Below are 121,896 nucleotides of genomic sequence, written 5' to 3' on the forward strand. Positions count from 1 at the left end.
TGTATTCTACTTTTAAAACATCTTTCTAACCATATGCATTTAATAAGAAACGGTTACAAACGCTTTTGAAAGACCAACTCGACCGATCCAAGGCAACGTGTTCCTGTAAAGGTCGATTATAGCATGAGGCTAGGTTACATTCACTTTTCTTACAGACTGTTTTTAAGTATATAAAGACAAATAATTCAAGCAAAAAGCGAAAGAGATTTGAAAGTTGAATTTCTTTCATGATCCACTACCATGATATGAATGACTGCCGGTACATGCATTCAAGATTAAACATTAAATATGAGTAGCATCAATTCTGTATCAATACACAGTGGTTTCTAATTCTTTCCATACGTTATTCTTAACAATTTCCAAAATTAACAAAACGGGGGAAACTGTCCCCATAAACGGCGCAAACAAGATTGACCATACGTTATGACCAAACCAGATCAATTGGGTTCACTGATCGCCCTTCCCTAAACAGAGGTTGCCAAAGTTCAAGCTCAAAGTGCTCACCACTGCCCTGCAACATCGCACACCGCAAACTAAAGCTCCTCAAACCCCTGCAATTCATCAAACAAAACGTATGTCACTCAGACTCAATTGCTGCAACATCTTCAACACTATGTAGACAAGGTTTGCACATGTCCACCGAAACGCTACGATATTAACTACCACAATTTCCTTAGTTCTGCTCAACAATTCTAATAATTAAAAGGAAAATTCAAATATAAAAAAAAACAATGAAGTTTTGTTCTCTCGACTAACTCCCTTCCCCTCCCCCCCCCCTCCCCAACAACAATTAACTCAAACTCCAATCTGTATATAGCTGTTTTACAGCAACAGATGGCGGTTTTAATTACACTTTTATTTAAACCCCTACACTTCTGGATGCAAGCACACACATGTCTAAAACTAAAACAGTGTTCTTTCCTGCCTTAAAAAAAGAAAATAATTTTAACAAATTCAGCACCAGCTTTATCCCCCTGCTAATTTTTTTTCAAATTTCAAAATAGCAAAACTCAAATCAAATGTATACAGTTCTTGCTGACCCCTCCCTGCTCACGGCAGTCCTTTCTAAACATCCTACCAATAAAGACACATTTTGCTTCTTTACCAGAAACCTCTTCTGTGTAACTGTCATCTTAAACTTTGATAACCAACAAACGCTGTACCCAACCCTTCAAATTTTCCGATAGCTGTAACTTTATAGACTTCGGACCAACCAAAGTATAAATTTCCCTTGAATGATACCGCTTCTGTTCCATTTTAGAGACGACTTCTCGAACCTTCATCTCCTCCTACACATCTTCCTTGGGCTTCTCCTCTTCATCTTCCTTGGGCTTTTCAGTTTCCTCTTCCTTGGGCGTCTCACTTTCATCTCCTCGGCCGTCCTCCGCACTCCTGAGTGGCTCTTTCTCCCCGGCATCTCCTGAAGGAGGTGGGGACGACTTCTCTTCATCTTCTTCCTCCTTCAGGATGACGTGGGCGGGTGTGGCTGCATCTGTTTCATCTCCACCAGAGACGGGTTTCTTCTTCTTTAAGTTGGCGAGGGCCTCACTGCTATTTGTCACAAATTCCTGGTCAAGACAGACGGGGGAAAATAAGTGTTCATGTCCTTTATATAGCACTGTTGCCAACATTTTCATCTTGCAATAAGGGATGGTTTTGTACAACAGTCAGGTAGATGGTTAGAATTCATTCAACTTACTTGGGAACAATCCCCCCCTCAATATCCATCAATTTACATCCAAAAGTTTTTGACTTGGCGTGTTCCAGTCATGCCAGTTGTTAATTTTTCGACCCATCACATTAACATGAGCTTTCAGGTTGTTTTTGTCACACATATTTATTTATGTAATTAATCAATTATGTGTTTTTGGCCCCCATATATAAGAGGTATAAATAAGAGGTATAAATAAACATGAGCTTTCAGGTTGTTTTTGTCTTATCTATGTAATTAATAAATTCTGTGTTTTAAGCCCCCATATAACGAGTTCAGCCTGTGTGAGGAGGGGGGGGGGTGAATAAGAAGTGTGTCATGGCTTACCATTAAGTCTACATCCATGAAGTATGGTTTCTCAGGTGACCCATCATTGATTCTAACATCCTCACAGAAACACAACAACAGAGTGTCTACAGCCATCTACGGACACAAATTCAACATTATCTTAAATCTCAAATCACAGAGCAAAGCAATTTCAGTAAATTGTACAAAATCTCCCACTTTGTGATCTAAAGGGCCAGTCACACTGCAGCGATGACGAAAATGATAACGATCGCGACGCAAAGAGAACACGCTCTATTGGTTGCTCCGCGCAGAATACATGCAGGCTTATTCAACCAATCGAGGGCGTGCATTGTTAATTTGATCGTTATCATTTTTGTAAATCGCTGCAGTGTGACTCGCCCTTTATACTTGATATTTTGTCCTTGAAAAGAAAAAGTAGGAACATTCATTGATTGAGTACAAGGGTGAACCTACATACACATGGTGTAAGCTTTAATACAATTTGCTGGCTATTTAACCACAAATAGTCTGTTTTTCCCAAGGGCAACAACATTGCAAATCAGACTTATGTAGGAAAATATCATGCCTGTTACGTAAGTTGACAAAATAACTACATCAGAGAGATAAATATTGTTTTATGATTTACACCACTTCAATGTGTGATAAGCAATGCAGACTCAGTACTAAGGAATCTGCTCTAGAATGTGAGGGTTGTGGGTTCGAATCCCATCTGAGCAGTATGCCTGAGGACTCTTTTGCCCACAGAACTCAGGAAAGTTCCGAGTATACAGTTATTATCACACATCAGTTTAGAATAGAACCAAGAATGAATAAACCCCTTGCATTGGCCACCATAGCTGGGGTCAAATAATGACAAATGTGCACGCGCCGCGCACAACTCTTAGCCAATGATAGGTCTTCATTGAACTCAGTGAGGGCGCTGTTTGGGTTTTGTGACGTCACTTGCAAGGGGTCTATAGATCTTAACGTCATCACAGTACGGTCCCCCTTTGTTTAGAGGTCTAAAGAACGTTTCTCAATATGGACTCAATTTCACTGAGAGCTAAGATTGATCTTAACTGCAAATCACTCTTTGATAGCTAATGTGATATCACAATACAAATCTCTATAGCAAAACTGACATCTCATCTTAGCATGAATCTTGGTGATTTGTGAAAGTAGCCCCTGTGGAGTGTGCGCCATGCAGACCAATAGCTGTGCATTTCCAATGTTGTTATATTACAATAGGGCGGAGAGATGATGTCAGAGCATCAGGTTTACAAGTTTCTGCTTTTGTGTTTTGCAGAGCTGGGTGGTAACTGGTTTGAGAAGAACAAATCTCGGTGTGAAGTGATGTTTTTTTTCATCCACTTCCAATGCATTATGGGAAACAGATGTATTAGGGGGGTAATCAAACTCTGGTTTAATTTAGGAAAATTATTCACAAAATGGTTTTAAAAAAACCTTTCAAAATTTGATAATGGATAGTTCTAAGCCTCAAGGTAAACCATTCTCTATACAATCTAATCTAGCAAAGTTTGCGGTACACCATAATATGAAAAAAATCTCTTTATCAGTTTGTGTGTGGGTCTGAAAAGAAAACGTGATAACGACTCATTTGATCAGTATGGTCTAATCGTCTTCAGGAGAAAAATAAAGACTTTCTCTTTAGACTCTTGAAGATGATTACTGCATACTGATCGAAACTTTGAGTGATTAACTCAATAGTTCTTTTCAGATCTGCCATCGGCTCCATCAAGAGCAACAAATTATCTCATTGAGAGATTTCATATAGATGGGGTTACTGCAAAACCTTACTGTATCTCCGAAATGCAAAATGTCCACTCCTACTTGTTTATACACCTGTCAATCATGAATCAAGGACCCGCCCACCTTACCTCATACACACTCAGGAAACAGCTGGCGGTAAAGTATGCAAATATGGCCCCAATAAATAGGGACACTGCATAGAAGATTATACTCTCATTGGTCTAGACAGGGTGGGGGTTGAACGAGTATACAGGGTGGGGAAGAGGTTGGGGATTCAAGCACATAGGGATACAGTGACACAGAGAGTGGGGAACAAAAGCACACATAGTGGGGAATACATAGACACACAGGGTGGGGGTAGAAAAGCACACATAGTGAGGAATACATAGACAAGTACAGGGTGGGATACGAGCAAACATAGAATGAGGGGTAACACAAACACACAGGGTGGGGGGGGCACATACATGCACACAGGGTGGGGGTATAAAAGCACACATAGTGGGGAATACATAGACAAGTACAGGGTGGGATACGAGCAAACATAGAATGAGGGGTAACACAAACACACAGGGTGGGGGGGGGCACATACAAGCACACAAGATGGGGATACACCATCACACAGATATACAGGCAGATAGGGTGGGGAACACATTGATACACAGGGTAGGAAATGTATTGACACACACACATGGGGTGGGATAAACACAAGCATACAGAGTAGGGGAGAGATAAAAATAGGGAGAGAACAACTTTAAGAAAATTTTACAAACTTTACCGAGTGAAAATCCCACAGCAACTGGTCGAGTTGATCTGGAATTCCCACAATCCCAAACCAAACATAGCATCAAGTCACAAGTAATCATCAAAGAGTTGAGTCTTAACATCTCATACTCAAATTGAGTTGTTGATCTTTGAAAGAGCTCATTTGATAATGTGTCAATTTATGCTTTGGATGGTTGGGTAGAGAAGACACAAGGGGTGGAGTAGTACAGTGAATTGGTGTGCATGCAGTCTGACCTTATCAATACCATGCAGTTGTAGTTGTATCACTAAATTGCTTGTTCATACCGGTTTAAACCAGCTCTAACCGGTTCATACAGGTTCAGCCAGATCAATAGGATGTAACATTCAGTATCAACGTACAGGTACATCACATCCAATGGGGGACTTTTGGGGTGCTAGGTGTAAATAGACTTACCACGAAAAATCCATTGCTCTAAGTAATGTGCGCATGCTAAAAACTACATCAACAATGGACATTAACCTGGTAAGTCTGCTGTCACCAAAGTCCCAAAGTCTCCCATAAGAGCAACATTTTCTTTCCACTATTTTCAAATTCAGATCTTTTGAAAAGATTTGTGATTTTTTTTTAAGAAATGAAAGATACACTACAACAAAAGATAAAACAGTCAGAACTTTCAACCTGCAAACTGCATTCAATGTACCACTCCTCCCCGCTGCGTCTTTAAATAGCGCCCTCGCGGGCCATACCTCATAGATCGACATGAAAGCGCCGGCAACCAGGTAGGCGAAAATGCAGGCAACGAATATGGGTACAGCATAGAAATGGAGCTGAGGCAATGTCTGTCGATGAGAACACAAGCGTAGCAAGACGAAAACGACAGCCCAGTAGCAAAAAAAATTTGGGTGGATTTTTTTGTTTTACATATTTAACAAACGGAGGGGTGTTTCACAGGCGGGGTAACGACGATTCCAAATCAGAATGGAAAACAAAAGAAAAATTAGAATGAAATGAAATTATAGTTAGAAAAAAGATCAACAAGCATTAGGGTGCGTTCAATTAGTTTCCCTGTGTCGACCCCCCGGTGCTCATTCGGGAGTGCCCCTGACAAGAGCTAATCGAACGATCACACTCGCCTCTCAACAATCCACAAGCAGGGCACTGGGGGCTGACCCGAGTGAGCCCCTGGAATGACGTCAAAGCTGTTTGAACGTACCATGGGCAGACCAGGGTAGACCTGAGGAAGATACTCGAACGCACACATAGACTCAATTAAATCCCGGTCAAGGGTTACTTGAAGTGTCATGTTACAGTGCATTTTACAAAATTATGTGTATGCCATGAAACATCTTACATGATGCTTAAAATCTGGACCAAATAAATTGTTATTTTTATTTAACCCTCCTACTATTGATATTGGATGGTCAAACAGTAGGAGGGTTGAACTTGAACAAAAACCGTCTACTTTGCATAAATGCATCATATTTTTTATGTAATTCTTGTCATTAAAGGAAGAAAACACTTTTGGTTGTCTGAAAACAATTCATTTCACAACTGCCACATTAATAAAGTAACCATTGACCAGACTAAATAGGCCTAAAGAAAGAAATACAAAGGGAGGTTGCAACTTTAAGATGCAAAAAAAAAAAGGAAATCAGACCTGATACTTCTTTGTTCAAATGGTAAGGCAGATTTTTCTTTGTAAAGGGCACCTTAATGAGGCCAATTTGTACTTGAAGAATCCAAGGGGCACCAAGGCGATAAGCCATTACGTGTTAGATTTGAATATTGTCTTGTACATTGACATGCTTGATCACAAGTTACCACTGAAATTTGAATTCCTCAGACTATCGAGACAGTCTTGCGTAGTTCGGTAAGAGCTGGCAAACACCCAAACAGATTGTTGAAAATGTTCATGGCACAATGGTACAAGGGTTTGCTCATCTGGAGGTTGCTATAATTATAGCAACTGTCTCTATAGTCCGATTAGTTCAAAGCGGTAACTGTTGTCTAACCAAGTCATTGTACAAGATTATATTCAAATCTAACTCGCAAATGGCTTATTGCCTTTTGCCTTTGTGAAGTATCAGGGCTGGTTATAGTTTTAAAAGAAGAGATGCATTCAGTTCAGAGTGTTCACGATACAAATCAACATTCTGACAAATTTCAATAACTGTTAAAAAAGGTATTGCTTGTCAATTAAAAAATAACATTTAGGACTAATCTTCACACTAATTTATCAAGGAGTATTTGTTGATAAAAGTTGATTTTGTCTTTGACTTTGAAGGCATGTTAAAATACCTTTTTTTTTTTTTAACCCCGTTTTGGAAAGTGTATTTGAAAGGGAATTGATTATAATTTCTTTCTTTCTTAAGAAAAATGTTGTCATCTCAAATTTAAATTCATGCAAAATAAACTTCATGCCTCATGATAGCCAAATGCCATGGGGCCGATACTCCACTCACCACAAGATCAAATGGCCCCATCTAAATAAATTTGAATAGATTTGAATAAATTTGGAACAGATTTGAATAGTTTGGACATGCTTCAGAACAAAATAACTCCTCTGGCACAAGGGACACGTCAAATAAAAGAGAAAGAATTAGGTGAGTGTGAGAAAAAAATAGAACAACAATTTGACGGCTCAAAGCTGGAAGGTCCTTATAAAATGCATTTTCATATCAACAAGGGTGATAAATGTAACTGAAATTGATTAATAATTTGGGTTGAACAAAGACAATTTTTATGAAATCCACACAAATTGTAATGAGGACCTTCCAGTCTTGAGTCAACGATAAGCAGTGTAGCAAGTGAACTTTAAACTAAATTACAACAAAACAATCATTACAAAACTTTTTTGTTTTTTAAAACCAAATTCACAGTATTTTTGACCACATGAGGGTGGATTAACCTTATTAATTTGTGTAATAAAACAAGTAAAGCCACCTTGTTTTTCATTGATTTTTTTTATCATTTATCAGTCAACATAAGATAAAACTGTGATGCAGGGGGGCTAGGGAAATAGCGGCCCTCATGTGGTCAAAAATAGTCAATTGGAATTCAGTTTAAAGTAGTTTCAATGTTTACAATGGCAACGATTTTTTTTTTTTCAAAGTTATGCAAAATTTCAGCTTTCCTTTTGACTTTTGATGACTAAATCAAGTAGAATTATTTTGGAATATGAAGTCCAATGAAAAACTTCAGATCAGGTAAAAGATTTCATGATTTGAGTCCATAATGTCGGAAAATTTAAAAACATGTCAACCCAGTGGACACTATTGGTAATTACTCAAAACAATTGTTGGCATAAAAACTTACTGGGTAACGAGTAATGGAGAGCTGTTGATAGTATAAAACATTGTGAGAAATGCCCCCTCTGAAGTAACGTAGTTTTCAGGAAAGAAGCAGTTTTCCGCGATTTTGATTTTGAGACCTCACATTTAGATTTTGAGGTCTCAAAATCAAGCATCTGAAAGCACACAACTTCGTGTGACAAGGGTGTTTTTTCTTTCATTATTATCTCACATCTTCGACGACCAATTGAGCTCAAATTATTGCAGGTTTGTTTTTATTTTATGGCATATGTTGAGATACAGCAAGTGAGAAGACTGGTCTTTGACAATTACCAATAGCGTCCGGTGTCTTTAATAACAAATGCCTTTTTGAATGAAAATGAAATGTGCGTTCTTAATGTAGTTTTTGCATTAAACAACTCATTGAATGATCTTTTTAATGTTTTGATTTCTTTGTCAGATGACCTTTCTTTTGCTCGGTCAAATCCAGAAATGTTTGCCCTAATTACCATAATGCTTTACCCGTAAAACTGATAAAACAACTGTACAACCCAAAACAAAAAGTAAAAAAAAAAAAAAAAATTAAAGGCAGGTTTGTGCTAACCCAGCTTTATTTTGTGGTATTCAAAGCTGCCACACAATACTTTTGTTGATGTGTTTTGGTTTCGTGTTTTTTTGGACTTTTTTTATAACCGTTTCCTTGTGTAGTTTTATGAATTTTGAAACTTTTGTAATATTTTTATTTTTATTTGTAATTTTGTAATATTTTTATTCTCTCTATAAATGCTGGTCGTCATGTTTGCATTTTCAAAAAACCAATAATACAAATTGATTTACGTGTTTGTAAACAAAAGAAAGGTCTATTGTTTGGAGCTTGTGAATGAGAATCCTGTGAGACAAACTTACCCCCATGATGGCAAGGCCACAGACAGCAGTCAGGGCAACCACAGCGAGCTTCCCCAAGAACAGGACAAAGTCTCCGACGCAGTTGATGGCGGCTACACGTAGAGCATTGGAGAGCAGTATGATGAAAGCCTGGCGGTTTAACACAAAGAATTCTCATACTGTTCTTTCGTCCCATTTAATTTTATTTCATTTCTTCAGGGCCCAATGTCATAGATTTGCTGAAGCACAAAAGGTTACTGGCCAAACTAAAATGCCATGTCTACAATTTATGACTGGTATCCTGCTTATCTTAAGCAATTATATGAAATTGGGCCTTGGTTGAAAAGCCAAGGACTCTCAAAAAAGTGAACTTCATCACATGTGTCCTTAGCAACATCACATGTGTCCTTAGCAACACACTTAGCAACAATCATAGCCGTAGCTGTAGCCACCAATTCAGATACTGCTTAACTCTCTAAGTAACCAAATCTTTGTCAAGAACCCATTGGAGAGAAGGCAAAGAAATTTTCAGTTTTAGTTGGGGAGGAAAATCCTAGAGATTTATACCAGGGAAAACCCACATCATCAGGTAAGGACTAAAAATTTAACACACGTAGTTCCCAGCGTGATTCGAACCGGGGTCTAGAGTTGGAAGGTGAGAAAAGATATCACTACGCCAATATGTCCATCCTTGCAAAGGGGAACTACATATACATGTACAGCTACACTATGTCTGATTTGCAAGTGGCAATGATATTCCAAGTATCAATTCACAATAAGGCGGCAGACTATTTTCTCATCTGCTTAAGTTTTGTTACTAATACCAGAAAAACTGCACCATTCACAACTCTTATTTCATCATAGAACCCCTTTTTCTTATAAAAGATTCCACTTTGATTAATCCAGTCAATCAGATATATTTAGGCTATTCCTCAAATTTAAGCCGTGTCCGAATTAGCGGCTACAGCTACGGCTACGGCTAGATTTCTGCGTCATCGTACGTGGAAGAATAGGACATCCTTAGCAACACACTTAGCAACAGTCGTAGCCGCAGCTGTAGCCACCAATTCAGATACTGCTTAAAGGCAGTGGACACTATTGGTAATTACTCAAAATAACTATCATCATAAAACCTTTCTTGATTACGAGTAATGGGGAGAGGTTGATAGTATAAAACATTGTGAGAAACAGCTCCCTCTGAAGTGGCGTAGTTTTCGAGAAAGAAGTAATTTTCCACGAATTTGATTTCAAGACCTCAAGTTTAGAATTTGAGGTCTCGAAATCAAGCATCAGAAAGCACACAACTTCGTATGACAAGGGTGTTTTTTTATCTTTCATTATTATCTCGCAACTTCGACGACCGATTGAGCTCAAATTTTCACAGGTTTGTTATTTTATGCATATGTTGAGATACACCAACTGTGAAGACTAGTTTTTGACAATTACCACTAGTGTCCACTGTCTTTAACTCTCTAAGTAATCAATCTTTGTCATCTCAAAAGTGACTTTCACAAACCTTTTGGGCAGAACTGCAGAATCCACCGCCCTCAATTGCTGGAAAAGAAAATGGGTAAACAAATGTTTAAATTTCTCCACTACACCAACCTGACAGCCCTGATATTGAAAATCAATGGCAATAAAAACCTTTGATTAGAAGCCTACAGCAGCGTTTGAACGTAAAAAGCATTTTAAGAAAGATTTCTTTAAGAAGTTATGATAGCTTTTAGATACAACAAAATTAATGCCCAAAAATTTGAATCCGAGACAATGCTTCTCAGATTGTTGGTGCGTGTGATTAGCTTCCCCGAGTCGACCCTGGTGTGTGGCGTTTTCTTTTACGAGGACGAACGTGCAGATAATTACTCACGTTCGTCCAGGGGAAAAAAAGCCACACACCAGGGTCGACCCAGGGAAGCTAAACGAACGCACCCAGTGTATTCCTATTTGGATTATTTTCCCTGCAAAGACATTATCGCTTTGGCGATATCTTAAAAATGGAACTACCTTTTGAAATTAAATATTCACCTGTTGGTTTTATGGTACACATCTACATTTATATAGGATTATAACAATCCAACGGGTTCCAAACACCAAAGGTGTACTTTTGCCTTTGAGCATTGCTATGAACATGAGTCCTGTTTTGATCAAGTCTACTGCGTCTGCCTATAAATGCCTTTATTTTTTGGACATTCTCTCTCGAGGAGAAAAACAAATCTTAAATCTTGAAGACACTTTACCGATAACGATGTACGCATTCTCATTCAGAAACTTGAGGAACTTCTCCAGACACCAGAGGCAGCAAGACATGCAGCGCAGAATAAACTTGGCCACACTGTTCTCCGAACCCTTGAATCTGAGTTGTTTTTTTTTTTTCAAGGAAGGAAAACACAGATTATTCATTCATGGTAAAAGAATTGTGTAGCAATAGAAAACAATACAACAAGATAATAAAATTGGCCGAGTACATTTTCAAGTATGAACAAGTTATTAGAATCTCCTTTGTTCTGAAAAGAACAAGTTGCTTAAACCTGAAAAACTAAAACCGGATCCGACCTACTTCATCTTAATCCATATCTAATCAGACTAAGTGAACAGATGTTTATATTTGCTATGTTTGGTTTATTCTGAATTAAACCAGACTAAACCAGATCCAACCTACTTCATCTGGATCCACAGCAGGATTGCTCGAGGGATCTTAACCAGCAGGATGATGAAGGCACCAAACACCATGGAGCCAAGATGGTTCTTGATGAGCAGCCCGATGGACCTCAGAATGGGAGAGCTGTAGTTCTCCTTATCTCTACAATAGAAATAAATAAAAATTAATAACAATAGTAGATGTCATAATTGCAACATGGATATAAAGTGTGCCTGGACGACAATAGGGCTGGTTGACGATTTAGGTCCAGAATGCCAAACAGCTTTGAAAAAACTGGAGAAGAACACTGGGCTTGTATGACAAAATGGTCAGGGGCCAGTTTCATAAAGCTGTTTAGCAGAAAAAATGCTTGACAAATTTATTTGCTTATCAAAAATTTAGTGGGGCACCAGTCACAGCATGAAGTGATTTCAGCTGGTAACTTGTTCCTGTTAAGCAAGTTTGTGTGCTTAATTACATGCTTTATGAAATTGGATCCTGGTCCCTTGTGAATACATTTAATTTTATAACTTAAATAATCATTGTGAACATTGGAAACTTGACTAACCCATACCTTGTAAAGTACCAGTCCACGACGCAGGCTGCAATGACAAACTGATGACATGCCAGGATGAACTCTGCAGTCCATATGAACCCGATGGCGTGGTACCACCACATGTAGGTCACCGGCTCAGGGGGGTCATAGATCACATGACCCGTCTCGGGGTTAATTTTAGGCGTTCCTGTGAAGGAGAAAGCAGGAACATTAAAACCCTCCCACACATATATGTAGGTACCACAGACTGCCACAAAGGACCATACCTTCCAGGCTAGCATTGGGTACATGGATTCCCGTTTGTACAGTTGGCTCTTGTGGCATTTGACTTGTGTCGCAAGCCCTAATCAGAGAAGTGTAGCCCTCTCCTTGAAGTGACCATCTCACCGTGTGATGTTAGGCGATCTCTTATTTAAAAAAGATGTGGTGGAGCAAGATGTGGCAAACCAGAACTTTAGCTAGGTTTTAAAGCCAATGGACCCTTTCAGTAAACAGTATTGTCCAAGGCCCACACTTCGTGTATCACAACTTCTATATAAAATAACAAACCTGTGAAAATTTAGGCTCAATCGGTCATCGGAGTCGGGAGAAAATAACGGGAAAACCCACCCTTGTATCCGCACGTTTTTTCATATCATGACATGTTTAAAATAAATCGGTATTCCTTGTGTCGAGAATTGATATTGCTTTAATGTTTTCTCAAAAAGTAATACATTTCATGGAATAATATCTCAAAAGAAGTCTTGTCTTTCACCACTACCTTCTGTAAACCCTGTAAGTTGTTTGTAAATCTGTGAACTTTCACTTTTTTTACTGTACCGAAAGGGTCCAATGGCTTTAAGGCATTGCATGGTGAGGTACCAATTATATTCAATTTGTGGTAACACCATTTGCTTTACGAGCTAACTCTTTGGCAGTAATAATAATGAGAAGTCGATCCACTTAGCAAAAGTAGTAGTCCTGACCGATTTCTACCTTCCGCCCAGGTAGTAGTTAATAAGCAGGGCATGTGTATATCTACTTGCTGGGTATATTATGTTCTTTTGAGAACTTGTCTTGCTATATACTCAACGTAGATTTTACTCAAAGTAGATTTTTGGGAATTCAGGAGACTTCTCAGTTCTGAAAAAAACTGTCCTGCTTTTTAACTACTATCTGGACCGAAGGTAGGACATCGTCCGGAAATTTGTCATAATCATAACTTTTCTACCATCGACGAGACTTGAAAGGTGTATTTTTCTAACCTGTGGCCGAGATGCAGACAAACACAACGAGGACGTAGACGAAGAACAAGATGAGAATGAGGAACGTCCAGATCGGTTGGATGAGAAGGAACGGCATGGCTGAGATGGCCTTGCCTGCCTGGCCAAGAAGCTCCACGGTGAAGGCAACTCGTTTCCTCATCACTAGGATCACCAAGAGGAGGATCACCTGAAGGAGAGCGTCAAGACATTCATGGTTTACAGAGATGGCTATGATCATGTGACTATTTAAATGGGAACGTATACCTTTGGTCTTTGGAACCGTTTGATTGTTTCAATCAGATGTATACCATAAAACTCACCTGTTAAACTTCATTTCAAAAGGTGGTAGCGTTTTTCGAGAAAGCGCTAAAAATCAATAGCGTTATACAAGCACTCCTTTCAAGAAGATGGCCAAGTACAGAGTTTGAGGGAACTCGCTGGGGCAAACTGATGAGGCCCAGAGGAGCTCTGTTCCAAAGTGGCCCACCCAATTGTGTCCCAAGAGCCCAAGAAGGGTGAAGCAGACACGCCGGCTGAGGGGCATTGGGGGTTGTGAGCCCCATCAGGACCCTTGTCTGGGAGGAGCGACAGCCCTCCCAGTAGATAGCCAAGAACGACCGATTACAACTACTTTAAGTAGCACTAATAATATTAATAGTGGCTTCTTAACAATAAGTGCACTGGGTTCTTTTATGAGCGTTACACAACACATGGAACCAATTGCTTTACGTCCCATCCGAAGGACAAAGCAACATAGTTAAGTGTACTTCAGACATAGGTGTCACGACTGGGACTCGAACCCCCACTCTGCTGACCAGAAACAACAGAGCTTGAGTCGGGTGCTCTTAGTTAACCGCTAGGCCATGACACGCCACATACTTGGAATGTGACCTACAACATGGTTGCAGCACCAGAATCTACTCACCGTGAAGACCGTAGCCAAGATGGAGTAGACAAGGAAAGACATGACGTTACGTTGAGCTGCCTCTAACTCTACCTCCATAGCATCTAGCTCCTTCTTCTGAAGGACATAGGTTACCCAGAGGGCCACAGTACCACCTTCAAACAAAGCAACACATCAATCAATACCAGGTCTGTATGCTTCGTTTTTGAAAGGGCAATGGCACTAAAGCATTTTCTCCTCGGTAGAGGGCACCCTATGAGGAAATGTTTAATTCCTACTGGAGCATTTCGAGGGGCACCAAGGCAATGACCAGGGGGCATGGAGGCAATCGCCTTTGTACACAAAGGCCTGCAATACACACTAGTTACTAATAAACACCACTAGAACAGAAAAATTTGCATAATACTCTGCTCTTATGCTAAAAATAGAAGCTCAGTGACCGGATCTCAGACAAAGTGTCAAATTTCATTGCTCATGCGCACACTATGTCAAAACTTTTTTCTTTTCAGGGATCTTTTCGCAGAATCGGGGATTGCTGTCAGCTTTGGGGTGTGTGTGTTTTGTGTCTCCACTTACCAACAGCACCAACAATGGCAACGATGTAGATGACCCAAACAATGAACTGAGCAACAAGACGAATCAGGAATACCATGATGAATGCCAGCACTATCAAAGAAAATAAGTTAAACAAATAATGTTACAAGTTAAAGGAACAGGTTGCCTCGGATCGGTCGAGTTGGTCTTTGAAAAGCGTTTGTAATTGTTTGTTAAAAAAATGCATATGGTTAGAAAGATAATTTAAAAGTAGAATACAATAATCCACACAAGTTTGCCTCAAACATGCATGGTTTTCCTTTTACTTTGCAAACTAACACGATCAGCCATTTATAGGAGTCAAAAATTTAACTCCCATAAATGGCCAACCATGTTAGTCGACAAGAAAAAAGGAAAACCACGCAATTTCGAGTGATAAGTACTTGTGTGGATCATTTACATTATATTCTACTTTTAAAATACCTTTCTAATCATATGCATTTTATAACAAACGGTTACAAATGCTTTGAAAAGACCAACTCGACCGATCCAAGGCAATGTGTTCTTTTAAGATCAAACAAGTTAAATCTAAGAACTCACTTCGTAGCAGTGAAGTTAACTGGTTAATAACATGAATTTTCCAGCAGATTTTCTACCTCCTAAGGTACATGTAGTACTTAATAAACAGAGCAGTTCTTTTCAGAACAACAATTAGTCTCTCCAATTCCGAAATCTACTCCGCAACAGTAGAATAAATAGCAAGACAAGTTCTTAATAACAAATCTACAAAATTGTGTTACCGCAACTGAACAAAAAAATATATTCACAGGGCTCATACATATTCAAAATGTTGAGTTTGAGTTCGATAGAAAACCTTTCATTTTAAACTAGTATTGAAGTAATTATATCAATCCAGACAAAGTAGATAAATCTTTTTTTTTTTTGATGTCTAAGTACATGTTTAAAGGGAAGGTACACGTTTGGTAATTGTCAAAGACCAGTCTTCTCACTTGGTGTATCCCAACATAAGCATAAAATAACAAGCCTGAGAAAATTTGAGCTAAATTGGTCTTCAAAGTTGCGAGAAAACAATGAGAGAAAAAACACCCTTGTTGGACGAATTATTTTTTTGTGTGTTTTCAGATAGGAATAAAAAACTTACTGGTACAGTAAACATTTTGAGTAACAATCCCTGTGGTCTTGTAAATCTTCCCAATAAGTTTGACCTCTGATTTTATAGGCTAAAACTATCGGAAAGTTAACGGAACAGTGTACTCACGTAACGCAATGCCGCACATGCCCAGTATGGCCCAGCGAGCCATGTAGAGATCAGCCATGACCTTAGAGATGAGACGAGATGAATTCAAGAAGCTAATCAACTTCTCAATGGTGTCTTTACTCAACTCTGTAATGTCCTTAGGTACACAGCGGTTCAAGAGAACATCACTAGAAACAGAAAATTTAAATACATTTGAAAAAAATCTTAGTCTCCGCCCTCTGGACAAGCCAGCACTGGACCCCAATGAGCTGCTTAAAGCACAAAAAGTAGCTAAGCACTATAGCAATTGTGCTTACCAGAATAAGGTTACCAGCCAAACTACCATCTAACATGTACAATTTGTGACTGGTATCCTGCTCATTTCTGCTAAGCAGGAAATTAAGTGTCACAGAATTTTAAATACATTTTTAATAATCTCATTAGTCTCCCCCTCCCCCCCCCCCCTCTGGAAAAGCCACTACTGGACCCAATTTCATAGAGCTGCTTAAGCACAAATAGTAGCTACATGAAAGATGAAAGCACTATACCAACTATGCTTACCAGAGTAAGGTTACCAGCCATACCACCATGTCACATGTGCAATTTGTGATGGTATCCTGCTTGTTTATGCTAAGCAGGAAATTGTTAAGCAATATTTTCAGCTTAAGCAGCTCTATGAAATTGCACTCTAGGTTTAATTTCATAAAGCATGCTTTAAAAGCTACCGTTCAGGATACCAGTCACAAATTATACAAGTGGCACTGTAGTTTGGCATGTAACCTTATTCTGATCAGCATAATTTGGTTGTACTGAGCTAGTTATTGTGGTTTAAGCAGCGCTAAGACACTGGCTGCTAAATGCGCCGCAGCACCTTCTAAACCCTTATACGATGTTACATAATTCTTTTTCTGTTGTGGTATCCCCTCCTAGTGATCCCTTTGAGTTGCTTGTTAATTGTTTTCATTCGCTCACACCGTATTCATTTGCGTTGCTATAAATAGAAATGTTCTTGTTGGTGATTGTTTATGCCTCTGACGTCAATCCCTTTTTGGATCGAAAGCTAAGGCAATCTCCCCTAACTATATTAATTTTGGTTTTTACCCATATACACCGATGTGTGTTAGCACTGTATCCTCAGTACTTTCCCGAATCCTGTGAAAAAAATATCACAGGCATGTTACTCAGGTGGGATTCCAACCCACGACCCTTGCAATTCTAGAGCAGTATCTTACCAACTAGTTTCTTTACAATATTATTATATACCTTGCAAGGGCTACAGAGGGGCACGGTCCGTCCACCCCTTGGGTTGTACCGATGTAGTCCTCCACCTTCACGTTATAATCGCAAAGCATAGATCCTGTCTCCTCGGCGAACATCTTTAAGTCTGAAGTGGTATTCAGCATCTCCTCGGGACACTCCTTGACGCAGATTTCAAGAGAGGGAAACGGCTGCCGAACATCCATGAAGAACACCCGCCTAAAATATTTGAAATAATTCATGACTCTTGAATTATGGCTCACAATTCATGATTTATGATAATTCATTTACAATGAACAAGTGACATTTCAGGGTTTACAATTCTTGCTTCAAGATTTATTTGAGTTAATCTGACTAAATTAATTTGGAAAAATACAAAGAAACACATCTAAACTTTACATAGTTGAGATAAAAAGAATAAATTTAGGTTTCAAGGTTCAGGATATATGATTTACGATTCCCGACTCACAATTCTGAACTGATTCATGATTCAAGATTCAAGAATGACAAATTCCGTTCCCAATTCCTGATTCCTGATTCTCTACTAAATATTCCAATTTCATGTTTCATGATTTATGATTCAAGATTGATGATTCTCCATTCCTTATTCCCTATTCATGATTGCAAGTTCATGATTCACAATAAAAGAGTCAAAACTTTATTGAGTCATGATTCGTGGTTAAAAAGTCTTAATTCTTTACCACACTAATACTAAAAGATAGTCACAAGAAAACTTTGTCTTTGTTCATCCTAAACTGTTGTCACCTACACAGCACTCCATTCAAAAAAACTGTAGCCTTTTGCTTTAACCACTTCTTTGTAATCTATCTATACACCGCTTGAGCCAAGATTCATAAAAACAACTTGAAACAAGCCTAACTATGAGGAACTTACGGTCTCTCTGTCATATCCATGCCAGAGTTTGAAATGTTAGCAATCTCAGGGTTGTCCATTCCACAGATGTTACCATAGCTGTCGTAGCCATAGATCAGTCGCAGCACGTTGCCAGTGGCGATGGAGTAACCAGCAATGAAAAACTGTAAATGAAAATGTTAAGAAAGTATTTGAATACTCGCATTTTAAAAGGAATTTAGGTATTTAAGTCAAAGTAAGTTTCAGCAACATGTAAGGAAAGATAAACAGTGTGGTACATGTAAGTAACCATTTCGATTTTTCAACTGCTTGTGTATTCAAAAAGTAAGTTGAGATAGAAAAACAAAACTGGACTAGAGCAGGGTTTGAACCAACATTAATGTGCCGGCTTTCTACATAATTTGCTATCTAGCCCGATGTAGGTTCCAGGCCTGCAACCTTTTAATTAGGCATCTGAATTGGTATGTGCAACAAGGATGATCTTTCTTTCTTAACTCTCATGCATCTGCGATGACCAATAAAGTCCAAATTTTCACTGACTTGTTATTTTGTGCATATGTTGGGATACACAAAGTGATAATACTGGTCATTGGCAATTACCAGACGTGTCCAGTGCCTTTAAAATAAACAATAGATATGAATGATACATAAACAAACCATGCAGCAGGCCTTTATGTTTTGCATTAGTGCAATGAAGAGAATATTTTCATTCTTTGTGCCACTAATCTCTGCTTGGCCTCATCAACATTCCAATGTCATCTCATGACTAATAATTCCCAATCCCTGCACTCGAGTGCACTCATAAATATTCATAGTAAATCTTAGTAGACCAACTCACCATTCCGATCCAAAAGAAGACGAAGAGGATGCAACATAAGCAATCTGTGCATGATCTCTTCTCAATTGGCGTCAACTTCCCCGAGTCTGGGGCCTGAAACAGAATAAATAACATTCATGTTCACATTTCAAAACAACAACCATGGCTCAATTTCAACATATCTCCTGCAGACCCACATTGCTAAAAGCTCTCTGTGTGGAAGACGTTGCTCATGTTTATTCACTATCACTCAAAAAACGTGTCAAAATGATTTTGTTTTCTTGCTTTTTTTCGCAGATTCAGAAAGCACTAATGATGAGCGAATGGCTCAAGGTTGCTCAAATGAAAGAATATTTGAATAAATTGCAAAGGTCATAACAAATGTTTAAAGTTGTACCTGATGAGCGGAGGGATGGCTCAAGGTTGCTGGAATGCGGTGTAGGCCAAACCAAATCAAGACTAATCAAGTATAAAAAATATTTTGTCTGTCATTTGTTCATGTTTGTGCTGTTTTATTTTTTTGTATCTTGTTTCATTTTAAGCTCCTTAACTTTCAGTGTCATGGTCCTACGTGTACAATATACTTCATGTACTCACAAAGTGTCATCAATTGTTTACATTACCCTACATTTAGTAATCACAAGAGGGCATTACCACTCAATAAATACTATTGACTTTGGGATCTACAGAACCAAAGCAATCATATTTTGTTTTATGGTGAGAAATACTTTTTTTAATTTTTTTTCTAAAGCTTGGCATTTAAGGTTCAAAGCAACCCCCAAAAAGCGGGCAGTGAAGCACACATAATGCTCATAATGACTTTTAACTCCAGCTTGTGTATGCTACATGTATGTACGTAAGTTCAGCTGATAGGTGAAAACTTGGAGCACATCAATACAAAAAACAAATTAGTGTCATCTCTAAAGTTGGTCATGCTGGTGAGTAAGAAATCCAGAACAACTTGAATCATGGATGGTGGCGTCCTGAATAAAAGGATCACCAACCAAAGACTCTGTGACTAATCAGGAAATTAGTTATTAATATTAATATTAATATAACAGGGGTGTCAACTCATGTCATTAATCCTTTACTCAAAGTGCATACAAGTACTGTACTTAATTGCTAAGAAAGCTCATTTTGTGATTAGTCATTTTAGTTTGTCCTTAGCCTGAAATTATAGATCCCTGAGAGGGCAAGGCCATTTTCATTTTGCAAAGGGCACTTCCATTGCAAAATCTTTGCAAAAAGTCCTATTGTGAATATGCAAAAGTAAAATGGGAAACTTGGTATGTCCTAATAAGTGTCGTTGGCAGCAGCCAGCAAAGTTGGACACAGCCTAAGGTTTTGGATGACTAAATGTATATTTGGTTTGCAGTAACACCGTGTGTACTTTCTCGGTAGATTATGTTCTTCTTTGAACTTGTCTTGCTTTATATTCTATATTACCGCGGAGCAGATTTTTGGAATTCGGGAGACTTCTCAGTTGAAAAGAACGGTCCTGCTTTTGAACTATGTACTACCTGGGCGGAAGGTAAAAAATCGGCCGGGACTACTACTTTTGCTTTAGTGGACCGAGGGGACTTCTCAAAATTAGTATACATGTTATACTACATGTAGACTACATGTAGTAAATATTTCCAACATGTTAATACAAGTACACTGCGTAGGCGTACAGTATTGACACATTCAAAGGAAACTGGCCTTGTAGTTAGACTTGCCCCCTCAAACATGAACTTCCTTTGCAGCCTTTGTTTAGTCCAGCAATTGTTCCAAAGCCATTCAAAACTAGGTATGATATAACATGTATAAAGTATGTTAGAGCAAAACCAAAGTTTATACTGCAAAAAGGACTCCATTGAATGTAGTGTTACTGCTAACGGGTTTAACACCTACAAATGTATTCCTCAGTCAAGATACAAAAGTTTTGAAATCGAACAACCTCTTGGCACATGTTTCGTTGTACCCAATTCCAGACTGTATGGAAAGACCCCAGTGAATTAATCAACTGTAATGAACTTGGTTGTGTCAGATTGTTTGTCCTTTTGTGTCAAATTCATGTGAGTAACAAACTTACCAAAGCGGTAAATTGAAAACATTTGTACAAGATGTTCAAATGTTCAATGCATGAATACCAGTCGGTTCAAAAGGGGTTATTCATCTAGTCAGGTGGCCATGATGACAGGTGTTCAATTAAAGTAACAGTCAGTACACCGCCCGGAATGCTTCACAGTCGGGCCCAATTTCGTGGCTCTGCTTACCGCCGAAGAATGCCTAGTAACGCTGAGAACGCATGCAATCCGTTGCCAGAAGCGTGGAATTCCCTGCTTCCTCAAGCACTGATGTTTTGCTTACGATGTGCACACTAAGATGTATAAAATACTATGTGAAGTTTGGGCCCATTATATACACAGGTGTTAAAAAAGCTGTGAAAATTCAGAGTTGCGCTCATTACCAAGCAATTTTTTTATGCGAACAACTACCGAAGTAATTACCAATAGTGTCCAGTGCCTTTAATGGTCTTACTACAGCTAACTTACTACTACTCGGCCTTGAGGTGATTTGTATCACAGCAACGAAAGCAATCTATGAAAGTAACCTGTAAAAGCTGATTCCTCGTAGCAGTTTCAGACATGTCTATAAATCCTTGCAGGAAATTGCTTCATATTGTTTTTCTTTCTGGTTTGTGTTTGTTAATTTTTCCCCCAGACATTTGTTATTGTAATAATACAGGGTGTTGTCATTGTTGATGTTCCAGTTGACATTAGCTAATGGTGTGGTCATTGGCCTTGTTCTTGTTATCTCCTTTGTCAGTAGTGTAACAGTATCTCTCTGTTGCAGTTCAGAATGCCTACAGACTAGTGTTTAGCTTTTTAGGTCTGCAGCTTAATTTTATTTTTTTTTTTACTGAGAGTGTGTTTTCTTAATGCACTTAGATGTAATGCCTTTTAATTTGTTCTAGCCTTTTATAAATTTATTATCCAGAATTGGTAGAGCTTTCATATTTTGCCTGTAACATTTAAAGGAACACGATGCCTTGGATCGGTCGAGTTGGTCTTTGAAAAGCGTTTGTAACCGTTTGTTATAACATTCATATGATTAGAAAGATATTTTAAAAGTAGAATACAATGATCCACATAAGTATCACTCAGAATTGCGTGGTTTTCTTTTTACCTCATCAACAGGTAGGCCATTTATGGGAGTCAATTTTTTGACTCTCATAAATGGCCGACCGTGTTAGTTCGCAAAGAAAAGGGAAAACCACGCAATTTCGAGGCAAATTTGTGTGGATCATTGTGTTCTACTTTTACAACATCTTTCTAACAATGCATTTATAACAAACAATTTCAAACGCTTTTCAAAGACCAACTCGAACGATCCAAGGCAATGTGTTCCTTTAAATTCAATAAATAAATACTCTAAATACATGACCTAATATTCAAACATCAGGGCCCAAATTCATAAAGCCTGTAAGCATAAAAACTTGCTCAGCACAGACAAATCTTAACCAAAGCCAAACTTTTATAAAGTTTACATGTATACGTACATTGTTGCAACTGGTGCGCCACTCATATTTTGCTTAGTAAAGAAATTTGCTTAAAAGTATTTTCTGCTTAACAGTTTTATGAAATTGGGCACCAGGCTTGAATTCCTCATTTGACATGCTGGATACCTAGCCACCAAACTGATTTGAATATCGTAGTCATGTGGAAAAATGCACTCCTGGATTTCCCAGTGAAGTCCAGTATATTTCTGCACTGGTACTGAGGATATTTCAGGTTGCTGATTAACACTCATCTTTTATTTAATCAGGGGCGGATTTCACAAAGGAAATCCTAAGTTAGGACTATTCCTAGGCAATGCTTAGAGATAGGACTGGTCCTAAGTTAGGACCAGTAACTCATCCTAACTTAGGACTGGTCCTATCTCTTAGCATTGCCTAGGACTAGTCCTAGGTTAGGACTACCTTTGTGAAATCCACCCCAGCAACAGTACAAGAACGAAAAAGTTAAAGCCATAAACGTATGTAAAAACATAGAAGTCTCCTACGTGCCTCATTTCACACAGGATACCGCTTCATATTTTGAAAAAAAGAATTGTCTTACATCTTCCGCAGCTCCTAGACAGTTTCCACACGCCATGGTGATCAACAGCTCTCAGCTAACGCCACCTCAAATCTGTAAATCAATAACAGCAAAGAAATAAAAAGTGTCAAACAAAATGGTGCAGTTAGCATGTGACAGACCCGAGGGTCTCAAGCGCACTGGACTCGACCTCTGGTGTTTCTGACTAGCAAAGTGAGGGGTCGAGTCCCCGAGCTAATTTCATAGAGCTGATTTTAAACACAAAGGTACATTTTGCTAAGCACAGCAATTTTATGTTTTTATAACCAGAATAAGGTTACCAGCTAAACTTCCACGTCCAATGGTATGATTTGTGACTGGTATTCCAGCTCATTTCTGCTATGGATAAGCAGACAAATTTTGAACCATCATTTTCTGCTTTAAAAGCAGCTCTATGAAATTGGCCCAAGACAAATAAAGCACTATTCATAAATACCACTGACAGTTTCGCTACTCCTATTGGTGGAGAGCGCATCACGTGGGGGTGTTTAAACGGTTGATAATGACCAGCTGGAGCTGTTTATACCCGGCTGGCTTCCGCACATCAGGCGCGCGCATACGCCAATATTATCACGCGGAACGCGCAATTCATAGCTATTAGTAACAGCGCGTAATCTATTTCTAAGCACGCGCACGTAATCTATTTCTAAGTGCGCGCGCGTACATACAACCTACGGGCATCAAACAGATTCTTCACAAGTTTTTGAAAACAAAATACTTCAAACCTCAAATTTTTCGATTGTCAAAGTGTCTATAATTGTATTTTTTTTCCTTCATGTTTTTTTAACAAATGGGCATTATGAATGGGAATAAAAGAGTAGCGACTTGTATAAATGCACTTGCCTTTAGCTTGAGCCTTTTTTACACGGCAACGACCCTGCCAGTTTTAAACGCTCGTTAAAGAACTCGTCGCAACCCTTTTATTCCCTTATTTCCACATTACGTTAGAATTTTTAAGGTTTGCAATATGGTTAATGTCCAGCTGCTCAAATAATTAGTCATATATAAATAACTTATTCTGTATACATGTGTATCCAGGGACCTCCTGTGGACACTACAACAGTATTATGACAATAGTTGAGTCAATTTCCTGAATCATGAATGAAAATAATTGAGCTACCCAACCGTTAGGCTCAAGGTTGTCTGGTTTTGGTTTTTATAAAATAAAATAAATGCGGCGTACATAAAGTGAATTTTACTTTTTTTCATACCGACTTTACTGTTTGGAATTGAGCAGACATCTTTTTTTGTCTGACTTTCAGCATGGTATTAATAAATGGTTTCCAGACTTGGATTTTGATAACACTAAACAAGTAACAATGACTGAAAATATTATGTAAATTATTTTATCGAGAGGTTTAAAAGTATTGACCTGCTTAAGAGTTTTCCCCAATGGTAACAAATGCAAGGTCAGTCACATACTGCCAAAATAAATTTTGGTTTCATTAAATACTCTTTATAATTTGTGCTTTCACTGAATACGTGTAGGGCCTGCTTCTTGTAATGCTGTTTTTTATTTTTTATTTAATCCTTCTTCTGTCTGACCATATTCAATATCAATGCTACAATACTTTATTTCTACTCTATCAAACAATAGGCCTAAATGGTTAAATACAAAATTGAAAGTGATTGATAGTGGTTGGGGGGGGGGGGGGGGGGGGGGGGTCCAAAAAGCACAGCTTGTCCAGTAGAGCCCTACTTAACATGAGGTGTGTAGCTTAGACTGCTAGAGATATTAAATGCATACGGAATTTTAGTTTGTATACATAACCATGCGCTCCGCCTCAGGTCTTGAATGATGGACGAAATAACCCAGCCTGCATAACATTGTTGCAGCAGGCAACAGCAAGTTGTTTGCACATTTTGTGCCCCCATATGAAGTGAATAAAAAGTCACATGTTAAAATGGTGTCAAATCGTCAGCGTTTTCACGAAGTAGCACTCTACGTGCTTATGGATTTTTTTGTTTACATTTCTGTTGATAATGCATGAAGACCTACAATTCCATGAAGTTTCAAAGCTCAGACAGCTTTACTTTTTTAATTAGGCTCATTAGAATAGTGCTTTTATTTTTTGTTCAAACGTGGCAATTTTGGTTTCACGAAGTAGCACTCGAACCCTCTTTACCGTTGTAATGCGTGTACGCAATCGAATCAAAGTGTGGTACAAGTTGTGTGAGCGCGCGCGCTGACCTCGTTTCAAAAAGTAATACAAAATGCTGTGTTGTAGCATAGGCGAGTGCTACTTCGTGAAAACGCAAAAAGACATATTTTGCACTTTTTTGGTTTCACGAAGTAGCACGGGTCTTCTCTCGTGTCTAGTTTCATAATTAATTATGCAAATGAGTTAAAATAAGATTAATTGTTAAGTTCAAGTCATCAAGTATCTACATTGAAAATTTTAAATGGAGTTGCTTTGAAGTTTTGAAGGGAGGCGGGTTTCTAAAAAGTGTTCAGCTTCAGAGGCCGTTTTCTCCGATTGTTATTTTTTTGCTGGTATAGCAGTGAGTGCTACTTCATGAAAACGTTGACGAAATATCTCTTTTATTTAATGACACAGTGGAACTTGAAATGTTTTGTAGCCTCAACAGAGAGCAAACACAAAATAAATGGGTCTGTACAGTACAAAGAGGAATTTCTCCGCTAGTCATCAGCTCAAATTCAATGTGGTTTTGACTGAAATATCATTAGAATTAAATAAAGGAGCTGTCAATTCTCAGGACAACAATTTACAACCCATGTTTTTTTTCATTTAAATATCAAAGTCATTCATAAATCATGATTTAACCCCATGGACTTTGACAAGTATTGCTTTTGAGGGGTACCAAACAGAGTGGCTTTTTACTCAATTTTAACATGAGGTTACATGCCATGTTACCCTACATGTATGATGTTAACAAATGAATGGTTATTACCAATTAAAGAATATAGGGCGAAGAGCTCAGTTTAAAGTCCCTGACATTATTCCGCTCATTTATTGGATGGGATCAAATTCAAAGTTCTCTAAGCGTATATTTATTAGCTTAAAAATTATAAATCACCACAGGATAAATGAAACACTGAGCATTTCAACACAACACTTACTACACTTCATAAACTAGTGTGAACAAATCGACAACAAATTGATTTTTGATCACAATCAATAATATTGATATCCAGAATATTTTTCAAGGTTTCGTTCTTAGGTTTGTTTTTTCTCTACTCCTGTTGTTCATCAAGAAAATTAGGCCAATAGATCAATAAATAAAGATGAATCCGTGCTGATAACACTAGAGGGCAAAAACATACGAAAGAGGGGGGAAAATTCAAACAAATTAATTTCTTGACAATGTCAATAAAAAACAGTTTGAAAGCACAAAACAAGATGCTTCATGTCATTTTTATATCTTCCAAGAAAATCAGCCCTAAGTAACTTCTGGTTTTACTGCAAGGCACATACATGTACATGTACATTCTGCATACCCTGCGTGTCTCAAATACAACAAGCACACCCAAAAGAAACTTTTTGGGTGTGGGCTCAACTTGAACGCCACCCAGTCCGGGCAAATAGAGCCAATGGCATTACCAATTCCAAAGAGTAACTAAACTATGGCCAAGGAAATCATCTCAAAGATCATCGATGGCAGCAAATGGCCAATATAATAGCAGAAGGAAAACTGTTCTTATTTTTCAAACGGAGGCGGAAAATTCCACTGAGGCCAGCAGACCTGTAGATTTTGTTGAAGTGACGGCATCTGAAACCTGCCCCTGACAATTCACTTATCACCAGTCGCAGTTATAAACACTTTGACAGTCGGTATTGCAAAGAGAAAACAATACACACAATAGACAATTAGTTTACTTCAACGTGTCAAGGCCATCACGCAGTTAACTAGACAGGTTTCCAAGGAAACCATTAAAAAAAGTGGACCTCTCCAAGTCGCAATTAATGAAAGACCCCGACTTGCCAGGATTTCTATACTGCTTAATTGACGCACTGATACACAAAGCTCTCTCTGACTCTTTATATGTAATAATAATAATAATAATAATAAGACTTGTAATGCGCACATATCCACCCTGCTGGGTGTTCAAGGCGCAGTAAAACCAAAACAAAAACAAAAACAAAACACAAAGAAAAACAGACACAACAAAATTAGTCATTGAAAACCTGTGACATAAGATAAGTTTTGAGAAGAGACTTGAATTTTGCGGTACAAACACAAGATCGAAGATTAAGTGGTAGAGAGTTCCAGATGCGTGGCGCGGCTGAAGAAAAAGACCTGTCACCCCATGAGTGTCGAGACTTGGGTTCAATGAGGAGAAGCATGGAACTTGATCGAAGATTCCTTGATGGAGTGTAAACTTGAAGCAGTTCAGAAATATAGTGGGGAGCCTTGCCATTTAGAGCTTTGTGGACAATGAGCATCAGCTTGAAGATGATTCGTTGAGAGATAGGGAGCCAGTGTAGTTGTTTCAGAATGGGGGTGATAGAACAGGATTTTCTAGACAGTGTCACAATGCGGGCAGCAGTATTTTGGAGCCGTTGAAGTCGTGAAATCTGGTTGTTAGGTAGACTGTATAGAAGAGCATTGCCGTTGTCAAGACGAGAAGTAACAAATGCGTGAATGACCTTTTCAGTGGCACTTTTATCCAAGTACTTGCGAATCTTACCTATATTCCTGATGTGATATGATGATAAACGAACAATATTGTTGATGTGTGGCTGAAGTGTCATCGATGAATCAAAAATAACCCCCAAGTTCCGAGCTTTTAGCGAGGGAGCTATCCGAGCATCACCGATGGAGATGTATGGCACTGAAACCTTAGTTAACTGTTGACGTGACCCAAATAAAAGGAACTCTGTCTTATCATCATTTAACTTCAGGAAGTTTTGTTGTGTCCAACGTCGAATCTCTTGGATGCATTTCTCAAGTCTTGCAATAGATGCATTGGCGTTTTCTTGAGAAGATTTAAACGTGATGTATAGCTGAGTGTCGTCTGCGTACACATGGTAATTCAGATTAAATTTGAGGATGATGTCACGAATCGGTAAAGTGTACAGCGTAAACCACTGCGGGCCGAGTACCGACCCCTGTGGCACAGAGTAGTTCAAAACAACAGGGTCGGATATCGCAGTGCCAATACATACATGCTGAGTTCTATTGTGGAGATACGATTTGCACCATGCTAGGGCTGTGTCCTCTATGCCAAGGTGATTCTGGAGCCGAGAGAGAAGGATGTTATGATCAACAGTGTCAAAAGCAGCACTCAGGTCTAGCAGGACTAGTGCTGTAAGGTTACCATTGTCCATAGAAGAGAGAATATCGTTGCTCACACGGACTAGTGCAGCCTCGGTCCCATGGAAAGGCTTGTATGCTGACTGGAACACGTTGGACAGGTTGAAAGTATGAATGTGATCAGAAATACGTGATGACACTACTCGTTCGATGACTTTTCCAAGATATTTTAAGTTTGCAACCGGTCTGTAGTTTTTAAATATCTCCTTGTCCAGGTTTGGTTTCTTGATGAGCGGCCTGATGTAGGAAACTTTGAGGCTATCGGGGAAACAACCGGAACTGAGAGATTCGTTTACAAGCTTAGTGATGTAGGGTACAAATATATCAATGTTTTTCTTTATCATGGATGTTGATACTGGATCCAGCTCACAGGATTTTGAAGGAGATTTCATAATAACCCTTTGAATCTCAGCAACAGTGGCAGGCTCAAACACAGATAGTCTACACTCTGGTTGAAGATGTGGCAATGTCTGCGGCACGTTGTAAGGGACTGATGAAAATGATGAGCGGATGTCTGAAATCTTGGTGACAAAGAATTTCTGGAACTCGTTTGCTAAGTCCTGGTTATTGTAGGTGGATGGAAGGACAGGGGTTTTGGGTTTGAGCAACAACTTACCAATTATCTTGAAGAGCTTCTTTTGATCTCCTGAGGATTCTTGTACTTGAGATGAATAATGGATGATCTTTGCCTGGTTGATCAAATTCCTAACTACTTTACATTGGTTGCGATATTCTTGTCGTTGTGTTGCCAATTTGCCATTTTTCCGCCACTTCCGCTCCAGTTGACGACAGATCTTTCTCGCTGTACGAATATCATCATTGAACCAGGAGACTTCAGTTCGGACCTTGACTGATCTCGTTTTCCAAGGTGCGTATTTATCCAAGATGTCACTGACTGTACTCTCATATTGGCTGACATAGGAATCCAAGCAGTCATGATCAACTTCTAGATTTGCTAAATGTAGGTCATTTTCAGCAAAATTAAAAGACCCATTTTACTTTTATGCAATTGTAATCCAAGAGACCTGCCTCTTTAATTAAAACCATTATTTCAACTCACTTTGACACATGTGTGTGACGTCACAGTGTATTGATAAAAGTCTGGATTACTTTTAGGATACTTAACATGTAGGCTCAACTTTAGATTCACCACGATTCTAAACTCAACTGGTTCGTGGTTCGTTAAAATAAATTGTTCAACTGGAAACATGATGTACATGATGTAAACTTCAAACCAAGCTGCAAATCATTTTATCTTTCAAGTTGCAGGAACATTTTCCAGTTAAAAATCACTTTAATAGTAGGATAAACCCTAAGTATTGTAAAACTGTTTAAAGGATTTGGGTACTTGTTGTAACAGTATTACAATAAACTAACACTGTTTGAAGATAATGATAGTAGAAAGCTTCCCTGTACTGTAACCGATATACCGCTTGAAATGTAGGTGGTGTGGTCGTTGAAGCCCAACTGGGAGATACAATTATAATAATACAATTATAATAACCATGACAATAGGGATACAGACTTTCCTGTTTGCCAAGCTAACGTATGATGTTAACGATTAAATTGTGATGCTCTCAACCATTGTGATTGTTGAAAGAGGTGCCAAGGTACATGTACAGTATGTATAAACTCAAAATTAACCTCTTTGGGTTTATTTTTGCTAGCTTTATTCATGAATTATCAATGAAGAACAAAGTAAAACATTACAACACAACTCATGAACTAAAAGCTCAGGAGTCCTATAAAAGTTCTGAAAAGTAGTGTAAAGACTAAACAGGACATGGTAAAAGGATTCATGAAAGATATTATTTATAATAGTCTACGTAAATGAAGCTAATTTTTTTTTATTACATTTTTTATTAATGGTTTATTTTATTCAACAATATTTAAAAAAAGACACTGGCAGTAAAAAACTGAATCATACTGGAACCATTTCCAGGCATGCTGAGCCACATCCGACCACGCCCTTGATCGGTAACTCCTTGATGACATGACCGATCAGACAGTGGGATATGAAGCGGCCGTTGGTGTCTGCTTGCAGGTAAACTGTGGCGGGGAATTGGTGGTGGTTGCCTTCTGCTTTCTTTTCTGGGGACTCTTGGGGGTTGCCAACAGCTTCAATAGCGGACTCGCAGACTGAAAATTTATAATCATCGCAACTCCAAACTTTCCAATAAGTCAACGCAACTATCTTAATTATGACAGCGCAAGAACCGCGATCATCCGGTTCACCCAAGCCCCAGGCATTATATTCACATGGAGTGCTATCACTATACACCCATTCCCCATCTTTGAGTGAACAATCAATCCAAATGCTACTGAAGTAGTCATTTTTGTGTGTGCTCTCTAAACATATCCCAATAAATAAACCGCTCCTCTTCCTTAAAGTTAGGCACTGCCAGACCACCGCCGAAATCCTGACAAGTCTTTGTGGCGTTGCTCCATGACTGTTGGTTATTGTTGAAGCAATAACTTCAACCATTAAACGCCACCCAGTCCGGGCAAATAGAGCCAATGGCATTACCAATTCCAAAGAGTAACTAAACTATGGCCAAGGAAATCATCTCAAAGATCATCAATGGCCGTAAAAAGGCAAAAAGAGAAATAATACACAGGTTTTGTTTTACCAAAGACACAAAAAAGTTCACTGAGGCTACATACACGTATGTAGAGCTCTGTAGATTTTGTTGTAGTGACATCTGTTCTGAAATCTCCCTCAAGATTCACTAGTCAACAGTCGCCGATTAACCAATGAAACGTTGACAACAAGTTTTGTATCAAATGCAAGAGGAAAAAACCTTCACAATAGACAATTAGCGTATAGATGTGAAGGCCATCATGCAGTTGTAATAAAGAGATTTCAAAGGAAACCGTTTATAAAATTAAACCCTTTGCGCATTTTTAATTCTACGTTTTAAACATGGACTATAACGGATTATTGATATAGCCAATATTACTATTTTTGTACAAGAAATGTAAAATAAGGACTGATATTTTAGTAGTATTCAATAAAACCTTTTCCGTTTTCTACTTTGTTGGCAAAATTCATACATTATCAATTTAAACTGATATTGTAGATAACCTATGTTGTTGTTTTTCTCCACCAAGTAACTGGGTGGTGGTTGACATAGTGCATCTACACAAATATCTCATGTACATGTACAGTGGTGATCTCGAGGAAGTACCCATACGAGGAACGTGTGCTCGCAAATCACTCGAAGCAACTCGTTTACCACACTCGAGTTTTGCGTGCAGCAATCGAGCGAGTGCGAGCGAGGTTCGAGCAACTTTCGAGCGGTGTCGAGAGCTATCATTTTGTCCCCAAAATTCCACGCGATCAATGCCTTGCGAGGAGCGTTCATGCGTAAAATCTGACCTCGGGGATACAGTGTCAAAACCCAATTGTAGTTGCCTGACGTGACCGCAAACACTTTTGCGTCGTAACAGAATAATGTAAGTAGGCTCAGTAGCAAGTTTGAAAATTAACTTCCATTAAGAAAAATACAGGGGCGGGAACTTTACAGCCCATCAACGTGTTAGCTAGCGAGCCGTGCACGCCGTGTTAGCACGGCCAGTTGGGCTGAAAACACGGCAAAAACATGATGCACGGCTTGGGTGAAGCATGGTGAATCCGTGCTGTCTAATAATTTCAGTGAAAATTACTGAACTTCTTTTATTATTTTGTTGTTGTTGAACAGTTTAAAAACAGCAGTGAGTAAATATAGATTTGGTTTTACCAGATTTCCTTCTTCTTTTTGAATCAAAATTTCAACGACGCAACCATAAAACAATCACTCGAAGTTGCCTTGAAAACGTTGACCACATTGCGACCACACAAAACACAACGCACAAACCACACATTACATCCACAACGCACGTGCAAATTCACAACGCAAGCGAGACACGCAGACTTCGTTTTAACAGTCAGTCGTCGTCATCGACCGTCATCGGCAGGCAGCATGAACTCCATGCACGCGTGTGGTATGATAGAGGCGAATTCACACGCGTTTTCGTTCAGATTATTTTAGGTACCAATCTCATCTCCACGATCCTACAAACTATCGCGCTCCGGATTTTTCTACTATGACGTCAGTATCGGTAACTGAGAGATACGCGGCGCAGTACACCTTTTACCCCCATACATTCTGCAGTTGCTTGGTGGATTGGTTCCGCAGTTTTTCCCAACTCGACGGCAGCAAACATGACGATCTTTTTTCCTTCTAGAAATTCAAGGGCACATCGTTTGTTCGTTGTAGAGTTTGTTTGAAACATCGAGACTTTTTTGGATTTCAATGTTTGCATCTCTTGGGTGTTAATGCAGTTGACAAAACGATGTTTATTTTCCGCCCGAAAGGATCAAAAACTGGTTTATGTTTCTTTTCAAATCTTAAGTCGGTTTTGCTGTATAGACCTCCCAAATTTATTTTTCAATGCATGGTACGTTTTTTTGCCCAGTGGAACTACATGTACTTAAATGGCACTGTCTTTCGTAACTGTTTGTTCTTTATTCTCCGCAGACTGTTTACAAATTGCCTTTGACCCAGTTTCAACAATTAAACAACCTATAAGACTTAAACGTTATGAAACCTTAAAAAGTACTAAGGAAAATATTAATTACCATGATCAGTCAGTTTAAATTAAGCAAACAATTATGGTACATGTTAATCACTCTTGGCATTTTGGTTGGTTGCAAATATTTGTGTGAATCATTATTTTACATTAATTAATTGATGTGTTTAAAATAAATACAACAATAAATAAATACAACAACTATTATCAGCTTCTTTGGCCTATAGTTCTGAAATCAAATGGACAAGAATGGATAGAAAATTTGTTGTGTGCTACGCACACGTTTCTATTTTTTGTAGTGATTTTAGGTTGCACTCCCACTTTTTCAGTTTGCACTCCCACTTTCCAAATTCCTGGCTAAGACACTGCAGCCCATTTCCATTAAACACATTACAGAGTGGGAAATGTATGATTACTTATTTTGAAATAGGCTGTTTACCGGACGGGAATTGTACAATGAACTCCCGTTTACAATTTACGGGGCTGGAATTGTACAATCCACTTCTATTTCAAAAAAGGAACACAACAAAACTTGGCTGATTTTATTTACTTCATTAATAACAATTACGTGACGGGAATTCTACACCGGTACTTAATGCGCTTCCATTAAAAATGTACAGGGCGGGAATTCTAATAATCCTCCGTTGAAAAAAATTCAGGTATATAGGCTACGGGCGGCAATTAAATATTTGTTACTCCATTAAACAAATCACGGTAAGGGACCGGTACTTAAAAAGTTACGGGCGGGAATTCTACAATCCACTTCCAAGCCCAGTTCCCGGATGGTCATCGGTTCCAGCAGGACAACGATCCGAAACACACCTCAAATGAAAACAAGGATTTCATGAAGGCTAGAAAGGATCAACTGGATGCCAACGCCTGCTGAAAGTCCAGATCTTAACCCAATAGAAAACCTGTGGCACGAGTTCAAACACTTCCTGCCTCGTCGAGTCAAGCCCACTAACAAGGAGCAACTCGTCGGTGGTATCAAGCTGTTTTGGGAAACAAGAGTGACTCCCGAATCTTGCAAAAGATAGATCAACCACATCCAAAAAGTCATCCCGGCAGTGATAGAGAACCAAGGCAGAGCAACTGGGTACTAAGTCCCACAAACAAACCGGTCCAGATTGAATCTGTTGTTATGAATATAAGTCCAATAAATAAAAGAACCCGCCCACACTAGTTAGTGTTTTCCTTTTCATGAACGGCTTGTTTCCCCATAAAAACATGCACATAAACACAATAGAAGTAAATAATTAAACTTGATTTACAAAGAAAATTTATAAATTAAAAAACCTTTCCGATTTAAATTACTTATAATATATTTCTTCTTTTTAGCAAAATTGTTCATTTAATGTAAAAAAAAAAAAAAAAAAAAAGCAAAACCTGTTGACAAAAAGCCTTCTGATAAGGTCTTAAGGGATAAAGTTTTTAAATTCTTTCTTTCGTTACAAATTGTTTTGTTCTAATGTTATCAATTTTAGAAAACAGAACTTTTCAAAAGGAACCGACAAAACATTGTAGGAAACCACGACTTTGTTCACGGATGAAGTCTATATTACATCTGTTTTTAAAGGAAAGAAAAATAATTGGTACCCCTAAAAAAAATGTAAAAAATGCTTACAGAATTACACGTGCTGCTATTGTTGAAAAGGTGACCTATAACAAAAGAGGACTTTAAGGCCCCCGGTTCAGGAAGGGTCCCCGGTTCTGGAAAGGTCCAAGTTGGAAATCGTGTTCAAAACCAATGGAATTGTTGCTAAAAAGTACAAACAAAAGAGGGATATAGTAGGTCACCCTATAGGTCTCCAATTGGGGGCTGGTCATTTCACACCCTAGCTCCAACAAAGTCGCCTCCAAACCAGCTCGTCCTGTTGGACAGGCAGAAAAATGAAACATCCATTTAAAATTTACTTGATCGTTAAATTTGAGACAACGATAATTGGTGAAAATAAATACATTCATATCTAAAGGAAACGTTATTAAATTTTGCACAAAAATCGATTTTAAATTAGCTTTAATGAAGTTAAAAGCGATGACAAGCATATAACAAATTCAACAAACAACAAAATACTGATAGGCAGGAAATCCCCCCCCCCCATATAAATTATATTATAAATTAATTGTTTTTACCCCAAAACGTTTGGTAATGTTCCCAAAAAGATATGCTTTCTTTAAGTCAGTTGCCACGCAGCATTTGGAGATTTAAAAATTATCTGTACAAAAAATGTACATCTTAACACATGTATAATGTGATACTTTATTTTAAAAAATAAATAACAGAAACATGAAGTCTTTTCTAGATGGAGATTTCACATTAGGCCTACATGTACCTCATTAGGGCAATACAAAGTTCACCATTTATATGAGCTCTGTTTTAAGACCTCTCTGACCATGAAAACGTCCCACTTCAAATGATAAAACTTATAACAATTAAGAAATTCATATTATCTCCTTTGAATTCATACAATATCTCGATTTATGATTTGGGCCTTAGGAAGAATTCCATACCCCACTCCTGTCACCTCTGCATAGAAAATAAAAATCAGCCTCGCAGAATCATTTGTAGTAATTTTACTTGCAGTCTCCTTCGATAACATGAAATGCTGTAACAGTCTGAGAGCCGGTGGGGGACCAAACAAGCGGGAGAAAATAAAAAAAAGCCAGCTGTGCAGAATGATTGGCAGTCCGAACGCAGAATGTAATACATTTCACTTTGTACGCCGCCATTGAAACTACACGAGGCCCAAGTTATCGCTACACGAGGCCCAAGTTATCACTGCCGCAGCGCAGCATGGCTCAGAAAGCGCAGTGCAAGCACTAAACAGGGGCACAGTGAGTGCAAAATACACGTAGCAAGTAGCGCGATTCCGATAATGTTCACGCATTCTGTACATTGCCGTAATTTGAGACCAAATCCTGCGGCCAAGCCGTGAATCTGTACACTGAAGACGCTTAAGTATGGAACGATCGAAATCATGTAGATGGCAATTTTTGTGGACCAGAGATCGTGTTAAAACAACGAATTCTGACAGGTAAATCTCCGCGTTTTGTCAGTGCTCAGAACATGCCTGCATCCCCCAATGGAAATCTAATATATTCTTTTTTTGTAACAAAGACGCTTTTGAAATCATGTAAACCTCACTACAAAGTAGTGGTACACTTTTCAAAACCTTTTCTACGTAGCCGCTAGAGCCTGTATGGTACCGTCTTCAATTGGGTTGATCTTCAGTTAGAAATCAACTTTGTCTTCACGGGTCAGTGATCCTCGAAGAGCCCTCGTAATTCCTCGCTTCCCTGTGATTTTTACAGCTGTGTGGATCGTGCGATTACGAGCAGGTTTCGAGCGAGGGGTTTGGCTTTTCGAGGGGTTGAATTTGCCCTCGATAAAACTCGAAAAAATCTCGTTCTCGCTCGCGGCACTCGCGTGTTTTGGGGGTACTTCCTCGAGATCATCACTGTATGTAACTGTTACTTTGGATTATGATTGCCTTCTGGCAAGGGTATAGTTTTAAAGCAATTCAGGTACACACATGCAATATTAACACTTCACCATGCAAACCACAAATCTGCTGTTAATAATTTTGTATGAATTCTTTTGTTAATAATTTTGTATGAATTCTTTTGTTTTGTTTTACAGAAAACACTGCAATGTTGAATATCAGCAAGTGGTGAGCTTAGGACTATCTTGGCCGTTCAACTGCTGCCACTGACATCATGTTTGGTGGCAGCAACACGAAGGACATTTCCAAACCCTCGTGTACAGTACAGTGGAAGGATTTTCGTATCCACCAACGTATTAGGCAGCTTTGCTTTGCTTTGGTTTATTTGTCTTCAGTCATAACAATTTTCCAAGTTATAATGATCCGGAGGGAGTGAGAAATAATTTTATAAGCCATAATAATTTACGTATAAATGTACATGTATATTATTTCATTTTGTTTCTTTCAGAGAGGTGGGTGGTTCAAATTGATTAATTTAATTTGGACCACCCACTCCTCTGAAAGAAACAAAATGTAAATTACTCTGGCTTATAAAATTAGGTGTGTGGTTCAAATTGATTAATTTAGCACTTATGTGCAATAAACTTGTCCCCTGTTGTCAACAATACACTATGATTAACATGGTAACAACATTCAACTTGGTTAGCAGAAATATAAAAACAAAACAAAAAAAGAGAAGCCTACATGTATACCTCCATAACAACGACAACACTAAAACTGTATGTATTTGCAAACGACAATAGTTTATTTTTCAGTTTTAAATATCAAAATTGAAAAAAGGTTGCCTAGTGATAGCGAAATCATCTGAACATTCCGTCATCAAAAAAAGTTAACTATACAACCCTGTCAACGCCCCTCCCCCTAAAAAAGAAAACCTAAGCCATGTTATGTACCTAGTTAGCTGTGGTTCTCTTTGTAAATTGTAAATTAAGTTGTACATTAAAAGAATATAATAAAATCATTGTGTACAGACCATGTTATTCCGTTTTTAAACAAAGTTGATTGTACTACCCTGGTTACCCCCCCCCCCAAAAAAAATATATATATAAAAAATAAAATAAAAAACCACATCAATGTGTACAAGCTAGGGCCCAATTTCATGGATCTGCTTACTGTAAACAAAGAATCGACACTTGCGGAAGCAGGAAATTCTGTGCTTACGTCAAGCGTGTTTCACAGGTTACCAGCAAATTTTGGCTTTTGCGGGTCATGGGTGCATACTTGGTTTATACCAGGCATTCTACGCTTACAAATGTAAGCGCAGAAATATAGCCTTTGGACGTAAGCAGAGAACGGTGATCATAGCGCACAATTTGGTGGTGAACAGATCCATGAAATTGGGCACAGGTCATTCTTTCTTCAAACAAAGTTGATTCTACTACCATGGAACCCCCCCCCCCTACCAAAAGAAACACCAAAAAAATCAATGTGTACAGGCTAGGGCCCAATTTCATGGATCTGCTTACTGTAAACAAAGAATCGACACTTGCGGAAGCAGGAAATTCTGTGCTTACGTCAAGCGTGTTTCACAGGTTACCAGCAAATTTTGGCTTTTGCGGGTCATGGGTGCATACTTGGTTTATACCAGGCATTCTACGCTTACAAATGTAAGCGCAGAAATTTAGCCTTTGGACGTAAGCAGAGAACGGTGATCATAAGCGCAGAATTTGGTGGTGAACAGATCCATGAAACTGGGCACAGGTCATTCTTTCTACAAACAAAGTTGAACCCACTACCTTTGAACCCCCATCCCCCCCCCCAAAAAAAAGCTGCTGCATCCTTTTCCGGCTGGTGAAGGTTGATGTCAATGACACGGGGGTTACACATCAGCTGCGGATGGAGTTGTTTTCATGTCTTGTCACCCTGCTGACAATGAACAAGTGCATTGTGCATGCATTCTTTGCGTATCTGTTTAATGAGAAATAAAAAACAAAACCAAATAATCGTTATGTGGGATTTCTTGAAAATTTACAAGGCAGAAACACAATCTCGGAAGGTTTGACGTAACACCACAGACTGACAATCTCTCTTTGAGTTGGCGTAGTTTTGATAAGAACCTTACAGGAAAACGCAAAACCAGAACAAAAGGAGTCCACATGCAACAAAACCAAGGGGGCAGGTTTTCTTTATGTCTGATAGAAAACATGACCTCCAACCACCCCCCTCCCCCCAGATCTACACCTAGTACAAAACTGTTCAGGTACAGATCGGGGTGGGGGGGGGGTTCTTGCGATTCAACACCCCATCCCCTCCCCCCCCCCCCCCTCCACCGTGAACAGTTTTCAAAGGGGCAGCTGAAAAACTAAAAATGAAGAAATCATCTGCTCCTCTGAAAATTTGCATGCATAGGCCTACTACTTACCTAAAGTGCTATTGAGAATCTTAGGTCTCCATTTCTAGTTCTGGCTAGCATGTCTCCGCCCTGCATTGTCTTCGTCCTGCATTCTCATTGTAGTGTAGAGCTGCGAGTTATTTCTGTACAAAAAAATATAAAAACAAAAAATAAATAAATAAATTAAAAAACTAGTGCTGAAAAAGAACTGGCCTTATTTTACAAATGCAAATAGTAAACACTCCATGTAATTAACCGTGCCAAGCCAATAAACACAGCTATAGGAAAACTTCACACTAAACTTCTCTGGAATTGGTAATTCCTGAATTAGGAGAGAAAAAAATCTGAATGACCATGGATGGGCAATTATATGGATGGGAGTTTGAACATATTTTTGAGCTGTGCCTTAAAAAAAAAAGCGAACAATTCTTAGGCAGCTTTGGCAAAAACAATGTCCAGCAATCCAGTATAGACCAATATAAATACATGTCAGCGAGGCCTGTTAACTGTAACAATCAACTTTTTAAATGGATTAATATAGTGTTCACACATGGTTGAGCATGAACATGCCAGAAAGTGTAAACCAGGGCATAAACATGCCAAAAGCACTTGGGTGGCTACATGGATTCATCACTCAACAGAGTCAATACACTATGTAGATATTTTATGGTAGTCGGGTCAGATTCAGAGCATGCACATTGTGTCATTTGACAACAAGATGTTGTTCCTTGCATGAAAAGGGTAGAGATTGTTTACTATTTTTTTTATTACAAATACATGTACATGTATTGGGCCTGAATTAATAATGGAGATAGTTTCTCAGTAGTAGATTTTTAAAAATTATTAACAAGTACTTACCAGGCTTTTCTCCCTCTCTTTTCTGTAATGCCACTTCATTCTTTTGCTGTTCCACTGCCACTTGCGACCAGGGCCACGGCAGAGGGACCCCGTCGACGTCGTACTCGTAGCATGCACAAGCAGCACTGGCTGGAGCCTGGTGGTAGAAGATGCCCCTGAATTCTCTCGATGTTTAGAGGTTTAAATTTCGGAATCGATCCAGGCTTCTTACACAAACTTTGAAACGTCTAGTGCATCCACAAACAACCAAATAGTCGGCAGTATTTATAGCTGATACACTAGAAACAAAAAGCTTCGTAGCACACACGCACGCCTGTAGTGTGGATGAAAACGCATACACAACACACGGAGTAACATGGCGTAATCTTTGTTTACTCTCGTTGCTTCATGGGTATGACATCACCATTTTTTGACCGCGTTCATGACGTCCGCTGGTTTACAAATCCGCTTGGATTTCAGTGTTGGTTTAATAGCCGGGAACCAGTACAGGGCGGGAAATTTCAAAATCGAAGAATCGAGGTCAAATTTTTTCGGTCAAATTGTAGAAAATTATTTGGAGAAAAACATGACCACAACAATGAATTGATAGCTGAACACAACATAAACAAGTTCTGATAGTGATTTTAATGTAGGAGTACCGTTATAGTCCATCTTTAAGTCAGGATTACAGCTTACTTTGTATAGCAAAATCAACATTAAGGACCTACACACGTATTGGTACACTGATCTATAAATAAAATGCAGAGCCACAGACCATGGACAACAGCATGGACTTCCTGCACGCATGATTTGAACAAAGCTCAAATATCACAAGTAAAATCCTGGCAGTGGTAGCCAGCATTGGCTTTCTGAACATGCGCAGGTTGGTTTTTTATTAACTTCACAATTCTTGAAATCTGTTAAGTGTGGTTCAACTATCATTGTTATACCTTGGTAACAAACTGTGAAGTTTGATTGGTCGAGAACCAACCATGTGACGCGCAACAAAAACGCATGTTACATGGCTCGACAGGTCGGGTACCATAAAATGATGTAAACCGGTGTACATCACCTTGATCGTTCCCGGAGTTGGTCGGTTTCCAGCGCTGTGTACGAAACAACCGCGGGTTCGAGGGAATTGTTTCTTGTTCGTCTGCTTATTAAACAATGGATCGTCGTAATAATGTTTGAAGATGACAGAACTTCGAGAAGAGGAATAACAATTATAGGTATAACAACACAATTGTTGCATGCTGTGACTGGGGTCCATGGGTTTTGTACACTCTCGAGGGAAAATGGCACCCTCGAGTGTACAAAACGCCATGGACCCCGTCACAGCGTGCAACAATTGTATAATGTCATTGTGGCTTTGTATAAGGTTGGAGTCAGACCATTCAAAATACAAAGTCTGGGTTTCATTTCATCTAGGAAAAAAAACCTCTGGAGCCAAAACAGGAAAAGATAGGCAACTCACCCAGCTCATACTTTCCATGTAGGAGTCAAAGTATAAGATTCATATTTATATTTTAGGAGATGAACTTTCTTATTTACATTATAAAAGCCATTTTGAGAATGGAGAGTGTCGTTTGTAAAACAATACGGTTTCCTCCTCAGCCTGGCTAGAAGTGGGACATGGACGAGCAATCTAGTAAATTTTGATTGATTAAGGTGAATAAAACATGTACTTTCTGTTCATCCCCTATTGTATACTACATCAATGGTTGATGTTTTTATTAAACTGGCTGTTTCCCCAGTACAGTATATGTTATTTTCAGATTGTGACGCAATCTATTTTTAAAAAGGTCATAACTTTTCAACCAAACATCACACAAGTGTGCAAGATATGTCAAAATGAAGCTTGTTGTAAGTTCTTTTCAGCTACATGTATGTATGTGTAATTAACCCAATAAGTTAATCGTCCCCCTTGTGAGCCCATTCAAAATGTTAAATTCGTCGTTATTACCAGAGGCATGTGGCAGCAGTCATTTTGGGAATGGCATTTGAAGACTCTGTCTGAGTCTGACTGTGTGTTACTTTACTGTCTCATCCTGACGAATCTCCTGCCTGCTTGGCCATGAATTGTATTGTACAAACATAACATCACTGTGGTCTACTACGCTATGACTACCAGTAGTATTAATTGAAAGGCATGCATGTTCGTGCAAGGTTGTTGGACATTCTGTTTGAATCCGGTGTGACTGCCAGGAGATTGTTGTGCACTCCCCCCCCCCCCCAACCCAACAACTATACGGCAGACTGTTGTCAAACATGACAAACTTATTCTGATAAAAACAGCACCCTCTTTTGAATGAAATTCTTTCATTCAGTTCAGCAGTATAAGTTACAATACAACATAATTTTTCAATTCCATCGCTGGGGACAAAATCTTTGTGGAGGCCAAGACAGACTTTTCCCTATGATGGCATGAGGTTTAATAATAATATGTCAACCCTTCTAGTCTTGTCTTGTCTTGTCCTTAAAACGCACAAACCGCCGCCACTGTGGGCTATTATATTAAAGTACACACCCACCCATGGTGCCTACAGAAATTAAGGATAGTTCCAAAGGCATTAGCCTTGCTCAAGGCAGTCGAATTATTCACTCCGAAAAAAGACCGCCGCTGTATAAACACCCACCCAAATTCACTGTGCATAACATCGCACGACACGATGCCCCAATAAACACTATCTGCATGCGCCGGCCGTCAGACCAACAGCCTTGTAGGGTCTGTGTTGAAGCCACTGACCTCATTACTATAATAAGCGAAGAGTTCCCACGGTCAGCTCACTACCATAATGCCCGCGAAAGACGATGTTTACATCACACACCACCACCACGGATGCTCATCAGCGAGCATGATAGGGTCCAAAGGTCGTGATAAGGGAAGTGCGTGATTGGACGTCAAAATGAATAATTCATTTGCCTCACATCCTGTGTTGTCTGATAGGTCTGACGAAAGATATACATATTCATGGACTGCATACTAGCATATCCGAGAGCCCTCCCATTTTTTTCATGAAACACATTAAACCCGGAAGTTACAGACCCGACAAGGCTGTCGGCCTGACGGCCTCCGCATGCGGTTAGTGGTACGAGTGCGGATGACTTGTGTGCACAGTAGTCGTACGATGTGACAGTGTGTAAACGGGTGGGTCATGCGGTGTGATCGCACGCACCACGCACAGGGTATACGGGTGGGTTTACAGTGGCGTCTTTTTCGGAGCGAATAATGCGACTGCCTTGAGCAAGGCTACGTAGGCATATGGTTGGGTCTGCACTTTAATATAGCCAAGTGGGTTGTGCATGGACAAGACAGTGACAAGACAGGACAAGACAAAAAGAAGGAATGTGCAATAATTTGTTGCCATTTTAAAATTGTAGTTTTGCCATAGCTGTGTGATTTCTTTTTACTTTTTATGGTAGGCTATTTCTTTGTTTTCTTCGGTTGTTGCCTGTAGGGAGTGCAGTTGTGCTTGTCACTTGTCTTTCAGTTTTGATGTGTGAACAAGGGTCCCCATTTAGTGGGCCTGTGTGCCTGTTCAGGGTTTCCCTTTTGCACCGATGTCATTTTATGTGTACGTGCAATGAAGATTATAAAATATAAAATAAAATAAAGACCAGAGGGGATAACTTTCCGTATGGTGCCACCACTTGTTCACTCATTTTACAACAAAAGGGATATCTCATTGAGGTAAATTAGATACTATATTATTTCATATCGAATGAAAAAGTGGTGGCGCCATACGGAAACTTTCCCAATTGGATATCTTTCTGTATGGCGCCACCACTTTTTCACTCATTTTTAGAAAAAGGGATATCTCATTGAGGTAAATTAGATTACTAATTACTATATTATTTCATATCGAATGAAAAAGTGCTGGCGCCATACGGAAACTTTTCCGCTATGGCAAAACTTCAATTTAAAAATGGCAACAAATTATTGCACATTCCTTCTTTTTGTCTTGTCCTGTTATTTCATATCAATGAAAAAGTGGTGGCCAGACGGAAACTTTCACAATTGGATATCTTTCCGTATGGCGCCACCAATTTTTCACTCATTTTTAGAAAAAGGGATATCTAGTATCTCATTGAGGTAAATTAGATACTATATTATTTCATATCGGATGAAAATGTGCTGGCGCCATACGGAAACTTTTCCTCTCAATTTACAAAAACAAAAAACATTAAACAATAATAACAAAAAAACTTTATAAATTAAACTACTTATTATTACAAACCATTTTTGTTGTTCGTCAGTTCGTTGAACAAAAATAAACAATCACAACTTTTGGGGGAAACCTAGGAAATAACCTACAGTCTATGGGTTTATATGGGTTACTTTATGTGCTCGGACTTAGGTAATAGGTAAGTTCAAAACAATTAATTGAGCTCAATAATTATGTAATTGTAAACACTCACCCGTCCAAAAAGTGAAAAACTGAATTCTGTGCACCGCACCCTCTCTCGACTCTCGCCCCGCCGAGAAAATTCAGACGATACGACTAGTTGTCAATAGGGGCCGCTCTAACTAAATAATGGTGGGCGCCACCTTGCGACCGGGCGGGGCAAGTAAGGGAAAGGGAATAATAATGTATGGGGGGGGGGATTTGACTGTACATCAAAATCTATTGCCACCCTCCAAATTTGTCCTGATGTTTTTTTTTAAAGGATTCTCTTTTTTTAATCGATTTAGATAAACAAAAAATTGAAAAACACTACAATAGTGGCAACTATGTTGATGTACAGCTAAAAAACTTGCGGTAGGAGGGGGGGGGGTTATTGCAGCTCAATCGGAAGAAATCGAAATAATTAATGCACACGTTATTTTGCCACGCTAGCCGACGATGTTAGTGAATAAGAAATAGTTTCATCGCTTAATGAATATCATTCTTAAAGTCCACCATCCTTTAGTATTTTGCTCTCAATAATTATTGAAAGAGATGAGAAAAAGTTCGCTATTAATTATGGAGGCCTACTTTTTTGCCAGCTTTAATTCGAAACAAAAGTTAAACATTTAAATACAAATCTTATTAACACGTAAACTTTAAATCTGATTTAAAGGTATTATACAAGATTGTTGAGGATAAATCACCGTTGTTTAATAGTTTGAAAGCTAAACGAGTCCAAAAAATTATGAGTCATTTCTTTGTGAACCCTCTTCAAATAATGAAACCTTTTCTGAAAAAACAGTCTCTGTTTCTTTAAATGCAAAAGGACGAATTATATGAATATGCTGAAAATAGTGTGTGACTTTCAGTATTCTGCTTACTCACACAATGGAAGCTAAAGCCACATTTAATGTTGTCATATTTTATGGCTGAATTGATCGTCCAAATGAACGAAATGGATGCAAGGTACTTGTGTCAGTTTTCAGATCGATCATTATTATTATAGTCAATAATATTTAACATTGGCATTAATTTTGTTTTAAGTTTCTTCTGCTCCCGTTGTTCATCAAAAATCAAAATTCTAGATCACAACACAAACAATTGTTAATCGATGATGAAGCTAAATCCAAGTGTACCGGTTTAAGACACGACACATTGGTCGCAATGTAATTGTATAACGAGCAATATTGAGAGGTGTTGATATTATTAAAACACTGTGGAAAAACGGCTTCCTCTGAAGAAAAAACACGAGTTTGGGGAAAGAGGAATTTTCTCACTCACTTAATAATTATTAATAATTAACTTCAGTTGAAGCCTTTTATTGTGCATCTGAAAGCACGCAAAATTGTGCAACAAGGGTGTTTTTTCGTTTGTTATTCTTTTGCAACTTTGATGACCAATTGAGCCCATGTTAACAGTTTTTCCCTTTTTTCATACAACATCCACTAGCGCAAGCGCCAAAAATCCGTTTTTAGAATACTGGTCTTTGACAAAACGTGTCCAGTGCCAATTAAGGACACTATTGGTAATTGTCAAAGACCAGCTCTTTTCACTTGGAGTATCTCAACGTATGCATACAATAACAAACCTGTGAAAATTTGAACTCAATCGGTCGTCGAAGTTCCGAGATAATAATGAAAGAAACAACACCCTTGTCACACGAAGTTGTGTGCTTTCATCCCAGATGCTTGATTTTGAGACCTCAAATTCTAAACTTGAGGTCTCAAAATGGAAAAATTACTTCTTTCTCGAAAACTACGTCACTTCAGAGGGAACCGTTTCTCCGTTGTTTTATACTATCAACCCCTCCCCATTACTTTTTACCAAGTAACTTAAGTTTTATGCTAATAATTATTTTGAGTAATTACCATTAGTGTCCACTGCCTTTAAAGAGGCTCATTAAACAAGGAATTCCAAGAATGTAGTCCTGTATACCAAATGTGAAGCAGTTCAGAAGAGCACAACGCGAGATGATGGCTTATAAGGCAAAACAAATTATTGCAATCATTTTAGAACTTTTAAAGAAAAGAAAATCTAATTTGCTAATCTGACATGGTAAGTGTGTCCAGATACGTTACATCACTTGATCCCACATCGATTAGTACTTTGTTCTTCTCAAATATCAAAATAATAACAAGAGTTGTTCATCTCAATATCCTCTTTATCAGCTTCCTCACGAGTGACGTTATTGAATTGGCAGATCTTCTCTTTGCTGCGTTCAAGTCGTACATTGAAGGAGCGGCATCGAGGCTCATCCCGGCACGCTGAGCCACACGCGACCACGCCCTTGATCGATAACTCCTTGATGACATGACCGGTCAGGCAGTGGGATGCGAAGCGGCCGTTTGTGTCTGCTTGCAGGCAAACCGTAGCGAGAGGCTGGTGACGGTTTGGGGTAGCATTCTTCAATGCAGATTCGCAGATTGAAAATTGGACATTATTGCATGTGTCATACTTCCATTGGCCAAGTAACACCGTGAGAGAGCGAAAGATGACAGCGCAAGAACCACTCCCCATGTCTCTCTCGGCCCAGAAAGTGTACTCACACAGAGTGCCATCTTCATGCACCCAATTCCCATCTAAAAACGAACAATCGATCCACAGGCCATGGATTTTCTTCAAAGCATTGTGCCAGTCATACTCTATCTGCTCTTTATACATTTTATGTATAAATTCTTGCTCTTCTTTAAAGTTTGGTACTGCCAGACCACCGCCGAAATCCTGACAAGTCTTTGTGGCATTGCTCCAAGACTGTTCGTTGTCGTTGAAGCAATAGCTTGAGCCATTGAACGACACCCAGTCCGGACAAGTAGAGCCAATGGCATTACCAATTGCAACTCCAAAGAGTATACAAACAATGCTCGAAGAAAACATCTCAGAGACAGGCTGCTCAGAGATTGTCAATGTCAGTAAATGTAGAAAGAACAAGTATATCTTATTTTCAAACGAACATGAAAAAGTCCACTGGTTGAAGTGACAAAATCTGAAATCTCACTAAAGATTCACTTATCACCAGTTGATGGTAGAGATCAAAACGATATCTTCGGGTTTTTTTTTTTTATCACGCGGACGCGAAAAAAAAAGTCCAGTGAATCCTGCCGTAGATTTTGGTGAAGTGAAGGCATCCGTAAGTGATCTCTCTCACGACTCACCACTCCGTATCGGGCGCAGTCACCGCAAACTTGTACACAACCCGTCTTTATCGAACGAAAAAAAGGTAAAAGTCAACGCAACAACACCTCATTGTTTACAACACAATAGACATGAGGGCCATCACGCAGCTAGTTATAGATATGTTTCCAAGGCAACCGTTTCATTAACAGACAGACGATCGTACCACGTTTTGGATTTGTGTCGAGATAAAGCTTTAATATAAATCTACAGAAAACCCGCTCAAAGAAAAATCAATAATTTCTGGCGCACTGAGCTATTTATGAACACGGCTCTTGGGGGTCCTCAGGAACATAATTATACCATTATGGATTTTTTTCTTAAATATAACTCTTTCATATCAAAGAGCAAGTAACTTGCTCTATGTTCATATCAAACGAACCCTGTCAAGAAACGCGGCCATCACAGACCTTTTGTAGTGGAAGTATTACAGGAAGTGGACACCATTGGTAATTATTCACAATCATTATTAGCACAGAACCTTCTTGGTCACGAGTAATGGGGAGAGGTTGATAGTATAAAACATTGTAAGAAACGGCTCCCTCTGAAGTGACGTAGTTTTCGAGAACGAAGCATTTTTTCATCGAATTTGATTTCGAGACATCAGATTTAGAATTTGAGGTCTCGAAATCAAGCATCCGAAAGCACACAACTCCGTGTAACAAGGGTGTTTTTTTTTTTCATTATTATCTCCCAACTTTGATGACCGATTGAGCTCAAATGTTCACAGGTTTGTCATTTTATGCGTATGTTGAGATAAAGCAAATGAGAAGACTGGTTACCAAAAGTGTCCAGTGTCTTAATTAGGCACGCTGGAAGAGAAGAAACTGTCATTCTATTTCCTCATCTGAATTAAAGGCAGTGGACACTATTGGAAATTACTCAAAATATTTATTAGCATAAAACCTTTCTTGGTGACGAGTAATGGGGAGAGGTTGATGGTATAAAAGATTGTGAGAAACGGCTCCCTCTTAAAGGCAGTGGACACTAATGGTAATTGTCAAACAGTGGACACTAATGGTAATTGTCAAAGACCAGTCTTCTCACTTGGTGTACCTAAACATTATGCATAATATAACAACCCTGTGAAAATTTGAGCTCAATTGGTCGTCGAAGTTGGGAGATATGAATGAAATAAAAAACACCCTTGTCACACGAGGTTGTGTGCTTTCAGATGCTTGATTTCGAGACCTCAAATTCTTAACTTGGGGTCTCGAAATCAAATTTGTGGAAAATTACTTCTTTCTCAAAAACTACGTCACTTCAGAGGGAGCCATTTATCACAATGTTTTATCTATCAACCTCTCCCCATTACTCGTTACCAAGTGAGGTTTTATGCTGATAATTATTTTGAGTAATTACCAATAGTATCCACTGCCTTTAAGTGCCATAGTTTTCGAGAAAGACGTAATTTTCCACGAATTTGATTTTGAGACCTCAAATTCTTAACTTGAGGTCTCGAAATCAACCATCTAAACGCACACAACTTCGTGTGACAAGGTTCGATGACCGATTGAGCTCAAATTTTCACAGGTTTGTTATTTTGTGCATACGTTCTGTTGAGATACACCAAGTGAGAGGACTGGTCTTTGACAATTACCAATAGTGTCCACTGCCCTTAAAAGAAGTCATGACTTTTAGATCTCATGATTATGAACTAACATCAGTCGTAATTTTAACTTCGTGTGCCTTCACACTCAGACCTAAAGTCTCACTCAGATTCAAAACATTACTTTAGTGAGAACTTATCTCTTTCTCAAAATCTATGTTACTTCAGAGGGAGCCTTTTCTCAAAATGTTTTATTCGAACAACAGCTCTTCATTGCTCTTTACCAAGTAAGTCGTTATGATAATTATTAATTACCAAAACGAGTAAACAAACGTGTAACAATTATTTCAGTAGGCTGACATATTAGTATCTGTGAGCAGCGGGAAGTTCTTTCCGTTTTTCTTCGCTCTTGACGGACAAAATAAGCGAAAATTTTACAAAGATATGTTTTAATGTCCACAAAAGGCAACCAAAGGACTGTCGACCTCTGCTCTGTGGAATAAGGCAGACGAGTAATATTTTGCACCGTTGAGTAACTCGAGTTCTGATGGAAGGCGAGGCTAGTTCTATCACCGTGACGTGTTGCCAATGCTTAAAGCACTGGTCATAAAAATTATTGGTAATAATTTGTACTCAAAATAGTTGTTGGCATAAAAACATGGGTCACATGCAAGCAACGAAGAGCTGTTATAATAGTATAACACATTGTGAGAAGCGATTCTCTCTGAAGTAACGTAGTTTTTTTTAGAAAGAGTTAATAATAAAATACTTCAGGCCTGAAGCCTTTTATAATAATTCATCTGACTGAAAGCACACACATAATATTGCGCTACAACGGCGCTTTCCTGTCATTACTCTCATGCAACTTCTATTGAGTCAAAATGTTCGTAGATGTGTTGTTTTATGCATGTTGGATACACCGAAGTGAGAATACTGGCCTTTGACAATTAAAAAATGTTTACAGTGCCTTTAAAGGCAGTGGACACTATTGGTAATTACTCAAAACAATTATTAACATTAAACCTCACTTGGTAAAGAGTAATGGGGAGAGGTTGGCAGTATAAAACATTGTGAGAAACAATTTCGAGATAGAAGTTATTTTCTACGAATTTGATTTCGACACCTCAAGTTTAGAACTTGAGGTCTCGAAATCAACCATCTAAACGCACACAACTTCGTGTGACAAGGGTGTTTTTTCTTTCCTTATTATCTCGCAACTTCGATGACCGATTGAGCTCAAGTTTTCACAGGTTAGTTATTTCTTGCATAAATTTGAGATACACCAACTGTTAAGGCTAGTCTTTGACAATTATCAATAGTGTCCACTGCCTTTAATCAAATAATGTGAAGTTACTGAAACGTATAATGCCATTGCTCCTCTCATGTCGATCGATAAATGGTGGCTATCCATTCCCTCTACAAGCATAATAAAAACACAATGTTTGAAAATGTGACATGAAACGAACGCGCACAATATTGATAACTTGTACAAATTATTAGTCTTAATTATAATTATACAAATTATAACGATAAAGAGGGAGTCGTTTCTCACAATGTTTTATACTGCACGCTGTAAACTCTTGGTAAAGGTCAGCTGTTATACTAACAAATTTGTTATGAGTAATTACCATTAGCGTCTAGTGCGCTATTGTATAAATTATAATAAAAAAATCATTGACTTTTGTAATTGGCGGTATTTTAATTAGTGGGGAGAGCACTATCTTTTTTAGAAACGAAACTGTGTGAACACATCTGTTGCCTTTAAAATAAACAACCCCATCCTAACTGCAATACAAACATGCTACCATGGCAACCAGTTGGCGTAAAAAATAAACAATGCAAAATTGGCAATTAAGCATGATATTTTTTAACCTTAAACAAAAGTAGGGCTGGTTTAACAAGGGCAAGGGCTGACCAACATGTACACATGGTGAAGGCTTCGAAATACATTTCAGGTTCAATTTATTCACAAAGTTTGGATTATTTGTTCCAAAGGGCACCACTCGGAAAGTGGGAATAATATATCTCCTGCAGCATGGAGCATGAGTGAAAATAATTCCCTGGTAGTTTCCTTTCCTCAATCAACTACATTATCTCCTGCAGTATAGGCCTATTAAGTTATAGATTTTTTTACATTTTTAATTATGGCTTTTTATTATTGCCATTTTAAATTCAATGTCTGTGTTTTTTAAGTTACATTATTATGTGTGTATTTTGGGGTTTTTCTTTCCAATGAAAAAGGATTTGGAACTGCTAACTTGAGTTACATTGTATGTGAATGTTTAGGCCCGCAAGCATTTTAAATTGAATCACAGATGGCAAATAAATTATGGACAAAAAAGTGAATCTCACTCGCAAAGTCGTCGTAGAGATGCCGAAATTCCACTTTGTGAGGAAGAGTAACTATAGCTACAAGTCTACATGTGTTAAAGTGCGGAATATCCTACGAATGCAAATAATATTTCTGCCCCTCAAAAAAAAAAAAAAAAAAACATCTCTGAGACCAGCCATGACCAGCCGTCGATTTCACCAAACTCTTCCTAACTTAGGATTAATCTTAGGACGAGTTAGGTTCCGTATCCACAGACGTTAGGACGCATTGAACCCATCCATAGTTAGGACGAGTTACTCGCCCTAAATCGGCTGCAGGTCTCAGAGGTGTTTTTTAGTTTTTGAGGGGAAGTGAACAACTTGCGTTCATAGGGTGGGAGTTGGCGGTCAGGTCCTGACCCAAACCCCCTTTTTTGAACCCCCTTTTTTGTTTTGGTGGACTGGCTCAGTTTAGAACATCAATTATTGACTCCCCCCCCCCGGCCATTACACTTTGTAGATTTTACTTAAAGGCAGTGCACACTAATGGTAGTTACTCAACATTATTATTAGCATAAAACCTCACTTGGTAACGAGTAATGGGGAGAGGCTGACAGTCAAAAACATTGTGAGAAACGGCTCCCTCTGAAGTGACATGGTTTTCGAGAAAGAAGTAATTTTCCACGAATTTGATTTCGAGACCTCACATTTAGAATTTGAGGTCTCGAAATCAACCATCTATAACGCACACAACTTCGTGTGACAAGGGTATTTTTTCTTTCATTATTATCTCTCAACTTCGACGACCAAATTGAGCTAATATGTTGAGATACAACAAGTGGGAACACTGGTCTTTGACAATAACCAATAGTGTACAGGGTCTTTAACTAGTCGTTGGATGATTCAATAATTGGTACCCATCTCCCTAGAGGGTTTTAAAGCCATTGGACACTTTCGGTAAACAGTATTGTCCAAGGCCCACACTTCGTGTATCACAACTTGTATATAAACAAACAAACCTGTGAAAATTTAGGCTCAGTCTGGAGAAAATTACGGGAAATCCCACCCTTGTTTCCGCACGTTTCGCCGTGTCATGACATGAGTTTAAAATAAATCCGTAATTCTCGATATCGAACAAAAGTAAAGCATTTCATGGAATAATTTTTCAAGAGAAGTCTTTCACCATTACCTTCTGTTAACCCTGTAAATTATTTGTAAATCTGTGAACTTTTTTTGTCTGTACCGAAAGTGTCCAATGGCTTTAAGCAGCTCTATGAAAGTTAATCTTTGGAACTACGAGGCTAAACCAATCTCAATTAACATGGGGTTACAAATAAAAATAAAAAAATCAAAGAGTTTGCGGAAGCGACAGAATAATCAGGGCCCATGTTCATAGAGCTGCTTAGCACAAAAATTTGCTTAGCATGAAATTTCTTCCTTGATAAAACAGGATAACCAACTTAATTTCCATTCGTTGCATATTGATTGTTACTGAAAATCATGTGAAATTATTATGGTTGGTAATCCTGTTTTTATCGAGGCAGAAATTTCATGCTAAGCAAATATGTGTGCTTAGCAGCTCTATGAAATTAAGCCCTTGTAGAATTAAAAGGAAATGAGTCAAGAAACTTCACTACTCTCTGTTTTAATAAAATGAATCATATTTTAAGCTCACTTGAGGAACCTGCAATAAACTATTTCTACATACTAAGTCTTCTCATCCCAATCTCCAACAATTTCACCATATACATCATAAATAAAAATCATTTAAAATTCATCTATTGTCAAATAAGATTAATAAAATACATGTACATTGTATACAAATTTCTTGCTTAAAATAAAGAAAAAAATTAAAGATGTTTCTTTCAAATTGCAATACTCTGAGTCCACCTGTACATAGAAAAATATATCAGCTAAAATAAATGAACTGTTTTTATCATTCTTATTGAAACAAACAAAATCCAAAATAGACCTCACTCCTCTGTCCCTATGAAAAAAATTTAAAAAATGTAGACAAAATTGGCACCATACAATATACTACACAACATCCTTGCAAACTGATAGGAAGACTGTAGGTCAAAACGGTATAGATAGTTTGTTTAGATGATCTTCCCTTGAAAGGGAACTTGGCAAACTCCCATAAAATGGGATATAAACACCAAGCTGGCAACAACCAATCTCTCTCATAATACATCCATTGGTTTAGCATCTATAATTATGAATGGACCCTTCCCATGAAATATGCTAAATACATTCACGCATGCGTACAGACCCTGTTGGTTGGCAAACACCATAGAGTTGTGCACTTAGCAGACGCGCAATCGCGTCTGCGTCACGCACCCATTAGCCGTGTACAAAACAGCGCGATGTTCCCTCATTTTGCCAACCAAAACGTTAGTGCGCACGCGCTATGTGCAATTTACATATTTCATGGGAAGGGTCTATTGCACAAATCGAGAAATTCGGATTCAGTTACTAGATGACAATACTTATTCTTATCATTGTGAAATCAGCGGGTAGCTGGGTAAGATTCGAACCCACAACTTGTGATTGCAAGTCCTGCAATTTAAGAACTGGACCAAGTTGACCACAATCGGGATTTATACACAGCAGGGCACAATTTCATAAAGTTGTTGGGCATAAAATACTCCTAGACAAATTTCTTTGCTTAGCAACAATTGAGTAGGGCACCATCAGCCACAACAATCAATGCAAACTTAATGTAATTTGGGCTTGTAACCTGATTCTGCTAAGCAATACTTTCCTGTGTTTTGCAAGTTTTTGTACTTACATGCTTAAAGGCAGTGGACACTATTGGTAGTTACTCAAAATAACTATTAGCATAAAACCTTTCTTGGTGACGAGTAATGGAGAGATGTTGATGGTATAAAACATTGTGAGAAACGGCTCCCTCTGAAGTGCCATAGTTTTGGAGAAAGAAGTAATTTTCCACGAACTTGATTTCGAGACCTCAGATTTAGAACTTGAGGTCTCGAAATCAAGGCAATTTCGAGGCATATTTGAGTAGATCATTGTATTCTACTTTTACAATATCTTTCTAACCATATGCATTTTATAACAAACGGTTACAAGACGCTTTTCAAAGACCAACTCGACCGATCCAAGGCAACGTGTTCCTTTAAAAACTCAATATTGAGTATATTCCACTTCCATTCTACTTCGCCTCATTTAAGGAAATGAAAATATTCTCACTATTGGGCAAAAACATCCCTTTGTGTGACAGTCCCAGACCCAATTTTGATTCTCAATAATAAAAACTCAATATTGAGTATATTCCACTTCCATTCTACTTCTCCTCATCTAATGAAATGAAAATATTCTCACAATTCAGCGAAAACATCCCTTTGTCTGACAGAGGCCCAATTTAAATTTTAAATTTTCTTTATTATTATTGATGTAAAATTTGCAATTAAAACCCCTACAGCACTGCACCATTGATTCTAACCTTTTAAGGGTTAGTTAAACTGGGCCAAGGTCCCAAAGAGTAGCTACTCTAGCACAAGACACATCTCAGTAGCCCAGTGGTTTCTTTCCCTGCCCTTTCACTTCTGTGGACCACCGGTTCGATTCCCACCTCAGTCCTAAGCTTAAACACATTGTACACTATTGGTTATTGTCAAAGACCAGTCTTTCCACTTGGTATATCTCAACATATGCATAAAATAACAAACCTGTGAAAATTTGAACTCAACCGGTCGTCAAAGTTTAGAGATAATAATGAAAGAAAAAACACCCTTGTCATACGAAGTTGTGCTTTCAAATGCTTGATTTCGAGACCTTTAAATTCTAAATCTGAGGTCTTAAAATCAAATTCATGAAAAATTACTTCTTTCTCAAAAACTTTGTACTTCAGAGGAAGCCATTTCTCACAGTGTTTTATACTATCAACAGCTCCCCATTACTCTTTACCAAGTAAGGTTTTGTGATAATAATTGTTTTGAGTAATTACCAATAGTGTCCACTGCCTTTAACATGTGGCTTACATTTTCAGTTCATACCAGGGCCCAATTTCATGGCTCTGCTTACTGTAAGCAAGGAGTCGGCGCTTACAGAAGCAGGGAATTCTGTTTACGGCAAGCCTATTTCACGGGTTAGTGGCGAATTTTGGCTTCTGCGCGTGCGTACTCCACTATACTAGGCATTCTACGCTTACAAGGCTAGCGCAGAAATTCGGCGCTTGCACGTAAGCGGGGAATCGTGATCTTAAGCGCAGAATGATTGCATGGGTTTTTCCCCCTACGTCTAAAACTAAGAATTTATCTTGTTTCCTATTCATCAGGATATTGTCGCTAATCGTTTTGTTGGATGTTTAATAAAATATATAAACAAATTAAAAATCAAAACAATTAAAAGCCTTTTCATACAATATTCAAGCGGGCACCATTCATACACATTTAACATCACATTACTATGTGGCTGGTAATCTGATTGTCTTAAAGCGAAACAAGGGTCAATTCAAGCCAATAGCACTATGCACTAAACGATGTCACTTTTGCTTAAAATACCCGGCTGACAGAAAAACATGCCACGCCACCTATGAGACCACTGCGTCATTGAGCAAGTTTGAGTGTGCACAATGGTTAACTAAAGGTTGACCATTTTGACTCGAACCCATGCTGGTCGATCATTGGTTGACTACTGTGGTCGACCATTTGGAACCAGCCTCGAGCCCATGGTTTCTTCACTGGTCCCAACAGCACGTTCCATTCTACCATGTGTAAAGCGCATAGTGGAACAAGTGACATTATAGCGAAAAGGCATAAGATTGACTAGACTTCCAAATGAGTGGTTCGAGTGAGTGCATCACTGCGCATGTACGTTGCTGGTCAGTAGTCAACCACGGGTCGACTAAATGTGCCCACTCTAACTTGCTCATTGACACGCCAAACTGCACTAGTTTAGTTAGTCGGGTGTTAACATACATCGTAAGCGCAGAATGAGTGAGTGCATCACTGCGCATGTACGTTGCTGGTCAGTAGTCAACCACGGGTCGACTAAATGTGCCCACTCTAGCTTGCTCATTGACACGCCAAACTGCACTAGTTTAGTTAGTCGGGTGTTAACATACAATTTGGAAATACTCACGCGTTAGCGAAATTTGGCAGTTTTGTGTGAGATTTACGTACTATGCTTCCCATGTTAGCATAAGTGCAGACTGCTACATTGTGTATTTGGCTACGGCTACGGCTACAGATACAGCAGATGGCAGCAATAATATAGAAGAACACACCTTTTTAGCGATTCAGCTTTAGCAACTCTATAAGCCATCAATGCAGACACAAGGCCTCAGTCATTTCAATGGAATCAAATTCTCTGCCAAGTTGTTGTATTGTACTATAGGAAAAAGACCTGCTTAAAGCCATTGGACCCTTTTGGTAAACAGTATTGTCCAAGGCCCACACTTCATGTATCACCACTTCTATATCAAATTACAAACCTGTGAAATTTTAAGCTCAATCGGTCATCGGAGTCGGGAGAAAATAACGGGAAAACCCACCCTTTTATCTGCGCGTTTCGCCGTGTCATGACATGTGTTCAAAATAAATCCGTAATTCTCGCTATCGAGAATTGATATTGTTTTACTGTTTTCTCAAAAAGTAAAGCATTTCATGGAATAATATTTCAAGTAAAGTCTTTCACCATTACCTTCTGTAAACCCTGTAAGTTATTTGTAAATCTGTGAACTTTTATTTTTTTTTCTGTACCGAAAGGGTCCAATGGCTTTAAGCATAAAAAGTTGCTAAGCACAACAAAATTATGCTTACCTCAGTCAATTCAATGGAATCAAATTCTTGTGCCAAGTTGTTGTATTGTAACGTAAAGACCAGGGCCCAATTTCATAGAGCTGCTTAAGCATAAAAGGTTGCTAAGCACAACAAAATTCTGCTTACCAGAATAAGGTTACAAGCCAAACTGCCATGTCAAAATTACAAATTGTGACTGGTATCCTGCTCTTTTCTACTAAGCAAAAAAAGAAAACGTTAAGAAATATTTTCTGCTTAAGCAGCTCTATGGAATTGGGCCCATGCACAATTCCACAGCATTGCTTTACAGGCATCAGTAGGTTTCAATGCTTGGGTGTGTGCACAATAGTGATGCGATCAAGCAAAACATATAGGAACCCCATTTTTTTTTTATCCAATCTATGCTTTAAAGGCAGTGGACACTATTGGTAATTGTCAAAGACTAGTCTTCACAGTTGGTGTATCTCAACATTTGCATAAGATAACAAACCTGTGGAAATTTGAGCTCAATGGGTCATCGCGCTTGCGAGAAAATAATGAAAGAAAAAAACACCCTTGCCACACGAAGTTGTGTGCATTTAGATGGTTGATTTCGAGACCTCAAGTTCTAAATCTGAGGTCTTGAAATCAAATACGTGGAAAATTACTTCTTTCTAAAAAACTATGGCACTTCAGAGGGAGCCGTTTCTCACAATGTTTTATACCATCAACCTCTCCCAATTACTCGTCACCAAGAAAGGTTTTATGCTAATTATTATTTTGAGTAATTACCAATAGTGTCCACTGCCTTTAATGCTGTGAAGGCCCATGTTGACACCAGTTTTTGGTTTAAAACTTGTGAAAGTAGAAACACCAAGAGCTGTGGGAGAATGAAACTGAGATAAAGAGTTGCTTATTGAGAATACATTGACATATTTTTTTCAATGCTGTCGACAATGACAGCCTAGAAACCATCATGTCTCAAAAAACTGTAAAACGTAAATTATGTGTAAGTTTAAAACAGAGTAAAGTAAAACTTTTTAGGTTGGTGGGAAAAAATAAAAAATATATATAAAATAATTCAAGGAAATAATCTGAACCATCATGTGGCTATGCATACTTGGGTGTTCAAGCATTCTCATTTCAGGATCCAAAAGCCCTTCAGGCGAAACCACACGTAGCTTTTGGTGGGGCTTGGATCGGTGTATTGTCCTCTGTGAGGAAGGAGTAGTACTAGAACTTTTCTAAGGGTACCACAGCAAATAGCACAGGGGACTACAGCCATTTTTGTGGGTGCCGTGGGTTATTTCGATGCCTTATACTCTTATATAGAGTCTGATCACAAAGCAATAATGAACCTTGGAGTCAGAAAGTGCTGTTTCAAATTCAAAATATTAAAAACCTTTAGAAATAAAAATAAATGGTACTAAACTTGTGACTCACCAGCTGCTTAATACACACAAAATATCTTCTCTTTTACAAAGTTCCTTTTATGTTATAAAGGAACATTACAGAAATTTGGTAAGAAAAACTTGTCTAAGATCACAGATTTACATGGAACTAACACGGCCTAATGATGATGGTAGTAAAAAAAACATCCCTTAAATTATTTCTGTCTGAAATGTTATATTTGATGAAAAATAAATAAAACTTAATTCCCGTCTGAGGTTTACCGCTCAGTAAGCGTTTTATTTTTTGTAATCGATGTCATGCAAAAATGTGTAATCGGTGATTTTCTCATGACCCACGGCCCATATGACTGATCAATCTCAAATCTCAGGTTTTTCAAATTATGTATATAGTGGATTACATAAAGTGCTTACACTGCCAGCAACTGTTTTGTTAGCAAAAACCAATTCTGTAATGTTCCTTAAAATAAACCACTTACTCCAGTTTCCAATTTCTTGAAGTAGTCATACAGAAACTCAAACGTTGTACTGCGGTGGATGGCCGTTGCGCGTGCTCTCAGGATTGCTGATCAAACGTCCGTCCAGTAAATCTGACGCAACCATCGGCAGGTAGGGCTTGTGCTTCTGCATATTGGAACGATACTTAGCCTGGGGAAGGGGGACATAAAATGAAAAAAAAATTAATGTGTGAAAATAGTACAGTCCGTTAGAACTTCTTATGACCAAACTGGTTTCACATGACCAAACACTGGTGAATGAATTTGTTAAAGGCAGTGGAGACTATTGGTAATTGTCAAAGACCAGTTTTCTCACTTGGTGTATCATATGCATGAAACAACAAACCTGTGAAAATTTCCGTTCAATCGGTCATCAAACTTGCGAGATAATAATGAAAGAAAAAAACCACCCTTGTCAAACGAAGTTGTGTGCTTTCACATACTTGACTTCGGGACCTCAGTTTCTAAATCTGAGGTCTCAAAATCAAATTCGTGAAAAACTTCTTCTTTCTCGAAAACTACGTCACTTCAGAGGGAGCTGTTTCTCACAATGTTTTATATTATTAACCTCTACCCGTTACTTGTAATCAAGAAAGGTTTTATGCTAATAATTATTTTGAGTAATTACCAATAGTGTCCACTGCCTTTAATCACTCGAGCGTGAAACACTTTTTTAGCAATTCAAAGGTCGTGGGTTCGAATCCCATTCATGTGATTTGCCCAAGGATTTTTTTTTGTTCACAGAACTAGGGAAAGTACTGAGTATACAGTTCCTAATACAGGTGTAATCTGTTTAAGGGTAAAAACAAATTATATTCTTTATCGCAGATGCAAACATAACATCTATAAAATCATGCGGTACCCACTGCCAACACATAGGACTCAAACTGCCTCTAGCCACCGGGCCACCTTGATTTTCAAGTGGTAAGACATTCTGCTCTAGCAATGCAAAGGTCATGGGTTCAAATCCTTCAAAGTTATTTGCCTGTCGATTTTTTTATTCACAGAACTACGGAAAGAACTGAGAATACAGTGCTTAGAACACATTAGTGTACGAGTAAAAACCTTTCAAATTCTTTATCCCGGATGCAAATATAAATATTGAATCATTACGGTATCCGCTGCTAACAAATTGGAATCACACTGCCTCTAGCCACTGGACTAGCTCAGTGGTTTAGTGGTAAGACATCTGCTCTAGCAATGCAAAGGTCATGGGTTCAAATTTTTCTTGTTCCTAAATGAACTTCCCAATTTTGTTTGGTTGATTAGGATTTTGCAGATAAAATCTGGTTTCACGCACCACATCAATTCTACCCCCACCCCCCCCCTTTATCCTTTGCCTAAACAACAAAATTTTACATCGAATGTCAGAACTTTAGCTTAGTAAACTTTTATTTGTGTATAAAATATAGCCTTTTTATAACTAGTCATAAAGGCACTGGACACTGTTGGTAATTACTCAAAATAATTGTCAGCATAAAAACTTACTTGGTAACAAGCAATGGAAAGCTGTTGATAGTACATGTATAAAACATTGTGAGAAACGGCTCCCTCTGAAGTAACAGAGTTTTCGAGAAAGAAGTAATTTTCCACTAAAATATTTGAATTAGATTTTGAGGTCCCGAAATAAAGCATCTGAAAGCACACAACTTCGTGTGACAAGGGTGTTTTTTTCTTCCTCCATTATTATCTCGCAATTTAGACGACCAATTGAGTTCAAAATTCTTACAGGTTTGTTATTTTGTGCATATGTTGAGATATACCAAGTGACAAGAGTGGTCTTTGACAATTACCAAAGGTGTCCAGTGCCTTTAAACTAATTCTATGCGTACTATGGTTAGTGAACTCCTTTATTCCATGGTGAATATTTCCTGTACTATACTGTGAGGTACCAGTAATTATTTCTTTTATTAAAAAACAGATGTTCTTTCATAACGCTTTAAGTTTTATTGCCCCCATCTTTTTTTGTTTATTGCTTATGATTAATCATTAACTAATTTAATTGCAGATGTTATTCGGACTTTAGGGTCTCTGGGGATGTCTATCCGTTGTTTCTATTGTTGGCCATTAATATTTGTTCTCAAGTCTGTAAATTAAACACAGTTTTCTATATTGTCTGGGCTCTATGTTCAGACCTAACAAAGAGCAGAAATAATACACCCTTCCACCAAAGTGTGCGCGATGTTGGATCTTTCCTGATCGCCGTGGTGCGTAGTAATAATAATAATACTTGTAATGCGCACATGTTCGAGGCGCCTTAAAAACCAAAGACAAAACAAAAAACAAAACAAAGAAAAAAAGACACAATCAAATTAGTCTTTGAAAACATGTGACATAAGATAAGTTTTGAGAAGAGATTTTAATTTTGTGGTACAAAGACAAGACCTAAGATCACCTGGAAGAGAGTTCCAGATATGTGGCGCAGCTGAAGAAAAAGACCAGTCACCCCATTACTGTCGAGAACTGGGTTCAATGAGGAGAAGCATGGAGTGTACGTATTTCAAAAGAACACTTGTTTCTTTTTCATAACTTCACCCAAATGTTCTTGCTATGGGACAAGTGCAATCATCAAGTTGTAGAGTTCCAAACGGGGCGTAAGTTTGGGGGTGTCAGCGAGGAGTAAATTCGACAAGGCGAATGTTGCAGGATTTGCACCCAACAAGCTTTGTTTTTTGTTTAACGCCCTCTCCACATCTTTGCTAACCGTTGGAAGCATCTGTTGGTCTTGCACTTGTTACTTTAAAGCATATTTTGATTGATGTACGTTTTTTTTTTGTAGACATAAATGTACAATTAAAATTGATGGATTGCTACAATTGTAAGAATAAAACAGATGTTCTTTTTTCTGCTTCATGTGTCATTGCCCCCTTTGTAAACCGGAATTGTGTTTATTGCTCATTTTATGCATCAGGTTATTTATTTGTGAAGCGATTGAGCAAAATGAGTTGTTTGTCGGAACTATCACATGGACTCAAAACAAGACAGAACAGGCCAAACAAAATCTTGTTTGACATTGGGTGCGTTTGATTAGCTTCCCTGTGTCGACCCTGCGGTGCTCATACGGGTGAGCCCATGACAAGAGCTAATCAAACGACGGCATGCACCTCGGGCCAGCCTCTCATGACCTGCTCCACAAGCAGGGCACGTTGGGCTGACCCAAGTGAGCCTCTGGATTGACTTCAAAGCTATTCCAACATACCGGAGGCAGATCGGTCTCGACCCAGGGAAGCTAAGCTAACGCACACTATAGTAGTTCGGCAGGCAACCTTCTTTCGTTACGTTAAGCATAATTTTGTTGTGCTGAGTTTTTGTGCTTTAAACGCAGCTCTATGAAATTGGGCCCAGAGATTAGCACCAACAAAAATTGAAGTTCACCTACCATATTGTACAACAGAACACCTAATATTGCTGTCAGCATCCCGAGGATGTTGACCAGGGTCACGGGGTTACGGAGCATGAGCAGTGACAGCATGATGACAAAGATCCTCTTGGACGCATTGGCGATAGAGTAGCTGAGAGGCGTGATGAGATTGAGGACGCTGAAGGCAAAGATGTTCTGGAGGAAGTTGAAGAAACCGCTGGTGACAAGAAGAGACAGCACCCAGACCCAGTTCAATCTTTGAAGCTGTAAACAACAACAACACAACAATAACAAAACAAATTGATGTTAGTGTTGAATCGGGGATAAAGAATATAATTTGTATTTACTCTTACACTGATGTGTATTAAGCACTGTAAGCTGCGAGTTCTGTGAAACAAAAAATCCACAGGCAAAAAACTTAGGTGAGATTCAAACCCAAGACCTTTGCCTTGCTACAGCAGATGTCTCATCACTATACCACTGAACTAGCCCAATGGCTAGAGGCAGTTTGAATCCTACTTCATATGTATGTGTTAGTAGCGGCTACAGCAACGATTTAAGTTTTGCATTGACGATGTAGAATATAATCTGTTTTTACCCTTATGCAAATGGGTATGAAGCACTTAATACTCAGTACTTTCCCCTTAGGTGGGATTCAAACCCATGACCTTTGCATTGCTAGAGCAGATGTCTAACCACTAAACCACCATGCTAGCCCGATGGCTACAAGCAGTTTGAAACCTATCCTACATGTATGTGTTAGTATCGGTTACAAGCAGTGATTTGATAGATGTTAGTTTTGCTTTGCCGATGTAGAATATAATCTGTTTTTACCCTAAAGCAAATGGGTATTAACACCTAACACGCAGTACTTTCCCCGAGCTCAATGAAACAAAAAATCGAATGGTAAATAACCTTGGTAGGATCTGAACGCACGACCTTTGCTTTGCTAGAGCAGATGTCTTACTACTAGACTCCCGGGCTAGCCCGGTGGCTACAGGCAGTTCGAATCCTACATGTATGTGTGTGAGCAGCAGGTACAGCATCGATTTTGATAGATGTCAGATTTGCATCAGGCATAAAGAATACCATTTGTTTTTACCTTTACATAAAAACCTTTACGTTATCTGTGGATTATTTTCACAGAATTCAGAAAAGTTCTAAGTACACAGAGCTTAAAGGCAGTGGACACTATTGGTAATTAGTCAAAATAATTATTAGCATAAAACCGTACATCGTAACGAGTAATGGGGAGAGGTTGATGGTAAAAAACATTGTGAGAAACGGCTCCCTCTGAAGTGACGTAGTTTTCGAGAACGAAGTAATTTTCCACGAATTTGATTTCGAGACCTCAAGTTTAGAATTTGAGGTCTCGAAATCAAGCATCTGAAAGCACACAACTTCGTGTGACAAGGGTAATTTTTCTTTCATTATTATCTCGCAACTTCGACGACCGATTGAGCTCAAATTTTACCAGGTTAGTTATTTTATGTATATGTCGAGATACACCAAGACTGGTCATTGACAATTACCAATAGTGTCCACTGTCTTTAGTATTTGTGGAAGTCTTGTCAATCATTGGTATGGTATTCAACACTTTTAGTTTAGTATGAAACAGGCTATCCGAGCCACAGCTGAAATCATGGTCCCGAGACTGGTTCCAAATGTTGGAGTCAAAATAGTTGAACTTTAGTTATACCCCGATAACACAGCTCTGCACCCTTGTGAAGACCATGACGATCACCTTGATCTCAAAAAGTTATTAAGTTCGGGCACTACGCCGTCAAACTCCAGCAATTTAAAGGCGACATCACAACTGTAATGCTTCTCTGTCAAAATCACTGCTGACGGTGCCACAACCACAGAGATCTCACCATGATGCTACCACACTGCTTTAACGATAATGACATTTCGACTAAGTTCTCAATAAGACTTTGCCTAGCATATTGTCGACTACGACCCAGCTTCGCTTAATTTGAACACGTTAAAAATTAGTGTGGAGAGAGAATGCAGCTTTTTGAGCTAGGAGATCCCAAACAAGGCCCGACCAAACCAAGCGCATGCAGATCCTTCCACATTTTGCCCATGAATGACCTGCGACGTGATTGACCAGGCTCTCTGTGACTTTTCTATCGAAATAGAAGTGGCGTCTTTGTGTGAACAGGGTTTAAAAAATGGTGCACACTCGAACCTGCTCTCAGTAAGTGTGGATGGGCCAAAGAGCATTTTCAATTAGACCTCTACATGAGGGAACCCCACTGCAGTGTCACCGTGGTCAAGTGGTTAGACTACCGGACTTGCAATCACAAGGTTGTGGGTTCGAATCCCCCAGCTAATCACTGATTTCACAATGACTAGAATTGTCGTCTAGTTACTAATTTATCACAATTTCTTGATTTGTGTTATTCATAATCATAGACGTTTTAAAAACCAATGCTTGTATGAGAAAGATTGGCTGTTGCCAGCTTGGTGTTTATATCCCCTTGTGGGAGTTTGCCGAGTTCCCTTGATGGGAAGATCATTCAAACAAATAAGCATGTAAAGTTTTTACAGGTTTTATTTACCATTTCAGTATCGGTGAGTATTCTTCTTAAGTCTACGACTACCCATATTGGAAGGAGCATCACAGTGGCTAGCTGGCCGATGATTAGCAGGAGTCGTAGATGATGAATTCCTATATCTCTAAGTGCCTTCAAAACAAAACAAATCAATTTGTTGGCAATATAGTTAGAAAACAATGTGCTGTTAAATTATTTTAAAAAAATTGTTTTTAAAGTTCTTATGTAGCACATTTCAGCATAACAACCTTAATGTGCTTTACATTAGTGCACTGGTCATTGGGCCAATAAAAATTTTTTAGTATGAGAGAGATTGGATGTTGCCAGCTTGGTGTTTATATCCTCTTATGGCAGTTCGCTGAGTTCCCTGGAGAAGAAGATCATTAAGACAGACAGACAGACAGACAGAATCAAATCAAACAAGCAGACTTTCTTGGGTTTTGGGAGGTTAGGGCTAAGCAGTCTACTATCTCATTTTAGAGTGTTCAGGGCTTCCTTCTATTACAGAACTCACCTTTTTTGAATAAACATTTTGAAGAGCGAACGTGATTGTAGCTACAAGTGCCATGGCAAGACCCATGTTATCAAATGAAGCTTCTGTTAACGTTGCAACCATCACTCCGAATATAATAGGGATTAGAGACAGATATATCTGGGGGAAAAGAAACAGTAATGAAGACAGGTATTAACATTTGACGTTGTGTTGTATTAAATATTGGTTTGTTCAAAACCCATCGCTTAGTTGTGATGGATGTTAGCTTTAGTGATCGGTTTTGGCGATTGTTGATGATACAAAAGCGTTAGTGAAATGGCCCATGTTCTGTTATTTTCTAACAAGTATCAATACCATTTGATCTTTCTCAATCATTATTCCAATAAATCAGCATTACGGTATATTGCCAAAACCAAACGACGAATCTACCTAAAGTCTGTCAGGAAAAAAATTAAGAATTTCTCAAAACAAATTTTTTTTAGCTCCTAATTCTTAAAGGTTTTTTTATGAAAGTTGAATATTCAACTGAATCCCAAGTCCTGCTTGTCAGCTTAAAGCCCTTCTAACAAGGTATCTCTTATACACATATTGACTGGCAATGAGGTACGTCTATTCCCCCAAGGGACTTTGAGTGACCAGAAGAGGGACCTATTTCCCAAGACCGAAGGAAATAGGTCGCTCTTCTGGTCACTCACAGGCCCCAGGGGGGAATAGACATACACTAGTTACCGAATTACGCCAGTCAATATGTGTTTTATAACAAGCTCGGTCTTATGTCAAATAAGAACAGATATCTGGAAAAGAAAGGAAGTTTTGTAGTTGCTGTTCACGGTTCAAGTCAAGAGAGGGCGCTGTAACCGGGCTCTATTTTCAAAGACTAGTGCCCGCTTGGGTACTAGTTCCTGCAAAACACGCGCGCGCGATCACTAGACTATATTAGTTCATCCCACGTGACCGTGTTTCAGCCAACCAGAAAACAGAACCAGCAAGAGCTGTGTTATAATATTATTATCTATTATCCCCACGGAATACCCTGGGAAAGGCCCAGGACTTTTTTAACCCTACGGTTACCCCGGCGCGTTTCACACTGTGTCCCTATTCCACTAAGGTTCCGGTTGCAGGTTTCAAGAATACCGTGGGTTTTTACTGCTTACCCGTACACAGGGCAGGGATGAATCCCCGGGGTACATGTTTGCCTATTTGTTATTCCCTGGGGGCAACCCGGGGCCAGGGGCAACCCTGGGGATTAGTGTGAAACGAGCTTAAGTCATTCTGAATGCAAAGTGTTACTTACCATAGTTGTTTGCTTTTCTTTTAATACAAGTCTTGATAGCATTACTGTAAATATTGGCATCGTTGCTTTCACTGCAAAATGAAAGTTATAAAATTATATTATAATATAAGTTGCAACAAATTGCAAACCCTTAATCTTTGCTAAATTGGGCAGTGTTGGATTTTTCCCGTCAAAATTTAATAAACAGATAATGAGCGATTGGTTGTTGCCAGATCCCCTTGTTGTTGGAGCTTGCTGGGGTACATTTTCACGGTCGTAACCCAACTCACTGTTTTGGTTAACTTTCCATTCAATTTGTTTATCACTTGCCATTGACTGAAACAGTTTTGGTTACATGACCACCACAAAAAACACCCCTGAATTCCCTTACTGTGTTCCAAGGGAGATACTAAGTTCTACAGTTACAAGGCTCCTGGGAACTATATTGGGTGCGTTCGATTAGCTTCCCTGGGTCTACCCCGCGGTGCTCACTCGGGTGAGCCCCATGACAAGAGCTAAACAAACGATCACTCACCGCTCTCGTAGTGACGTCGTTTACCTGGGGCCAGCCCAAAAGTGACCCACTCCATAAGCAGGGCACTGGGGGCTGACCCGGGTGAGCCCCTGGAATGACGTCAAAGCTATTCGATCGCACCAGGGGCAGACCGGGGTCGACCCAGGGAAGCTAAACGAACACACCCACTATAGTTTCTAGATAGAAGTACACTACAGGAGGATCATCTATTCTAAACAAACAAGTTATTTTTAAGTGCACAGAATCATGAATGGTAATAAAATTCTAAGCTATTTAAGATAACCATGGATATAGTCACATAAATAGAGTTCAGTTTATACTCTACAGACAGCAGTAAAGAAAACAGTGTCCAGTATTCAGTAAGTACAGTCCAGTGGCGGTGCCCAAACACAATTGGTTGTGTGACTGTCAAAAATAAATTGGTAAAAATCAATTGAAATAATTACCTGTGTGTGCAAATGATACGGAGACTTTCAAAATACTAAACTCAGCTGACACGGATGCGAAGAATTTGCCAAATGCGAGTGGGATGATCAGTTTGTAAAAAGCTCTTTTATCGATGACCACCTCCGGTTGCGGGACATTCCACAACCTGAGTACGGGCGCTAGGAAGACGGCCACGGCGAGCATGTGGCACATCGACACGGTCGCCGGGTACGGGAACTCGCCAAATAAATGTTTGTTAATGACGTTCTGTAACAGACTGCTTGTGTACCACATTCCACACAGGCAGAGGATTCGGAGCCCTAAGTGATACATGTCACCAGAGTTCGTCATTTTGTTGGATTCGTCGTTAGGCGAATTTTCGCCATCAGCCATTTCTTTTCGAACAAACTATAAATAAACCTTTCGCCAAACCTTTCGTACGCGTTGCGCCGGGTGAACGTGTACTGCTCTACTCTGTGTACACAATAAATTAACCCGTTGATGGTTGTGATGTGTGGGTGACACACACATTACACGTATTGGATCCACGTCCTATGTCGTCAACAGAGGTCGCTATTTATTTACTGTAAAACAACGGAAACTCTTTATGTCTGATGGAATAAACAAACTCCCATAGAAACACATGCTAGTTTTAGCCTTTTGAAAACTAATCAAATATATTATTTTCAGACCACTTAACTTCAGATTTTTTTTTCCATTTTTGGCAGGTCAGTTGTTTGTTAGGCTACCTCAGAAAAACACCCCTGAAAAAAAGGAGTTTTTCCCAGACCCTCTTTTGCGAGGTTGCTGCAAGTTTATGAGGCAGTCCTGAAGTTCCCCAAGGGAAAGGATCAAGTTAAATTTCTCATTTCAGTAGCACAATCTGACCCAATAACGTTATGATTCAAAAGTAACGGTGGGTTTACAAAGAATGGGGGGGGGGGGGGGGGCTAGGCCCAGTTGAGTTTAGCGAATGGATTGCCCTTGGTGTGATGTGGCGCACACGCACCCTGTCTGTGTTACGATGAGTTAAAAGTTTCCTTTTAATTTGTCGCAACCTACGGGTCAATATTAATATTGTTCTCTACTTGAAAAGATACTAACTCCTTCCATCCGGGTCTTATGTACCTCTTCTGACATCATGGTATTATTCCCATGACGATATATCTTTCTAGCAAAGTGACTCACGTGCTTTTGTCACAATAATGCAGGAAAAAAAAAAGGGAAAAAATTTATTGAAAAGGTGGAACATTCGAAAGTGAACGACATCTTAGAAACAGTTTTAAAAGAAGAGAGATTCATTTTTTTCTTTCATCAAGATGAGAGACGATCGCTGCACCAATACTGCGGGACACTCAAGTCCAACAATAGAAAGCACAAACTAGAGACATTTGGGAGGCATCATGCTGACGCCTTCATCCTGCAATGGATCGAGTGGTTGGGGAAAAAAAAGAAGTTAAAATCGGCCAAAATATCCTTTCTTTCATAAGCGCGTTTACTTTGAAATCGACGCGCGCACAGGCGCGTCTCTGATGATGAGGCTGCACAGCCGAACGTCCTCTCAACCATTATTACGTCACAATTATGGCGGTACATTTTTGATTGTCGCCCAGCGGCATGTTCTCATACACACAACACAACTTTCCGAAAGTTTGTCAACAAACACACCCCTCACAGGTTTACGTGAGAACGGATGCATTTGTTGCTTTCTGCGATTTGAGAATTTGAAAGTTTTGACTTGCGATTTGAGAATTTTTTCGAGTACGATTCCGAGCGAATTGACGATTTTGTGGTTCTGACGAGAACGTTTAAACAGCGGATAGAGATATCACGATATCAAGATGAATCAAGTGAGTAATACATGTTATATGTATGATAAAAAAAAAAATCAAAACTAGCCCTAGATAGGACTTTTCATTTGTGTTGTAGTATCAAACGAAAGTGTAAGGCCACCAGGGCTACATCAAGACCTACTTTTGTAGGCAATAGGTCTAGGCCTACCTGATTTTAGCACCTAACCAAACACAGGTTGTCGTTTCAGTGGTAACTTTATGTTTTACTTTATCGGTTCAACTTTCATAAAATTTTACAGCTAAACATTTGAAAAAAATATATGTATCTTTCCTAAAACGTTTGTTGTAATTTTCATACTTTGCTTCCCTTCAGTTTTCTTTACGACGTTTGATGGAAAAGTCACTCTCGATACTTTTATCTTACCAACTTGGATGACCTGCCATCAGAAACGTGTAGGCCTACTTTAATTTGTTAAATCGCTTGATTTTGTTGGGTAAAATACGTCTCCAAATAAGTTAAGTATTACTGTGTGGCAGTGTGGGAATACAAAATGGTATCCCTCCCTTTAAATTTGAATTCCAACCAATGATATCACCAACGATAAATATTATCCGTGATTATTACAGAGGCGTTTGATTGAGAAGTTTGAGACCCTGTTACGAGAACATGGTCCTGAAGAGACATGCGTTGATTGCGGGTTACCAGTGAGTTTGCCAGAATTAAAATATTATAAAAATACAATTAATTTGATACTATTAAAAGACGGCCAACTTTAGTATAAAAAAAACATACATGTATTTACAAAAAGGGACATTTTTGAAAGGTACCTACCGGATTGGTAAAAATAAAAAAACATCATATCGTTTAATTTTAGCTGAATGTTTTATGATTATAAAGTATTTCGTTTATGAAAATGTTCCACGTTTGTCCACTTTTTTATCCTGACACACGCAACGGGTTGTGCTCAAATTTGTCAAGGTTTTTATTTCAAGTATGGTTGAGCACAACAATAAACACTGTCCGAGACATCTATTGTCAGCAATATGATGTTTAAAAAAAAAGAGGAATTAATGAATGATTTTAAAAGATATAGCTTTTTCTTTCCTGTGTATTCTGAGATTGTAACTTGAAATCTTAATGTTACCAGGTTGGAATACTGGTCGGCAAGACAGCAGGAGCAAGGTGCTATGGAACTTGCGTCGACTGTGGTATACCCGCATCTAAATGTCAAGTAAGTTTTGATAAACATACCATCTTGAGTTCAGATTCGGCTAATGACTTTAGCATTTTAACCCAGATTATGTATCTTGTATATTTTTGTCTGTTGTGGTAGTTTTTAATCTTAACCTAATCCAGCTTTCCAATAGAACTTGTATGTAAAATATATGATCTTTTTTTTCTTCTACTTTTTTTTTTTGAGGGGGGGGGGGGTTATTTCTTATAATTTGGATAGCCTGGGTTTTTTGTTTTTGATTGTCTTTGAAATGATGAATGTTTGATTTCGTGATTTCGTTTTTAGTATGACTTTGTGATCTATCAACCATGTTTTGTGTAACTGAAATAAACAAATAACTTAGAATGTTGGTACGAATAATGGTGAAACTAAATCTCTGATCACCAATTTGATTGTTTTATATCGTTTGCAGCACTGGCTTTGTTTAGCCACAAAATGCCCCAAGGCGAACCAGCAGAGGCCTCTGACCAAGCCCACTGGGTATGCACATTTTAAATCACAACCGAAGTCACAGAGAGGCAGGTTGTACTTTGGGTACTACTTACTCTCCACAAGTAATTTACAAACTTAGTTTGAAAAGAGAACTGGAGAGCTGTTGATATTGTAAAAACATTGTTAGAAACGACCCCTTTGAAGGAATTTAGTTTTTTTAAGAAGTGATAAATTTTCACACCAATATTTGAATCTGAGAACAAATTCAGGCATGAAGGATTGTGGAGCCATTTTTCAATCATCTGAAAGCACACAATTCTGTGCAATTAGGGTGTTTTTTCTTTTTTTTTCTTGTATGATTTGTTTTCCAACTTCGATGACCTATTGAGCCCAATACACCAAGGGCTGGTATTAACAACTACCAAAAAGTATATCCTTTAAACAACTTGCCAGTAAAAGAATTATGCATTGTTACTTGTCACTCAATTTTACTGCAACATTTTTTTCATACACGCGGATATGACAAGGATTTGTCCTTTACCATTTCAGGTTGCCGAAAAATGGCAGCACGGAAGACTCCGCCAAAAAGTGCGTGAAAACACCGACAACTGTACACCATTTCAGTTTGCCGAAAAATGGCAGCACCGACGGCCCCGCCAAAAAGTGCGGGAATACACCGACAACTGCACACCGTCATCTCCGGGTTGTACCGGACCATCTTGCCAATCTTGCCAATGCAGCGCGACTTCTCCGTATTCAACCTCTACCATCACCTCCCTCTCAACAAACAACACCTCGTACTTCTACCCCATTGTATCAAACAGCGCCCAAAACAGCTACCCCAATGTTGCAACAGGCACCCCAAACAGTTAGACCAATTCATAACACACCTCGTGCTGCCACCCCACTGTTGCAACAAGCGCCCAAAACAGCTAGCCCAATTCAGAACTCATCTCATGCTGCTACTCAAATCTTGCAACAAGCGCCCAAAACAGCTTCACCAATTACGACAACACCTCACACTGTAATCCAAAATCAAAATTCAGCAACCCCAGTTGCCCAACAAGCTCCTCCACCAGCAACACCAACTCCCAAAAACAAGAAACACAGCGCGACATCTCGAGCCCTACATCGAACTCTCCCCGCGGTGGGTACCATTCCAGCTCTTACAAATGCTCAACTGGAAACACCACCGCGAGGAGAGGTCATCCTAGGTAGAGGAGCTTACGGAGAAGTAAAGCTTAAGTACATTAACCAGACACCAGCTGCTGTAAAGTACGTTGGGTTTGAGGATAGAGAGGCAGTCTTGCTAGAGGCAAGAGCAATGGCTGCCCTCTCTACCCACGACTCATTCCCAACACTTTACGGCACGCTGGTGAATGGTAAAGAGCATGCTCTCGTCATGCAATTCCTGGGCGACCCAGGGACGGGAGAGTGTCTCACCCTGGCGGGTGCCGTCACCGGACCACGGTGCCTGACTCTCCTCTCCGCCGACTGGGTCACCCTCGCAATCAATATTGTCGATGGGTTGAAGTTCATGCACGACAAGAACCTCCTTCATAATGACATCAAGGGAGATAACATATTGGTGAATCATGAAGGAGGCTTTTGGCGTGCCTACATCATTGATGTTGGACTTTGTAGTCTTGTGGGGCACCCAAGGCGTCATGTTTTGGACGTAGCCGGGAAGGCCAAATTCCGGCAATTTCATGGGCACATTGCCCCTGAACTTGTCGAATTTGGTCTTCCTGAATCCACCTTCAGCGACATTTTTCAGGTCGGTAAAGTCTTCTCCCGAATGAGTAAATACTTAGGGATGGCCGAACTGAAGAAGGTCGCTGATTGGTGTGAGCAAGAAGATCCAAAGCTGCGTCCATCGACAGCGGTGCTCCATTTCTACATGCACATCAATAGAACCAAACTGACACGATGAGAGCATGCTTATTCTTACTTTGTCTAGTTCTTGTTGAAATCACAGCTTGCATCAAGGACTTTCAATGTTCATAGATACCTTGCATAGCCATAGGCTCAAAAACGCCCTCACTGGGGTTAATGGAAGAGCTCTCAACATTGGATGAGAGATGTGTGTGACAAGTTCAACACCACCTTTATGTGTGTACCATAAACCAAGTCCTGCAGTTGGGGCAACTCCAGCTCCTATACTGTACCTCTTTTGTTTGTAGGCCCCCCTACCAACTCTTTGGCAATAGGTCCCGTTGGTTTTCTACACACTCTCCAACCAGGAACCTTCAACCAACTGGTGACCTTCACCAAACAGGGGACCCTCACCCAACTGAGGACCCTATTGTCCTCTTTTATCATAGGTCCATGGTTTAAATGTCATGTACAAAACACACACCCATTCCATTGTCTGACCTTGGAGATGGGAGGCATGCAAGGGTCTATAAGCAAGATCCTAAACAAGCTGTAGTCTCAAAAGTCTTTATGTGGCTTGTCATGATCGAAAGGTTAAGATCACGGGACTCAAGCTCTGGTGTTCATGATCAGCAGAGTGTGGGTTCGGGAGCGTGACACTTGTGTCCTTAAGCAAGACACTTAACCATTATTGCTTCGCCCTTCGGAGGGGACGCAAAGCCGTTGGTCCCGTGTGTTGTGTAACGCACGTAAAAGAACCCAGTGCACTTATCGGTAAAGAGAAAAGGGGTTCACCCCGGTATTCCTGGTTTGATAGTGACTGATATGAGCGCTACATAAGAAGACACTATTACTAGTATCACCCTGTAGCCATCTGACCATCTCCAATTTAATGATACTCTCATGGATCAATACCATTTTGATAGTGAGTTAACCAACCACTCGAAACCATTCAACCACATGGATTTGAATGGTAGGAACACTCCACAGAACCATCTGTGTTGTCCATACATCATGATGCTTATCAATCAATCAACCATTTTGATGGTTGTGAATGGGCAAACAGTTGGAGGGTTAAGACATACAATCACTTAGAACCATTCAACCACATGGGTTGTGAAAAGTAGAAACCATCTGTGTTGTCCATACATTATGATGCACATCATTCAATCAACCATTTTGATGATAGTGAATGGGAAAACAGTGGTAGGGTTAAGACATACATTCAACCTTCATTTAAAATTGAAACAAATGGAAGATATGGAAGAAAAACAAGATGGCTACCGCTTCATATCAAACTAAAAACCTGAATGCAAAAGCATCTTCCTGCATAATGTTATGTAAAAACTTAGGAAACATACTTGGATGCTACAGAACAAATAGTTAATAGTATAACTTTTCCGTTTACTTTAGTTATTTGTAACAAGCTCAGTATTATTTAATCAAACAAACAAAGAAATACTGAGCATTGTTTTGTAACTTGTGTCTGATACAACAAAGTTGGGACAAAGTTTTGGGGAAAATGTTTTACTCTTGTTTTCTCGCAGCCACTTCATTGTTTCCTAATTGGACCTAAGTACCCAATTGTACCACTGACTTTGACCATCAAAAAGTATTCACAGAATGACTCAACCTGGTTGCATTCTTAAACCCTACCTACCCTAAGTAATTTCATCAACACTCGAGGCCCTTTCTCAATCTATCAAAATCAAATGGTGGAAACTGAACATCCACAAAAGTTGGACTGTGGTTAAACTCATGCCCCGATCCAAAGAAAAGCATAATCGGTATACCAGTGCTGTCCTCAGCTCGTATGGGTTTTGAAGAGTTGAGGATGGTCAGGGTCCAATGCAAACCTTAAATTGCCTCAGTGTTATCTAGAGGGGTGTCTGGGTGTCTGTCAGACACCCCATTTTTCAACCTTAAGTAATTTCATCAACACTCGAGGCCCTTTCTCAATCTATCAAAAAAGAAAATCAAAAGTTGGACTGTGGTTAAACTCATGCCCCGATCCAAAGAAAAGCATAATCTGGATAATACCAGTGCTGTCCTCAGTTCGTATGGGTTTTGAAGAGTTGATGATGGTCAGGGTCCAATGCAAACCTTAAATTTCCTAAGTGTTATCTAGAGGGGTGTGTGGGTGTCTGTCAGACACCCCATTTTTCAACCTTAGACAACCTACTTTAGAAAAAAATGTCAATGATAAAAGTAGCATTCTATCTTAAACAATTAGGTCATCACTCCCTTAAAGGCAATGGACACTTTTACTCAAAACCATTGTTAGCATAAAAACGAGCTTGGTATTAATGAGCTATGGGGAGCTTTTGATAGTATAAGCATTGTGAGAAACAGCTTCCTCTGAAGTAATGTAGTTTTTGAGAAAGAGGCACTTTCTCACTCAAAAATTAAAAGCTTCTTGAAAAGCCTTTTGAAAGCACACTGTCAATATTCTCTTGAGTCAAAATTTGCATGATTTGTTATTTTATGCATGTTGGGATACACCAAGTGAGAATTCTGGTTTTTGACAATCACCAAAGGTGGCCAATGCCTTTAAACAATAACTTCATAATTCTGATGAATTGCTGATCATCTTCAGTAAAAATGATGAGGAATTCATATTTGTTGAGAGAAAATGCGATACATGTACACCATGGGGGCCGATTTCACAAAGAACTAAGATAATGATAATAATAAAATATCGAAGTCTAAAAGTGTACACATCACTATGGTGATACTGACAATTTGTCTTATGATGGATTTCATTTCTTTGAGAAATTGAGCCCACTGACCTGACATTATGGCATAAACAGAGCTGTGGGGACTTTTGCATAATGGAGCTAAGGATTCCAACAACCTTTTCCTGCATTAAACTGTGTTCTCGTGAGTGGATTCTTACAGAAAAGGGAAAAACATTGAACAGCAGTAGCAAGTCCCCACAATCCTTTGAGCAAAAGTATGGTTGTTTTAACGGTTAACCTTTTATAGGAAGAAAATAATATAAAAAAAAATAACAATAATTTAACTTAATATAACAAAAATCTGGATTATAAATTTTGTACATTTAATATTTTGAATTACCATTGAAGACTCTGATGCGTCATAACTTAAGCAATAGTTTTTTGTACAAAATTTACAGCTTCCAAGCCTAAAACAAAGAGCAGAGTAGATAACTTACAATCTACAAGTTTTCTATCTACAAACTTTACCTTAAATATAATCTGTACAAAATCTAGTTGCTCAAGCACTTCAAACTCTGCTTGTTTTCTTTTTTTTCCCCAGTGATAAATAACTTAAAACTATGGATGGAAGAATAAAATTTGTTTCTCTTCAGAAAAATTTGAATCTGTAATATACTTGGCTTGAATATCAAGATTCATTTTCACAAAAAATCTCGTCAAAAAAACGATCATTGCCACCTTCAATTAAATATTTAAAGATTGAAACTTAATAACACTATTGTAATTTTATCATTATATATATGTTATCTTCTGCAAACAAAACCACTTAATGCACATTCAGCTTTGGTAGCTGTTTCAAATAAAATTAAACTTAAAATATATTTCGTTGTTTAGACATTTCCTTTTTTTAATCGGTAAAAACAGGCCTGGAATTACACAAAGGCCAGAGAGGCCATAGCCTCCGTTGCCCCTTGGTCTTGGTGCCCCAGCAAAAGTTTCCAATTGACATTCAGATTTTGCAATGGCAGTGCTGTTTCAACAGTAAAATACCAGGCCTGTATATATAAAATCAATCAGCCCAGAACTGAGTATTGAGAGAGTTGTAACAACTTGTGATTTAGAAGTAATTTTCGGTCCAAAAAGTGCAAGTGCGCAAAAAGGATGTCAGACAGGACGGCAAATTAGTTGTGCTACATTTGGACTGAAACAACGTGCAAGCACAGCAACCTCGTGATCAACAACAATTGTTATACCTCAGTAACAAACTGTGAAGTTTGATTGGTCGAGAACAAAAATGCATGTTACATGGCTCGACGGGCCGGGTAACATGAAAAGTGATGTACACCGGTGTACATCACCTTGATCGTTCGCAGCGTTGGTCGATTTCCAGCACTGTGTACGAAACAACCGCGGGTTCGATGGAATTGTTTCTTGTTCGTCTGCTTATGAAACAATGAATAGTCCGTCGTAATAATGTTTGAAGATGACAACAGAACTTCGAGAAGAGGAATAACAATTATACAAAGGTATAACAAAACAATTGTTGCTCGCTGTGACTGGGGTCCATGGGTTTTGTACACCCTCGAGGGGAAATGGCACCCTCGGCTTCGCCTCGGGTTCCATTTTCCCCCTCGAGTGTACAAAATGCCATGGACCCCGTCACAGCGTGCAACAATTGTATACTGGTCTCTCAATGTTGCACCTCTCAAAATGCACTGCTCTGACTCAGTCCTACCCCTAAATGCAATGACCAATCCAAACAGAGAACAGGAACCCCATTAAAAAATGTAACAAGTTTTCATTAGTTTGATCGATGCAATGTCAATGGTAGAACAAGATGCATATTTTAGTTGCTTCTGTACAAAAACAATTTGTTGTTAAAAGTTCACATGCAAAATCATGATTTAACTTACTGGAACAAAACACTTGTTTACCTGTATTTTGAACAGGTCCAGAGCCTGCACAATTAGAATTTAGTGTACGCCTCTGATCCGCTTTAAAATACCTTTTGAATCCTCTGAATGGTCCACAACTCACCAGGGCCCAATTTCAAGGCTCTGCTAACTGTAAAGTGACAAAATCAGCGCTTACAGATCAAGAGAAATCCATGCTAAGCCTCTTTCACAGGCTGGTAGGGGAATTTTCAATAGTCAATTTTGATAGGCAATTTTGATAGTCTAAGCAATTTCACTTTCACAGCTTAACACAGAAAACTGGCCCTGTGAGTGCAGAATTCTTTTGCAAGCAGAGCCATGAAAAATTACCCAGTTCCTGCACCATTAGTTCACATCACCCAAAATAATTTCCTGCAATGATTCTGGATAAATGTCTTAAAACTAGTCAGCACAACAAATTAATTTGGTTATAAGAAAGGCGGGCGAGGTAACCAGCCAAAATGATATGTAATGTATAAAATTGTTCTCGACTTGTTACCTACATTTTGTTGATTTTTTATTGATGGCTTACAAATTACTTATTTGAATTTTTTTCATTTGGTTTCGAATTGTATAAATGTAAAAAAAAAAAAAATCCGAAAAATACTCTGGGTCACCCTTATTCCAGACCCTAGAATTTGCTCAGATGTTACAGTTCAGGAGGTTCACAGACTCTGTGCATCACCAAGGTTTGGACACAATGTGGATTATTTCTTTCTCCTGCTGTTGACTGTTTTGCATCATTCAAGAAAATCTGAAAGCTCAAGAAGGTTTTGAGAGAATCCTGAAATCAGGATAAAAAAACTGAGCAATCAAATTCCTGTGAAGGAACATGTCCCAATAACTACAAAGCCGTAGAGACAAGCACCATATTAGTTCATTGACTCAGTCTGGCACTGTTCACGAGACAGGACCTCAAACTCATCAGAGTCTTGTCCGTCATCATTGCCAACTCGCTGACCTTCCAAGACCTCCTGGGGCTCTATAACGTCAATACTACCACTCAGAGATATCCCAAGACCTTGGAGATGAGAATCACCATCGACACTTCCTCCAGATCTTGGACTTGAGTCTCCTTCGATGACGGAAACACTAGACGGGCTATCACAGCCTTGTGGAGTTGCTAAGAAAGTTTCTGAGTCGGTTGACGAGGAAGGGGTCAGTGTCGAGGGTGCCTTTAGCGACTTTTCTTTATGGAAGACTTTTGCTTCTACTTCCTTACCTGAAGCTCCTTCTGCAGTAATTCTTTCCTCCTTCACCACATCACCTCCAGCTCCATCTCCTGAATTTCTGGCATGATGAGCTCCACTTGCCACTGTTTGACCTGAAGATCCACTTGCCTCTATTTGACCTGAAGCTTCAACTCTTGCTTGTTGAGAATCCATTCTCCCAATAGTGATTGGCTTCTTGGATGGTTTCGCCATAGTTCCATCAATGGAATCAACTTCAGAGATGGGGGATTCAACTGGGTTTCCCTGAACAACAGTGGTCCTCCGCCCTGATTTAGTGGCAGGTGCCGATTTAGCGAGTCTTTGCGAAGAAGCTCGTTCTTGGGTGACAGGATTTCGATGATGCCGTAGTTGACTTTCTGCTTCGTCTGAAGAGCCGTTGGAGACATCACCCTGATAATGCACATTCTCAACCCTTCCTAATGCAACCGACTTCTGCTGTTGACGGTGCTGAAGATCAGGTTCGCTGTTGGACTTGTTTCTCCGTCGTCCTTTAGATTGAGGTCTCAAGCCAGCGGCAGGTTCCTCAAAATATTCCCTCTGTGCTTGCAGACGAGGCATCTGTCAATGAAATGGAAACGTTTCAATCATTTGATTGTCTCTCAGATTCAAATGTTGGTACTGATTTCTAACCAACGGGGGCATTTCAGACAATATAATTCCACATGATGCTTAATACCATTACATCCTCATAACAAAGCTTTCGGATAGAATGTTTACAATTTGTTTTTCAGGGTCATTACCAAAGTATGACCATATCTTTAAGACACTTCTAATAAATGAAAGGTTATGTACCCTACCTCTAATGCTTGAACTCTTTGCAATCTCTGGTTGATGGCCTTCTCATCCTCCAGCCGACCCTCCAGCATCTGTATGCGGTCTACTAGGTGCAGTCTAGGGTCTTCTCTCCTCCGACCCCGACTGGGACAATAATAAAGTATAACGATGACGAGGACGACAGAGAGGTAAGGAAAGAGAATGGCGGGTATCCAGGCCGCATAAGGGAGGTCCTTCAAGAGCTCTCTGTGGAACTCTCCTATGGCTCTCCCCATGTGCTGCAAGGGCTCTAGAATCATGATGGCTACTGTGTGAGACAAAGCCTGCAGGTGGAGAAAAATTGTTAATAGTATCTTCACTCTAGCTACCGGGCAATTGCGGTGGTCTGGCTGGTACGAAACTGGTCTAGAATTGCAAAGGTTGTGGGTTCGAGTCCCACCCAAAATGGATATTCTTCATCCCCGATGCAAATTGTCCGTATCTTATTGCCTGGGTATGTACTTTTGGGTATTTTACATTTAGGTGCCATATAAATGCACTGAATATTATTATTATTATTATACATTAGGGTAATCCAGCAGTTCCTCACTTTATTTGGGCTACTGTTTTTTGTTGTTATGGGGGACTTTTTGGATGCTAGGTGGCAGCAGACTTGGTTATGTGCATATGCTCAGAACTACGTTAACATTGTTTCATATTTGGTTTAAAGTTGGTTATGGTTATGGTTGGCCCTGTAATCGATATTTATTTAGTATTTATGTCAACTTTAAAAAAAGTCATAATTATCTCGCAAATTTAGAAGCTTTCTATTGTTTTTAGAGAGGTTCGAACCCTTTCGTTCCGTGGTCCTTTCTTTACAATTTGACCTACCCGCATAGGAGACACTTCGTAAACGGGATCCACCAGGTACTTCTCATGGTAGATGTGACATGGGTCGTCCTGAAATGTCATTTGCTTTCGAAACACTTCTTTAATAGAGTCCCACCAGGACATATTGTAAGGAGTGCAATTGCTGGGAATGCCTTGAACTTTCTGCGCCTCTGCCAACCTTTTGGATAACTCTTTCTGCAAGTAGTAAAGGAGAGAAAAGTCAATGCACAAAGTCAAGAGCAAGACATGTTTATTTCAAGGGTTAACTTTGCTTATGTGCACAGCCACAATAGATCTTATCAAATAACCCCTTTTTTCGCGCCTTGAACATCTGCTTAGATTGATATGGCGCATTACAAATACCTATCATTATTATTTTTAATATTTTTGCCGTGAAAATGGCCATATTGTCATGATTTTAGGGCAGCACCAATGAAGCACACAGCAGCTTGACTCGAACCCACACTCTAACGATCAGATACACCAGGGCTTGAGTCCGGTGTTCTTATCAATGTAGATACACGTACTTCAGTATAGGTCATAATTGGTTCAAAAAAAATAATTGACATGTGAGTTGAACATTTGAGAGCTTTCAGATACAGATTCAAAATGTTAGCGTGGTGCACATTTCCAAACAGTCATGCAAACATTTGCCAGAGTGGAATTCACCCACTGGTACAGACAGGATTGTTTTGTTCTTACCTTGTAAAGATAAAGCCAGTTCCAACCTACGCTGATGACAAATAACACAATGAAGACAACACAAAGCTGTTGCCACCATGTCGCCCGTGTTTTGCTCTCAAACACAACTACTATAATGCTGAGGGAGACCATCAATGAGTACTGGAACAAAAAAGAAAAAGACAAACATACAGTATACAGTAAGTTACACCTAAAGTTTGTATTTAAAAAAGGAAAAAAACATAGGGGCCTATCAATCAATCAATCAATCAATCAAACGAATTTGTAAAGCGCCTAAATCAAAAGTTTGCTCAAAGGCGCTGAGGCACAGAAGAAATAAAAACAGTAACAGTGGCGATATATTACACCAACAGATTTTATGTCAAGCAAGGTGATCTTTACTGAGTATTGGAATAAAAAAAAGACAAACATACAGTAACAGCAACGGTATGTTGTTACACCATACATTTTTATGTTGTTACATTATAATTTTGTATCCAAATGATGACCATTTGACTTAATTCTCATCCCATGCTTGGTTCTTTCACTTCTATTGTGAATAGACACCATACCAAATATTGTGTTCATAAACTTTTAAGTAATAAATAGTTAATGGCATGATGACGTTAAACCCAAGCATAGGCTTTCTCGAAGGCTAAATGACAACACAACAAAATAGGTAACTAAGTTTTTATATGAAGCAATAATCACAAGGGAATCTGACCCATTAAATAATAATCAATTGTAGGGTGACCAAAGTAAAATTGCCTAGAGAGGGATTGGAACCTGTGACCTTCACGTTTACTTGCCAGTGATCCATCAATTGAGGTATCTAGACCTATGTTGGCATCTCCTTATTCTGACATGATCTTTCTTCCGGTGGCAACATTAAAGGAACACGTTGCCTTGGATCGGTCGAGTTGGTCTTTGAGAAGGGTTTGTAACCGTTTGTTATAAAATGCATATGGTTAGAAAGATGATTTAAAAGTAGAATACAATGATCCACACAAATTTGCCTCGAAATTGCGTGGTTTTCCTGTTACTTTGCCAACTAACCTGGTCGGCCATTTATGGGAGTCCAAACTCCCATTAAATGGCCGACCAGGTTAGTCAACGGGGTAAAAGGAAAACCATGCAATTTTGAGTGATACTTTCGAGTGATACTTGTGTGGAACATTATATATAACAAACGGTTACAAACGCTTTTCAAAGACCAACTCGACCGATCCAAGGCAACGTGTTTCTTTAAAGAAGTCATACACCAGTATACTGACACATCTCACAGGGTCACACTAGTGGCATCACTCAGCCATTTTGTGGACATGCCATGTTAGTTCACAATGTAAAAGGCAAACCGTGCAATTTTGAGGCACATTTGTGTGGGTCACCGATTCTACTTTTAAAACGTCTTTATATATGCAATTTATAACTAACAATTACATTACGTTTCACAGACCAACTCGCGCGATCCAAGGCAATGTGTCCCTTTAACATCCCACAAAAAAAACCACAGGTAAACTACTAGGGTGAGATTTGAACCCACCACCCCTGCCGTTCTAGGAAAGATGCATTTGAACCACTGAAGACTTACAAATTTAATATCATTCCACTCCATTCCTGTCAGTCTCTCCAGCCAGGAGCTCTCGATAATGTTGTCATGATGAACACCGACCAGCATGTCCGTCATGAGATCATGGGCATCTACTAGCTTTAGTTTACCCTTCTGCTGGACGAACTGTCGTAGTTTATTCCAGCGGTAAGGGTTCAGTTCAACCTTGACCTCAGCTGCTAATGGGATGCCATCTTGCTCTGTCTGGAGTTTAAAGTGAAAAACAAGATGAATCCAGGGCTGTCATTTATAGAGCTGCTGAGAGGGTTTCGGTACTTTTTGTAAGACACAAAAACACAATGCCAAAAGATTTAGGCCTACATTAAACTTACACAGTTTGAAGATGATGATGGTAGAAAGCTTCCCTTAAAAAATTACTTGCCGAGGTGCTGACGGTTTAGAGAAATTAGTATCACAATGTCACAAACATAACTTTCGTCTCTGGAGACGAAGATTATTTTAGCATACATAACGTATATGACCAGTACAGCTCCCATTGGTTTTGTACACGTTTTCCAACTGGGGACCTTTGCCGAACAGGGGAACCCTATTTTCCTCTTTTGTTATAGGTCCCCGGTTTGAATGCATATACATGTACACCAACACACACACAGACGGAAGGACAAGGCAAACCCTACGCCCCTTCGACTTGCTTCGCCGACGGGGCATAAAAGATCAGCGGAGTGAAAACAAATTCCATCGATTTTGAAATACCTCCGTGATGAGCATTTTGATGAAACTCCTGGCAAATCGACGGAAGAACATTTGTTCCCCTCCACAGGGTGACACAACAGTGCCCTCCGGCTGCGAAGCAAGCTGGGGTTTGCATCCTACTTTACAATCTGAGAGATCAGCATCGCAGGCTTCTAGCTTCTTCTGGCAGCTGCCAACCTCCTATAATTAGAAAGAAAAACAAATTATTTATGTTTCCAACCATAAATCTATCAAAATCAAACAGATCTTTAATTGTGATTTTATTTATTCACATTTGGATGTCAAGCCCAGTTGATGAATTTTCTTTAGACTCATGGCTGAAATGATGATTTCAGAGTCCTATGGTTTGGTAACAGATTTTCCCACTTTCAACCATTGACCTTATTACATCATCCTTATTACATCATCCTCATGATGAAGAGGGTACCCCCTCTCCCAAAATGTTCCCATACTTTTACAAACTATTTTCCTCTTGCACAGAAGTACCAGCCTAAAATTCCAAGATTCCAAGAACACAATAAGACACAATAGGAGAGGGGGATAAACCATGCCACATGTCTAGCACCATGTGTCCTCATCTATAATATAATGACGCTTAAATCGCATGGGCGCCGCCACTGTTTTCACCTCAAGTGGTTCCTGCACCCTGCTAAAATGATGCGTCCTGGGGTCAATTTCGGGGTACCCGCGGGTTGGGGTATGTGTTGTTTGTGACGTCACAGTCAAAGTGCGAGCGTGTAGTAATGGGGTTGATGGTAAGTTACCCTTGAGTTGCCAGGGGGTCTGCGTTGTTTCCTTCAGGCGCCCTTTGTGATGTCACGCAGTAACAGCACGAGCGTACAGTAGCGAACTGTGCACGGGATCACAATGGGGACACGGCAGACAGAGGTGGGGATAATCAGAGCACGTTGTGGGACAGGGAGATAGGGGAGGAGCATGCAGTGTGGTACATCTGTGGGAAGGGGCGGGGGACAGGACAAAATGAGGGAACAAATTAAAAGGGCTGGGAAAATAATAAAATGAACAGGGAAAAATACACGAAACAGAGAACCATGAGTTATGGGCAAACAGTGAAGAACAACAATCCACGCACGGGATCACGGGAAGGACGCACGAGTTAGATCTGGGACGGGGCCAGGAGGAAAAAATGAAAAGAGACTATGATGATACGGGATATGGGACAGGAAAATATATAACTGAACGGGGGAAAATCAAACCATGTAACGGGGAAAGAACCACTATAAGCGGGACCCGCGCAAAACAGGGAAACATTAGAACAGGTATAATTGCGACTGGGAAAGAACCACTATAGCGGGACCCATGTGAAACTAGAAAACACATTAGTTATGGGCCAAACAGTGGCAAACAAAGAACAATGCCAATGCACGGGATCGCGGGACGGGGAGGCACGGAGGGGCTGGTTAGATATTGGACGGGAGATGGACTTGGGCACACGGTGGGACAGGGAGTGGGGGAATGCACGAAACTAGAAAAGTGAAGTGAAAAAAATTAACGGGGCTGGTAGTATTATGAGGTCAGGAAAAAAGGGAAAAAAACTTGAAAACTATACAGGACAGGAAAATAATTAACTGAACAGGAATAAAGTTAACGAAATTGGGTATAAACGGCGGTACCCGCTCAAAACTGCAAAATATGGATGGGATCGCCAAATAATGCCGAAACGGAAAAAGACGGACGATTCGTCTTAACTTAGGATTGGTGGTTTGCCACAGTGATTTGTATTGTGACCCTGCCCCCGCTAAAAATGGTAAACGCCATTTTTTGAGTCAATGTCACCATGTGTAATACAGTGTAGTGTGCATTTACGGCCACATGGCATTTACATGCTTACTTAGCCTATATATTACTTATATTTTGTTACGTGAATTTTGCCTCCCAAAATAGACCGATCCATTAAGCTTCGCCCCATTGCGTATTGACCAATCACATCGTAAGGAAGGTCCGACAAATCAGGTCTGACATGTGTGCAGCAGAGTTGTGCAGAAAGGCATTGGAGAGGCTCATATGTTCTTGCTCACACATGTGTCGTGGGCGGAGCCTAATGGATCGGCCCATTGGCAAGCATGGCAGACAGTGCAAAGGGGCAAGACTTGAATGTAAAGGGAACACTTTGTCACATTGCCCTTTGACACCTTGTCCTTGCCTTTTTCACATAATTGTTTTTTTTTTTTTTGGGGGGGGGGGGGGGTGAATAGAGATGACCAATACAAAGGAGGTTGCCTAAGACTTACGCTCAAAGAAACTACATGTATTGACAGATATGGGTATAACCAGTGAAACTATTTCACAGAAAAACATTATTCTAGTATGAACTTCATGATCAGCAAGCTTTCAGACTAAAGTTAAACAATGATGATTGTTTCCCCCAACCTTCCTGTCAAAGGTCACATCATCTACCACTATCATGCATATTTGAAAAGCAAGTGTGTAAAGCTTACATTATAAGCCTTGTGCCTATCGTACATGGCATCGAGTAAAGACTTCTCGTGGAAATTCACCAGATTGTGGCGACATTGGACAAGGTCCATCCGACATTCCTCCAATAAAGTCTGCAAGTCAAAGTGGAAGAAGGTAGAAGAATAAATCCTGTTACTTTGAGATGGGATGAAAGCTGTAAGTGGAAAGTCCTTTTGTCTACACCCTCATGAGCCATTTTGAGATATGGTGAACACTTTCATATGACACTATAGACCAATCCAGGCGCGCAAGTGCTGGGCGACGCCATGCGCTGCGCGCCATTGCTGGGGTGTCATTGTGCCTAGTTTTGTGCACAAAGACATGAGAAAATCGTTTTCCTTTTCACTTTTTATGGGAATTGAATGTCTTCCTCGATAATCTATGAAATTTCCTTGATATGGCTGCTTGATCAAACAACGTAATACAATCTTGATAAATTTTTAAAATTAGGCAGTTCAAAAGTAAAATACTGAAATTCTGACAAAATACCTTGCCGATGTACCACATTTTAGCGGTATGCAGTGAAGTGCACATTTTAGGCGACACGGCGTTAATACACGTAATTGCCCACCAACATGGTGAGCGTGGTATCAGTCGCTGCGTGTGACGCGCGTGCACGGGGTCAATAGAGCACTCACCATCATTTTATCCAGTGAGTTAGGATTCTAATCCTACATGTACATGTCTGCATTAGATTACAGTACATGTACATGTATTTCTGGTAATGAAACCAAAGATGCCTCAGAAGTTAACTTCTAATCATTGTAGCTCGCAAGGCTGAGGAAACTTCAAAACAAGGGCGTTTGCTATGTGAACAGGGATTATAACCCCTATTCTTTCATGATAGGCCTATGTGTTCTGGGCTCTTTTGCTCGCACTACCAATCCTTAGTAGGTACGTAATCTACAGCTATATTGCAAAGCCAGTCTGATTCACAAGGCAAGTTCTTATAATTTTGAGAATATATCTTTTGGATGGGGTATTTTGAAAAAATGTGAAGGGGGGGGGGGGGCCTACTAACTTCACCACATTTACAACCAGCTCCCAACTCCCTCTATAGTTGTCTCTGATAAGGCGCCTTGTCAAAACGTCCCGGGCGTTCCTCCGCTGACAGTCTGCGGACTGGACAGCAAATACCGCCGTTGCTAAGGACCTCGGACAGTCCGCGGAAGAACGGCCATGTGCGTTGAAGCGCGGCGAAGTTAATGAGCTATCCTTGCCGGGCGCTATTGTTAGTATAACAATAAGTTCATGAATAATCAAGTTGTATTTTCAGGTCACGAATATCAGTGGCTTGGACGCGGACCGGCCGTGCTCTTCCAGAACAATACATTTTCTACTCACGAATACCATCCTCCTGGAAGCGGACAGGCCGCACCGACAAGACAATTACACCATCCAGTGCATGTGATAATCAGGGAACGATTTCGCCTGTATCACATCGCAATTTGTGATACAATGATTTGCTATGCAATTGTAAAAAGTGCATCGCAAATGTTGCGATCCAATTTGCGAAGCATAATTTGCAACATTTATGCTTGAAACAAAAATATCGATTTTTAACTTGAAACCATTCACATTATTAATCAATAATTTCCCGCAAGAAAAACGATGCTAAATTAATAAGAAATCACCCCCGCCGCGACTACTAAACGTTTTCTTCCATGATGTTGAATACAATATGCTGCTCTGGCAGTAGGGCAAAATCGACCAATGAAAACATTCGTTACGCGCTTTATGGAAATTCAACAGCCAATAGAAACACCGGTCTCTGAAACTGTGGCTTCCTCCCCCTCACACATTGGACAAACCAGACTATCTGGTTGTTTTGACATGGAGACACACTCGCACAGGTGTGTATATTTGTTCATTGGTGACGGTGACTTGGGATTTAATAAATAAGAAACTAATGTTTTCCGCTTGGAAAGTAAGAACGAACAGTTAAAATTGTCCCCTGGATACTCTGACCCACTTGGAACGGAGTTTGCACGTAGCCTGGAACTTTTGTCAGTCGAAGCCGGGAATAAAGACAACCATTTTTAAAATTCATGTCTTGGTTATGTAGGCCCAACCAAGTCTTAAAAGTCACACATTGGAGGAAATGGATTTTAGTTACACATCCACCCTTACTTTGCTTTTTAATCTGCAAAGGTAAAACCATTGTTGACCACCTACGTTCCTCCGCGGTTCCACCGGTCAGCTCATAAGCTGGACCTTACAATGGCCGACCGGTAGCTCCGCGGAGTCCCCGGAATATTCATGTTTATTGACATGTAAATGAGCCGTCGTGGCCGTGGACATGCCCGGTTGCTACGGGTTCTTTTGTTACAAAAATCCGCGGACTCACGCAGAATGCACGCGGAATGGAACGGCTTGGACGTTTTGACAAGGCGCCTAACTATAAAGAGAGAAAACCAGCTGTGATGAGTTGCCAGTCTGATGAAGCCACTAGTGTAGTGGTGAAACGGCGCTGAATTTTTTTTCAGTTTGTTCTCCATTTTTCATCCATAAAGTGGAATTGGTAAAAACTAACATCTTTACTGAAATTACCATATCGATCACATCTTTCCTCTCCTTTTTGTTCCTCATCGTCCTGGTAACAGGGTCATAGTTGAACAGGTCGCTCTGATCAATGAACTCATCTTCCATTAGGTCGGCCCTGTCTTCTTTCAGAAGAGAAGGATTATCAGGGTCTCCGCCGTCCTCGCTCTCCAACCCGTAGGGAGTGCCTTCATCTGCAAGGACTGATGAGGTTGCCACGCCAACCAGGAGTAAAACGCCAAGGGATTTCAGCATGATGAACTTCCCCAAGAGCAAGAAACTATATTAGTAGATAAATAGAACAAACAAGTCATACATTATATATCTTATTATAGTGTTATCTACAACGGGCGTATCAAACCGTTTTCTTTATCATTCCGTATGCTAAATTGAATGTTACCCAAAATTTATGGTTATGGATGGGTGTAGTACGTGGTGCACCAGGCCTTGAACTAACGCATGACAACCATAGCAGTTGTCCTAGTGCCCTGTGCTTTTGCAGTGGTGCCCACCTCAAGGTTCCAATACAAACTCATATTTTACCCATAGAAGTGCCCCTTACCAGTGGAAAATTGTTATGCCCCCTTCAAAAGGTGAAGTTAAAGACCTGGGCCCAATTTCATGGCTCTGCTTACCGCCGAATTCTGCGCTTACGATCACGACTCCCCGCTTACTTGCAAGCGCCAAATTTCTGCGCTAGCCTTGTAAGCGTAGAATGCCTAATAAAGTGGAGTACACACGCGCAGAAGCCAAAATTCGCCGTTAGCCCGTGAAATACGCTTGCCGTAAGCACAGAATTCTCTGCTTCTGTAAGTGCCGATTCTGTGCTTACAGTAAGCAGAGCCAAGACATTGGGCTCAGATGTACACAATGTCATGAGTAAGACTGACCAAAATGTCCATGAACCGTGGATGGCAGTTCATGTTTTTGAATGTCGCACTTGCAAGATCTTACATCATCAGGGTAAACCAAGGTAAAATACTGATAGGAGCTTTTGTTGAAGTCCGCTAACCAGTTATTCCTGCTTGCAGACTCACTGCCTGCATGTGCTTGTCTGTGCACAGACTGTATATATTGCGTAAGGTGTGTGGATGAAATTGTGTACATCAGGCCATTAACTCCACCTTTTGAAGGGGGCACAGCAATTTTCCACTGGTAAGAGGCACTTCTATGGGGATGTGAGTTTGTATTCAAACTGTGCAGAGTACACCACAGCAAAAACACAGTGCACCACCTGGAACTAAGAGGTTCGTTCTGCTATCATCTTCAAGATATCGTGGAGACGACGACAGCGGAACGAACCTCAAAGCTCGTTGGAGTATCTGTTTCTGTATGGGTCTCTGTACAAACACCTGGTGAGGTTGTCGTCGTATGTCGGGTAGGGGTCTAAACGCAGCTTGACAAACCATTAGTTGTTGTAATGCGCTTTTTCTGTGGCTTGGTGGATGTTTATAGAGTCTAGCGCAGCCTTAAATGACTTAAGGTCAGGTGCTGTACAGATGTCTTGGGGAAGTAGGTTCCACTCCGGCAAGGTCTTGGGGTATAACGAGAACCGGTAACAGTCTTTGTGGGCACGGATTTGTTTATACTGGTTACCAGATGATCTTGTGGTTGTACCGGTGCGTGAGTTGAGCTATTCCTTTATACTGTTTAGGTGTTAAACCAATATGTTTCTTTGTAGACGGATGTTAAACGAGATTTAGTCCTTCTGTCCCGGAGTGATTCCCAGTTGAGGTTTCCTAGGATTGCAGGTCGGTCGGTCTCAGGTAAGTTTTTTGTTAAATGATGTTTTAAATTATCTAAATTCAATCATTTTAACCAATGAAGGTCAATCTGTAATCAAATCTGATCTTTGAAAGTGGTAAACATTAATTGTAAAAATTGTGCCAAAAATGCATTAAATGTGATTATTTAAATGTACACTGATCTGTAACCCTCCAGTCTGCAAGGCAACCATCAGGAGGATGGAGGGTAATGGTTATGGAACTCTAACGAACGTTGTGTCCATTTTAACGAGGTGAAAGCGAGTACCACCACCAGCCATCTCTGGCCACCATTCCTGGATGGACATCAACATTCAGAAATAGTGTGAGAAATGATTCATGCATGAATCTATTGCGATGATCGTAACCCTACTCCAACAACTACATGAGGTTCCTTCCGCTATATCGTCTCCACGAACCTTACCTTGTACAGTCATAGTTCTAGGAGAAGAGGGTTACGATCAGCGCTTAGCATGAATCTTTTCACAGATTCAATGACAATTGTTTTGGAGTGAAAAATTATCCACACCATCATTCATATACATTTCGAAGGGAAGCCTTTCTCAAAATAACTAACTCATCATTCAACGACTGCACTCAGCAGTGCTTCTCATCATGGAGGTATTCCTCCATGTTCTCACAAAGTTAATAGAACTTTGAAGTAAGTTTTCATGCAGTCATGGTCATATTTTACATAACTATGTCCGTCTGGTCTTCTCTTGGTTAAGATACTTCAGTACTATAATGATATATCATTCATTATTTTATACAATAAAAACTGAATGGAAAAGTGACGACTGATTTCAGCATTTTGTCCGCGGTTACCTCTTTAAAAAAAAAATGTATTTAAATATACATGTAGCACGATAACTTACAAAGGCCACAAAACACACTGTGCAGAGACACAAAACAGTCAAAGTCGTCTATTTATTGTGAGTCACTAGCTAGCTGAGGGAGAGTTGACGACATAAAACGGCTTCATCATCTCGAAATCTGAGAACGAAATTGTTGTTGTTTTTTCTGTGTCTGTAGATTGGGCTGCAGCTCTGTTAAATTGACGTATGTTTCACAAACGGTGAGTCTGGGTACCAGATTGTTATTGTTTTCTCTTCCGCAGTAAACTTTACACAAGCAGTTTATTGGATTATGTGGACAACATTTCCAGAAAAACGATTTGATTTTTACAAAATATGAACAAATAAACTTGAAGATTTTTACCCATGTACCTAGGTACATGCAAGTAACATTATTTATTACACAATTTTTATAAATATTTGGATTTTTATTTAAGATTGTATATTACGGCTTGGTAAGATACTAAAAAAAGAACTACTACATCCAACGGCTGATATGTTCAACCGAATAGAGAATGTTTTTTGTTTTGTTGACAGTCGTCGGCTAGTGTTCAGACTGCCCTTTTGCCTTTTGGTAGAACACAATTTCAACGTCAATGAGTAATATTGACGCCAACCTTCGCATGTTCAAATCGTTCTTTTTTGTTTGGGATAAAAAAAAGGGGGAAAACAAGTACTACAATGAATCATAAAACAGCCGTAGGAGTCAGGCGCGGCCTCCTTTTTATGACGCACAATCCCCGCCCTCTCTCAATATTATACAAGTTTTAGAAAGGTTTTCTTGTTGCGTGCTTTGTTTGAAGATTTGAAGGGCAATAATACCATAAAATATTGCATCGAATCTGCCCATGGATGGTTGTGTTTTTACATGACATGGGCCTTTACTCTATATAAACGGGCAGATCAGACTGACCCCGTTGGAAACTAGGATTCTGGGTCATTTGAACACACTCCGGTTCATAGCTATAATGACCTGCAAGTTGATGATGTCGCATTTGACCTGGAATCCGGGTCAATTCTGACCCGGGATTATTCAAAGTGTATCAGAGTCAAATTACTCACAGAGATTGAATGATTTTGTTTTTTTCTTCTCGGCAATTGACAGCATTAAAGATTTGTATAAATACTTTATGTGTTTCATTTACACTGCAATACAAGCTTCTGTGTGCGTATATTCACGTTCGCTGGATTTCATGAATGACTCCCATGATCGCTATAACATGGGTTTTTGAATTTCTGAAATGAATAACTGCATAAATAATTAAATACAGTTATAAAAGAAAACTAGATATACATAAATTCAAAGGCAATTCCAGGAAACTTGCAGAGTATATAGGTCTACACGGCATCGTTGCTTTATTTCAGAACAGCAAATATAAAAACAAGTTGTATACAATCCGTCCTATACCCTGGGGCAGTATATTTATATTTCATATTTGAATTTATATTTATTTCATTTCTCGGGAATAAAAGAACAATAATGCAAACTAATTAACTTAACTTAACTTAAATGCATTTATAAACACTGTTTCAAAGCGCTGTACAGTCAAGAAAAATGCAGGATTAAAAAACATGAGCAAAAATGGCAATATGTTTTTTTTTAAATATACAATAGTCAAAAAAGTAGCAAAAATTTGGCAAAAACATTGCATTACAAACAATCATATCACACGGTTTGACTCCTCACTCTCTCTCGTTCACCCTGGATAACACGTGTTTGAAATTCAACCCAATCAACAATATTTTCCTCTCGAGCAGAAAATGCGAATTTACGAAGCTAAACACGCATTTTATTTCGTGGGTGACATTTCCACTGTTTTCTTTGTAGAGTGGCCAGGCATCCTTCAGTTATATTATTACATTACCCACAGTGTAGCATTGGAGAAGCTCGGTTCAGGCAAAATGTATTTATTCAGGATTTTAGTATTTACAGGTCTATCTTTCCTGGTTAAACTGCTTCTAAAACACGCCAGGGCTTGCGTGTATATACGCTGAAAGCGAATTCCTGTTTTCATAGAAGCTCGTGGGAGGATGGATTTTTTTTAGCAACAACCCGCCTCACATTAAACAAAATTGTTTAAAGTTAGGATGCCCCACTGTAAAAAACAAAACAAAAAAAAAAACAATTAAAATCCCATTTATTTCACTGAAGTATACAGTAAAACAAAACAAAAAGAAGAAGAAGAAGATGACCCATCATTAAGTGTTTTGTCGCCCGAATAATGCGCTCATTGTTTTGTCACATGAGGACAGAATGACCCATTTTTGAAAGAAATATTTCGCAACTGGGTGAAAGAGGACAACACAGGGGGTGAAAATAATACAAACACACTTGTTGCATAAATTAATGTAATGCTTTCATATTCAGATCAACAAGGCTTAAGGCCTGGGGTCTTTTATTAAAAGAGTGAGAAATTACCCTCTTTCTCATTGACAAAAACTATATTGAGAGGGAGCCGTTTCTCACAATGTGTTATACCATCAACAGCTCTCCGTTGCTCGTTACAAGTAAGTTTTTATGCTAACAACTATTTTTAGTATTAGGTTCAGTGCCTTTGATAAGACAACAACGATACATTAACCATTTTTATTGGTTCTCGCTTTGGACATTAACACTGTTTAATTCCGCCCTCTTCCGGATCCGTTAGAGGGTGCATCAGTTCGATTTTGAAGGGGGCGGTTTGAATTGACATTCACTCTGTCGTAAAGCCCCAATGTTGTTCTCAAGGATGAAGGCGAGGGCACTCTTAAAGGGAAGGTGTTAGTTTGTTAATCACTTTTACAATTAATGGCATTAATCAGTCATTCTATAGGCTACCCCTTAGGAATATGCAACATGATGTGCGCAATAATATAATATTCATAAATACCTCAGACAGTTTCGCTATTCCTGGTGGAGAGCGCGTCACGTGGGGGTGTTTAAACGGTTGATAATGACCAGCTGGAGCTTCGTTAATAACCGGTTGTTTTCGAATACTACGCGCTAGTCTTGGTGCAAGACGTTTCTTGTACGGGCGATGCGGGCGCTGTTGGTGAGTTGGCCGCGCTGTGTGTGAAAGGAAAACGAGAACGTCTTGCATCAAGACTATACGCGCACGAACGAAACGGAAACTGTCGTCTCAGTCGTTACAATGCAATATACGGAGGTACAGAGCTCAAGCGATAAATTTTACAGAGTTTTGTACTTTATTACGCCTTTTATTTTTAACCAAAACGAATGGAAATAAAAGAGTAACGACTTGTTCTTAAACGGCCGTTTAAAACCTTGCAGGATCAACGACCCTGCCGGTTTTAAACGGCCGTTTAAGAACTCGTCGCTACCCTTTTATTCCCTTAGTTAAAAAATAATTCCATTATAAATGTTGGTTGGAAGCCTCACAGCAGCTGTCGGTGTATAAAGCGAGAAAATTGTCACTTTGAAGTAATATGTGGTTATGTAAAAAGATATCAGTTTTATGCAACACAATGGGAGACTTTTAGGACGCTTGGTGGCAGCAGACTTACCAGGTAAAATCCATTGTTCTCGGTCATGTGCGCACGCTCAGAACTACGTAAACAATGGAAATTTACCTGGTAAGTCTGCTGCCACCTATAGCGTCCCAAAGTCTCCCATTGCAATCTTCATACACAGATTATTCTTCCTGCGTGGACATTGCTCATGATAGTCGGCTATACATAAAAAATGCGACCATCTTTTGATGTGAAATTTTCCCAGGTTAGTTTTGTTGTAAATAGCTAAGAACAACTCTACTTGGCAAGTAGATACACACATGGTGTTACCGCAAACCAAATATACATCAATATCTACACAGTCCCCAAAAACAAAGTTACACTGCAAGGTTGTCCCCCACAGTTAAAAAAGGTGCTTTGTGTGGATTGCTTAAAGGAGGTGTTTCCATTGGGATAAGTTTGTAAAGGTATAGTAATATTTTCAGGATTTTTTATTGTTATTGTGAGTCTCCATACGATTAAAACAAATCAAAATCGTCACTTTGCTACATGTTGTAAACAGAGTGAAATTAAAAAAGATCAATATTTGGTGTCACATCATCTTCCTTGGAGGTCGGGTTAGGTTCACACATTAAGTTTCAATCAAGTCAGTACTAAGACGTATTTACTTCCATTCCAATAGCAAATTGACAACTGCAATAACATCACGCCCCATCTCCATGGTCAAAAAGGGCAATTCATTTCCCGCGCATTATTTCCAGTTACGAGGTAATTGTTTGTTGTTAAAACACCGTCGTACCGGAAAGAATCAAAGATGAAACTCGATTATTTATTAATAAGTCCATATAATTCCTTTTCGAAGAACTAACCCTTTGTCGTGCTAAATACAGAAGTGGGACAAACATTTACTTTTGAGGAGAGAGAGATTTAGGTGATAAATTGTTGGGATCAACGGACCCGGTTCCCCCGGAAAATTGTCTCTCCCCGCTGCGCCACCGCGGTGGCTGTGCGGTGCTAGGTCCTCGTGAGTTCACAAAATTAAACGTTTCTTGGAACTTTTGACAGCGGATTAAAGCACAATAATTTGTCAGATTCGGTCTGCTGAGTTGAAGAAATGACAAACCTCAATTTTATTTATTTGGTTTTACCCTTATACCGATGTCTGTAAGCACAAAACTCCCCGAGTTTGTGAAGCCAATCACAGACATATTACTCGGGTGTGATTCGAACCCATGAACTTTGCAACTCCAGAGCAATATCTTACCAACTATACGAGGCAGTGCGAATCCTTGCTTCGGGTGGCCTACCGCAACGATTGTCAAACTTGCATCGGGGATAAAGAATATGATTTGGTTTTATCCTTTACACCGATGTGTGTAAGCACAATACTTTCCCGAGTACTTTCCCGAGTTCTGTGAAAACAAGTAGCAGTCAAATTACTCGGGTGGGATTCGAACCCACGACATTTGCCATGATAGAACAGATTTCTTATACCACCGAGATTGTCCAGTATCAAAGTATATATAAGACAGTTCGAATCTTATTATTTAAGCAGTGGGTACCGCAACGATTTATTACACTTTAAGTTTGCATCGGCCATAAAGAATAATATTATTTGGATTTAACCCCGACAGCGATTTTTGTATAGCACACGGTACTTTCCCGAGTTCTGTGCAAACAAATCACACGCACTGTGATTTAAAGACACTGGTTATAGTCACTCGGTGTATCTCAACATATGCATAAAATAACGAACCTGTAAAAAATTGAGCTAAATCTCGCAACGTCGAAGTTGCGAGATAATAATGAAAGAAAAAACACCCTTGTTACACGAAGTTGTGTGATTTCAGATGCTTGGTTTCGGGACCTCAAAATCTAATTCTTAGGTCTTGAAATCAAATTCGTGGAAAATTACTTCGTTCTCGAAAGCTATAGTTACTTCAGAGGGAGCCGTGTCTCACAATGTTTAATACTATCATCAGCTCTCAATTGCCATTTATCAAATAAGTTTTTATGCTAACAATTATTTTGAGTAATTACCAATAGTGTCCACTGCCTTCAGTTTGCACCGGGGATAAATAATATGATTTGGTTTTACCCGTGTTAGAACTATTTTATACTCACTGTACTCTACCGAGTTCAGTGAAAACGAATCACGTGCATATTACTTGCTTAGGATTAGAACCACAGACACACAGAACCTATAGGTTCTTTATGTCTGTGGATTAGAACCCATAACCGTTGCCACTCTAGAGCAGTATCATACCACCGAGAAGATACAGGCAAGTCGTCCTATAGAGGGTGCGTTTGTTTAGCTTCCCCGGGTCGACCCCGGTGTGTAGCGTGTTTTTTCTTCCCAGGACGAACGTGTGCAGAAAAGTTCGTCCTGGAAAAAAACACACACCAGGGTCGACACAGGGAAGCTAAACGAACGCACCCATATATTTAATAGCAGCAATACGACGTGTGGTTTCCCCTGCCAAGAAATCATGTGTTAGTGAACCATTGCATGGATCATCCCTCTAGACTAGCCAATGTCTGCAATTCATCATGACACACCTGTGGTAATATAACCCATGCGGTTTCCTTTCGATGAAAGGAATTAGAAAGTTCTCGTCTCTGGAGATTCCTTGTCGGGACAACAGGTGTCTGGGATACAATACAGACTTGAAATAAGACTATTTCATGAGAGGTTTTTGCCAAAGTCCCAGTCGTTGACATCCGCTTTAGACTCCATTGGGTTTAAGTATAAGCTACCGCAGACTGTGACGTCATGGATAACGGGAGAGTAGAGAACTATACAAATATTGCTCCCGAATTCTGTAAATTATATGACAGTCCCCCCCCCCCCCCGGTTATCAGTTTTATTAATTAGAGCAAAATATTTTTTCAATTAAACACTTAAAATGGTCATTCGCTTATTAAGGGTTGGTAAATTATGTTAACGTCCACAACTTTCAGGAGCATTGAATTGTTGTATTCTACCTCTCTACCTTCGCCTCCATGATTTGTCTAAACAAAAAACTGGCTTGTAGAAGTCTGTGGATAAGTCATTGAAACTGAGCGGATATTTCACTTGGAGAAGATAGAAGGCCTACGTGAGAAATATCACTATGTTTGTGAAAGAATGAAACCGAAAGCTTTGACATTGGTAACTAAAAACGAGAGCTTATTTTGGGAATTTTTGTTTTAACCAAATCAAACCTTTTATGGTTATTGATTTCTAAAAATTTCAAGCAAAAATCGAATTTCGTTGTTGTCTGTTCCAGTAAACTGGTGGGGGCTCGGGTTCGCAAACGCGACGGCAAGCAATCACAGTGTGACAAAATCGTTACTGCAATTTCTTTCTTAAAAAAAAAAAAAAAAAAAAAAAAATCAAAATATCACTGAAACAATAGAGCACCAGAACTCAAACTCAAACATGCAAGATGTTATATGAGCGTCAAGAAACCGCCAGACCCGATGGCGATGATTGCAAATAAATAACAAATTTGTCGCCTCAAAGTAAACAAGTACCCATGGTGTGTATATGAACCAGATAACCACGTGTGGGCGGTGTACAGTGAACCGTTCACGTGACACAGATGGGGTCACGTGATGTTTCGCCTAACCAATCACGTCTCAAACTCATTTCCAATGCGTATATAACAAAAACTATCACTGCCTATAATAGATCCCATTTATAGCACTAAACAGTCTGTTCTTAAAAGTGTGCAAGATTTTCCAGTTCGGAGTTAGGTGTTCGCAAACCAACTGTTTCCAGTGATTATCTCGGGTTCGTTGCATCGTGAGCTGTTAGTGTTACGAGTAGCGCTGGAGTAGAGAAAGCTATGAGGCTCGTTGTGGCAGTTCTGTTGCTGGTGCTAAGTGCAGATGTCTTCACAAATGCATCTGTGAGTATATCATAATGGCTGTTGTATTCAATTGCAAAAAGCTGGCTCTTAATCAGTATTTTTTATTAATTTATTTTACCTATATCATTCTTTAAGAGCCTACGTGCAAAAATACACTCTCGTTTTGGGGAGGGATGTTTGTCTTGACAAAAACATGTTTAAAATGATAAACTAATAGGCCTTAATATTGATGACGACGTCATCATTTAGTTCTTAGGGTTGCCTCGTGTTCTACTTTGAAGAGGGTTAAAACAAGGACACAAGCCCAAATCGAATATATTTAGTGCAAAAACAGTCAAAAGGCAGGTTTATTTAATTCCTTATGTAGGTTATATGATCTAAACAAGGCTCGACAGGGTTGGTGTGGATAGAATAATGTTTTATTGTCACTTGTAAAGAAAATATTTGTACAGTGAAATGCGTTTTGGTTTTGCGTGTCTAAAAATATTTCATATAAAAATTACACTAAAAATTTACCATTTATACAAAAATACATCGAGATATAGTATAAATATCTCTGAAAAGTATTACAATATACAGGCGAAATACGAAAAGATAAAAACAGATGAAACGTCCATGACCAGGAACCAATTTCGTAGAGCTGCTTAAGCAGAAAACATTGCTTAAAAGTTTCTGCGAAGCAAAAACACGCAGGATACCAGACAAAGATTCTATATGAACATATTATTATGGCGGGTAAACTGATTCTTGTATGAACCATATAGTTTTGTTGTGCGCAGCTGCTTTTTGTGCCTTCTGTGTTTTTTTATTAAAGACTTTGGACAATAATGGTAATTGTGAAAGACCAGTCTTCTCACTTGGTGTATCTCAACATAATTTTTATGCATAAAATAACAAACTTGTGAAAATTTGAGCTCAATTGGTCGTCAAATTTGCAAGATAATAATGAATGAAAAACACCCTTGTCACAATAAGTTGTGTGCTTTCAGATGCTTGACTTCGAAACCAGATGCTTGATTTCGAAATTTTGAGGTCTCGAAATCAAATTCTTTGAAAATTGCTTCTTTCTCGAAAACTACATTACTTCAGAGGGAGTCGTTTCTCACAATGTTTTATACAACAGCTCCCCATTCCACGTTTCCAAGTAAGGTTTTATGCTAATAATTATTTTGAGTAAATACCAATAGTGTCCACTGCCTTTAAGCACGAGAAGAATGCTGTATAAAATTGTTATTTCAAAGAGCTTACCAACAAAGCTATTTGTATCTTGTTATTTTATTTTCATCAGGGATCTGTTTCATAGACACGCAGAAGTGTTTTCCTACGCAAAGGCACTTAGCACAACTGCTATTTAATTGAAACTGCTTAAAGTAAGAAAAGCACGTGACAATCTAAACTTGCGTGCCATTGGTTGTTTAATGACGACGCAACAACAAACAAAATACAATTTTGCTTTCGCACATTTTTTCTGTTCCGTGGCAAACCGTAAATTTTCCTTACCAGTAAACAGATTCATGACTTTGACCAATATAAGTAGGCATGGTCTATAACTCATTATTTTAAGTGTCTGTTAAGATACATAATCTAGTTAAGACAAGACTTGAAGAGCTGTTTGTTAATCATGAACCGCCACCGTGAAAGTCCGATAGAATCAATACCTTGCGTGCGCCAACCCAAAACACCAGCCGTGAAAATGTACATATTAACGGTCGAAAAGTCCTCCTAATAAACGCCTCTCAAAACATCACGAGAGGGGTCGGTTTCAAAGGTCGATGTGGTGCATCGATTTAGAACGGTCATGATGAAGTAAACAAGCATACTCATCGACTTCTCAAAAAAGAAAGTGCATGTTGTTCAGGCAAGAGAAGACCGTCAATGCAACCAACTGACGTAGGAAAACAAAATGGTAAAATTGCAAAAACAAAGAGGGGGTTGATCACGCGCCCCCGTTACTATTATGTCCTTCCAATTATTACCAAGTTAGGCAGGATCGAACGCAATCTGCATCTTCAATAAGATGACGGGGTTCATTCTTATATCTTAAGCCTGGTTCATACTTTCTGCGAATGCGAATGTGGTGGCGAATTTTGACGTCACGTCACAGCCCTGTTTCACAAAACTTGAGCACATATAGGGCAACCCATACGCGCATTATTCGTCGCGAATTTGTGACGTCAAAAAACGTATCGCATTTGCATGAAGTATGGACCGGGCGTGACTCTTTAAATCCTCAGAGTGGCCATCATTATTATTTGAGGAGAACTGAGAGTTAAAATTCTTCGGGAACGGTGAAAAATCAAAATGAAGTGTCAATGGATTTTGACCCTAATAAAGTCAATGAGGGCAATTTGTTTACATCATTTGTTTTGTCTTTATAAAGACTCTTGCACTTTACAATGTAATGATTTGGTCCTCAGGCTGAATTTCATTCCGGTCTTAAAGTAAACTGTTTCTCCGAACTGAGGCACGAGATGAAATTTCCTAAATGCACTGTGTTTGAAGTGTACAATGTAGTCTTTCGAGCGTCTGAGTTTCCTGCACGCTGGCGCCGTGAACAAGCTTGAGAATTGGGGATGTGAAATATCATTGACGATTTGCACTGCAGTTTTCCAATGGTAGCCTCATATCTCTCACTGCAGTTAGTAGATTTGGTGCTTCACGTTGAAACTTATTTTAAATTATGTTGAAGTTACTTTATGTTTTTGGACTCAAGTGCTTCCATTAAAGGCACTGTACATGTTTGGTAAATATTGTCAAAGATCAGTGTTCTCACTTGGTGGATCCCATCATAAGCATAAAATAACAAGCCTGTAAAAATGTGGGCTCAATCGGCCATCGAAGTTGCGAGAAAATGATGACAGAAAAAAACACCCTTGTTATAGACGAATTTGTGTGCTTTCAGTTTGGAATGAAAGATTTGTAGCTAGAAGCCTTTTAATATTTTAGTGAGAAAATACCTCTTTCCCAAAAACAACGTTACTTCAGAGGGAGTCGTTTCCCACAATGTTTTATACTACCAACAGCTCATGCTCGTTACCAAGTCAGTTTTTAAGTTAATATTTGTTTTGAGTAATTACCAAACCTGTACCTTCCCTTTAAGTTACCCCATCTGAAATCAAAATGAAATTGTTGTAGATTTACAAGAAATAAAGACGAATTATATTAACAACGAAGTGTTTGAACTGTGAAGATTTATTTTTAAAAAGGGCCAATAAATTTGGGTTCAATGCTGAAAAAATGTGGAATAATTAAAAGGTGCGCTTCTATTTGCGAACGTGCGCGTCTTAATGAAAGTTCAGTCTAATATCGAACCACCTCAGCTTTGTTGTTCAAACGAAAAATTATCCGATGTGTAATTAGTGCATCAAGAATTAAGAAGGTTATGACCTAGTTTTACCCAATCATCTGACAATAGTATCCACTTATACAAGTTGATCTCCGACGGCACTGAAGCGTTTGTCCTAAATGTCACACGATAACTGCGTCATGTGACAGGATAGACGTCACAATTTTCAGCCCAAATAACTATTTCCTTCCAGTTTGAGATTGAAAGTAAACATTAATCAATTCTTGCGGTTGATTATTTGCCAACATTCATCAGTCGGGTAGTTTGAATTCCAATAGATGTGCAGTGTCAGTTATAGGTTGATTAAAAAGGAAGAACTGCCTACCACTGAGTAAAATATAAATCTTGATGTAAATCGTTAAAAGCAGAGCATAAAACAGACCTCGGTAGTTTTTTATTGTAATGCACGATCTGTTTTCCCCTGTGCTACTTTAATACATGGGAACACGATCACCAGGCGTTCACACGAGAGAAGATTATTTAATTGGTTTTGATGAGTATAAAGAAACCAGTGTTCACATGAGGGCTTAGGTTTCTATATTATACTCGCCATAATTTGTCAGTAATGACTTGACAAACAGGGGGACGTGAAATTGGAGGCGACACCGTCAGGTTTAATAACGAAGCTTTGGTGTAACTCTAAAAACTTGACATGTTGATTGCGTTCCACTCTTCTTTTAATGGCCCACAAATCTACAATTGCTCCCGAAATCAACTGTGATTTACGATTAGTTGCAGTCAGTGTTTTTCTTGTGAGGTGCAGTTCATCTCCGCCTACGTGCTGATCTCTTATACGCTTTCCTAGACTTTGATATCTTCGGGAAGAAAGTTGCAGTGTGCAATTTTACTTGTTGGTGTTGATCGAAACAATTATGAAAGTATTGCAACCAATAATTTTGAAAGCTTGAGTACAAATTGAGATGATATAATTGTTTTGTTGGTTCGTGCACAAAGAAAGGACCTGTTAATGGCGGTCAAAACCTGTGGTAATTTCGTTTCCTGCTCGTGGTTTAACTATCATCGCACTGAAACGGACAGGGAGTCAGACTGATGTCTGGCTTGATAGATTTACATATGTGGACAACCAAAACATGCCACCCCGTGTATAACAAAAGCAGGTGTTTATACCACAAACAGCATTCAATGACAAATCAAATAATTTGAAGAAATTTCCCAATTGAACGTATATTACTGTAAATGGGTTTTTGTGTTTCTGGAACTAATTGTTCTTTTAAAATATAATTGTTATATAGGCATGTTTGAACTAGTTTTTGTATCTTATAAAAAAATGCTAAATTAAACAAACAAAATAAGGTAGCCCCACTGCCCTCCTTAGATTAAATGTTGGAGTTGTCAGAATTGTTGTACACGAAGTGTTCCTATGTAGTTCATATTATAAGTGCACCAACACGCATTAAATATAGCTTCAAAACTCGTTTGAACGCATCTTCTTGTAAGTAACTCAAAGTGCTTTTGTGATAGAAGCAGGTCATTTAGGATGCCTTTTTCTGACCTCCCCCAATTATGGACAAGGACAAATTACGACCATAGACAGCAAACACGATCTGACAACCAAAGATGCACCAACAATGAAAGACAAGCAAGTCATTTCAAAGCGCAAACACCTGCCTACAGCACCGAAAATCATTTTCATTACAAATTGACAAAGCCATCAATTTCCCTCAGTAAATGTTCAGATTACCCTTTCCGATCTGATGAGTTTGATTTTCAAGTAGGCTTACATATATAGAATTAGAAACACATGTCAACTACGCGTTCGGTAATTACTAAAAATGTAAAAGCGTAACGAGCAACGGAGAGATGTTGATCCTGTAAAACATTGTGAGAAACTACTCTCTGAGGTATAACGAAGTTTTTTACAGGGAGGTAATTTCTCTCTAAAATAATTAATTTGAATTTTAAAAAAGACTTCAGGCCTGAAGCCTTTCTCATGCATCTGAATTTACACCAATTTGTGCAACAATGGTGTTTTTGTTTTATTATTTGTCATCGATGACCACTATTGAGCAAAACTTTTCACAGTTTGGTTTATGCATGCATGTTGGGATACACTACGCAGGAATACTGGTTTTTGAAAATTGCCAATTGTGTCAGCGGCTTTAAAACCTTATCGATGAGCTCATTGTATTTTTCTAGAGTGCGATTTTAAATAGATTCTTTTCAAGCTATCAAGTTTATTACCTCCGAAGGATATGTGGAGGGTTTGCATTCAATAAACGCAGCTAATGGACAGTTTTATGTCCATAAGCGTTTCATAAGTGCAGGGCTTCTATTTCCACGCATTTGTGTTGTTTTTGTTGGCCGTGCGTGATGGACTTGCAGTGGGGAAGGGCTGCCGGCCCACGCGTATTTAAACGGGGAGAGTTTTGACGTTTGAATAAGTTAGATGGGAGTGAAGTGAGACAGGCCGCGATAGCAATTGAGCTTCCACTCGCCATAAGCAAAGTTACCCTTTACACGATGTAGAGTCTTTGAAGTTTTCTCTACTTTTAAACAAAATGGAGAGAAGGAAATTCAGCTGTTATAAAACAAAATGATATGGTGAGGAAAAACAAAACAAACAAACCGTTTTTGTTTGTTTTTGTTTTTGTTTTACAAATCTGCGTTACAGGCAGATCATTCTTACATCATGTGATTTGAATTATCAGGCCGTCCACAATAGTATTCTTCGAATGGGGACAACTGTTAATGCTTTTGCGTTTCCCTAACTTGAGAGGGCGTGCTTCGCCATAACTTTATTTAAACTTCTTATCTGTTTGTTTTTTTTCGTCATCAGCCTTTCGTCCAATTTTGTAACTCCGATATGGACTGCCGGTGGAGTGGTTTCGGGCGCCGATTCTGTCTGGGTTGGGAGTGCGAGCGATTCTACCAAATGACACCCTGTTCCAAAGACTCAGACTGCGTTGGTCGACGGCGTGGCAAATATTGCCGAAATATGTACTGCAGAAGTTCAAGAATGTGTGAGTTTTTTTTACGTGTAGTTTTTTCTTGCTGGGGAGGTCTTCAAATTATTGTTTAAAGATGCACACATTTTCCTCTTAGACCCGGGCTGGTAGCTGTTTTCTATACGCACAAAATATATAACTAGAATTTTGGCAACTAAAACCGTTTTAAAGGCACTGGACACTATTGGTAATTACTCAAATAATCATAAACATGAAATGTATTATTTTGGTATGCCTAACGAGCTATAAGGAATGCTGCTGATAATATAAAACATTGTAAAAAAAAAAAAAACGACTCCCTCTGAAGTAACGTAGTTTTTGAGAAAGAGGTAATTTCTCACTCAAATATTTGAATCTGATAAAAAACACTTTATAGCTCTGAAGCCTTTATTAGGCATCCCAAAGCACACAATGTGTGCAGCAAGGGTGTTTTTTTTTGCATTATCAAACTTTCACAGAATTGTTAGGCATATGTTATGCATATTGGGATACACCAAGTGAGGTACATGGGCCCAATTTTATAAAGCCCGCAAGCACAACAATTTGCTTAGCAAGAAATTTCTTCCTTAATAAAAAAAATTTCACGTGATGTTTAGGGAAAAACAACAGCGGAATGCCAGTAACAAGCAATATGCACAACTTAAAATTTGGTTGGTAATCTTGTTTTTTTTTTCAAGGAAGATATTTCATGCTAAGCAAATTTGTTTGCTTACAGGCTAGCTTTATAAAATTGTTCCCTGGTCTTTGACAATTACCAATAGTGTCCACTTCAATGAAGGTTTGTCCTTTGTGATTCGTCTTCATTGTGAAACATTAATGCTAATTGTTTTCAAGGTATTCAAGTCTAATTGCTTTCTTTTCAGGGCGGTGACCTGTGGATTTTAGAAAAACACCTTTGACGTTTTCCATCATCGATAACATGTGAGTATACCCACACCCGTGGCAATGTTTGGTTTTAAATGCACTGGACACTATTAGGACACTATTGTTAATTTCTCGAAATGTTATATTTATTAGCACAACATTTTTTTTTTTATACAGCAACCATCTATGAAAACATTATTTATGATTCTACAGTCCAAAATTGCGTAAACGGTGAGCCGGTGTGTCCCTTTAAACATTGAGAAACGACGCCCTCTGAAGTAACGTATAGTTTTTGAGAAAGATGTGTGAGATCTCACTAAAATATTTGAATCTGAGAAAGACTTCAGGCGTAAAGCCTGCTCAGGCATCTGAAAGCACACAAAATGTATCTCGATGCAACAAGGGTGTTTTACTTTCATTACTTTCTTGCAACTTCGATGATGACCAAATTGAGCCAAACATTTTCACAGATATGTGTTTGATACGTTGGGACGTATTCTCACTTGGTCCCAACGTGTTGGGACCAAGTGAGAATACTGGCCTTTGACAAACGTGTCCAGTGCCTTCCACAAACGTGTCCAGTGTACACCAAAGTAGAATGCGTCTGGAGATTACTCGGTGACCTGATTGCATTGCACAGAGAACAATGAGAGGCACCCATTGGGACTAAAAATGCAATATCCAACTAAAATCGGATTACATTATAAGCATTTTGGGATTACATCATGGACCACGCTAAATCAAACTGTAGTTTTTCCATCAAAGAACTGAAAACATCGAAGTCGTCCCTTGCACTTCCACTTATATACACACTGTTTTTCGTCCATTTACGTCTCTAAAAAATCACTATATTATAGCTTGTCGTATTTAGAACACCATAGCTTGGATTGCATTTGTAATTATCACGTGTTTTTTATCTCTTAGATTGGCGTCTTGATAACAAATCTTCCGACAAGATTCCACCGTGACGTTGTTCAGCAATTCGACCGTGCGTCACCATTAGATACACATAACCTGTAAAGGCACTGGACACCTTTGGTGGTTGTCAAAGACCAGTCATGTCACTTGGTATAATTATTATGCCAACATAATGCATAAATTAACAAACCTGTGAACATTTTGGCTCAAATGGTCATCAAATTTGCAAAGGAATAATGAAAGAAAAAACACCCGTGTTGCATTACTTTGTGTCCTTCCAGATGCATAATAAAAATGTTTCAGCTGAAGTGTTTTCTTATTTGAGTGGGAATGTCCTCTTATAAAAACTACGTTACTTCAGAGGGAGCCGTTTCTCACAATGTTGTATCAACAGCTCTTCTTTGCTCGTTAGCAAGTAAGTTTTTATGCAACAATTATTTTGAGTAATTACCAAGAGTGCCCAGTGCCTTTAATAGAGACATGCGGTATGGATCGTTTGAGAAAAACTGACATTTTGTTTTTTGGCTCTTCGCTCGAAGATGAAAATATCTGATACTATTTTTTTATGTTGATGTGTGGTAGAACCTATAAGGGTTGTTGAAGTGGGGAGAAACAATGGCGTGGGTGTAGTCAGATTTTGTTTTAAATAAATTACAAGATGAAATCAAGTGTAAAACTCTTGATAAACGCAACCGCGAGATCGTATGACTAGATTGAACTATCATGTTTGCACAGTGGCTGAAATTTCCGTTTAATTATTCAAACGGCGCCACCATTTTGTTTTACTACTCGAAATATGAAAGGGCCGAGGTTATAAGCTAATTAGGCTGCTGTCATATTGTTATTAAGCGAGCCCACACTATACTTTCGTAAAATGGGTAAACGAGCAACAAACAAAACACCCGTATTCTCGGTGTGATTATCTTGATGTAGACCAGTCGTCAATGCGACGACACTATGAGTTGGTTGAAAGGACGGTCTTTTATTATTGGGACAGGTGGAAAGTAATATTTTAAATTGTAAATTTCCGATCAATATGTCGTGCTCAAGTAAATTTATTAAAGATGAGTGAAAACAAAACTACCGATTTCATCTCGTATTTTATACATTATTTAAAAAGGAGTTGATGTTTAGATGCTGTTTGTCTGGAAAGAAGTGAGCACTAGAGGCCACGCGGGTGGGTCCCCAACCTTAAATCTAATTGAGCCCCCCCCCCCCCCTATCCCTTATTAACAGTGGTGCCGCCGCTGATGGGAGTGAGTATACTCACTGATATGACTATACCTGATCGTGGGGGTAGATTAACACCACATACCACAAGTTCCCACATTTAAACACACTGTTTTTCCACTTGTACGAAGTTAACACCCCCACCCGGAACCCTCTCAAGAAATCCCGAGATTGCAATCACACATTGAAGACACAACTATTAGAGCGGTGCCAAAATGGGTACAATAGACCTTCATCATGGTGCGGCCACCTTGATTTTTATTCCATTAAAATGAATGTAACCAAACCGAGGCTGGACGAAGGAGAAATAGTCTGGTTCCTTTATTTTACAGCATCCATTGCCGTAAAGGGATACATGGAAAATGACCAACATTGCGGTAGCATGGTAAAAGTCTATATCCCACATAATAGGCATACATTATTACTACAAATCATACCGTCTTATTAACGCACTTTATTTCTGCCTTGAGACAAATCCAACCTGATTTCCTGTCAAGTTAAGCGGTTACATGTTCTGCCTCAAATCTAGTTAAACATCAAGATACATGTCATCATCACCAACTATGATGTTTACGGCGCGATGGTGACCCCTTTCATTGGACTGGCCCCGTTGTATCATGTCTAGTACCCCAGGGGACAGAGCGTTAAGTTATGGGTTGTTGCACAGCCTCTTCCCGCGGGATATATCTGATTTCTTGATATTAATTGGTTTTTCTTCAAAGATGGTTACTTGTTTTTGATTAATCTTCGGTCGGCTCGTTTATGATTTTATCGGGTGTTGTTAATTCTTCGGAGACCGTGTTCCCTTGAGCTTCTTGATCATGAGTCTTTCTTGAAGTAGGTTTCTTTTATTTTATACAAAGCTTGTGGCTTCAATAGTATGTTACCAAACCCTATCACTTACAGATACCTTGTGGTGATTGAATCTATTTTGATATTCAAAATTGTTGCGGCCTTTCGTGATTTGTAATAACTCGGGGTCACAATATTGGTCCTGTTCCCTGTATTAAAATGGTTGTTCATATTAATTCCAAAAAGTAACCAGACTATTTGCCCTTCCAGCCTCGGTTTGGTTGCATTGATTTGAGTGTGGGAAATTAAGATGGGTGCATCATGATAAAGGTATAAAGTGTATAGGGCCTATACTACTGAAAACAGCTTACAATTCTCCACGTTCGCAATCAAGCAGGAGGTTCATTTCGTAATTAAACGAAGCTCGCCTTGCGTCAGCATCAATTTATCCCACAAGTTGTGAGTGATTGATTTACCCAGTTGACTAATTGATTCGGTGATATTTCATTTATGATGGATGGTCAAATTATTCCCAGCGGAATAACCGCCTTGTTGACCTCGCCTTCAACGTATTGTTTTTTTCTCAAGAGAAGGTGTCCTTATTGGTGTTTGGACATTGGGTGGTACGATACGCTGGTATCTTCAAGGAACACGTTCCCTTGGATCGGTAGAGTCGGTCTTTGAAAAGCGTTTGTAACCGTTTGTTGTAAAATGCATATGGTTAGAAATACGTTTTAAAAGTAGAACACAATGATCAACACACATTTTCCCTCGAAAATGCGTGGTTTTACTTTTACTTTGCGAACTACCACAGCCGGCCATTGGGAGTCAAAAATTTGACGTCCATAATGGCCGACCGTGTTAGTCGACGAGGTAAAAGGAAAACCACGCAATTTCGAGTGATACTTGTGTGGATTATTATATTCTACATTTTAAAATATCTTTCTAACCATATGCATTTTATAACAAACGCTTTTCAAATACCAACTCGACCGATCCAAGGGAACGTGTTCCTTTAACCTTTTGGCCCACAGAGGGCTCTCCATAATTGACATGCGACTTTTTATTGGTTTGAATATTTCGTATGGACTAAAACAAAATAGATCCACCCCTTATAGCTACAAATGTACACTGTGTAGGTATTTCAACATTTGGCCAGTTTGAAACTAGGAACTTTTGAATTATGCATCAATCAGTAGGAACATCCTCCATGATCAAGGCAAATCTCTGCTCAATACAATACACCGATCCAGCCTAGCTTTGCCTTGATCATGGAGGAATTTCAACGGACGCAAGCATGTTTTCCAATAAGCCTTTCGATACAGGGGACCTGCCAAACTCAACACATGTAGACTTTTCTTGTCGGAAACAAAGCAACCGATCATGGGAAGTATTTGTATTTGTCAATTGAAAATTTGCCAAATTGAAACATCTGAATATTGAATATTTTGCTGAAGTCGTCCTTTCACACCAACCAGCGCAGTACGTTTATCCAACATAAAGATCCGTTGCCATCCGGCAAAAAGTAACCGCCATTTACGGTCTATCAAGTCCAATTGACCCATCGCGGCAACCTTTTTTACACAAAATTGTGTAAAATACAAAAACTTAGTGAATTGTATGCATGTGTAGTAATTTGGACAGCAAGTTCCTGATGGTTTCAAGTTGGCTATTTCAACTTCACAATTTGCAGTGTCGAAACAGCACCAAATACATGTACACAAAGGTAATCACTTTTGTTCACTGTCTAACAGTACAACAACATAAGTTCAAAAAGTGACAATGAATAATCGTAGAAAGGCAATGTCTATCGTGTTAGTTACAAACGTCAGCTGAAAATATTTTTATTTACCAAATTGGTATTGGTGGTTCAGTAGATAATATAATACAAATTATTAAAATAGATTTTTTGAAGCGGGTTTGAGGTACATGTACTAAAATACTGTGTTAGTTTTTCTAGTTTTTCTATTTTGCTGTGATCTTACACACAACTGATGTGTTGCAATTTGCAAAGTTAGTTTTTCGTAGCCCGTTTTCGTCTTCATTATCAAACGAAATAAAAAACAAACCTTAAGAGGAATGGTCTTATTGCTTTACAGGCAAAGTTATCAAAACTTATACAACGAAAGTCACCTGGAAAATATTTGGGCTGATTATACAGGGTCTAATTATTGAGAAAACAATAACAATCAAATTAATTTTGGTTTTTACCCATACACCGTTGTGTGTTAGCACTGTATACCCGAGTCCTGTGAAAAAATATCACAGGCATGTTACTCGGGTGGGATTCGAACCCACGACCCTTGCAATTCTAGAGCAGTGTCTTACCAACTAGACTACCGAGGTTGCCCGGTAGCTAGAGGCAGTTCGAATCCTATGTTTTGGCAGCGGGTACCGCACCGATATAATAGATGTTAACATCTATATAATAGATGTTAACATCTATTAATAACAATCATCACCAGTGAACATCGGATCCATAGCCTTATGGTTAACCAGCAGGTGACTGCGGAAACCAGCGAACCGCATCTCTGGCCGAAGCATCCACAAAAGGACACCATGAACATTGATTCTCCAAAAGGCGCCTGCAGGTGATCTTTGCAGATTCAACATATTCAACAATTTCGCAAATGTTGCTCATCATCTTCTCGTTCGGCTATTTTTTTTATAAGAGCGTTGAGAATATTTATCCAGATCAAAATCTTTTTATCAAGTATAGCATTTAAAAAAAAAAATCAAAATTACCCATTTTTTTAAGGCATTATCAAAACTTAAGTAGGCCTACATGTACACCGACCTACAGACTCGGTTAATATTTTGAGCTTGCAAAAATACAATACAATTTAAAAAATAAATGTACACGTTGTGAAATGTACAACCATTTGTTTTACTCTGATTTATAAAATCTCTCATTCCATTCCGACTTCTCGGAACTACTTCCTCGCGAACGTGGCTTTTTGGACTTATTGTTGTAAATCCACTTATGATTGATTGCATCATCACTACTGTATATATCATGCGCCGTCCGATGGCCAATCAGATATCTTCTGAACACCTTGCAGTCAACTTGAGGCTGGAGGTAGGGTGACCCCATAAACTGTGGTATGGTGCGGTACCTATCAAAATGAGAAAATAATATTTGTCAACTTTTAGGACACTTTTCTAACTTTCCCTGATTACATAAAAGCACAAATGTGTATTCTTTTCTGAGCAAATAAAAATAATAAATACATAAAGATATAAGTTTTTGGTGACAAAATAATTGGCACATACCTGTACTTCTTTTAATGATTAAAAACTCTTTGTAACCAACCAAACTTAATCAAATAAAAAAACAATTCTTCGGGTCAGAATTGACCTTGATTCCACAGTTCACAAGGGGCCTGACCCTTTGCGTGACCCATATTTTTTTTAACGGGATTTATAACTCACATCTGCGTCAGTTTGACTCCTAATGGGTCATTTTGACACATATTTTGGGTCATATCTGACCCACTAACCCAGAAACTGGGTCAGGCCCTATAAGGGATCCGGATCAATTCTAAACCGGAGGTTTTTATAGTAGAAAATTGTTTGACTTACTTTCGACGCATTTTGTCTTTATTTATTTTTTGCTTTTCCATAAATTTCATCCAGCTGTCATATTTAGCATTGGACTTCCAGGAGTTTGAGCTAGACCGAGCCGACATGACTTTGTCCTCCTGAATGTGTCGAGAATTGTTGGCCACAGCCTCGGCGTCGGTCTCCGGAGCTTTAGAAGAAAAATATAAATTCAATTCAATTTATACCTTATTTCCATTTAGGGTTACGAAAAACATAACAGACTGAGTTATTGCTTGGAAACTAAGTCAACAAAAATATAAACCATATGGAGGCTGATTTGATAAACCGAGGCTTGTAATAGTCAGCCTATGGACAGACAGAGATACGCCAAACGGACAATGACTTGCAGAAATTAACCCAAACAAATCTGACATACAACAACCATGCTCAATTACTCCATTTAGAATTCACACCAGACTTGTTTAGTGGAGCGACATTGTGGGCTTTCCCAAGACGTTGTCCATGCTTCCCTTTCGTTCATGTTTCTTGTTATACAATACCCAACAGTGTCACAACTCCCCATATATACACTTCCTACCTGAAAAAATTTACCCCACAATGTCTATCTTGTATTAAGCATTATAATTCAAGAAGCTATAACTAAAGAGAAAATAAAGGCGTAGTTTTACCCAGATCGATTGGAGGATCTTCAGTGGGCGGGGTCACACTGGAGGCGTACCTCTCCCTCGCAGTCATTGCTCCCTCTTCCTCCTGTACAGTGGCAACCTCATCCTCCTTAACCTCCTCCTCCTCCTCCTCTTCCTCTTGTACCTCTTCTTTTGGTTCCTCAATGAGCCCCATCGTGATGAGGTATGGTCGGGTCTCCTCATCTACGCTCGAACCTCGTTCCAATAGAACCTCACAGCATTGTTTGTATTCACGTGAGGCTGCGAGGTAGAGTGAGGTATGATTGTCATTATCCCTGATGTCCAGCACATTTTCTTCGCTGTAAACAAACAAAATAAATGATGAAGGCAATTTAGGAAATGCCTTACGAAAAGCTTTAGTAATGGGAATTTAAAATGTTACTTGTTGAGTGATTGAGCAGCCTTCAATGAGTTTCTTATGCAGGATTGGTAAGGATAAAACAAATTAGCCTGAAAGCCTACTGAAAGTCATACAATATAATGAAGTTATATTCGACAAAACTGTGTCTGAAAACCTACAAACAAAAACAAAAACGCAAAAGCAAAAACTTAATTCGGTTGTTACAACCAAACAATGGACAATGTGTGGTGTTGACACTGGCTTTATTTCATGTATGGTTAATCACACAAAACACCTTCTGAGACTATTTAGTCAGCTCTACCAAGTCTGTGAACACTTTTAATTAAATTCCTCTTCCGGAAAAAAAAAACTTGAATAGTTGTAGTTTTACCTTTGGTGTCCGTCTTTTTTGCTTTCTGTTCCCTGCTCTGATTTTTGTGGTTTTTCGAGGGACTTCACGAGAATTTTAAGGACTTCTAGATAGTCACATTCAGCTGCATTGTGGACCGGTGTTCTGGAATAAAGAAACAGAAACGAATCAATTAGAACTTTCAAACAATGCAAACAATCTACCAAATCTCTCTTGTACTTACCCTTGCACTGATGTGTATTATTAAGCACTGTATACTCAGTACTTTCCTAAGTTCTGTGAAAAAATCCACAAGCAAATCACTCGTTCTTTTCTTTACAGAACTCGGGAAAGTATACTGAGCACAGATAATGTAGGATAAACAATACTCGTTATCTCCGTTGCAAAACTTACTTTATATTAAACCTCGGAACGAAAGCACCAAAAAAATTGAATCACTTCCAATGAATTCACAACCTTCCCTGTTTTTCACATTACAAACTTTCATAATTACATTCACTTTAATCATTTGTAGGCCTCATCGAGTGTCCAACAGTTTCTATATTGTGTTTATTTTTCATAGTCGTGTCCTTTCAATAAAGATTTTTATAGAAAGCAATCGAGTAACACAATTATGTACCTGCCATCCTCATCTTTCATTCCTACGCCTTTCGATGAATTATTCATGAGAATTTCAACAACTTCTTTGTGCTCATTGGCTGTGGCAAGATGAAGAGGTGTGTTCAGATTCCTATTGGTTGGGTCGATGTTTGTCACTTTGCTGAGAAGCAGCCGGCAGAGGTCGCTGTTTCCCTTTGATGCGGCGAAGTGTAACGCAGTCCATCCCTGAAAAAAAATTGTTGTTTGAAGTACATTATTTGTTTGCAAACGCAAGCAATGACTCTGAACATAAACTATTAAATTGACATCAAAAATATTCCTGTATCAGTAAACGATGTGCGCCTCACCAGAATGTCCCCAGAGGCAATTGCTTACAGCGTTAATACAGAAGTTGCTAGACTGGTCCCCTGACAAGTCGACAGGCACTGTGGTTTAACAGACCCAGTGATTTAATTGGAAACAGCTAGTGAAATTTCGATAGTCAGCTCACCACCCTTTACAGCAATCGTATACAGCCGTATAGCAGCCAATTCAAATAATGGCTATAAAAGTAAGCAGGCCTGAATGCTTCGTTTTTGATAGGGCAAGGGCACCAATGCATTTGCTCCTTGGTAAAGGGCACCCTCTGAGGAAATTGTAAATTTATACTCGGGCACTTCAAGGGCATCAAGGTAATGCAAGAGGCATGCAGGCAATCGCATTCGTTGCCTCGGGGTGAGTAAGATACATACGTCGCCTTCAGAAGCATCTATCTCCATCTTCCCTTCCAGTAGGATTTCACATATTTCCATGTAACCACATGAGGCTGCGTAGACGAATGGTGTCCTACCAGGAAAGTCGACAAGACCAAGATTGCATCCCTAGGAGAAAGAACCAAAAACATGGAAGCATAAACTGGGATAAAATGAAATTGAAAAACAAAATAAAACATGTAGAAATGATAAAAACCAAACCATGGCAATCAACGTTTGATATTGGAAGATGTGAGCTCTTTCAAATGGTGTCCTATCCCCTAAGTCCATATATACCAAGATTGCATCCCTGAGAGAAAGAACCAAAAACATGGAGGAATAAACTTATAGGGTATGAAATCATTGCTAACAAAATTAAACATGTTGAAAATAATATAAAACCAAACGAGAAGGCAGTCAACGCTATAGATATTGGGAGATACAGTGCTCTTTCAAAATGGTGTCCTACTGGGAAAGTCAACAAGACCAAGATTGCATCCCTAAAGAGAAGAAAGAACAAAAAAATCAACGGTAGATATTAGGAGATGAGTGCTCGCTCAAAGGGATGTCAGACAACTCGTCCGTCGGACAACTCGACCATTCGGACAACTAAACGGCTGAGACAACTCGACGGTTGAGACATGAGTTGTCTCAATTTGTCCGAACGGTCGTCTCAACCGTCGAGTTGTCCGAACGGCTGAGTTGTCGGACTGACGAGTTGTCTGATGAACACCTTTCAGAGGTTTAATGTTTGAAACCAAGACGGAGGTTTGGTTCTGTGTGCTTACACTGTGTACGAGTACCCTTGCGATGTCTGGTCGGTTGATCTGTACTGCGTAGTGGATTGGATAGAACCCGAACTTGTCTTTAACATCGATGGCGTTCTCGCCCTCTCCTTCCATTAAGATTTCAACGGTGCATTTCTGTATGCAGAAAAAAAAGCAAGTCTTCAATATAAACAAATCCCGAATATTTATGACAGTATAAAAAGTGTGATATTGTACATTGGCTATAATAGCTTTGTACACAGCAAATATCAATACATGTAATGCTTTTTTGATATGGGCATTGAACATTATGCTTGTACAGTGAATGTCTACATTCCACATCGAAATGTCCAATATCGAAATAAATTGAATACTGTCATGGAAAATATTTTTGTATTGTGGTGATGGGTATGAAACTTTGAGGGGCTGTCGGTTTAACTTTTATTTCAAAAGAAATATTCAGAATTGGCTGGCAGTGGATTTGCATTAGAATAAACGGACAAATGTGATGTCCAAAGTTTTGTAAAATCTTGATATTTTTTTTTAACTTGATATCAACTTACCACCCCCTGGATGACAGCCCAGTGTAGCGGGGTTCGACCAACGTTATCCACCTCGTCCTTCTTGCCATCGTGTTCCAAGAGATAGCGAAGGATCACCTCGTTCCCCTTTGGAAGAAAATTAATCATTAAACTTAAAGTTTTATTGGAAAACGTGCAGAGAAAGAATGACACTGTGTCACTCCAACCTGACTCTTATTATAAAGTAAACTCATATCTTTGAAAAGAATCTTCAAAAACGAATTGTTATACTTCCTTCTAGAAGTTTCTTATACCTCGCCTGCTACAAGATGCACGACCGTTTGCTGATGACTGTCCGTCTTATGTACAAGAGACGGATCTTTCTCTAGGAGCAATTCTACACATTTTGTTTCCTGAAAACAGAAGAAAGTAAAATATTAAACTAAATAAAAAGTTTATATTAATTTATATTAAAATAAATAAACCCTGGTAATAATTACATACATGTGTAAATACTAATATAAATTTGGAAAAAAAACTTTCTTGTAAATTTGTGGTAATTTACCTTGTTTTGTTCTGCTCTATGCAAGGCCATTTTTCCTTCAAAGTCTTCAACTGTTGTTTTCGCTCCCTTTTTCAACAAAAACTCCACCTTTTACAGAAATAAAATGTATTAGTGAAACATTTATGATAATACTTTTAAAAATAACACGTCATAGTTGCATCATCTTTACTTATTGCAACATTGTAGGACAGTTTGTTAACAAGATGGATTTCAGTGCAATAGAAACCATCCTGCTGTATGGGTGTGAGTCTTGGACTCTAAACAAGGCGATGCCCAAATCTATCAATGGTTGCTACACCAGGATGCTACGTATGGCACAGAATGTCTCCTGGAGGGATCACATCACCAACCTGGAGCTCTATGGCAACTATCCTCCGGATAGTATTGCATGGAGGACATAATTGCATGCGACAACGGCACTTTTGTGGTACCAGGGATTCAATTATAGCCATAACCTAACTTGTTACTAATTTTGGTTTATAGCAGCCATTTTGAAACATGACTTTCGTGATAACTTTGTCCAATGTCGTTACCTTCTGTTCCGACTCGAGACGTGCTGCCAAAATCAGCGCAGTATTCCCGTCGCCATCTTGCGCATCAATCTCCGCACCAGCCAATAGCAGCATGTCAAGCGTTCTGACGTCACCTTTAGCAATGGCGTACGTCAGCAAGGTTTGGCCCTTTGAGTTCTTCTGGTTTGGGCTCTCACCGTACATCTGGAACTGCGATTGGAGGTTCATGAGATTCTCCTCCCCACGGTGGCACGCTTTGAATACCGGGCTCAGTTCCTCCTAAACATGCCGAACAGAACACGAAAAGTTATATCAAAACACTGTAATAACTTAATGCAGATAAAAAACAATGTGTCATCTAAGAAAGTGTTCTTACCTCAGTATCATCTTTTCCTTGATCACTCCCCTCTTCAAGTTCAATTAACATTGGTTTGGATTCGCCAGGCTGCAAAGAAAAATACTCAGCCAATCACTCAATGGACTATACATGTGAGAGCAATTCGAAAACAGAGCATAACATGTTATTGTCGGCCAACCACTCAATGGGGCTGGAATTTAGTGACGACACTTGGTGTCTTCAATTAGCCCTTTTGCTAAATATGGACAATATCCCAGGGCACTGTTAGGTTTGGGTCAATTTGTTCGTCTACACCAAAACAAAACAGTAGGCTTCTTACTGTCCGCCATACTTCAAAAAGGCTATTATTGGAATTATCTTACTGAAGTTTTTACACGGGAAAAAAAGCTTGTCCGTTGACAACGGAAATGTCTGCCACTTACGTGTTTTTCGTAGAATGTCTCATGACATTCGCTTGAGCAGAGGAGTGTTTTCTCTTCACCCTGTACGCTGTAGAACTTGGCGGCAGCATCATCACATTGAGCACAGGTGGCATCGGTGGTATCTGTGGGAAAAAACAGAACATTTCATCCGTCAGACGGCCGGCTTTTAAGACAACTTTTGTCTTTTCTGTTTTTCTTTTCTTTAAAGACACTGGACACATTGTCAAAGACTAACCCTCACAGTTGGTGTATCTCAACCTTTGCATAAAATAACAAACCTGTGAAAATTTGAGCTCAATCGGTCGTCCAAGTTGCGAGATAATAATGAAAGAAAAAACACCCTTGTCACACGAAGTTGTGTGCTTTCAGATGCTTGATTTCGAGACCTCAAATTCTAAATGTGAGGTCTCGAAATCAATTTTGTGGAAAATTACTTCTTTCTCGAAAACTACATTACTTCATAGGGAGCCTTTTCTCACAATGTTTTATACCATCAACCTCTCCCCATTACTCATTACCAAGAAAGGTTTTATGCTAATAATTATTTCAAGTAATTACCAATAGTGTCCACTGCCTTTAAAATCTCCAACATTCCTTTAATGGCCGTTAGTATACTTTATTCTAATTTTGAAGAAACATGCCTAATGTAAAACAGCCGTTGAGCTGACACTTGTATCCTGTATTCGACTTGTCCACAAGTCTAAGTTTGTTTTAAAGAAGGGATCTTTTAAGAAAAGTAAAACTAGGATGACGTATTAACTTCCCTATGATATACCTTCGGGTCACTTCATTCGGCAAAGTTGGTCATTTCGTAGTCATTTCGTAGTCAGCCGAGTCATTAAAGGAACACTTGCCTTGGATCGGTCGAGTTGGTCTTTGAAAAGCGTTTGTAACCGTTTGTTATAAAATGCATATGGGTGGAAAGATGATGTAAAAGTAGAATACAGTGATCCACACAAACATGCCTCGAAGTTGCACGGTTTTATCTCGTCGACTAACACGGTCGGCCATTTATGATGGCCGACCGCGTTTATGGGAGTCAAGTTTTTAAAACATCTTTCCAACCAATGCATTTAAAAAAAAACGGTTACAAACGCTTTTTTACAGACCAACTCGTCCGATCCAAGGCAACGTGTTCCTTTAATTTCGTGCGTCAGGGTATACACAGTGGTCAAGGTACGAAGAGACCCAACCCGACCCAGCTCCATTACATGAATAATTCAACGAACAGCAGCATGATTAAAACAAGGGGCCTTTTGGTCCACAGTGATAATGACCTTGTGTTGGCTGTACGATGTTGATGTAAACTATAAAGATATTTCGGTTGGTTGAATTATAATCAATCTCTTAATTTTAAATGTCAGCGGTTCATTTTAATTTGAGGGTCATGGTCGCAAATATGACTCGGTTTGAAGCAACACGCAGGTCGAGGATGGGTTTCTTTAAAACAAAATTACATCGGGGCATACACCGATGTGTGTTCAAGAGTCCATGTGAACAAATTTCAAAAGCATTACTCGGGTATATGCCTGTGAAACCCGAGTTATATGCATGTAACATTCGGGAAAGTTTAACAAGCATCGATTAATGGGTAAAAACCAAAATTAATAGTCCTGTCCACTTTTGGCGTTTTGTGTTGGGCCACAGTGATACTCCCCTAGCAATTTTTTTCTTTCTGCACGACGAAATTGGGGATTTTTTTCTTCTTCTTCTAAATCGATTCAAAAAGGGAATCCTTAAACCAAAAATAAGAAACATTTTGAGGATGCAATTCTAAACTGCAGAAGAAAAAAGTGTGTGTGTGTGTCCCCCCCCCCCTGCATTGCGTCTTCTTTTGGGGTTCGTGGGGGGGGGGGGGGGGTTGCTTCTGTCAAGGGTATAGTGTGATGTATGGGAACGTCTCTAGCTTGGTATATTGGTTTGGCGCCATGCAAATACTGATAATGCATTTCCATAGCAGTCAGTGACCATCATACCATGGAAGTTTTTATCTCCATGATCATACAAATCTGGCTGTCAAAATAGTGGACATGGGCCGGGCCTGCACCAACATTCTATAATCATACAAGCAAATTGGCTTACACAGGTGTCACATAAGTTGTGTTTGCATTCAGCAAACAATCTGTGCACAACATCAATTGCAATTGGGAGATTCGTGCTCTGGTGTTACATCATTGAACAACACATCCGTTGCATCTCGTTGCATCTGCCTTTTATGAGCCGATCAACAAAGAATTCCTGAGGAGGTTTTGTGCTCTTGTAATCACGGGATTAGGCCACCTTATTCTATTCTCTCTCCTCTATGACCTCGACAGGGCAGTCATGGGCGTTACCTAGCAACAGGTGGCCATGTTTTAAGAAGCAGCTTGTTCGTGTAAATAAATAATAATTGTATCTGGTAAATTGCTAATTAGCAGTGATCACATTTTAGAAGCCGTAATCACTTTGTTTAATCACCAGTGTGTTCAAAGGGAAAAGCAATTCGTAATAATTGGCAAATCTAATTATCGAATATTGATATGGATAGGTACGGTGCATATATTATTATGGAGTTGTGCTACTAATTTTCTTCCTCCATGGTGCATTCATACCATGCTTTCAGATTTGTCGTGGTATAGACCATGGTAGATCATGGAGGCAGCTCCATTGGGTAGACGTATAGCCGCGTGTTTTGATATTAACACAATAGGTAAGGGACAAGTTTGGTAATCACTCTTAAAATTAATGGAAACAACTAGTTGGCTAAAACATGGAGGTTACAAGTACAGCAGCTTTCGATACTAAAGAGCATGTTTTGTGTGTGAATCATTTCACTATGAGTGGTTATAGACAAGCTGGATGTATATTTGTATCCCATTCCCAACAAAATTTGAATCTTAGAAGCGTTACTGACAGCTGACACTGACAGTAAAGTCTCATAGATTGTGTATTCCAGTTTATTGTTCCTATAACGTGGACATAATTGCTATGGGTTTTTTGCGATATCTCAAAAACAGGTTTAATTTTAATGTGTTTAGGCCTACCTATATTTATATAATATAGGATTAAATCAACAAAACGGTTACCAAAAAAAAAACAAAAAATCTTTTCATTTAAAGACTAAGAAATTTCATTTAAAAAATGCAGGAGCTTTAAAGTGGTCATAATCAAAACAGTAACTAAACCAGCTAAGGATGGTTATTGGGGTCGCACTATTTAGTGCGACCGGGTTAGGGTCTTTAACTATATTTATAAACTCATACGAGGCGACTAATATCGTGTCACTATTTAGAAAACTGCTTTTACAAATAATGTGTATTTACATACTGGGTTATTTTAAACATAGTATAGCATGCCTTTTTCGGCGCCTTGCGGCCATTCTTACCCTCCCTCGGTTACAGTAAACTCGTAATTTTGTTGTAATGTAAGCCTTTATAATTATGACCTACATTTCTATTGACGGAAAGGAACTAACAAGTCGAAGTCATTCTTACCTTTTTCACTTATACCAGTCGTCATGGTGATTAAAGCCAATGGCTGACGACTTCAAACGCAGTCTTCAATGTGGCATTACAGACCCAAAAACATTATAGAATATCCACTTTTATGTTCAATCCTGGAGAAATTAAGATCCTGGCAGGGGAAATGCTCGTGTTCATGAAGTCATTTTTAAACTACCACGTTTTTTCTCAAGTCAAAACGATGAAAAGTTCTGCAGTATTCCTTTTTCCAAACAGTACTATAGGAAACAATCCACAACAGTTCTCAAGACTTTAAAATCCAAGAAAGGTTTCGAGAACGACCTCACGGGTATCGCCGGGCATGCAGAGTATAAAACTGCGCCGATATCAAGTCGAAATTCTCCCACGACCTATCCACTCTGTACTCGCTTCAGTCTCTACTTCGGGTATAGGGCCTATAGATGGAGTTCCTATAGATTGGTCGTCTTTTAAGCTGTGTGTTGACGAAACCGATACCGTAAAGATGAACGTAATAATTATGTACATGTATACGCATTTCTGGGGTCAACAATAGTGGCTGAATTTGGTTCTTGTCTCCCAACAAAACCACCTAACAGGCAGCACCCTTTCTATGTGTGTTTACCTTGAATAAAGCAGGCACTATAAACCTACACTTAACGGTTTTTAGTGTATCTAGTCACGCGTGACGGATGACCAAATTGTAAGCCCGCTTAACGACATTTATAGCTTTTCCAAGCTTTCGGAAATTTCAACATGTAAAAGAGTAGATACGACCCTACCATGACGTCACTGTGCTTCATACTTTCCCAAGAAAATGACAATCGATTTCGCGTGTGGACCAACAAACGAAAGTATCGAATCGAACGAGCTGACGGAATGTCATTAGGGTGTAGTCTGCCTACATGGGGCGTTTGTTTGTTTGTTTGGACCACAATGACCTGTTGCCAACCGATCAATAATACGATGAAATGGCCGGACGATCGCGTTGGT

General features: G+C 39.2%; 5 protein-coding genes and 1 long non-coding RNA gene across 9 annotated transcripts; 2 read left to right on the forward strand and 4 right to left on the reverse strand.

Annotated features, from left to right (window-relative positions):
* Positions 1–146: 146 nt before the first annotated feature.
* Positions 147–43,905, reverse strand: LOC117297407 (choline transporter-like protein 1). Of its 3 annotated transcripts, none has more exons than XM_033780427.1 (17): positions 43,832–43,905; positions 22,874–22,945; positions 18,792–18,884; positions 17,975–18,117; positions 17,087–17,299; positions 15,845–16,011; positions 14,608–14,697; positions 14,053–14,186; positions 13,128–13,314; positions 11,902–12,070; positions 11,349–11,489; positions 10,927–11,042; positions 10,206–10,243; positions 8,711–8,839; positions 3,898–3,990; positions 2,039–2,134; positions 147–1,568 (listed from the first exon to the last, which is right to left on the reverse strand). In XM_033780427.1, exons 2-17 carry the CDS (start codon positions 22,907–22,909, stop codon positions 1,290–1,292), a joined length of 2,124 nt encoding a protein of 707 aa, XP_033636318.1. In that variant the 5' UTR covers positions 22,910–22,945; positions 43,832–43,905; the 3' UTR covers positions 147–1,289. The 3 variants fall into 3 exon arrangements, with proteins under 3 accessions (XP_033636318.1, XP_033636316.1, XP_033636317.1); XM_033780425.1 differs by lacking the exon at positions 3,898–3,990 and adding an exon at positions 5,261–5,353; XM_033780426.1 differs by lacking the exons at positions 3,898–3,990; positions 43,832–43,905 and adding exons at positions 5,261–5,353; positions 26,597–26,625.
* Positions 43,906–58,154: 14,249 nt separating this feature from the next.
* Positions 58,155–67,587, reverse strand: LOC117297628 (solute carrier family 35 member E1-like). The gene is made up of 6 exons (XM_033780757.1): positions 67,147–67,587; positions 66,187–66,257; positions 64,914–65,051; positions 64,406–64,531; positions 61,860–62,105; positions 58,155–58,631 (listed from the first exon to the last, which is right to left on the reverse strand). Exons 1-6 carry the CDS (start codon positions 67,517–67,519, stop codon positions 58,500–58,502), a joined length of 1,086 nt encoding a protein of 361 aa, XP_033636648.1. The 5' UTR covers positions 67,520–67,587; the 3' UTR covers positions 58,155–58,499.
* A 1,380-nt stretch (positions 67,588–68,967) lies between these two features.
* LOC117297745 (probable serine/threonine-protein kinase DDB_G0281745) lies at positions 68,968–72,519 on the forward strand. The gene is made up of 5 exons (XM_033780893.1): positions 68,968–68,976; positions 69,547–69,624; positions 70,068–70,151; positions 70,567–70,634; positions 71,136–72,519. The coding sequence occupies exons 1-5, from the start codon at positions 68,968–68,970 to the stop codon at positions 72,517–72,519; spliced, it is 1,623 nt and encodes a 540-aa protein (XP_033636784.1).
* Positions 72,520–76,756: 4,237 nt separating this feature from the next.
* LOC117297974 (chloride channel CLIC-like protein 1) lies at positions 76,757–90,749 on the reverse strand. Of its 2 annotated transcripts, XM_033781173.1 has the most exons (9): positions 90,611–90,749; positions 87,982–88,252; positions 85,413–85,523; positions 82,954–83,133; positions 82,222–82,443; positions 80,652–80,792; positions 79,950–80,144; positions 79,103–79,402; positions 76,757–78,863 (listed from the first exon to the last, which is right to left on the reverse strand). In XM_033781173.1, exons 2-9 carry the CDS (start codon positions 88,225–88,227, stop codon positions 77,946–77,948), a joined length of 2,313 nt encoding a protein of 770 aa, XP_033637064.1. In that variant the 5' UTR covers positions 88,228–88,252; positions 90,611–90,749; the 3' UTR covers positions 76,757–77,945. The 2 variants fall into 2 exon arrangements, with proteins under 2 accessions (XP_033637064.1, XP_033637065.1); XM_033781174.1 differs by lacking the exon at positions 85,413–85,523.
* A 6,982-nt stretch (positions 90,750–97,731) lies between these two features.
* On the forward strand, positions 97,732–106,160 carry LOC117298036. The gene is made up of 4 exons (XR_004519936.1): positions 97,732–97,932; positions 104,037–104,220; positions 105,069–105,126; positions 105,994–106,160. It is a non-coding gene; the product is annotated as an uncharacterized LOC117298036 (long non-coding RNA).
* A 4,252-nt stretch (positions 106,161–110,412) lies between these two features.
* LOC117297867 (inversin-like) lies at positions 110,413–121,510 on the reverse strand. The gene is made up of 14 exons (XM_033781036.1): positions 120,919–121,510; positions 117,446–117,567; positions 117,042–117,110; positions 116,687–116,944; positions 116,154–116,240; positions 115,903–116,001; positions 115,631–115,735; positions 115,089–115,223; positions 114,301–114,429; positions 113,589–113,794; positions 112,991–113,113; positions 112,242–112,558; positions 111,592–111,760; positions 110,413–111,125 (listed from the first exon to the last, which is right to left on the reverse strand). Exons 1-14 carry the CDS (start codon positions 120,941–120,943, stop codon positions 110,897–110,899), a joined length of 2,073 nt encoding a protein of 690 aa, XP_033636927.1. The 5' UTR covers positions 120,944–121,510; the 3' UTR covers positions 110,413–110,896.
* Positions 121,511–121,896: the final 386 nt, after the last annotated feature.

Source organism: Asterias rubens, chromosome 12 (genome assembly GCF_902459465.1).
Source record: "Asterias rubens chromosome 12, eAstRub1.3, whole genome shotgun sequence".
Classification (NCBI taxonomy): domain Eukaryota; kingdom Metazoa; phylum Echinodermata; class Asteroidea; order Forcipulatida; family Asteriidae; genus Asterias; species Asterias rubens.

Excerpts from the sequence above, each read along its gene's own strand:
- LOC117297407 (XM_033780427.1), bottom strand. The coding sequence starts at position 22,909 with ATGGCGTGTGGAAACTGTCTAGGAGCTGCGGAAGAT. Across the intron at positions 18,885-22,873 it reads GTCTAGGAGCTGCGGAAGAT|GCCCCAGACTCGGGGAAGTT; the intron begins GTAAGACAATTC and ends ATTCTGTTTCAG. Across the intron at positions 16,012-17,086 it reads CCCTCTGTAGCCCTTGCAAG|TGATGTTCTCTTGAACCGCT; the intron begins GTATATAATAAT and ends TTCTGTTTCTAG.
- LOC117297628 (XM_033780757.1), bottom strand. The coding sequence starts at position 67,519 with ATGGCTGATGGCGAAAATTCGCCTAACGACGAATCCAACAAAATGACG. Across the intron at positions 66,258-67,146 it reads CGTATCATTTGCACACACAG|TGAAAGCAACGATGCCAATA; the intron begins GTAATTATTTCA and ends TTCATTTTGCAG. Across the intron at positions 64,532-64,913 it reads AAAATGTTTATTCAAAAAAG|GCACTTAGAGATATAGGAAT; the intron begins GTGAGTTCTGTA and ends TTTGTTTTGAAG.
- LOC117297745 (XM_033780893.1), top strand. Across the intron at positions 69,625-70,067 it reads GCGTTGATTGCGGGTTACCA|GTTGGAATACTGGTCGGCAA; the intron begins GTGAGTTTGCCA and ends TAATGTTACCAG. Across the intron at positions 70,152-70,566 it reads TACCCGCATCTAAATGTCAA|CACTGGCTTTGTTTAGCCAC; the intron begins GTAAGTTTTGAT and ends TATCGTTTGCAG.
- LOC117297974 (XM_033781173.1), bottom strand. The coding sequence starts at position 88,227 with ATGCTGAAATCCCTTGGCGTTTTACTCCTGGTTGGCGTGGCAACCTCA. Across the intron at positions 83,134-85,412 it reads ATAGGCACAAGGCTTATAAT|GAGGTTGGCAGCTGCCAGAA; the intron begins GTAAGCTTTACA and ends TTCTAATTATAG. Across the intron at positions 80,793-82,221 it reads AGTGGAATGATATTAAATTT|TACTCATTGATGGTCTCCCT; the intron begins GTAAGTCTTCAG and ends TTTTTGTTCCAG.
- LOC117297867 (XM_033781036.1), bottom strand. The coding sequence starts at position 120,943 with ATGACGACTGGTATAAGTGAAAAAG. Across the intron at positions 116,002-116,153 it reads ATAGAGCAGAACAAAACAAG|GAAACAAAATGTGTAGAATT; the intron begins GTAAATTACCAC and ends TTCTGTTTTCAG. Across the intron at positions 111,126-111,591 it reads AAAGACAAAATGCGTCGAAA|GTACCGCACCATACCACAGT; the intron begins GTAAGTCAAACA and ends TCATTTTGATAG.